We start from the raw sequence: 141,435 nt of genomic DNA, 5'->3' as shown, positions 1-141,435 counted from the left end.
CGATTCAGTAAACTTCCTCAGTCGCATGACTTTCCGGGACCCGAATGGGCAAGGTATTCATATTTTGTCGTTTCACTGTCTAAGCCTCCGACAGGATTAGCCGGAATTGACTCCAAATGACTCAGCGTCCGTAGTTCATCCTGGTCTACGGATGTGAGGAAAAATTACCTACTTGAATCTAATTATTCCTAATGACTAATCACCTCAGCCGGAATCGAAAGATTCGGGCCGCTGGACGATGCCGCTGCGCTCTCGAGAGAAGGCTCAGAGAACGGGGACCTACAGGCCGATGAAGAGGCCGAATGTTTTTCATCGCATGGAGCGGTCGCTGTGATGAGTTCAGAACTTCCGCTGCGGCGACGCGCCTCAATTTTATCGACGCCCTCGCGGGGGGAAATCAGGTCCCCGTCTGCTAGAGTACACGAGATTCGATCTCCATCAGACCTCATCGATCCCCCCACCGAGATTGTCCTCATCGCCCACCATCAGCATCGCTCTCACCATTCTAGCCCGGGACGTCAACTTATGATAAGTTGTTGAGACCGACTGGGCATCCAGTACTTCGAGGTTGGGACAAGCATTTGACCTGCTTACGGCATCTCTCGCTGAAATTCCGCGAGCAATCTATGCTTCGGGAATGTTCCCTCACTAAACGTCTTCGCGGAAGGAGGTGTGACGGTACTGGAGCTCGATATGGATTTATATCCATACGATAAATATTTGTCGCGCACGGATTCTTCGCTCGGCGTTACGTGCGGAGAACCGCGGGCGAGACAGCAACTAAGGACCCGAGTGCTGACGCCACAGATATACGACACCGCAACCAACGGCAACCCGATGGGTCGTGTGCATTCTGCTCGGTAAGTGGATGGAGCCGATCTCCGAAACGGAAACTGAAGCTCGGAGCAATCTATTTCTCTGGAGGCCTTAGGATAAATGGGAAGAAGCTCCGGCAGCATCGAGTTTGGAGAGAAGCTTGTGATCGAGCCGATGGAGCCCATCGAGTTTGTATCGTTGCGGGTGCAGCCAATGTAGGGTCGCATATTCACGAATTCGGGCGGCCGCAGAGATCCTGCGATGAGAGAGGCGATCTCGAAACTACTTCGACTGAAGTCGTACATGGAATCGCAGAAGAGCAGGGTGACAGTTGTTACCATGGAGTCAATTCTGGTTCGGGAGGAAAATTCAGATGGCATCACGGAATCTAGTCGATGGATTTGACGCATCTGGGCACGGAGACACGAAAACTTCGGAGGAATTGCTTGGGAGTCGTTCTCTGAGGATTGGAAATGGCTGATCACCTGATCAATTCGCTGACATCCTCCTTGTTCTTGAATCGGGGAGATTAACGCGGGATCCATGCCACTGGGAGCTGCATTTATTCAATCCTTATCTACACTTCGATTGATCGGATCGAAGCCAAAGCGTTCCAAAAATGCGAGAAGCACACTTCCAGGTTGCCGTTGATATTTGTCTCTTAATTGACAGATTGCATCCCGGACCTGGAACGAAGAAAAAGCCTTGGATTGCCTTCGGTTTCCGCGAGAGCACCAGACTCGAATTGTTGATTGAAGCTCGAATTGTCCTCATCAAACTTGTCGGCAGACTCGCGGGGAGAAATAGTCCGATGCTTACCCGCTCTGCGAACTCCTCGGGACTTTCATTGTCCCCGCAGTAAAGCGGCTCCCCGATGTAGAGTCGCAACTTCACGGGGATATTCATGATGGGAAGGTATATGGCCTCCCTCGTTTTCTCGTATACCTTCCTGAATAAGCCTGAAGAATGGAAGATGTTCGAGGAATCTCGGTAATCAGAGCTTCATCGAAGCATAAGGGTGTTTTCAAGACGGACCCCGATATGATAGTCACCCGCGGATGACAGACTAGCGGCGAAGCGCGACAGCGGCTTTTGAACTCATTCACCTTCCATGCCGTAGGTTGAGATTGGCATCGCTTCTCGGCTGTTTGCTGTGAAGATCGGGACTATCGGCACTCCGCTCTCTATTGCGACCTCAGCGAATCCGATTCGACCTTGCCAGAGGGGCCTGTAACGGAAATACCCGAGACTATCTTAGAATCGATCAAGTGGACACGACAATCGTGTGGCGCAGATGCCCGTCAGAGCTGTCTTCGAATCGTTCGTCTTGTGAGAGTCCAGAAATGTCTCCGGTTTGAGAATCTCGAACTTCTTCTGCATCGTCTCAGAGCAGCGTTGAATGGAGAGGGCAGATCGGGCAGCTCTCGGTACGATCGAACATCGATTGCCTTACTCGTAGTCTTTGCTGAAAACCGTCTCGAACGATCCTCCCGGCGAGACAGTACGAAAGTGTCCTTCTTTCAAATCTTTGATCAAACGATCTCGCTGAGAGTAGAGACAGCACACCTGAGTCAGAGGGAAGAAAGGGATTAGGGGAACGCAGGATCCCGATGGATTCCTTCGGTCCGAGCCCTGTGTCAAATAAATAATTGAATCCTCGGAGGTCCATCTGGAGAGCTCTCTCCGGAGTCTCTCCATCTCTCCGGATTGATGGACGAGCTCGTCTGTCGTGATCTCACCTTGCACACGCCCGACATGACTGTCATGAGATCCCGGTGGACGATCCCGCCAATGGTTTCTCCGGATTCGAGGTACCGCTTGGCAATTATATAGAACATTCCTTGCGGCATGAGGGAGTGATAGTACACTATGAGAGCTCCCGATGATTTCGGTAAGTTTTCTTCCCCGTGGAACTCGATGCCTGGAACGATTCCCTCATTCAAGCCGCAGCCAGGGGAGCACGAGGGATTCGAGATCTCTTCTGGGGTATACTCACCGTGTAGAGCCCTCCCGAGGAGGTACAAGAAAGAACCCGAGAACGTCCGCCAAAACTTGCCTAGAGCCGGCGGATAGATGCTGCTCTCGAATCGCAGCTCAATGCGTCCAACAATGTCGGTGGCTGCCACAAATACGCTGGATAGCGACGGGGTGAAAATACACATCTGCGGATGCGCCAGTTGGAGCGTAAATGGAGTCACCCTGAATACTCCTCGTGATCACCGCGAAAAAGTTCGATGCTCATGAGGGGAGTACTTATCTGGGCTTACCGCTACGAAGGCGATTAACGGGCCATTAAGCGCGAAGTAGAAGAATAGACACATCATCAGCGGAAACGTGATCCTTGAGAGGTACAAGACACCGAATGCTAAGATGGTGCCTAAGTCACGGCGCCGAGGCTTGCTTTTCGCTGCCATTTTCCTCGCAAGCGCTCTGGCGATGGAAACTGTCCGATGTCCTGCACGCGGCTCAAGATCACGGTCTCGGCGTTCCCTCGATTCAGTCGGGAAAATCTGGAATACAATCGGCATGAGCGGACGCCGCGAAATCGAGAGGAAGGAGATGGAGTGGAGCCATGTCGCAGGATGTGATTCGAATCTCTCGGTGACCTCCCGGGGGTTCCTAGGTATGTCCAAATGGACTGCCGAGGTCCGTCAAACCTCAGGTATACGGATTGAAGCGCACATATCCAGCCGAGAGCCACTCATGGTAGCGGAGCGAGAACCCCCTCTGAACTCGAACTCGTTTTGGAATTTCTCATCACTCCACACCCACGCCTCATCACGCCGTGATCCCACTCCCCGAGTTGCGACACACGGAATGCTTCCCCGGTCGAGATTCTGGGAGACGAAGAGTTTGAATCATCTGCGATCCGTGCCTCTTGCGCGAAAGGAGTGGTGCTCCTCGAAGGGTGCGAAGCCTCTCCAACGTCGCTCTACCCGCCGTCGTGTCTAGCGACCGACCCATTTGTTCACAGGATTCCTGTCTCCCACCTTGGAACCGTCGACATCCACTGTGTATCACCTACTGAAATGCACTACGAGGCCCGAGTCGTTTCCCATCATGTATCGGGAGGTTTTGATCGTTCGGCATCACGGGTAATCAAATTTCTCGCCGCATGCTTACTCTATACATCCCTAATGGATAGAATCACTTGGCAAAGCAACCCGGGTCCCTTCTGAATCGCAACAGTACTGACGCAGGAAAATTTCGCGAGGGCAATCAATTCCACGAACTGAGTAAAACCTCACGTCCTCATCTCGAATGAATTGGAGCACTTTCGGAGTGAAATGGGACGGGTCACCTCTTAGCGGACTGATATCGTAACGCTTAGAGATTAAGTACCGAGGAAAAAACTCCGATTTTCTCCCAGTGAACTCGTTCGAAACGGGGGAATATTTCGAATAGCGACTAAGTTTAGTTACCCTGCTAGGTCGATGTCGGAGGGTCGACGTATCCTCTCTTCCGTGATTTCCACAGGGGATCCCTCTCACTCTTCTTCTTTCTGGTATGTGGGATCGGCACCGCCTCCACCGTATTTGAGGCGGGAAGTTGACTTGGTAGTCTACCGTTCAGAGCCAAATATAGTAGGCCTGCTCCGAACAAGAAAAGATTAGATCCGCAAGTTGCATTCGTCGGGAAAATAGATCTGACGGATCCTCGTTGCGACAACTGGGACGGAAAGAGACACAACCACACCCATATTTTTTGTGATCGTGATCCCCGTCGATAATGATGCGGCAAATGGCCCGATTTGGCACTGATTGGATCGGGTGCGACTATGATTGGAGCGGAGCTCTGACCGAGAAATATAAACGGCCGAAAAAGTCACACATGATAAAATTTCCTCCGAGACTCTTGCTCGTTGGCTCCGATGTTCTCCTCATGATTCTCCAGATCGGAATTTGCGTGATATCCGCGCCAAGTTTGATGAGGAGACAAGGCATGTGGGACTCGAGGATGAATTGCGCAAGTTTTGGAGGAGAGCATCGGGAACCGGGGCGTGCGGAGCGCTGAGGTAGACCGTACGTACGACACGAAGGTACAGGTCGGGAATCATATTGAAGATGCGGGATGGGATCGTCATGGGACATGGATCCATTGATCAACATTCAACATCGGAGAATACCCGCCGGCATGATGACGTGCATCGCTTGCAACCGACAAGGCCATGATGGAACCGCTAAAAGAGACGGAATCTGCCTGCAGCGAGCACAGCCAGATACAAACTCGCATATCTTGTGGTCACTGAATCCTGCTCTTGAAGAGGCCTGAGGGAGGGGGCCTGCTTCTTCCACTCATCCAATACTTGGTCGACGCATGACTGCAGTAATAGCTAGATTACGACGAGCGAATCACGACAGAGATCGTCTGCTGAATGTACTTTTGAGAATTGATCAGTCATCGAAGACCGAATCCCGTTCGCCGCCCTCTCTCATCTTCCCAGGCAGCTGCGTGTTTCCCTGCTATCCCCGGGCTAGAAGCTGCAAACTAGCCGATGGTAGTCTCGATCGGAGTTCTCTTGCCTCTGCCACCAAAGGCGTCCAGACCTGACCTCACTGAGGAATGGCAAGGAACCCGCCGATTCAAGTAAACTCGTCCGGAAGTGTAAAAAGAAGCCAGCAGCTGGATGGATGGGAGCTAGAGAAATATTTCTGGCGTCCTTGACAGGAATTCGAGCGTCGAGATAGCACAATTGCGAGACAGCGCATGAGATCTCCCGATAGCCCAGTTAAAGATCTGAAGTGTCCCCCTGGTCGACTTCCGGAATCGAGTTCACGTATCGTGGTCATCTTTTTTCAGGATTCGATTTCGCGGTCGACACGATAATGGCCACGATGTAGATATGGTCGCTGTCGCAACAGCCGGATGTTTTCTTTTTAGGATGTTGGGTATCACAAGGTGCCTCCGCTAATGAGGATGGTCACCCATCAACTCATCCCGGAGAGAGCCTCGTTAGGCGCAGGCTAGCGGAGGAAATATATCTATGGCAACATAATTGGGCATCCTTCAGAAGGTGATCGTCGGATGAGGTGCCTAATTCTTTGGACATGAGAATCGAAAATTTATTCTGTCTCTCCTCCCTTACTCTCTGTCAAGATTTCTCTGAATAGCAGATTTCGGATCGAGACTCCAGTCCCTAGCCAGGATCGAGGGCATCGATTCATACAGTGCGATTGAGCCCCTACTCACGTCATTGACTGGTGGGCGACGTAAGTCGAGGGAAGACGTGGGACGGGGCAGGATTCTCCGGGCGGGTGTAAATTGTTTCTCTAGTCTCGGCAGCGAAGATATGGTATGTATGGTATATCGTTTGGCTGGCGAATGATCTCCTCCAGATGTCGTTTGACGCGTCTCTAATGAGCACGGTTTGGCTTCAGTTCTCCGCTTTTCGAAAGCAAAACTCATCTATCTTGCTTCGGGCGACCTGCTCCTCATCGTCCTTGAGATGGATGCAATGTGGAATGAGAGCGTCACCCACAATGTCTACGATCTTCGAGGAGCGATCGAGATCCATTTCTTGGGTGTTCCTTAAAGGACGCTCAATCAAGAAAAGGACGCCTTTCTCTACCAGGGGCTCATGCCTTACCAGGCTTAACACTCTTAAAATGTATCAACCCATATGTGGAACAAAACAGGATGGCGCCGGCCAGACCACGAGCTTGACGTGGGTCGAGGCAATGGATCTATCAGGTCCTACTGTGCTCAAGTGTCCGATAGTGGACCTTTTCGAGATTTGAAAACTCGCAGATGCTCTCCACGTATGGAGTCAGGGACCCGGCTTGTACGGATATCATCAAGAAGTCTCCGTTGTGAACACCGTGTCTCTCCATAATTCTCACCTCTAGCACTCATTGTGCTATGTTCTTGTGCTCAACTCCGAAAGTTGAAACGAAAAAGGTAGACTGTACATACAATAAATTAGATCTGATGAACGAGGCTAGACAATGATATAGATTAATAACCAAATTGAACACTATATTGAGACGATATCGTTCCTTCCCGAAATTGGGTTTCTGGGCGATTACCCGGCCCCGAATCCGGAAAATCTCGCGAGACAGCAAGTTCGAGTGTATCGGACAAAGATTGCCAGCAGTCCTCCTCTCCACTGACCGAGTTCAACGATTGGGACCGGGGTCCGTCATCGGCGAGATATTTGCGATCTGTTCCCGCACACAACGTTCTTCCGATCGTCAAGACTTCTTCTCAGATTTCGGAGGATTATAGAATGCCGGGTAACCCAATCTTTCCATGAGAGCCAACAAGACGTTCCCAGGACGACGCTGATGTTTGTCCCTCAGGGCATAGAGTGCGGCTTCGACCTGAAGAGAAACAAGACCTTCCTCCTCAGATCCTCCTCGAAACTGAGAGGCATCGGACGCGATCTGACTCATTCTCACCCTTTTGGCGAGTTCTTCTGGAGTCTCGTCGTCGCCGCAGAAAATCGGCTCCCCGAAATAAGTTCTCATTTTCACAGGGAAACAGATCAGGGGCACAAATATATGCTCCTTCGTTCGTTCGTACACTGCCAGAAAGAGATCTGTTTGGATGAATGAGACTGTTAAGGAAGGTTTGGAGCAAAGTCATCGTTATCGGACTGAAGACTCATAGATTTCTCTGCTCCGGACTCCCTATGTTTCATCATAGATTCAGGGTATTCCGAAGTTTTCTACCATTGGGACTGATTGAAATAATTCGTTGACGCGATGGACATCACTGAACGGAGCCAGGATAGATCACAAAACTAACCACGGAAGCCAAAGGTTGACACCGGCATCGCTTGCTGAGAATTCGTCGTGAACATTGGAACTATTGGTACTCCGCACTCCTTCGCAACCTCAGCGAATCCTTTCCGGCCATTCCACATCAACCTGCAACAAAATCACGGTCATCGGTATCGATTGATGATGGCTGCGGTCCTGCAGTCTTTTGATACCGGCGTTCCGAATTCCGATCGAATGGACCGCATCTGCGATTCAGGATCTGATTGCGGAGTGAGAAAACGATACGGCTATAGTTCCGTACAATCACTCTGAAGGCAGCATAAGTGCTCCACTCTTTTTCTTCGCTTATTGTCAGGAGTCTAATTTAATTTCGAGAGAATTCGATCTGGGGACGCTTGCTCCCCTCCTCGCCACGATCCAGGATCGAATATGTCGAAATATTCGGCAAGACAGAGCGCCGCCGGTACTGCGGTGTTCAGACTGATTCATGAGAACCCAGCTCGACTTACTCATAGTCTTTGCTAAATGCTGCTTCGATGGACCCGCCTGGAGCAACAGCGCAGTGATGTCCTTTCTTCAGAGATTCGACGAGACGATCCCGCTCAGTGTAGAAGGAGAAGAACTGGATTCCAAATCGGCGAGAGAAAATAATGTGTTTAGGCAAAATGTATCAGCGATGTCGACACAATCAACGAAATTATGTTCGCCGAACATCAGCTGCCATCAGCGTTCTGACGGCGCGACGGTCACTCCGATTTTGATTTCAAGTTGCATGTACCTCGCATACACCATTCATAGCAAGCCATAGCTTCCGACTGATGACTCCGCCGAAGGTTATTTCGCGCAGCAAGCTCTGCCGGGTGAGGAGATGGAGAGTGTCGGATGGGAACAACGCCGAATGAGCGTAAATCACCAGCGCCCCGGAAGTTTTGGGCAACTTCTCAATACCGTGGACCTCGTGACCTTGCGAGGGAGATATTCAGCGATTTAAGGTCACTTCTTCCGTATGCTGCCGCCCATGACTCGCATAAATCAAAATAAAAGGTCTCAGCTTCAGGCGATCATGAGCCCCCGAGGAGTGAACATCAGTGATGACAGCCCTCGTGTCCGAATTTACCGTGGAAGAGTTTCCCATGAAGGAACACGGACAGAGCGCTGAAGAATTTCACAATACTGCAGAAGATGTCCGTAAAAGCGCCCGGGTACTTCCTCCTGAGTGCGATGGCGAGTCGGCAGGATATCTCACAGCCGACCATCGTGACGACCAACGGTGTCGTGGTCGTGAACATTATCTAGAAAAAAAACACGAATCTCAAGGAGAATGAGTCCGAAATGGCACTCTCACGGCTCCAAGAACGAGAGAAGGCATATTGATTCAAGGATGGATCTTGCTCACAAGAGAAAATGCTACGAAGTTGTTTGGCGATAGAACCCATATGGAAAGAGGGACTAGAATGACAATGAGACCGAGCATCGAATGCGTGAACTTCAGCCACGAGTGGACCGTCCGGATGGTTTCGTCGCTGTAGAGAGGTTTGTCGTTTCTCGCCATTTCCAGGCGCTGTCCATCCACTGAAGTTGATCTTTCGTGCTCGACCACTGCCTGTGAGACTACACTGGACTTATCCATTGATCACCCTGGGTTGGAGCACACGAGTGGTACGCGGACACCGCTCCTTAGATTTCGGCAGCTGAGTGGGTCAGGTCAGGCAGCCTATGCCCGCGATCATCGCCGAAGACATACAATCGCTCGATGGCTGTTGGAGCCCTACGGATCGAAAAGCTGTGTAGGTTCTGGAAAGGAAGTACCCCGTGGAGCGGATATGCTCTATGACTTGGAGCAAGTGAGAGAAGTTTGACCATTTGCGCGCTCCGATGTTGTTGGTTCCGATGTCATAGAGTTCAAGAATTCATAATGAGCAACCCGGACCGATTGTGAGTTCCCCGTCGACACATGCTCGCCACCTGTGCGCTCTCCGAGCTCTCGGGTCAATTACAGTGCGCATTCAATCGACGAGTAGCCGCACTACAATTGAAGCGCCCGTCGTGAACTTCCAGATACGAGTACCCACTGTGAGACGAGGCTCCGTTTTCCGAGATAAGTTTCCGGAACCAGCTGGGCCCAACGACATGGCGCTGCCGCAGCCGCAGGAATTAGCCTTATCTCGACGAAGCCGACGGCGTAAAGGGGACGCCGTACAGAATACATAGGTACTTGGCCTTAAGTGAGAGAGTGGGAGTGTGAATGCTGTGATTGCTTGATGAGAGATGTTAGTCGCTATCCTTTGACAGGCTTGATTCCGCTTCTGAACGTTCCGCAAAAAGTGCCTGAAGACCCGTGTGTCCCCAGTGAACTGTGGAATTAATGAGCCCGGTCGAAGATTCAATGGTGACGACTCAAAATTGTCAGAAGAGAGTTGAGCTTCACTCTCTGAGCCGAGACGGCCGAAGTCGCGCGCTCTCAGAGCTCATCATTGCAGCTTATTATGACGAAACACTCGTTGAGCGCCTCGGCCGTCTCGTAACCCGTGACGACGACTACGTAAGATTTCGCCGGGACGAACAAAGTCGGGGGAAAGATTTTTGTGAACTACAACACCCATAAAGTGCTTAAAAATTCGCCGAGATTCGTGACGATTTCCTGTGATTCCGCAGCTGCCGAATGTGGAAAACCCGAAGAACCCGGCGAGTAGTACATGGTATAGAATCGCAATGTCCGACCCTACGCTCACTCAAGGCAGAACGAAGCTCCGACTTCCGTTTACTCTATACATCGAATTATCCCTGCGCATGGCTGGTATTGAACTCCGCAATCTGTTTGGGGGCCGAGCGACTTCGCTGCCGGAGGAGATTACTCTCTTCCTACTTGCATGTGCTCTGCCGACGATCCAGGAGCGAATCCAGACCTACTCAGCTCAACATCATGCCGCGCCGACTTGATCGGAATCTACCAATCGGATCTGCGCTCAAAAAGCGTGAGGCAGTTCCTCTCCACGCGGGATGGACAAAGAATCGTATGATAGCTATCACCTGCTACCTATTGAGGAATCGTGTTTTCTGACTTGTTGAGATGCAGGACTTTCATCAGTATAATAAATCCGGGGGATCCGTCTTGTGTGAGTCCTTCACGCATCTTGCGAATTTCCGGTCATCGCCGAGGCGGAGGATTGCGGATTGCCAACACGTGCTCCTCCGCGAGCTCTCCTCGCTGATCATGTACAAACTCCGAGAAATCCAATTTCGAGTATCAATGTCGAGTATCAATATACTCCTCTGATTGCTCCGAGCATGCTCAGTAGGCAGAGTCCTCGATTCGACCATCGGAAGGAATGGCTGTGTGACACGTGCAATCCTTCTAAGAACCGCCGCTTCGAACTCGTTGAACGCCAGTTCCGAGCGGAAGGTTGCGTCTCCGCGCCTTGTCAGGGAGAGATTTGGAGAACTTAGCCGAGCTATTCTATCTGCCCATCGCTCCTTCCCGCTAAGTGCTGCCTGTTCCTAACGCACAGAGGCCGGTCGGGCCCTGTCGTGTAGCCGCTTCCGCTTCCTGTATGATAGAGCTTCGAAAAATCGCACCATCTCCTCTCGACCTATTCGTTGCCGTCCCGGGACAGCTGCGAGTTCAGATATTTAGGTAGCTCGTTAAAGCCCAGCAGCTTCAATTCTATATTTTCCGTGCACGGATATGGAGACTTCTCTTACATAGGAAACCAGCCCTGGGGAACGCGGCCTTCGGCCGCGCTCCTTAATGTGGACTCAAACGGGAATCCCGAGCTCATTGCGCGGGTGAGAATTCGTAGGTTGAAGGCAGCGGCAAATCCACCATCAGGAATTGCGGTTGTTTGTCGCGATGCGCTCAATTCCATGAGAAAAATGATTTCGTTGTTGGGCTTTGGCACTAACCACCTTCTGACGGTTTCTAAAACTCGTCGGCTCGCAATCTTCGTCATGAAAATCCGCCATAGATAATCCTGATGATATCACTAAACAACCGGAAAAGTCTTGAACGCTATTCCGAACAGTCAATTGAACCCCCAAGATGAGCAAACAATCGATCGAGCAAATCTTGAACTCGAGCCTATCTTGCTGCGTAGATTCGCATTGGCGTCTCACAACGGAAACGGCCGCGCCGCCGCGGCGGCAAAGGAGACGGAGCGCAGAATTAAAATTGTTCGTCATTTCCATAGGGATTATCGGGTTCGAACTGATACTCCGGACGGAATGGGCCATGGGCCCTTATGAATATCTCCGTAAAAATTGGAATATTCCCAGAATGCTAGAAATGGAAAATTCACCCTTCGGAATATTCCCGGAATGGTAGAAATGGAAAATTGACTAAAGCGCAGAAAACGAACGCAGGCAGAACAGAACTCCGTCGCATTAGCGCGAGCGCAAGGGGCGACCGCGTCACGGTAGCGGCGGCAGATCGGGCGGAATTTCCAGATCATCAAGTAGATCCTCTTGAATAGATGCATAACTTCTGTGTCGAAATGAGGTTCGAGCTGGTGATGTGCTTTCAAGCAATGGGAGGGGATGTCCGTGCTTCAAAGACGTTTTGGTCGGAATCGGTGAGGATTTTTGTCTACAGACAGACAGAGTGACACACAGACTTAGCGTTTTATATATGGGGGGGATACGTATCGCGGAACATCCTCTATCGTTTGTTGGTCGTTTAGAAAGAGCTCTTGCTGAGAAAAACGTGTGGCATAACCATCGAAGGCGGTTCAGGCACCTGACTCCGATGGATGTTCATGAATCTCATATATTCCGTGGTCAGACCGTTGTCGCGCGTCTCGGTGAGACTCTCTAGTTTCGGAGCCGCGATCGGCGTTGTTCGGTCGGGGAATCGAAGCGGGGCATCACGCCAGGGAATTCGCTTTTATTCCAGCTCCTTACATCTTCGCAGTCTCGCTGTTCCCAACGATTGTGTATCAAAGCGAGTTCTTCTTCGCCTCACGTCTGAATGGTTCGTACCCGAATCGCTCCAGGAACGCGATGGGAATGCTCCCAGGTCGCCTCTGATGCTCGTCCCGCAAGCGATTGATCGCAGCCTTGACCTGAGGAAAAATTCGACTTTAGCCCTTGTCAAGTGAGGAGAGGCAGTCCATTCATCTGAGGTCTCGGCAGCAAGGGAGAGGAGATTGGTCCCTGAACGACTTCTGAAGTTGGATGAAAGATCGCTCATGGTATTCCCCGATGGGTATCTCAATCTCATCTCATGGGAATTCCTCCTCCCCCTCCAAGATCTCTCCTATCCTGATCCTCCAGGCACACCGATCATGTCTGAATGATATCCATCGGACATTGCACGAAGTGCCCAGCTACAGGAAAATGATGTTTCATGGGAGATCCATTCTCGGAATAAATTTCACGAATATTGCCTCAGCCTAAGGTCTTGGAAGTTCTTAGGAGGCATGATTTCGTTGATCATGTTCGAGAGGGAAGTAATCGAAGTTCTCTGCGACAATCCCGGCACCATAGGAAAAGCTACCGGGAAAAGCAACTTACTCGTTCCGCGAAAGACTCCGGAGTCTCGTCTTTCCCGCACAGGAGCGGTTCGCCGATGAAAATCCGGAGTTTGACCGGGAAGCATATCAGCGGTATGTGGATGAGTTTTTTTATCGGTTTAGATGCTCTCCACAACCTTTCTGTCGGGGCATGAAAAAAACGGAAACCCATGTCAGGCTCGTCGATTCGGGCTGTAGGAGATAAACCCAGGCCAGATTTTCGGAGGAATATTCTCGCGAAAATCGTGAATTGAAAGTCAGTGCTGAGATCACCCTGAGTACCTCGGAAGCCATAGGTTTTGACCGGCATCGCTTGCTCGGAATTGACCATGAACATGGGAATCACGGGGACTCCGCATTCTTTCGCGACTTTGGCAAATCCGACACGGCCGCTCCAGATCAATCTGCAGGGAACGAAAATACGGCGCGTAGGATAGATCATCGTGGAGCACCGTGCCCCGCGATAGAAATCGGAATTCCATAGGTAGCGGCAGAAGAAGCGTATCTCACTCGTAATTTTGGCTGTACGTGGCTTCGATTTGCCCTCCCGGAGACAGTGAACGGATGTGACCTTTCTTCAAATCGTCGACGAGACGATCTCGCTCCGTGAAGAACTCGAGGATCTGGAGTAGCAGCGAAACTCCTCAGACGAGGCAGTGATGATTCGAGTTGAGTGACTCAATCGTTGCTCTGCAATCTCGATTGGAAAATGGTTCCACGTCCAGGGCGGGGAGGGGGGGAAGCCTCAAAAGCGCTCATAGCAGAGCCGCTTTTTAATTGCATACCTCGCACAAACTCCGCATGAAGGCATAGTTTGCCCGACTGATGATTCCGCCCAATATTCGATTATTCTCGAAATACTGGTCAGCCGAGAGGTAGACTACATCTAGTGGTATCAATGCGTGATGGTAGACCAAGAGTCCGCCGGTGTTCTTTGGTAGGTTCTCCTTGCCGTGTATCTCGTACCCTGAGAGGGATATATCCGCTGATTCTCGTGAAGAGAGACCGGGCACACGATTGGAGCTGCGAGCAGCGCTAAGACTCACCGTGCACGATTTTTCCGTAGACTCTGATCATACTCAAAGTTATCCAAGTCGCGGCACGGCGGAAAGCGGTTGATTGAAATCGCTCGTCAAGTCTTCTCGCGGCTCTAGCGATAATACCGCAGAAGAATGTGCCCCAGTAAATATAGCTAAACGTCCCGCAGAGTGCCTGTTCCGTGACGAAGAAGATGACATGAGAATTTGCAAGCCGATCAATCTCGATTTCGTAGATCCGAATCCAGCGTCATGGTGATTCTAACCGCGAGGACAGAGAGTAGTGCACGCCCTGAAATCGTCCATAGGATCACCGGCAGCAGCAACATCAGGCCTACGTAGGACATGGCGATCACCTGCGCCTCTAGAGACATCTTCAGGTCTGAGCTCTCCATCCTGAGCGGCAAAAAGAATCTTGAGGCCCACGGGGCTGGCTGCTGAACTTCAGTGGCTCACTGCTACGGGTCGGCGGATAGCGGCGAACCACTCTCGGTGCTTCCTCAGCTGCCGGGGAAGGATACTCGTATCACAGCAAGAAACATTCCTCACGGGTCATTGACAAATATCACGGATCGCGAAATCCGATTCTTGGACTTATCTACATGAATAAAATGCCACGACCGACCTTTGGACTCTGCAGTAGCTGCGAATTCGGAAACCCCTGCAATACACCATGGACCGGCAAAGTTTCGCCTAGTTCGCTCTGAATCGAGAGCAGAAGCCCTGCAGTGTTCTCGAGCGGATCCCGTGGGTCAGATTCGGCATGGAAAACTTTCATCTGATTCGCTCCTGTCTGATCCACAGGTGCTGAGCGCCTATCACAGGAGAGTGACGTTTCAGAAAAATGTTGACCCTGACTGGTTTATGACGGAAGGAAATCCTGCTGCCGATCCATTGCACTCAGCAAGCGCTCAGAATTCACCATCAGCGCTTCCTCAAGTAGCGGGCGTGTCTGAGAGCGTCCTCCAGCCGGAGATTTGGGAATTCCAGACATTCTCACAATCAGGGGGACTCGCTTACCCATGAGTTCAGTGTAGTCTGTCTAAAGAATCCATTCGTTCCGGCGGTTATGGCTCACGAGGGGGATCGATTACAGGAAGGGGCGAGGGTCCGAACGGGCGAACTGATCCTGAACTCCAGAGACGGGAAATTTGATTCATTCCATTACCTGGCCACGCAACTCTCTGAAGTGGGCCAGAAAACGGAAACGACTGAGGTCTCCAGAGAGGCTACGCTCTACATGAACATGTTCGAAGATGGTATTGGTTGTTACATAATCCGAGAATCATCCCGATCTCCCCACGGCGGACTCAAGCCCTCGAGCGCGGGTTCTGGAAGACCAAGTGAAGCTTCCGTTCTCCAGTGAATCAACCCGGGAAGTCCCTCCAGACGCACAGATCCCACGACCCGGAGATCGCCATTCGGTGTGCATCCATTGCCCCTAAGAATCCCGAAATGCCCCGAAAACCCATTCGTCTCTTGAGCCTCGTCCGGTATCGCTTCCGTCAGGTTCTCCCACATTCGCCCCTTCATTAAAGGATACTGCGTTCCTGGAAGGCGAGCCGAATCTCAGTAGGGGATATTTGCTCTTGAAACAAATGTACCTGCATATTGCCGAGCGCAAAACTTCTCCCCGTTCCTTCAATTATCCATCGATAGGATGGAAATAATTTATCGAGAGTTTTTCATGAAGCACACGAGTGGTTGCATTCGTAATCTCACGCCAACTACCGTCTCAGATCATCTGAACCCGAGCACCCAGATTCGCATTAGAAGGTACATCCGACTGAATGGCTCCGGATATCTCGGAGCCATTCAGTCGGATTATCGACGACTTTGGAAAACAGACTGAACACAGACCTTGGTGAAAACAGTAGTAGAACCCAGCATCGTCTGTATCGGCGGCATGATGTCGACCGTCTTTACCGGATATTGATTTAGAAATAAAAAAAGATTGACGATGTGCTCAGTCCGAGCCGACGTGAGCCGCCAGGTAACCCGCTGTCCGGCGTGCGTCCGAAGAGACCCGTTTTCCGTCTCTCAGCCAGCGGATTGACCCGCCCAGATTGACGGATTTTTTCAAGTGCCTACCACAAGCATCAGGACCATAGTTTTTCACAACAGATGTCTCATCCGGAAGTCGTTCTAATCTCGGACATCGAGTAACATAGAAATGCGCAGTGGGATACCCCGTTCCGACAAGTCATCAAAGAGCGAAGCGTTCGAGAGATCTGAATTTTTCGAGCCCGGGAGCCTTAATGGATGCGGACAGCCCCATCCGGTCGCGAGAATGGAGGGGGCCTCCACGAACGACTTTATTGACATCGATTCAAGGCCTGCAACCTTCCTTCGACGGCGATGGAATGTAGCCGAATCTTTCCAGAAAAGCGAGCCACGTCGAGCCTGGTCTGCGCCGATATCTGTCTCGCAGATCGTCAATTGCTAGTTTCACCTGTAACGGAGTATGAACAGACTAATCAGCCTCCCGAAGGAATAACCTCAAGAGCCTATTGGTGGAAAGAATATTTCCCGCAGGTTTATATTCATAAGGGTCCAGCTGTTTGTGATTCAATTCAATATCGACGTTGACAACAGATCATTCTAAACTACTAACCCGTTCTGCGAAATCTTCGGGGCTTTCGTTCTCCCCGCACAATAGGGGTTCGCCGAGGATCGTCCGCAACTTCACCGGAAAGTGCAGCATTGGCAGGTAGGGAACTCGCCGAGTCGCTTCATGAACCTCCGCGAAGAACTCTGACTTCACATAGGAGCGTGGTTACCGTGGACTCTTTCGCTCTCCCGGCCGGCGGCGCGGCGTCGTAGGACCAATCACCCGGGAGCATTCTTCTGACGATGAACGACTCGTCTCCTATCTAAATTCTGGGTCGGAGGGTCCGACCGTGGCAGTCGTGGGAAACTCACCCCGGAAAGCGCAAAGCCTGAGCGGCGTTGCTTCGTTTCCATTGACTGTGTACATCGGTATAATGGGGACTCCGCATTCCTTGGCTGCGGCCGCAAATCCGGTCCGCCCCCTCCACAAGAGTCTGAGGGTCAGAAAATAAATGGACTTCGAAGGTGGACTCCACACATGCGGAGAGAAGACTGTGAAACTTACGTGGTATTATCTCCGAAAACGGCTTCGTAGCCTCCGCCTGGGGCCACCGAGCATATTTCCCCTCTCCTCAATTTCCGAATTAATGATTCCTTCCCGCTGAAGAAGGGCAGCATCTGAGGGGAGTGAGCAGAAATCAGACAATGCTGTATCCGACAGAGTGAGCCAATTACGGAACATGTCCCTGGCATAGATGAAACCTCTACATGTTAGAGAAAGCTGCGCCGCTTACTCTGCAGAGCCCTGGACAGATTTTCACCATTTTCGAATGGATTATCCCGCTCAGCTGTTTTCCGTGTTCGAAGTAGAAATCACTCATCAAGTAGACCAAGTCATATGGGAACAAGAGATGATGGTACACTATGAGACCTCCGGAAGTCTTCGGAATATTTTCTTTGCCCAGAATCTCATGACCTGAGGAGAAATAGTGAGATTTGTCTCGTTCCCCAGAAATGTCGAGCTCGCTGCCAGGTATACCCGCGGCGCATCCAGAGGGAGAAGGTTCGGTTGTGGATGAGGATTTTGATATCGTATGATCACAGTCCCATATTCACCGTGTATCACTTTCCCGTGTATCCTCAGAACCCAGTAGCCGAGATGACTTAAATAAGAACAAATATCCGTGGCGAAGAAGTGGTCAAAAATCATAGCCGGGACGCAAATCAGGGTGCTGAAGGCCGTGAACGCGTGAACGACCAAAGTTGTCGTACAGAACGCCTGTATGAAGATATTCCCATAAACAATCAATGTCAGAGATTTTCAGGATCGACATTGTGTGAAATGTTCAAGTTCACAAAGAATTTCCGAACGGAACGAAGTAGACCCACGATTGCCAATCCCATGAAAATGCTCGGTGTGGAAGTCAGGATGAGGTAGACGACGAAAAAGACAGAGGAGGTGTTTGTGTAGGTGATGAGGTCTGCTAGATGACCCCCGCATATGAGCCTCCAATCAGGGACCTTGGATTGAGCGTCGCTCTCAGTTATTATGCTCCGATCCACAGAGAGGTTCCGAGGGGTAATGCTCCCATCTTTCGATGCCGGGCGTATCATGCCTGCGAGAGAAAATCAATATCACAAATCTGACCCTCGACGCCCAAATCCATTAACTCTGGAGAACTCGACACGGGTCCAGAAACTCCGAATCTCGACATGGCTCGGTCGTCGAGAGCCGGATTGCGTCATTGGCAAGCTAAGAATATGAACTGCGCCTTTATCTATTATCATTTTGTCACGACCTTCTAGTCGACGATCGAGGGGGGAAACTCAAGGTCATCTCTGACAATCTACACTTCCCGGAGTTCGGAAATTCTGTCCCTAATCTATTCCCACCGAAAGCTTCGATTCGGCGAGGAACATTGAGACAAAGAGCTCACCGTTGGCCGGAGGGGGAGAGCGGAGAAACTCGATGACTGACTTTAATCCTAGGCAACAGCCGCGATTTTTTGCATCACAGGATGATCACGAAGATAATAATGAAACCATACGGACGCTCCGACAGAACATGCGAAGTCCGCGAGAGCCAGGACCCTTCAGCGTATGGAATTGCCGCCGATCGTCTGACTTCCGATTTCACCCTTGTATCGTGCAAGACTCAACTAATACCGCTCAAGCGTTTGTGTCAGAGTCACTTTGCGAGTACGCTCTCCACTCCGCGTCTAACAGCATCGGTATTGGAGCGCTGAACAGCGCGAATGAATCCTCGGACGCATCCGCCGGTCATCAACTCCTCACGCGTGAGGTTTCGAGGGTGGGTACAGGAAAATCAGCAAGTCTAACTAAGGAGGGGCACCGGCGGATGCAGCATTTCACCCGGATAGAGTCCGCATCGGACTGGTCTCTTGATTTTCGCTCGACCGAGAGGCTACCAGGGGATGGAAAGTCAAGAGAGCAACGCCTGATTCATGCTCTGTATCCGGGACCGATTTGAAGTTCCGGGTCTCGGTGAAAAGAGCGAGCCAACATAATCCACCATGCCGGGACGCTCGGGAGAGATACTGATGGCAATGATGCGAACTCGAAAGCTCATACTCTCAGCCGCTGATGTGGGTTATTCGCCAGATGTCACGTTCATATTTCAGAGCCTAGCGACGCAGTTCAGAAGAACCCACTAGCGAACGGAACCAAACTAGCTCCATTATTCAGGGTCATCAGTATATCAGGCATGTGCTCGAGCAGCTTCCATCTATTGCCTCGGAGATGGGCTACGGGCGCGTTGGGGATTATGGACGCTCGATGAGGCTCCTAGTCCAGACCTTTGTTTTCTAAAAAGAATAAGAGAAATATCCGCTCCTGGCGTCGTCGCGAAGCCTCTGTTCCGTGGCGGGGGAATCCGAGGAGCAGAGAGAGACTCGAAAAGATATTGTGGCCCATGCCTATGAAAAAAAGTTGTACGACTGAAACTTCAGTTCCACCATCGGTGAGTGCTGGGTGGTGACGCCTACGGCTCGTGACTCGACAATGGAGCCCAGAGCTCCCGATTGAAAATAGGGAGGGGGGCAGACCTCCTGCTACGGTCCCAGAGTTTCCGGAGAGGCCCCTAGCTCAGACTTCGGTCGAATAATTTTGTCGGCCACCGATATTTTCGCCCCATTCTGCTTGGAGCCGTCATTCTTCGCACTTCCCGTGTGAGGGTTCTGAGGGGACTCACTCCGTGTGGGACGATTCAAGAGAAACTCGAAGCCTGCGGACGTTTCCCCCTCTCAGGAATCCGTATTAAATCACCTCAAACGTACCCCTAAGTGCGGAATCCGCTCTCCCTTCTCCGCTATCCTAATTGTTTCGATTCCGCACTTACGCAAATCATTCTGACCTCAGTGCTTCTCCATTTATGGAATCAAATTCTTGAAATCAGAGGGAAACGGTTGTGGAGATCTCGACTTTTTCAATCCTCAAGATGAACTACAATATGAATTCCGAATATTCCATCTCTCTCATGTCCATCAGGTATGTCACTGTGAGAGGATCAACTCATGTCCCTCTTCTAGAAAGGTGCATGAATAGAAGCTGCTGCTCGTACTTGTTGGTTCTACCACTTGGCCCCAAAGTTTGATGAGTTAGAGAATCAGTAGATTCCGCGTGGAGTCCGGTCCCGCGGACTGGAATAATCCTCGTTCCGGTATCCTTCACCCGCTGCCGGTGAAACGGAAAGATAATGATGGTGCGAACTCTGGTCGGCCAGATTGCAGGATCCGCCAGTCAATTATTATCCAGTGTGCTACTCTTGTGACACTTTTAGCGGAAGGTCTCTCGGGGCCGTTTTCCCATGACGGAACCTACGGACAAATATCCAGGGTACCTTTGGTCAGCTCGCTCATTCGCACCTGGATGCCAGCGTCCCGATATGCTCCCGGAGGCATCGGTCAGCTGCGAATTTTCAGGGAAGAGGTCGAATTCCAAAGCCGAAGGCGAGCTCGCTCCCCCTGAAGATCCGCTAAAAAGTCCAGAGAATTTCGATTCATTGAGGGGTGAAAATCGAACAGGAGGAACCCGCCTAAGGAGGGTTTTCATCCTCATTGATGTCCTAAGAAGCGGAGGAGTTCCAATGAATAATCGCTCGACTGATGGTGAATTCACGGTGCGATTTAAAGAATACGGCTGAACGATCTGCGTGTGTGTGAAGATGGAGGAGGTCGCGAGCGCGAACCCAGGTGGCGCCAAAGCGAAGCTGGCCCAGGATTGTGCAGAAGGTGAGCGCTCAACATTCACAATTCAAGTGTTCCTAGGAATTATTTATATTTCGCTCAGGGCTTCATTCTCAGCTCGAGCCGACTTGATTTCAGTGGAGTTTTCCCAGTCCGAGGAACAGATGAAGAAGCTGACTTAGAATATGAATTGCATCCACGCCTCTCTCAGTTGGGAAGGGGATTGTTTGGAGCTATTTTCGGAGTTCCGAGAGTCAAAGGCATTCCCCAGGGGCCGTCTGACTCCAATGAGAATCGTATTTCTGTCGTGAACGCAATCGGTTGAGGAAGCCCAAGAGCGCGGCTTCCAGCTTGAAGGAAATAAATGGTAGCAGGATTCTAAAAACCGTCTCCCGCATCATTGTAATAATTCGTTCATTCTATTCCCGATCTTATTTCCCGGATTCCACGACTTGGAAATCGAAGAATCGATATCAACTTCCTTCCGTTGTAAGATCAATCGAGTCTCGCTGCCGTGATTGGGACTGCACTCGATTCCCTCTGTTCTCCGATCCCTCAAACCCTCCTCAGATAAAGTTCCGCGGAGCGAACTCGATCGGCACACCCGCAGATACCTATCACAAAGGAAGAAAAGCAGGACAACATCAGGGGATGGAATGCTTTGACTGAAAAAACTTCAGGAATGCTTGGAGGGATTCGGAGGAGCATCCCTCTTCTACGTGATGTTTGACGAAAGCCGAACCTGCTTTGGAATCAAGGAGACTTCTCTTCCCCCTCCGCTCCTCCATTCGCTCCCTCGTCCCGGCCCTCAACAAATGCGTCGGATGGGAGATCTGCATCTGAACGAAATCTTCCCCTGCTAGTTCGCCGCCTTCGTGTCTGTCAGCGTTGCCGAAATATCGGGCCAACGCGTCTTTCCCCTTCCGTTCACAGCGGATCGGAGCAACTCACTCCTGATGAGAATGAGATAGATGTAGGGAGATCCTTTGACGGTCGGGAGGACGCACAGCGCAGACTGAAGAGAAATTCTGCCGAAAGAGCTCTTGAATTCGTAGGTCGGCGAGGTCTCTGTCCGCTCCCGAACCACGTCATCCGATTCGCGGTTCGGCGTCAGAATAATGATCCTCGCTCATTCGGACAGACATTTTGATAAGATATCCTCTGGATATCTACCCGCAGTCGAAACTGATATCCAAGGGAATCCTCTGAGATTTTAGTTCCCGCATGGTAACTCCGCTCCGGAACTCCCTCATCGTCGGATCATCTGCACTGACCCTCGCTGGGCCACACTGGTATGACCCTGAAGCAGCGTTTGCACCGACAGGCTCCCGGACGCAGCCTCATCCGACTAAGAGCCGTAGAAATCAGAAATCGATGACTACCGAGAAGTTTCTCGCGTGGAATTTTCATTCGAAGACGGATCGTTCCCTGGAGCTACTTGTAAAGCCCTTTGCGAGGGGACGAGATAGGAGCCGCGTTCGGGAAACGCAGTCACGGAGAGCCGGGGACTACTGAGTATATCCGCTTTCTGATTCAGACTCTAGTTAGCCGTGCGTTGGGTCGGATTCCATGTTTGCAAACTCTGAATGGATCCTCCGACCCCTTCTCTCTGAATACGTTTGAATCCCTCGGAAATCCCGCGCCAGACTCTGAGACCGCGAGCTACAGCCAGAGGAACCCCCGCGAAGAGCTCTCAGGTCAGTGATTCGTTTCCTCCGCGCTTACAACGTTGTAGCTTCCGCTTGGTTCTCCGCACATGGTATTCGAATCCAGTCGCATCGAATCAGTGGGGATTCTGCTTCACTCCCTCCAACTAGCGTCGAATCCTCGCCCACTTGTCACGGGTCACCTTCATAAACCCAGTATCGTATACGTGCCCTCGATCAGTGTTCAGTAAGACCACACAACACCTCGAAAGCCTCTATTGGATGTTCATTGGAGCTGAACCCTCGGGAGCCGTTGTCACAGTTGGACTAGCTGAGGGAGCAACCGCAAGACGGGGGGCCTTGCAGTCGGAGAGCTCGCACTCGGCAACATCGCTCGCTGTGTCCATGGCCCCGACTGTCACGAATCGTTTGTACTTCATTGTCGCTAGTCGTACCACAGGTGAGCCCGAGCCTCTACGAGAGTCTCATTTCGCAGAGACTATTGTCAATGTTGTTTCTCATTGCTCCGGGTCTGGCGTATAATCAGGCGACGCCGATATGAGCGAAACCACGGTATACTCTCTAGATGAAGGAGCATCGTCACTGTCCTACCAGGAGCAAAGAAATATTCGAGGAATGCGAGTTCCCAGATCGACTTATACAATGTCACTCCGTAAGTTCTGCAGCACGCCGCTTTGCCGCTTGTTCGGTCCAGCGACCCCAGTCTCTCGTTCATGAATGATTCGTTGAAAAATTCTGCAGGATTCGGCCGTTTGCTCCGCTGTGGCATTTTTGTGCATTCACCCGGAGCGTAGCGCAATCGTCTCGCGCATCACGCTCCGGGGAGCAAAAAGACACGGCAGGGAGGAAAACAATAAGCAGAAGCCGAGACAGGCGAGGTATGAACAAGTTTATGTACGCACTCGGACGACGAGTATCCAACTTGCGGAACGCAGGAATGGATCGTTCCGGCGAGCGGGTAAACAGCGGAACAGCAATCTCGAAATGTCAACAGGCAGCAAATTAATTCGAAAAATTCATCCGATGGTGTCGATGCGGGGACGCGGGACGACGAGAAAGCGGTGCAGAAGCTTTGATGTTTTTCCTTGTAGCTTCAGACGACGGAGGTCATCGCCGGCTCAGACGGGGGAGGCGCGATGAGAATAGAGCGTTTTCTTTCTAGGATCCGGAATTGATTTTCAATGTCATGAAGGCGTCAACTCAGAATAAGATTTCGGGCCGAGCTTTCTCCCAGCGTAAAGGTCACGCTAGAAGAATCCGTAGAGGATGGCGACGTCGTTAGGCTCCGGAATTCCTTTAAGTTGTTCGACAGAATGTCAGAAGTTATTTCAGTCCGGCATGTCCGGTTTCATGGTCATCCTTCGAAGCATACATGCGTCGAAGTACCGCAGAGGAAAAAATATTCGGCCGTCGGAGCCGGAGAAGTGTTGAGAATGAGCATGATTAGGCCCTCGACGATTGCATCGCCATGTATTCTAACCAGTAGATATTTCGACAGGAATGCTATTCGGGAGTCTGTATTCGTTCCCCGGACGAGAATCACCGGAGTTTGCCTGACCGCGTGCATGGAGGATAATCTCCATTGGCATGTGGATCGGAGCCGATGGTCAGAGACGTTATCCTCCGATTAGTGCAGAGCAGGTAGAAGAGGCCTGAGAATCAACGGAGGTCCCTATAGTTGTTGCTCCTGAAATCTTCTGACCAGCTTGGACGTCATGCATCCGGCATATCGATGCTGTACAGCTTGCTCAGATCGTTTCGAGACGCCATGAGGTCACGTGCCCTCGTGATTGGATCTCCAATCCTCATCGCTGGAGATACGATTCCGAGAAGTTCCATTCGCGAGAGAACTTTCGAGTCATACCGAGAGCGAACTTCGAATGAAGTCACATTGGAATGTTGGATCCAAATTGCTTTGAGCCTAGAGCTTCGAATGCATGAGAGGTTATTGTGGCGAGCTCCACTTGGACAGCGCATTGACCCTGGTGATTCGTGATTGTCGATCAAATACGATACGAATCGTTCCTCTTGAAGACGATCTCGTGAGTAGGCGTTCCTCGATCGACAGTTGATAGAATTCTGTATTTCTCGAGGCGTTTCTTCAGCGCAGGAGTTGACCACGTGGCATGCACGTCAAGGTCGGGAGCAGCAGAGCTATTCCGTCACGAGCTGTAGCAGCTCCGGTGACGAAGTCATCAGGAAGGTCTTACGTAGTGCCATGAAACACGCATTTTATGTCACTCTGCAAAGCCTGTCTTCCATTCAGCCAGCCATCTCGTCGCACACGTATTTCGGTTATGTCGCAATGATTCCGACGAGATTCTACATCTCCAAGCCGTGGTGTCGGCTCGACCTTGTACTCCTCGAGCCGGACCTTGTACTCCCCGGGCCAGGGACATACCTCTAGAGTTTTCCATGTCTCGCGATCCATATAGAACCTCAATATGACCACGAAGTGCGGTCATGAGCCCACATCACATCAGGTGTGACTGCGAAAGATTTTTCGCGTTCTCTGCGATAGAATCCAGAGTTCCCGGAAAGAGTGCTGCGTCGGGAAGATCATGATGAGGTGGAGCTGTCGGATCGAGACAAGCAGAAAGTCCCGCAGTAATGGCAAGCAGTGATTAGGCGACTCCGAGTATCGGTCCCGAAAAGTATTATCCGAAGGTAACGCCCATACGGGGTGTCGTTCTATCTTATTTAGAGCCGTGCAAGCATCCATTACGACGTCGGCGGTCGACCCCAGCGCTCGCCGTTTCCTCAAGCAACAATCGACGACGCGCCATTCTTCTCTCCGACAACTTGTTGTTTCGCCCTTGGAATTTATGCTCCGAATAGTATTCCCGAGCTCATCTAGGTCACTCCGTTGTGAGAAACTCCGGTGATCATCGCTTCCTGCGATGATAAATGTTTTTTCAGGGAAGTTCTCGAGATTATATCACCGACGCCAGCCACAGTCTGGGAGAATTCCCCCCGGAACGCGAAGTCAGATAAGTTGGCGATTCTGGATCATTTCAGGCGGTGATCTTCTGAGAACTTTTCCTCTGGAAAGCTTACGACGCCTCCTCCCGTCGAAATCAAGACCATTAGAGATATCTGAATCGGCTCGAATCTCGCTTCCTAATCGAACTATTCTGGCAAGCGTATATCCTGTCTCGGGTTAGGTAGCATTACGATCTCGATCGACACATTCGAAGGCACCAGCGGCACGGAACGATCGTGTTCTCAAAAATAAACCCGTTCTTATTCGGGCGGGGCGTCGGCACTAGCTCACAGCTTCGATCACGGAGCCTGATCCCGCAAACCGATTTTGTGAGCTCACGCGATATGAGTGTTGGAAATGTCGAATTATTCATATTCGTCACACAAGCGGACGGAGTGGCCCGCTTTGTGGAGGGTCTCACCATTCTTTCCCAATGTGCGAATCGCGAGGCAAAATCAAAGAATAAGTGCCCGCCTTTTTCAATGCGGATTTCCTACAGACAACCCCTGAAACCTCAACAGCTCCGTCCGGTGTACACCTTGTGGGCGACACGACGATGTTCCGGAGCATCTCGTAGCCTGATACATTCACTTCATGCAGGGGCAAACTTCACTGTGGCGATCGAGCGACTCGGCTCCAAACACCAAGACCGAGGTCACAGCATAAGCGACCTCTCTTACCTGACAAGCCTCCCATATATTTGAATATCTCGGAGGTATGATCTCGCGTGCGGAGCTCCGAGGGTAGCTTTCGTACGAATTTGCTAACTTCGTCGAAAAGACCTCCTCTTTACCCAGTTCTTTTTTCAAAGTCCCCCCATGCGATCTCTTATTACTTACTAGCCGTGAGGGCGCTTTGCGCCCCCACAGCCTCAAGAGAATCGAGTGTTGCTTTTCGTTGTCCAAGGGGAAGGGTATGCAAGCAATAGATGATGAGTACTGATGACATCATAGAAGCGGCTTTGCATTTTGTGAAAAATAACGATTACTGGAGAAACACGTAAATTTCACGGGAAACATGCGGTTAAGCAGTTAGAAAAGTATAACTCGACCTCACTGGAGTGATGAAGCATCGATCGGGTAAATTTGGGGTCCGTTCGTAGGTGGAGAGCGCTAAAAAGTGGTCCGATGTCAGACAGACATAGCGCTTTTATTATATAGGGGGATTACCCAGTTCTTTTTTCAAAGTCCCCCCATGCGATCTCTTATTACTTACTAGCCGTGAGGGCGCTTCGCGCCCCCACAGCCTCAAGAGAATCGAGTGTTGCTTTTCGTTGTCCAAGGGGAAGGGTATGCAAGCAATAGATGATGAGTACTGATGACATCATAGAAGCGGCTTTGCATTTTGTGAAAAATAACGATTACTGGAGAAACACGTAAATTTCACGGGAAACATGCGGTTAAGCAGTTAGAAAAGTATAACTCGACCTCACTGGAGTGATTGTGCATCGATCGGGTAAATTTGGGGTCCGTTCGTAGGTGGAGAGCGCTAAAAAGTGGTCCGGTGTCAGACAGACATAGCGCTTTTATTATATAGGGGGATTTATTATATAGGGGTATAGTTCGGAAGAATTCGCTCACATGCCTCAGAACCTTGATGGCCCAGAGTATTCTGCAAGCTATATCAGAGTGCAGTCTCGAAGAGACAAGGAACGCAATGTCTTCGATGGGAGCAGCGAGAGAGGCGTCGATCATATACAGGCAATCAGGCTCTTCGGACGGATTCAAGTTCTCGTCCCCCCAGAGCCTCGACGTTCGCGGAGAGTTTACAGCGAGCTCATGTCACCAGACTACAACTATGTAGATGCTGATCTTCCTGCTTGCTGTTATACCCGAGAGTGGAGGCAAGGCTTGGTACGACTCCGACGGTTGGCAGCTGGAGAAACCAGTCAGATTGAGCAACGAGAAACTACACCGCTGCGTAGCTCGGCGCGTGCTTTTCCTCCACGACGAAAAACTCACATATACCTCAGTGAGTGATACGACAACCATAGCCTTTCTCCCCATCTTTAGAATCACCATTTATTAATCACCAAGTGAGCACACCCGGAGTGCCTTTCAGAATTGATTCTCTTCAATCTTCTGCCGAAACTCCTCCGGTCCAATCGTGGAGCTTCTCTCATTCGCTCCCTGCTGCCCTACTCCATAGGCGCTCAATCGTGCTCAGATCTTGTGATCTCTTCCTCGCCTAGGATTTTCCTTCGACGATCCTACGATTGGTCTCCGGAACCTTGAGTCTGTCTTCTCCCTCATCCCCGAAGCAACAAATTGACATTTCGGTTTTTGAAGCGCTCAGCAATCCTCGTCAATTCGGCCCGGGAGTTCCGAACTTGACATTTGATAATAATTTCGCCGAAGAAAAGCGACGGTATGAAGAGAGTCTCCAATGGTGAGAGCGAGCGGCAATCGAAGCTGAGAGACATCATTGAAGCTGGCGGAGGGAAGCAAGAACAGCTCTCGGATTTCCTCCTCATTGATCCTAAACCACACAGTCGGATCTTGCTCCAGGGTGAACCCGGGGGGCTCGAAGTTGAGACTCCTCGATCCAATGAGGTTTGTCCAATACGACCCCGCGTGAGTTCATACCGATTTTTTTCGTTGCGATCACCGCAGATTCATGACATTGAGAGGGCATCGACTCGACGCTATCTCTCCGGGCGCTCGGTCGGTCGGAGAGAAGCATTCAGGACGCCCGAGGTGAATTCGACAGCATAGGGAGCGAGCTGCGTCAGACAGTGAGGGCGGTCGGGAGCAACATCATCACGGGTACAAACGACGATGATAAACATTTATGATGTCTTGTTGCTAGATACTTATTTCGAGTGTGAAGCGGAAACGAGTGTTTCGTGGGGGGTGATTGAGGCGAACCGCGCAAATCTCTCATATTGCAGATCGCATATCCCCATGCAAATCGAGGGAAATCGGTGGAGACTCCCTGCGCGGTGAACTTCACGAATTTCATATCGCAAAGAGAAAATAATGGAAGAGCCCCCGCTGACACGGCCTCGCCGGGCAGGTCGAGCCAGGGTGTGGCTGTTCCAGTCTCGCAGACAATCTCGACCCTCGAGACTTCGCACAAGCATTATCGATAATTAGGATCCGCCGAATTCTACCCGCTCACATAAAACTTTGAACGCTATTAGCGCGGATTCCGTCAGATGCTGGATCGACTTGGGGCACGTCAAGGAAATCTTAGAATCGGAAGCTTATGGCTCCCAGTTCCGACCGAGGTCCTCACGAAACTTGGTCGAAAGAGTCTCCATGCGGCCCTGTAGCTCCCCTGATCGTTGATGAACCACGGAAGAATCTGCTGGGATTGGTTCTTGCGCAGCGATGTGTTGGGTGGTCGACGGATTAAGGGATGGTCGATCCGACTTCTCTCCGAAGATATCAACAGCGTACTCTCTGGGAACCTCCGGGCGCACCGCTCACAAGCCACGACCGTCCGCTCGAATCACAATAACGCCATACGACCGCGGCACTTCGTATCGATAAATACGGAGCAGATCATGAGCGGTGGGCCTACAGAGAGTTGAATGAAACTTTGGACGACATCTGGGGGCAGCCTACTCAGCAAGATCTGACATTATTCCGGACTCCACCACAAGATTCCGTCTACTTCATGCACCACACGCGTGCGTCGACTCCCGTCATGAGCGAGCCCTGGATTAACAAAGTCAAGTTCCTGTCCCACACGAAGATCACGAAGCATTGGGATCAAACATCGCCAGTGACGATTCACGTGAGTAGTTCCTCGACAACGGGCCGGTGTAACTTCTTCACCCGAGAGCTTATTCATGCGAGTCAATAATATCTTCGGGGGCCCAGATTCTCGACGGAATGTGTCATTCATAATAACGAATGACGAAGTATGTCTATTCTCCTTACGACAGTTACCGAGAATCGGGAGACTCAGCTTCGAATGTGGACCAGTTCCCGGCATCATTTACGCCTAATCTACTGGCGACGGTTCTGACGACGAACTCGACGAGTGTTATGTTAGCGAGAGTATCCTCGTACGGGTACCGTACAAAAAAAAATTCTCGAGCTGGTGCTCCATTTCTCTTGGATACTCTCTGGATTTCTTGGGATATTCACGTGCCGATCCTTTCAAAATTCGCGAGCTACATATCTGGGAAGCTGGGGCTCAGTCCACAGCTGTTCCTCCGGAGAATACTCGGATGGCGTCCTCATCTTGAGCCTGCGGCTCTGTCTATGTTATCCGATCTATTTCTCCAGACTTCTCTTTAATTTGAACTTCCTCGATTCCGCTGTCGGAATTGCTGCGATCACCCCAGCTCACTAGAAGCATTCTCTTCAAGTGGGAGGGGAGGAAGATCTTCAGAACATGAAAATATTTGGACATCTAGATGTGATCGAGATGTCGCCGCCTAATCGCTCACCGTCGAATATACGGTTCGCTCTCGTTGCTCAATATCGGCCTGGAAGGGAAAACGCCCCTGTATCGTTCCCGGATGCCTCATTGGGATCCATATCGACCGCTCACGTCAACGGCGAGAGATATTTATATATTCGCTACGAAGTACAAAGGTGTCTCGTCGCTGCAACCTCTTTCTGTAATTTGGTTTATTGCCGTGGTTCCACTGTGGACGTGCGGAGCTAGCGAGACGGTTTGGGAATAAAGGCGTGCAGTCAACCTCGATTATATTACTACAGGCTAGAGTGCTAGAGGATACTCGGCCGTGACGTGGCATACACTGAGCGCCTGAATGGCGCGCTGAGTGCTTCTGAAAGCTTCGAGTCTCCAATCTCAACATCCGGTCCGAAGTTTTCGGAGAGCTTAAATCGTCAACGTTTGCTCCAGGGTCGATATGTCGACGTTTTCCCGGATTCCTCGGATCAGCAAGTCCCAGCCACTCTGATCTTCAACAGCATTAATTTATGAAGCGACTCTGATTTGGAGGGCGAGACTCAGGTTTTCAGCAGCAATAATTTTGAGCAACAATAATGAACTCTGCGCATGGAGGATCTACCAGTTATTCACAGATATTGAGGGATTCGACCGAACTCGCCTCGCGAGCCTAAGTTGGCGGCCTGTTGATGAGAGACTCCAAGGAAGCAGATTGCCTGGTAGACGGAAGAGGAGCCTGATCGATCGCAGCGGAAGTTTTCGGCGTAGTAGACTTTTCCTTCGCGATGCGCTCCGTCCCAAAGTTGTGCTGATAACGCTCGCAACTAGGTACAGGAAAATGAGATCCGGGAAGAAACTCGAGAAGCATTCGAAGCCGGAGAGAGCGAACTCGGGGGGAAGGGGGAGAAAACGACAGTCATGTCATCCCCTCCCAAGATCATCCAGCGAAATCATTCTTAAGCGCTCTTGTGTCGCATAAATTCTTACTCCCAGTGGAAATAAATGGCCTCTTTTTCTGATATCTCTCCGCCTTCAGCTGATTCACGAGAGCAGAGGGGAGATGGCAGCACACGGTGACGTGACGTTTTTGCAATCTTCGAACACGGCGGCGGTGCAAGGGGTGGAATTGGCCGATTTGTTCGGTAGCGAAATCTCTTCGCTTTCGTCTCGCCTGCCAGTCTCTCTCGTGAAATTCTCGGGACTCGTGCAGCTTACAAAACTAGACGCAGATCGCGACAATCAGGCTGTGATCCCGACTCAGTTTTTGCATAAACGCGTCACTGAACTCTGGGCCGGGAAAGGATCTCTTGGTGAGTAAATCCACTGTTGCAGCTTATCGGGTCCCCGAACGCATTTTCGCCTGACCTGGCTGATCTGGATTCAATAAGTTTCGTTGTTGGCCGAGACGCAGCGTTATTGACTTTTGAAGCAAAGATCTCACTCTTTCTCTCTTCCCTTGCCTTTCCACCTGAATGGCGGAGTCTCCGAACCCCAGAGTGGTCCGGCGATCGTCGCATCAGAATATAATCCCAGAAACAAGCAATGTTTCGAAAGCCATGGACTGCAGTTCCAAAAGGACAAGTCAAAGCCTCAGTCCATGACTAGCGAGAGATTGCAGATCTGCGTCCCCAGGGAGGAATTTTCGATCGTGGGAAATCGCGCAGGCACGTTCTTCATCGTGGATTCTCCTTCAGTTTACGATGACTTGATCCTTCACCGTTCGATTGCGACAGTTACCAAGGATTTCTCTAGCCTGAATCTCGAGTCGCTCAAATCTGATACATTGTCTCAACACGCACCTCGCGTACAGACGATTTGGAGCTCAATAAATCCGTTGATACATCCTCCGCGGCTATTGTACCGGCAAGAAGCATCGACGACGTTGGTCTGAAGCATCCGTGCAGCTTGAATGCGGCTGCTGTCCATGAGCTCAGGAGAACTCCGGGGAGATTCTTGCGAACGTCGTATGCTGAAGCCGACTCCACGTTTCTCGGATTGGAAACGTCCACGTGGTTCACGTCTTTTACTTCAAGGTGGGTTCCGAATCCTCCAGAATTGCTTGATTCCAATCGAGGAATCGATTGCCTTCCCCAAGGTCGAGGTCTCCCGAATCAGACTTCAAAAGCCGGGGAGAAAAAGTCTTACGTGTTGTATGTTCGAGTGAGCTTTCTCTCGCGGAGGCTTCCGTTTTGCGTAATTAAGGCCGCCCTTAAGTGCTACCGCAGAATCGATTCATCAACTTGACTCCTCGCCCACGAAGCCCGTGGCTGCAGCTCGCGGACAGCTGCACTCTCTGGTAGAAGACTCAGAATACCGACCATCTCCATCTCTGGCGTGAATATTCCAGCACTGTTCCGTCACGGAAGCAATTTCGTTTCGAGCTTCGTGAGAAATCTTCCGCCTTCATCCACTCGGCTTTTACCCGTACGCCGAGTCGAACGCTTCCATTCAATCAACGGTGAGTTCCTTCCGCCGATCTCTTCCATTATGAATGGAATGGCGAGCGGGCATATTCACAGTTTTCCCAGGATCCTCACTTATCGGGAATGTACGCCAGCCGACGGCACGGCGAGGCTAATGATACTCGTTCGTCTTATCGAGAAAATAAGTCGACAGGTATTCTTGGATTGCGAGAAGCGGAGAATGAACGTGCTCTTGGGTCCAGGGAACGGCTCCTTGCAGTCTCGAACACGTCTGCTGCGTCGAGCAGAAGTCTAACCCTTCGCTGCACTGCAGCCGGGGCTATCGATGACCGGAGCGATATGAAATACCCAGACTAGGCAGACTCACAATAGAAAAATTCATAAGATGGGGCCATCGTCTCCATCGTGGGGCCCGATCTGCCTCCCATTCCCCCGAATCATTCCTCACGTGCACTGAAGGAAATCTCGATGATTCGGCTGACCTTGCCCACCAAGTTGACAAACGACAGAGTGAGGACACCCACGCCACTTCCTTCTTGAGATGGTGAGAGGGGGTAACGGTGGGTAGCCCAACAAGCTCACAAGCGGCTTAGCGCTTTCGACATGCTCACTTGCTCAGCCACTCCATGGCCTCGGGAAGACACTTCCGGCAAAGCGAAGAATGATGGGGAATTTCCGAATCGACTCAGAGGTTATCCGCTCTAAGCTAATTGTTCGAAAGTGGATTGTCGACAATTCTTGTTGATACAATGTTGCGGCCTGCTTTCCAACAAAGTTAGCGACCCTAGATGATATAATATATACCGCGATGAGAGCTCTACCTGTTCCTCATGATGGGATCATAGAGATCGATCCTCAACTAGAGAGTTTCCGTCGTCGACGGGCGAGTCTTCAGCTCTTAGAATAAACTGGATTCATTGTGGACCGAAACGTTGTCCTCTTACCGTGACTTGTTTTCGAAGCGGTTCATCTAGTGGAAGCCGACTTCAGAAGTTTTCAGACGCAGGAGCGCCAGACCAAAGGATTCAGCGAAATAGTGAATGGATACCGAGCGACCGAGAATTGACAAAGGCTCTGGAAGTTCATCGGGGAGTCGGAGCAAGCGGAAGAGCAATTGGTAGAGAGACACGAAGTTTTTCGAATCGGGTCACTAGGGCTTCGCCGGCGTCAACTTCCGAAGAATCAACTGGACTCGCAAACATCGGGAAATTTTGTCAGGGTCGATTCCGAGAGGGCAAATGAGGGCTGGTTCGCTCCCCACCTGGTGGGCGTTAGCTTCCCCCCATGATCAAGTTCGAATTCGAACTTCGAATTCATTTTTGCCAATCCAGGCCGTTCACCTGGCACTACTCGATTTCGCCCTTTTTCGAATTCAGCGATTATCACTTCATTCCCCGTCTCCGTATTCGAGATGTTCCTCTCCCGAGAGTCTTAAAGGGCGAGCGAACTAGCATGAAATCAAGTCTCGAATGAAGCTTGAGAGCTATGTTTGCGCGGTAAGAGGGATTGCCGCTCAATTAGAGAGAGGGCCAAAAATTTGAAAAATCGGTGAGCATTTGTCTGGAAGAGTAGCCCGGCGGAGGAGGTGTGGATCCACCGAAGGAAATACTGCACGACGGCTACGCGGAGAGGAGTGGAAAGTTAGGGATGTGCTCGACGGGTCGGCTGCTCGGTTGGCCGGTCGATCAGTCGGTCGGGTCGTCGGATGACGGTGTTGCAAAACTTTGACGTCATCATCTTCGTTTGCAGAAGTGTCTTAAGAGGATTTTCTCGGATGGATGGTGAAAGTATCGCCCAGACATTTCGACCTCAGGCAAAGCTCAAAGTATTCGCGCGTCTCAAGGCGCAATCCGGCATCGATATGATCGCACCGTGAAACACTTTGAGTTCAAACCCGCTGGTGGGAGTCGGCAAGTATTGGGCGATTTCGAGATCACGAAGTTGTCTCAGAGATACAGTTACGAAGAATGGGTTCGAAGATAATAGATCAGACCAAGGGGCTGTTGTTCCCCTAGTTTTTATGCCTCGAGTCGTTAGTCGTCCCGCGAAGCTGCCGATTCCCCAGTTTTTCCTCTCCTGCAATACGAACTTCGAGCTTCAATGGAGCTCCGAATGAGAGACCACACTGCGACTGACGATGAGTGTGCCCAAAAAAAAAACTCCTCCTCGGTCGCATTTTCCCCGGATGACTCTGGAGACTCTTCTGGCTTCCTCTGGCTTCTCATCCTCAGAATATTTTGAAATATTTCACATGTACATGCATCCGATACTCGCTCGTTCTGTCGATTCCCCTTCTCGGAATGAATAATTGCATGGCGGATGTCTCCGATGACAAGAATGACAAGAACGGCATAATTCACACGCGATGATTCTGATTTATTTACAAGTCGGGCTCGATCCTCGCTGACAAACGAAATCTTGCCTACGGATAAGTATTTCCGTAAACCTTCACAGACCAGTGACGTTCGGGCAACGAATGTTTTTTCGAGATACTCTGATTGACACCCTACTTGACACCGAACGCATCCGAGGTAGGCATGGGCTGCACTTGTTGGGCTCCGAGCCGTGGCGCTCGTTCATAATTCCCTTCGGATTCGCTTCGGGCCTAGGGAGAGGTCTGAGAGATGTTTCTCGATTTCGGGATCCGTCGAGGAGGCTCGTGGTCCCTGAACTACGAACGGCACGTGGAACAAGCGTCTGACTTGCGTCTTTCGAATCCTGATCCATCAAATTCGATCGGTGTGACAACCATCATCAAGAATGTAGACCGGTCGCCTGATCTTCACGACAAGAGTTGCCGCCTGCGTCCCGAGGACCTCGCTCTCATTGGCGCCCGAAGAAGAATCATAATCGGTGAGTGAATCCGCGAAACAAAGATTCCCGAGTGGATTCGCGCGAGCTATTATACGGATCTTTCGAGTGCCTCATTTTCGAACTGGATGTCAATCCCCGCGGTGGACTCGGTGATTTCGGGCAGTTCATTTTCTTCCTGACCAAATCCTCTTTGTTTGTTCACTCCAATGATCTACCGCGTTGGATGGAGTCCGTCGGCCTCTTCATTCTCATTCACAAGAGACATGATCCCTAGCAGGCCTCTAGCGCAGCGGTTCTCAACCTGGGTTCCGCGAGCCCCTGCTCGGCTGCTCAGACTTTTATTCATTTGATCGAATTGGGATGAACTTTCTAAGCTCTAATGCAGTGGTTCCCAACCTTTTTCTTCGACGGAACCCCTAGGGGTTCCGCAGGGGTTCCGCAGGTAGACTTTGGGGTTCCGCGCAATCCGCCACGGAACCCAAGGGTTCCGCGGAACCCAGGTTGGGAAACACTGCTCTAATGCATGCAAGATACTTCATGCGATCGTGGTCGAAGGTTTTGAGGTGATTAAGGGAAAAATTTGGAAAGATAGAGTCCGAAACCAATAATAAGGGTTCCGCAAAACCCCACCAGGGTTCCGCAGGGCAAAAAAGCTTGAGAACCCCTGCTCTAGCGTCCTCGGAGCTCGAGAGGTACCCGGAGAGAAAACTACCAACTCAGGTTTTTCATCGTAAAGCATCTGTTTCGCGACCCGACGGACAGCAAGGTGAAATGTGGGTTCACGGGACTCTCGCAGAAGAATCGCACCGAGGATCTCAGGAAGAGCATAGACATGGTCGACGCGCGCTGGGCTTTATCCGGGATTTTCATCTCACTCTTTTTCCATTCCTCAAGCTCGAAAAGATCCTCGAAGATTGACAGGTGGTGAATGCTCCGAACGTACTCTCGGCGCGGATATTCAGCAAGTACATAGAAGGTACAGTCACAAACGTGGAGCTGGCCGAACTCGGAAACTCCGCTCTGTGGAAGTCTGGTGACAATCGCAGAGTCCCGGACAAATTCAGCCTGCACGCGACAGGTGACGTGGTCAGCTCCGGCTCCTAGACCCTGAAGCGGAGTCCTGCTCGTACTGCATATCGTGTTGTTCCTCTCCGCTCAACATCCCGAGATGAAAGAGCCTTGTTCCCCCGTATTCAGGAAATCCGTGACCTACAACAGACGTCAAGCCTGGGCCGGTTTGTAACGTCGCGAGCCGGTGGTGCGTGGATAAGATGTCGTAGTAAAAAGTACATCCGAGATCTCCGTGAAAAGTCACCCGTCTCATCGCCGCAGGAGTGCGAGCCGGAGTTTTATTTTCACAGCCTTCATTTCTAGAGTATGCGCTGTGAACGAGCTGAACCCGCTCCTCGGTTCTCCAATTTCCCTTTTCCCGCACGAGTTGAAATGTTTGTAACAAGAGACGTCGCTCCGGTCTCATTCTTGTTTTCGGATAGCTGTCGTCCTACGTCACGGCGCTTGTGTCTTTTCTGGGTAGGGGTCAGCGGTGATATTAAACATTCTCATTCTAATATATGTTGTTGCCACTGCTCCTGTCTATAAAAACGCCTTCGCTCAACGGCGTTCTCAGCTGGCGCTTGAGAAACTACGTATCTATAAGAGCTCTCCTGGAAAGCTTCCACTGTTGACTCCGGGCCCTGAGTTGATATTGGACGGGAAAACGCATTTGCGCCGATTGGCTCGCGACCGCATCAGCGGCCGAAACATAACCACCCACATGGGAACGCCGCTGAACCCAAATAGACCTCAGATCATCTCGACCGAAATTCGAGTCGACGAGCTAGTGTTGAAGGGGCCTGTGACCTTGACAGGTGAGTGCCAATGACAACGTTAGTTCTCTACAGCCTTTCAGCGAGGGAGGGAATCTCGATGGGATGTTCACATTCCGGAACGAAGACGCTCGAAGATTCCAGTTTAGCTCCTTCTCTCTCGATTTCGATTTCTCTCATTCCAGGCAAATTCAATGGACTGTCGATTCCGGACGATGTGTTCTCGACGCGGGACGGCATCCTTGATCTCCCTGTTCTTCAGATGAAATAACCGCTTCGGAAGTCCTCCGCTTTTCCTCTATCTCTGGCGGTTCTGACTCATTCCGGATAGGAGCGTCGGACCTTCGATCCGAAGCGAAATTCAGGCTTCGGGGAATCGAATATCCCCAATACTCAGTAGGTGGGGCACAATCGAAGTCATCGATCGTCTGCGATGCGGAAGCTCATAGTGGCAGATGAAATTCGCACGAGTGTCTCAATGATCCTGACAGGGTCGCTACTCGACGTAAGGGGAACCGCTCTCGCGAGCTCCGCGTCTATTTCGGTCGTCCGCGTTGATCTCGATTGACCAATGCTCTGGGGAATATCGACGGGCAATCAGTGGATGTCCGGAACGTGCTCATGAAGAGTGTTCAGCAATCCATCAGGGATGATGTGAGAGTTTATGGAACGACAGTCGCCAACATGTTGACCAATAGGGGCAGGAAGCTCGATATCGACGGAGTCCGAGAGCTTCCAAGAGTGGATGAGGAATTGAGTTCTCCTGCTCGGATGGGATATGGGCAGCAAAATTGCACTGCGGTTTGGACACTTGCGGACGGCGAAAGATTGCCTCGCAGATAACTCCGACAAAGCACAAGCAATGTGATGCATGGACCCGTCACGCTGACCTCTGAAGGCCCCTGTGCACGCCAAACCTGCGCGGTCGCTGGTTTCAATCGATGCCTGCTGCTGGACATGGCGCGAATTCTCCGACGTCACGCTGAGGAGATCTTTACCGATTGCGGAACCTTTAGCGCGACCCGATTTCGGTACTGTTTTTCTTAACGGATTGAAATTCGAGACCTCTTCCAAAATCGCCTACATTGATCCGCTCTCCCTCCCTGTTGTCTCGCTTGGGCTCAAGAATACGTATTCTGGCCCTCTCATCTCTCTCGAGTTCTCAGCGTTGCGCTGCCAATTCTTTCTGTGCCCATTGCATTCATCTACAACCTCTCCTTCGGCTCTGCTACTTTCCCTCTTGCTTACAAAGAGGCCCACGTCGTTCCGTTGTACGAGGGTAAGGGTAGCGCCCTCGATCCTAACAATTATCGACCTATCGGCCTCACTCCCTTCCTTTCTAAGTTGTTCGAAAAATGTGTTTCGACTCAACTGCAAGCATACCTGTCCCGTGCATATGTCCTTTCTGAGCACCGACACGGCTTTAAGCCTCATCGTTCTACCGAGAGCCCCTTACTACAGATAAAGCAGTTCCTGGATGCTTGGAGTGAGCGATGTAACGTCGTAGCGGTTTTCCTGGATGTGGCGAACGCCTTCGATTCCTAGGATCACGCTCTCCTCCTCATGTCCCTGGGCTCCCACGGTGTTGATGATCACTCTCTCGCATGGTTTAGCCCATTCCTCAGGGTCTCGACCGCTGGCCTGACCTCAGCCACGTTTGATATTTCCCATGAAGTTTCACAGGGCTCTGTCCTGGGACCCCTTCTCTTCATCATTTGTTTGAACTCTCTACTCATTCGATCCAATCGCTTATCATCGCGACTTTCGCCTGATTCGTACGCCGATGACACTACGGATTTGTTCCGGGTTGATCGTAAGAATGTAAGTTCTGATCTCTACACCCTCAATACACTCCAAGTTGAAATCCTATCTATGTATTTTCAGCTCGCTCCGCATGGTGGTCAACTCAGGAAATCGGTTCTCCATCGATTCGTGATTCATTTCTCTGCAGATGTAAATGGCATATCCTGCGATTGACCTCCTTATACGCTCTTTCGGATACAGACAAAGGGAATTTAACGGACATATTTTCGTCGTAAGCTTGTCGCCGATTACGAAGCCAGACTGAATCCAACTCAGCCCGAATATATTCTGAGCCCGGGGAGGAGACCGTGTTGAAGTTGGACTAAGCGAACCGCACTGAGGCCGGAGATGCTTCTGAGGTAAATTTGCATCTAACTGCTGTCTCTGCCTCTCGAGGATCCCTCCTCATGCAACGACACCGCAGGGTTCTCGATCGCAGAGAAAGACGCGGTCACGTTCCTCACGGGGAGAAGCGGGGAGAAACCTCATCAACTCGAAGATTTCGCTTCTCCTCGTTTGTCCCGTTCCTGTTTTTCCCATCTCTCCGTGTCCCGCGTGACTCTATCGTAGCTATCCGAAGTACGATCACCGTACCACGTCTAGGTGGACTGATCTTAATTAGGAATAGGGAGGAAAAACATATTTTCGTTTGGCGCCTTGCTCACATGGGAGGACCCGCCTCATCCAGAATGTTCCGCAGATCTGAAATCGTACGGAAGTTTTTCCCTGTCCCGCGTCAATTCTATTCTCGGCGCAAGCGCCTTCTCTGACTCTCGGCGGCGACGGAGCAGCCCGGGAGTCGAGTGCTCGTTTCGAGTGGCGAGCGACGTTTTGTAACAGCTGCTGCGCTTCGTAACAGGCATTTGTATGCTTCAGCCCGGAGCCTCGATCGCGCATGGGGAAAAGGACAAACGAGTGCAGTTTGGAGATGCTCTGCGAGCGAGAAAAAATCTTAACACAGTCACTTGAGATGCGCATTCGTAATTGTACAGTATGCTTCGCAAAATATCGTCGAGAAGGAGGCACAGCGGTGTAATCAGCGCGTCGGCGTCGTGATGTCCTCGCGGAATTCGCACCTGGGCTCCAGAGTTGCGAAGAGTCCCAGGCTACAAGAACTGGTCCGCTTATGCAAATTTTGATAATTCCACAGATTGGCGGCAGATTCAGCTGCTACTGTTGCGCGCAGGCACCGGATGTGCGTCGTCCTGAGCGGATGTCCGGGACTTCGTTGGCCATGCGCGGATCCTTCGGGCCGACAATCTGAAGTCAATATTCCCGGTGCCGAAAAAAAATTGTGGTGAACTCATCTACGAGCAGACCTCTAGATATCGAACGCTCCGCCGGCATCACCTTCGGCACCGTCAGCGTCGTCAAGGTAATGCCTTCCGAGGAAGTATTTTTTCCCGAAGTTCCTCCCTTCTGGACCCTCATCCTCTCATTATGTCCTAAGGTTCATCGATAGGATCACGGGCTCAGCCTGTACAGGGTGGAGTGACAGGGGCCCGGAGCCGTGGCACAGTTTGGTGCGGTCCCCGATCGAAGCCTCGCAAGTGGCGACCGTCCAACTCGAGAACAAGTGTCCCGTGATCGCGACTCAGGAGCGACCCAGCCTCCTGCTCGTGATGCGGAGGTTCGTGCCGTCCGAATATGAAACGCATTATCCGAACAGAAGATGGCGTCTCAGAGTTGCAGGAGAGAACACGACACCCGACTTGCACGCGGTCTGTTCTTGACTGCTTATCCATCAGGGAGAAACTTTCCAAGGCGAGCTGCGTGTTCGACTCCGACCAGGCCGGACCTCATCACGTCAACCTTGACCACTCAGGCTCTTGCTTTCTGAGCCTGTCTCTGACTGCACGCAATTTTCCTCGTTCCTCCCTGTATCGTTTCCGAACACACACAGATTTGATGCTTGCATCCATTGGCACTCTCTTTGACCCCCAATAGGGACGGAGGAGTAGTTGCTTTTCAGCGACTCGAATCTCATCGGGATGCGTCTCGGAGGTGCAAGGCCCAGGACGGTTGTTCCTTCACTCGAGGAGTCACGGTCGGGATGAGCGTGTCGTGGAGCGACTTGGAAGGATGTCTGTCTGGGTATAGGTCGTTATGAGTAGATCCTGACGCCTCGGCACGCGAATGACAAAAACGTGAACCTCGAGATTGTTATTTCGCGCGATTTTTTCCCGCGCTCTACTAACACGCCGCGCCACGAGTGGAATATTCTGCGGCGGCTTCTTGCCGCTAACTCCCCTCTCTCGTCTGTTTTAATCATAGCCGCCGTACCGTAGACGAAAATGCAACGTACACCCTGCATTGTTGATAGCACGGTTGCCGATGCCGCTGTTGCCGCTTGACGGCTAAATATACATACCCTTATATTTACCAGGTCGGAAGAGGACGGCTCTGGAAAGTAGGAACCGAGGCCCAAGAAAGAAGCAAACTGGCTCTGCGGTGGCCATGTGCGACGTTGATGCCCCTCGTGGAGCTGGCTGATTAGTCTGCCAAGAATAACCGCGCGGATGATCAGGCGAGACCTGGCTAGGGCCGTTTGCCTGCAGGCCACGCGGAATTCAATCACGTGCTTGCCCCATCACGGATCCTCCTCAAACTCCACGTTTAGAGCGGGAAGTTTCCATCTACGGCCCGCTGTAGGTACATTGTCAGCGGTTCATACATGTTGTATATCGTCGCGCAGTCGCTCTCGCGCCGAGCGGCCCGGAGAGCGGTCTGTCTGTCGATCGTTTGCCGCAGCGATCGAAGTGATTTGAGAAAATCGGTGGGAGGGGCGAGGAAATCGGACACAGCTCCCAGATCCGAGAGATAGATGGAATTACAGAGATAGAGGAAGAGACGGTAGAATTGAGAGAGGCAATGGACCAACGACTCCATTGGCGATAAGTGGATCCTTGAGCAACGAAGCCTCAATCCTTGCTCAAGCCTGAGGTCGTTCGAGCTCTCGGTCGTCTCTCATTGTCTGTCCAGACATAATTGTGTCAACAATGGAGCGCACTGCACACAAGAGCGTCATTAGGAGGTGGTTCCGCCTCAGGACTGATGCTCTATCGACACGGATCCTGGAAACGGAGCAACTTGTCTGGCGGAGAAGGAATGCAGACATATCTGATGACTCTACATCACGAACAGAGGAGATCCAAAAGCACGGAAAAAATGATTTTCGCAAACTGCGAACATCCAATCTTGTCTTTAGCCGGTCGCTCCAGCGCGTTCGAGAAAATGAAGACATTGTAAATGCGAGGCGTCACGCGATACTTCTTCTGAACCGTTGTGATTGAGTACAGGCACAACTAGTGGCACCTCAAGGTCACCCGCGTAGGTTCCGCGATGGCTGGTGAAAATTGCTATCTCCGAAGAGGGGAGAAGATGAAGGAGGACTCCCTCCAACTCAACACATTCCGTCTGTTCAAATGACATTCAAGGGTCGATAAGACTGATGGAATATTCTACAGGTACATATGTAGATCGAATTCGGGCCGAGCAAATCATCATTCCGTGGGAATCGTTTGCCCTTCGCTGCGTCTGTCGAACCTCGGTGGCAAGCGCGGGGATTTCCGACGATGAAAAAGAGCTCGTTTCGCGGGTCAGGAATCGAATCGCACGGACGACGCACCCAGCCCGTTGAGAAGAGGCAACGAAAACATTCAAGGCTCCATTCTCAAGAGTTTCCTTTGTCATTGACTTTCCCCGTTCTTCGGCGACGTTGTTTCAATCGACTGACTTTTACCGACTCGCGGCCGGAATCAAGCAAATTACTCGCTTCACCAGACGAGAGACAGACCTCTATTGTGACCGACCGACGGACGGACCGAGTGGAAGACCGCTCGTTCGTCTGTCCCAGCTTGCGTGGCCTTCAGTGTGCTTGGCAGTTTTCTATTGTACTCCACTCTTCGTTTTTGCTCGTTCTGCGAGTCACGTTTTTTGTGCGTTCTTTCTTTCCCCTGTAAGTATGAGATTGTGACTCCCGACGTACGCGTTGGTCGACGGCGCGGCGGTGGCTTCTCCTTCTCGCACACCGGTCTCTTCTCGCCGGAGGCTCAAGTCGGCAGTGAATTAGTTGCAGGTTAACTCGCACCCCGCGCTCCTCCTCCGGCCTGATCTCCTTCGTCTATTGTTACCAACTGTTGAGATTCTGGCACCTGCTCCAACGAGATAAGATCCCTCATTCCGTAATGAGAAGGAATCGGTTCGGGCTGCCGCCCGTGTGAATCCCTTCTGCACCAAACGTGAATTCTTCTATCGGCTGATGCTTCGGACGCAAGAATATGCGTTCAGAGCCCTGAATCCTCCCCTATGCTTGTCCTTTAGGGTCGTAACGTGATTCGCTTGCCTGTCCGTGTCCTTGAGGGAGGCGACGACTTACGCGACGAAATCTGCGGAGCTTGTTCCGGTGGACGGCGCGCAGACAATTCACTCTGGTGGTCAAGAAATGCGTTAAGCCAGCAAGCTACTTTATTGGATTACGGTAATCTCATAAGTGTTGAGGGTGACGGCGGATGAGAAAGGAGCAATCGATAGAGTGGACGCCGTCCGAGAGAATGGAGGAGGGCACCGTATCAAATCTTTCCGATCGTTGCGGGTCATATCGATGGAAGGCGCAAGCCCTGTACCGAGGATGCGTAACTCGTCTCGATGCCGAATGTTCGTGCTGATCCAGAAAACTGGTTTCTCTCTCCTCTAATATCTCTGTCGCGTCGGCCCTCTCCCAGCGGAACTCTTAATATCACATTCAGGAATCTCGTTATGAGAGAGTCTCTATGTTCGCGCCCGAATAGCCTTGCGCGAATTCCTGGGAATCCGAAGCACGGCTCGACGTTAGGCTTGGTTGGATTCGGATGGGAAGGAGATCGAGACAGAGCGGGTAGTGAGCAAGAATCGACGTATGTAGACACACGAGCCTTGGAGCCGCTTTGGTATTCACAGAGAAGCGCTCCGGATGGGATGCGATTCATTAAGGCTCACAGCGATCTCCCCTCCAAGCGAGGAATTTTCCTTTTTCCACTGACGGCTGAAACCCGAAAGTCTTCGTCTTCTACTAGAATGCTGTACATTCCATGCTCCACGTTCATACAGGCTATATCCAAACGGAACTTCGTTTCTCGCGATTGTTTCGAGTCCTGCAATATTGCCAACACGAGCCTCCAATCGTGGGCTATGACGATCTGGGAGGAATCTGATTTGACGCACCGAGTTTAGACTTTTTCTCTTGTTAAACTTTAAGGAGCCCTACTCCAGGGCCCGATGAGAGTGACGAATTCTTGATCGACCACGTTCTCTCGAGGCTCCTTCCTGTCTGATTGGGGACCCCGATGTCTCAAGTCTTCGGGAAACTAGAATAAAAATCATCGGCATCGGTAACTCCTTTGACTCGGATCTTCTTTCGCCAGGGTAGATGAGCGGAAAGAGATTGAGCAACTTTGGAGACTCGACATCGAGGACTCCATCGAACGACCTGGTGTCGTTCGCTCCAGTGACCATCGAGCCCTTGTTATGCTTGCAGCGAGTCCCGTTGTGCACATCGTCGTGTCTGGGATCCTCCAGGAGCGGCTGGGTGTTGTTGGCGGAATTGGCCTCTGGAGATACCCCCTTTGAAATAACACAAGTTCGCTCGCCGATAGAATGGCCCCTTCAGCATCCCCTCAGCTACGCCAGCGCGATGGACTCGAGGTCACGTGGAGGGAAATTTTCAGACCTCGATGTGCCGGCCCCTCAACCTTCCGGTTGCCAGAGGCGTCTCAGCTCGGCAACTCCCCTCCTCTTAACAATGATACAGGAGTTGCGGCACGAGAGGCAAAGACTCGGAATGCCTATATCCGAGCTTCCAAATTAGGGTGGTGAAACTTTGCATATCACTGCTGCTGACGTTGAAAAGTTACAGCGAATCGTACACGCTCAGAAGTCAAGACTACGATCAGATTCAGTAACCGGTGGCGGTTCGCGTCTCGTCACTCTAACGCCAACTGATTCTGTCGGAGTTCTGGGAATCTTTCGAGTTTCTGATAAGCAATAGGAACACTCGCGATCGTCCTGAAGTTCGGGATGAGATCAACACTCCCACAGACGGTGGCGCTATATGGGGGCACGTCGGAGACTAAGCAGGCGCTTCAGACAATTCGACGCATAGCAGTGATCCTATCAGCTTTTCCTAGCTCTTTCTCCGGAGAGTTCGATAGTCTCCGTCTCTCTGTGGTCTCCGCCGAAGAGATTACTGCCGCTTCCCTCACAGCATTCAAAAAATAGGATTCGGCGCGCGACGAGGTACGGCAAACCCTATCTTCGAAGTGGTGGAGAACGTTGAGGGCAGATGAGTGAAAATGAGAGAGACCCGACCCCGGATAATATCGTGCGCTCTCCTTCACGCTTCTGTGAACTCTCGAGCGAAAAGGTCCCCATCCTTCGGTCTCGAAACGCTATGCAGAACGACGTTTGACCTCAATAGGCGAACCCTGATGCCAGCTTTCGAATGCTGCCAAGCGGAACGAAATCAGCAGCGAACGATCTGGATCGTGGCCGAATGACTGCGTCTCCTAGCCCAGGTTTGGTCTCTCTATCTCCGGCAAGTTTCAAATTCCGGATTCGTTTAGGAGCTCCGCGTGAGTTTTCAGCTCCAGCTCGGGACTCGGTAGGCGAATACTACCTTCCATGAGGGGGTTTGGTAGAACTCGACGTGGGAGTGTGAACCTTCCTAGCATTCGCAAGGGTCACTCTTCCTCGAGTCCTCGGGAGATTTACCCAATTCGAGAAGCTTCTTCCGGGAACCTTGGAATTGGCCCTTCGAGATCTCCACCTCAGCAAAGAGTCTTTTTCCGACGCTCTCGGTCACATCGGATCTTTCCGAGAGAAAGAGCATCCATGGGAAAACCGCAATGAGGCGAGGGATCGGAAATTCCATCCCTACTCTAGATTAATTAATCGACGTTGGACCATCGCCAGCCGACTCGGGCATGTGCAGTTGGCGGTGTTTTAAGAGTGACGCATTGTTTTCGAACAATCCCCTTGTGGTCCAGATTGGCTGAGTGGCCTGTCCTTCCCTTGCTCCCCACAGAGGGCCGAGATGATCATTACTTCTAGAGCTCCCCATACTGTGTCGGGCCGGCCCATTGGCTAACGAACGAACTTGTTGAACAGCGATCCCCATCTGGATTCGCCATGCTCTTACAAGAAGGAACGTTTACGAAGCCGAGCTGAGACTCTTCGAAACTTCATTCTGAATATTCCTCGGAGCTTCCTCGGAGAACCGGACTCATGATAACTCACCCATTGGGAGGCGGAGGTATATGTTTACCGATGGAAATTCGAGGGACGAGGCGTCGTTTCCCTAATTCTGTATTCAATTACGGTTTGGCGGGAGGGGGAAACCGAGCGAGGGAGTCTCGAGGCCTCTAGCTCCAGGAATACTCGGAGCGACTCTAAGCTTGCATATATAATTGTTTCGGCTGACGGAGATCCCCGGGCGTTCTAGGCGGCTCGCCGGGGCCACTGCGTAACGGCGGGCGGAACAATACTCTATTCTGGGTAGCAGGATGCATCCGCGAAGACGAAGGAGCAACGTGAAGAGTTGGGAAGAGGCAGTCACACAGCGTTCCCGTTTGCTTTTCTCCTCGACAAATCTGTGCTGCCTGACATGGCGCGGCTCTACTACAAGACGTATGGTCTGTTCCGGAAAGAAAGCTTCGGCGATTTTTCGCTCCGACTCAATGATTTTATGTGCAACGAGATCGGAATCCTTCTTCGGAAGGCTTCGGGAACCACTCGTACTATTTTATGCATCAGAGCAAGCGCACTCATACGGAGCGTCGCGCGCTCGGGGTCGCGCTGGTATTTCACAGTCGTCTCGAAAGCGTACGATCAGAACTGTCCGTAAACGGAAATTCTCATGGCGATATATGAGTCGACATGCGAACTTATAACGAGGTTCCAACTGATACACTACGATATGAATGTAGTTATAATATATGTTTTCACATCCGAGAGCTGACACGATTTCTCTCACAGTCATGATGATGATGATGGAAGAATCGATCGCGGGGGTATTAATATTTTGATGATTTATCTTCGATAGGTGACGTGAGTCAGAAAAATCGGGGAGGCGTTCCCTCTCGAGCAGATCCCCGATATACAAAAGTACCGTCTAGAATTTTTTCTCGCTCCTTTTCCTCAAGATTTTTCCCTCGAGGAGATATCAACTCTCGCTTATCCAAAATAGACAGTCGATTCTCGCCCGTTGGGCTCGGAAGAGAACAGCGGAGGCAGATGTCTGCATCGGACCGGAACTCAGATTCCAGTCGGGAGTCAATATTGACAACTCTCGATGGTGCCCGCTGATGGGAGTTCGAGTCACACATAGCCCTCAATGGTTCCTCGTTTCGCAAAACCGATCGATCGGCCCGCTCGAGTGGTCTTAGCAAGACCATGAGCAGAACGTTGAGTGAGATAATTTTTTTTCCGCTCATGGAGAAGAGAATTCATTGATGCCGCGACGTTGTTGGTTCATGCTCGACCGCTAACTCATCTTCGTCCTGAGAAAAGTACGGGTTTCACTCAGTCATTCGGAGCGCTGGACGCAGTCTCTGTTGATCGGCGAGTATTATTTTGGTCGTCTTCCTCCAAATAGTCGCTATCTGGACTCCTCCATGAGGTCTCCTCTCATTCCAACGTTTCAGTCTCTATCTCCAGTTCCCTAGAGACGGAGAAAGAGGAAGAGAGAAATGACCGACTGACTCTCAATCACTCACAATGCCTACCACACGAAAAAGATTGCGTCGTTCTCTTTCAATTATGTCGACGGACCAGCTCGACGACTCAGAAGTGTATCATTCCCTTTGGCATCTGCCTGGGCCCGGGACGAATCTCGCTTTATCTACCGAACTATCCCCATTTCTCCTCGACCGTCAACTGTTCCCTCGCCTTCTTTCATCACCTGGCTCATTGCCCATGGCTTTCGATGCTGCCACTTGTCGTCTTCCTCTCGGTCTTAGGTCCTGACAGATCCGGGAAGCCGAGCCGCATCAGGGGCAGTCCGTTCGACTGTCACTGAACTCAGAAGGTTCTACGTTCTACGTTACTCACTAATGGCGCTCATGACAGATGATGTCGTTCCGAAAAGTCACTCGATTCTCCAGCACAGTGGTTCTCAAAATGGGTTCCGAGGAACCTTTTGTACCGCGGGCTGTTTTTGGGGTGTCGAGATATTCTGGCCTAGTCCAGCCTATTTCCACAGCTTCTGGTTCGGAGCATGCCAGCCCTCTTTGTCTCCCGAATTATCATCGCGGGAACCGAGACAGTTTTTCCTTCTGCTTCATCCGGAAATTATGGGGTTCTCCTCCCGCTCCGGATACAATCAACACCCGCGATCACGCGTCACCGTGCGCGACGGATATTGACTTGCGAGCTCATGGCTGTAGTCGAGAATGTGGCGCAGTCGACATGATGCAGCTGCACGAGCACGTACACCTTCTGCGTTTTCCTCGTCCAGAGAACCGGCCAGAGTAAATCCGTGCCCAAATCTCTCAGTCATCCGTCTCATTGATCACATCCATTGTAAGGTAGAAACCTTCCATCGAGGGTTCAAATCAGGTCATCTTTGATAAAATATTCGAGCGTCGGAGCTGATTGAGATTGAAGGCATTGAATTTTTCACGCGGAAGTCTCTATTCCAGCGTATAGCTCCGTGGAGTGTTTCGCGGGTCATTCGGAGTGCTGTCGGAGTTCCACGGAAAAAAAATTGAGAACCAGTGCTCTAGCAGATGCTTCTGTCGTCTCATGAAGCGCTAAGGGTGAGGAGGGCCTAGGGGTCTCGGGCGCCTAGGGCATTCACGTACGTATCGCCCCAGATGCCCGACTAGTGGGAAGTTAGGTGGAAACTGTCAAAACATAGTCTGGCCAGCTAAACCCTATTAGCGTCCGGCGAAGTGGTGAAGGAGTTCCACGACTTCCATAGGACGGAGAGTAAAGCAACCAAGCCGATGACCGTATCGTTGGGGTTACCGTTTGGAATCGTGACGACTCCGACTCTATGGATTGAGGAAGAATCCGAATCGGAGCAGAGGAGACGCTTGCAGTCATGCTGTGTTGTACCCGGGCTCCGGGAAGGGCGTCCCCCTCGCCGGAGAGGACCCCCGGTCGGAATAAATGGACTCGTCTCACATCCGCTCTAGCATCTCCCGAGAAAGAGTAATCGACACTAATGATGAAGAATACAGTTTCAAGTGTACACACACAGAACATATTTATGAGGCTTGCTTTCTCATGGAATACAAATGGAACTCCGTTTGTCTACAGGTGCTCGGAGGATTCTAATACTGCTTCAATGATCATCTCTCGAGTGCTTCTCCAAGTAACATCATCCATCATTCAACAGATTGCCCTCTCATGAGATATAATCAGTCAATAAATCACTCGGTAGAACTTCATACATCCATTAACATGTCCGGGTCGGGAACGACGGAAGTCGCTCCTTCCAAATAGTAATAGAAGTATGTTTTGGTGATGTTTGTATTATGCATCTAACGGTAAGTCGGTAGGCATACTAATTACCCTTCCAATTATTGTCGGGAATTCTTCTTCAATATAACCTCTTCTCATCTCTACGACAATGTCTAAGCTCAGTCAATGTCGAAGCTATCAATGTTCTGGAGTTCGGCTGAATGGAGATCTCTTTCGCACAGAGACCGTACAATCCTTCTAATAATTCATCTTCGGCGGAGTTGAACCCACCACAACAATCTCCAGTGTTTGACTCAGTGTACGTAATTATGGGGAATGGATATCTAACTGTATATCTATCCATCGATCTATCTGTACAAGGTTCGGTGGGAAGATTACAGATCGAGGCCGCAATTCGCAGTGGCGGGACAGCGGGGAGCCAATAGTGCCGTCTCTGCGGGAGTCTGGAATCTTCATTGACGAGCGCTTATAACCGTGGAGTACGGCATGCCCCACAAGGGCAAGAATGCTCACTGTACGGCTCAATAAAAGAATTGATTCTCGATCTGGATTTTCTTGTGTAACGAGAATGTCCCATGTGTGAAGATGAGAGTTTTCGTTCGGGTGCATTGCATCATCATCATCAATGTCGTCGTCGTGAAACGTAGGATTGTGTAATCAAGAGCTAATATTTTCTCATGATATCCATCCCTCTGCGAGAACCCGAGGCCTTGTGGAACGCAGAGGCTATCGGTCATCCGTTGTCTTCGACAGTTTTCCGATGTGAAACATGAGTTTCGGAGGCACGACCTGCATTCTTCAGCATCATGGTATGGTTGTGGCTCGAACCACCATTGGCCTACTTCAACGATGGGTGTATTTGTGTCATTTTGTTGTTTTACGTAATTAAAAAATCACCGGTCGATGAATGATAAAGTTGAACTTGGATCGGTTCTTAACATGGAATGAACATTAGACAGTGCGGTGTCTTCCATCAACGTCCGCTAGGTCCATCGCCTCCGGGAGTTCGTTTCGATTTCTCTCTTCTCAAGATATCACCAAAAAATATTCAAATCATAGAAATTGTCTCGCCTACCCCGTAGCCTTTCTCCAACTGGTCTTATTCCAATCGCCCTCCCTGGAATCGACGTCATAGTTGTGATCCTCGGAACGAGTGTCTGGTGTCGAGATTATTCATCGTGGATTGACGGACCGGAGTGGGAGGCCACTGGCTTCGAATTTTAACAATGCGGCCAGGCTCGGATCCCATCTTACGGCCTCTGATTCACCGGTGGATTCATCGGACGTCGATCTCTCCCCTTTTGCTCGAGCTAACGGGACTCGATTCGAATCTCTTTCCCGGAGGTATCCGGGAAGGTAGCCAGAACCATCGTATTCGTTTCCCTAGCAGACGTTCCACGAGTCATGGGGACCTACCTAACAGACCCTAGGAGTTTGTTTCCACCCTTGTCTCCGATCCATACTGCATGTTATGTGCTAGAATTGCATTTCCGTCTACAGTCCACGACGAGTGAAATCAGAAGGATTTAGAGTTCGCTATCAACGCTGTTCCCGGACCCCTGAATCTCGGGCTCGCCTTGGGAACAAGTTGTTGCGTGGGATCAAATCGGAACTGCTCCTTTCTTGCCATGCTTGGGTTGTACTGTCTTGTTGAGGGTTTGTTTTATTGTTTCATACAAGTAATAGAACATTCTATTCTATCATGAACACCGCCGTATGTGGGCAAGATAATGATCTAGCTCTCCATCGTATTATGCCCACTACGATCATCATGATGTGATTCTGCAAAATCACTAGATGAGACGCTTAGCGAGCTTAGAGGCTGGATACCTCACAAATGTTCTTATTGTGGGAATGCTTGAATATTCATTGTCGTTTCCCCTATTTTCACTCAAAACCGAATATCCTAGCCTAGTGGAACCTACGTGATGCAACGGTCACCGCAGTGATGATGATGGTGATGACCACGACGACGGTGATAACAAGGCTCTTAGCGTCAGAAGAGCGGCCGCTGAATACGCGGGAGGCTTTCTCGGCGCGTGTCGGCCGTCAAGTTCGCCCAACCCGTCAGCTCCGAGCAAAGCCAGGAGTGTGAGCCAGCTGCCGCCGACGCCGTCAGCTGCAGGTTTGTAAATGTTGTATTTTTCTAGACTTTCACGTCATAGAAGCCGACTTCCTCTTCGGCCCAGGCTCTTATCGTCCGTTTCTCCGACCCCGGTCTCGACTGGATTTGTGCGTTTAAACTCAACCGCTCTCAGAATTTCTCCGGTTGAAATTAGGGGTTTGCATGGCCGAGACACTTTTCGACTCCGACGGAACGAACGTCAGCTGCACGAGCGCTCGTCATTTAAAATATTACGCTGGCAGAAGCAGCTGCGCCAGTAGCGGAGGCAGTACATCAGCGGAGTGGATTCTGTTTCAACGATGTTCGGAAACAAGATTCCGAGGGTGTTCCTCGTCTCTTCTCCCCAGAGCGGCCACAAAACCTGAGAGCGAAGCAGCGTCTGGGGAAAAGAGACTTTTGGGCGATTCGCGAGGAAACGGGATGGCTCTGAGGAAACGAATCCGAACGTTTTTCTTCCATTAGCAGAGCGGAGACCGTCCCGCAGACTTCTGGGAATCGTTAGCTGGTTGGAGAGCTGGCTGGCTCATTTCAGAACCTTGTGAGGAGCTCTTTGCCCTTTTTCCTCTCTCTGCATATACGGAGAGACATCACAGACCTGGCAAGACGGCGGCAGCGGGAGGGGGGGGGGAGAGGGGCTTTGGTTGAATGAGAGCAAGGAGGAGAATTGGCCAACAAAATCATGTCAAAGAGGACGGTAGGGAGAAAAACAAACAGTGCAGCAGGGAATACGATCAAGACAGCGGCTCTCCTCACCGAACTCGTCGCGAAAGAGGAGCGCAAACGCAAATCAAGTTGAGCACAGTAAGTTTCGAAACGTCCAGTCACGCAATAGAGAACGCTCGCGGCATGAGAGATTCGCAATTTACAGGATTTCGACGCCGCTCTTGATTTTCCTCAACTGATGGGAAGGGTGCGGGGAAGGGAATGATACAGGTCCGCACGAATGAAAATACCAGAGGAATAAACGGTTTGCGCTTCAGTTGGACTCAAATGAGTCCATTGGCTCAGACATCACCAGCATCATCCCTGCTGTACCGCGCTTTCGGTTCTTCGTCCGTATGGAATGCTGCTCTTTGTTTCCCTAACTATTCAACAACGTCGTATTCCTTCTCCTGGCGAACGATTCCCTAATCTTCAATGCTGTCAACAACATACTATACTGGAACGTTTCCTTATGACAGTCCCGTCCGTCGTCGTCGAACTTGTCACTCCCGAAGCGTCCCAGTCGCCCTTGGCTCAGCTCTTGCTAAGCTGCACTAGAGTCCAGTCTAGCAGACATTTGTGGTCGACTACTTTCGGAAGAGCAGCAAAGATGCAAGATGAACAATCCTCGGAAGCCTTTCTCAGTCGCGGCTCCATGACTCCCCAGCAGCGGGAGGGCCCTCCGATCCACCGTCGGGGTCGGTGATTACTGATGAACCCTGTGTGCAGGTGTTGTCTCATCAGCCGTAATGACGGACCATTTGCGTAGATGTACGTACGTAGAAAAAAAACGAGATGAAGAACGACGAGAACACACCGCGAACTTGTGTGTGCGAAGTGATTGTGCGAGGGTTTTGCAGTCCATCTGGACGGCTACAGGTGTGTCGGTTCTGGAACCGATGGCGGCGTAGCCGACGTTGTGTTTGTTGTCGACGGTGTTTTTCTCTTTGATGTTGTCGCTGCCGCCGCTACCACCGGCATTGTACGCTGCTGTTCGGGAAGGGTTTGATGACGCTCGTAGAGCGGTGAGATCCTCTTCAGAGATGGGTGCTCTGTTTCCTGTCCGACTGACTGTGCCGATGTAGAGAGGCCGAGATTTCCAGGAGCAGGGCGGGGTTTTTAGCCAACTTCGAGTCGATGGCTGCGCATTTGTCATTGTACTGTTTCTGATGTTGGATCGCGGCATCGGATTTCTCCTCTTCGAAGCGACGCCGGACATCCTCGTGCTGCTTCTCGAGCTCTTTCCGCTTCTTCTCCAAAACGCAACCCATCTGCAGGTGGAATCATCAATTTCAGTGAGGGAAAAACTGCTGCCGAGACCGCTCTCGCATTACCTACCGCCACAGCGCCTTACGCCCGCCCTCTCGCTTCACATACTGTGATGATCTTACACGGAACGGGGAACGCTCGTTCCAGGTCTAACATTTTTCTAGCGAGAACTTCCCATGCGCCAGAGCCGGCACTTTCTTCTCGAGGAAAGCAGTTTCCCTCAGCTCGACCCAGCTCACGACCGTCCGAGTTCGAAACCGAGAGCGAATCCTTCACAGGAATTCCAACAAAAATAAGAGCCAAAGCGTCGACATTGCCGGGGTCCATTACGCGAACCGAATGTGCAGAAGCGGAACTCGTTTCATAAACTCATGCGGGTACGATACCTTTTGGCGTTCAGCGACTGCTTCTCCGATCATTTTATTCTGAAGTTCACGTTTTATTCGGTCGAGTTCATTCTTGTCCTTGTGTTTCTTGATGAGCAGTTTCATCTCTTCCTTGCTTGAGGATTCGAGCCGTTTCATGAGATTTGCAGCTTCCCTGAAATGAAGAATTCCGACGTGGGAATTCCCGTGCGATGAATTTTGAATTTTATCGAAGGAGTATTGGGAGCCCACATCGCAATGCGAGAGAGCACGTGTCACCGGAACGCTGTATTCGACCGAACCGACGCTGGCTGTGTTCCTAGCTTGATTGAAATCAAGTCCGAACGGCAACAGCTTGCGGTCGGACGTAGGGCGTTACCGATGTCTCTTGCATGTCGGAACGCCGGAATTATACGGAGTCGCCCTAGGCGGAGTTTGCATCTGGTCGTTTTGTTTGGACGCTCGCCACGGCGCTCGGGCGGCTCAAAGGAGCAAACTTCGCCCGAGGGAGAATTCCTCTTGTTATAACACGCGCACAACTCATCATTGCTCCCTGATTACGATTGCTTTAAATAGGAAATCGGCATCCGATCGAGCGAGAGGCGGGCGGGCGGGCGAGCCAGCCGAACACGGTTTGGATGTTACCCCCTCGCCATCGCAAAACGGTTGCTCCGAGCTTCGGATCCCGAAACGGGATTGACCGCAGCTTGCCGCACAGTTTCAGCCGTGTCGACGTGGAGGGCTCCGCTAGATACTCTTGCCGACAAAGCGGTAATCAGAGGATGTTCATCCATGACCATGACGAAGGGACGCACTCCACACCGGAGGACGAATCTTAATTCCTTTGAACCTAAAGCTGGGAAGCGTCGAGCCAATGGCCATTTGTTGATCGAACTTTGACTTGGATATACGCAGGTTTTCGTTAATCGAGCGATTTCCACGAGCAAGTTCTTTCGCAGTTCGGTCGCTCCTCCGCGACAGCTAATATTTACGGGATCAACGCCCTCGGCACAAAATATCTATTCAGGGAGTATTCAAAAGATCCGCACATAGCTCGTCGCAGCTGGGATCCCACGCCTCCGAGATGAGCCGGCATCGTATTGCGTCTCGTGAAGCAAACTGTCACAAACTACTCAGGATATATTGACGGAGAGCCCTGCCTGGTGAATTTCGAAGCACTCACTTGTCGTGGAGCTCTTGGAGCTGCTGCAGCTGTTGAGCCTGCGACGCTAGCATCGCTTTCTCCATAGCGCCAAACACCTGTTGGAAAAGAAAATGGTTCTGTTTGAGAGCGGAAATCATCATTAGGAAGATTGCTCCAACCGTACGTGAGAATGTGTTCCATCTAAGAATCCTCCCGGCTCTCATTCGTTGAAACCGCCGACGGAACTTGCGTCCAAGGGACTGGCCCGGCCGCGAATGCCGCAGCGTAAGTGCATACGACGAAGTGAGTTCCGTCAACGAGAAGCTTGAAGAACGTCTTTTACGGTTCGCCGCTCAAAGCTGTCTCTCTGCTTATCCTGCTCCATCTCGTAGCGTTTCATTTGCATAAGATCATTAGCTGTTCTGATGGTCCGGCTCCCTCGAATTCGAAAGTTGCGTTCGAGAGCCGCAGATTCGCGGAGCTACCAGTGAATTAAAGGAATCGCTTCTCTTATGGTTTTCAACCAGAACTCAGGTCGGATTTAAACGCCTCGCTCCCTCAGGATTTGGGATTATCCAAAGGATCCGACATTCTGCCGTATCGCCGCCACAAGTGAGGTTGCCGTTGGCAATTCGAGCCCGCCGGGGACCCGCTACCAGGAACGTGATGGGGTGCAGGTGGATCGAGTTGAATTTCACTGCTCGTCCAAACATGGGAGGCACAAGAGATCGTGAAAGGGCTCCATTCTCTAGCGAAACTCACCGCTTCAGAATGCTTCTGTTGAATCTGCAATTCGGTCTTGTATTGTTCACGTAGAATGGCTGCCACGTTCTCGGCGTGGGTCTTTTGCAGTCGTTCCATTTTGGCTTTCTGCTCTTCCGAAGGACCACTGTCGGGTCTTTGATTGAAACTGTAAAATTCCGAGCGACTTGAATCGAGATATTTAAAAGCGCGCCGACAATCATCTTCCGTCGAGTCGGCGCTTTGATACTCACACATCGCCACAAGACATCTTCTTGCCCAGTCGGGCCGTCGTCTTGGCTACGATCTTCATGCGACCAGCGACAGACGCAACCGACCCGGCCACCGAGCTGGTGTTGTGGGGGATGAGCTTGTCGTCTCGAGGAAGCTCGGAATCCCTTTCGCGATCTTTCAGCTTCTTCTCATATTTCTTCCGCACAGATTGCAGATCCTTGTCGAGTTTCGCGAGAACTTTCACCACGGTTTTAGTTTCGCGAATCTTGTCTAAACCTTGCGCGGTGACCTGGAGAGGAAGGCAAGATTGAAGAGGGAGGTCGCCGCATTGGCCCTTCCCGTGAGAATTCCACAGCTCGACCAAAATGATGGGGGTCTCGGAGCTCTGTTAGTCAGAATCTCACCTGGCTGGTTTCCAGTAATAGGGATGGAGCTGGGGTGCCTCCTGAATCCTGACTGGAGGATGTCGCCATGTCGCTCAGGAGGCTCGCAGGCTGGCCGCTCATTGTGTCTTGTCGCAACAAAATCTTAATAGGGAGCCGGGGGAATCATTCGAGTTAGTTCCCTCCAGCCGGTCTGTTTGCTATTCTCCCGCATTCGAGAGCAGCGCTTGTTACAGAGCGGATATTTCACCGCCGGTCGTGTTCACTCACCTGGGGAGATGTCTGTCTTGTTGGAGATTGGCAAGTGCCATTCGCTTCATTAACTAAACTGGCTACTGCCGAAGGAAGCTCGCGCACGGATCCTGCGGGATTAGTTCCTACGTTTTGACCACTGGAATGCTGATCTACGCTCGTTGCAGAACAGAGTCCGCTCTGACTCCCGCTCACCTCCTGGAAAATCGCGAAATTGACGGAGCTTAGCTGGGAAGGAGAAGAAGAAACGACTCCGTTCGCCGACCGTTCTCCGAACCCCGGAAGATGAGAGAAGAGTTCTTGCCAAGAGAGAGACGACTTTTTGCCGAACAGGTCTCCGAATGGTGTCGAGCCTAAGTCAATAATTCACGTGGGAAGCTGACGGAAGAAGAATCAGGAGTTTCTGTCGCATCGAAGCATGTGATCAAAATAGGTACTGGCGTGAACCACGAAGTTGGAGCATCGACCGGGTCTTCAAGCTCTATTTCAGACTTTTTCCGCAAGTTGCTCGCGGTATGATTGAGGCCTCCGGAATCCAAGGGCTCTCTGTGATATTGAGCAGAAACGAAGCCTCACATGGGTCGTGCAGCGGGTGCTTGATTCACTATCGATCCTGAAGCTCGCTATTCAGGGGTACCCTTGGAAGCGGAGCGCGGGACGAGTGAAAGGGATTTGCCCAATGATTGATGACCGGGGGATCATCCTCATCCGCGAATCTCATCAAGAATTCGAGTGAAAACAGGAAACAGGCACACTCCGAGCACCATGGTACGAGTCGCGATCCGTTCTCAATCAACGGATCAGATCCTCGCGAATGCACTCTGGGATGTGAGCTGAGCGACTGGGGACTGCGGCGAATACTCACCACATTCGATTCGTGGCTTTTGGAGGAGGTAGCCTGCACGTCGATTTCGTCTTCCTCGTCGTCGCCCGTCAAAGCCAGCAGCTGTGTAGCATGCTTCTCAATGCGCGACTGGTAGCGAATGGGGTTAGCCAGGGCATCGGCGAGTTCCGAAAGACCGTCGGGAACGTAATCTGAAAAGGCAAGGCACCGTCGTCGTCAACGACAATTCCATGCGAGGCGGAGTTCTCCACGTGGCTTCGAGCCTCGTTTCCAGCTGCGTGTTGTTGGAGTCTTTCTCGCTGCCGCAGCCGACGTTTTTGTGTCTTAGACGCTCTGACAAGCGCAGTACATATACTTGTTGTTGGTGTTGTTGTTGATGTTGTTGTTATTGTTGCCGTTGTCGCGGCGCTTATTGTCACGCTCGCCATCGTGTGCGCATCAGACGGAGGCAAGCAAGCGCTTTCCAACAGAATCACACACTCTCCCACAGTCTGAAAGCACCCTGGAACTGACAGCCAGCCAGCTAGCCAACCATCCACCCACACGCACAGGGCCGGCGGCGCGGCAGCGGGCCCCTCCAACTCGCATATCAGACCCCACATACCACGAGCGACCACAGCGGAAGAACAGCTGCTCCAATTTCTGGCGGCAGGAGATCCTCACGGAAACTAAGCACATACATGGCTCATGTCTTGGATATACTGTGTAGCTTTCGGGAATCTCTCTCATGAGACTAATTTTTCCCCGGATACCAGGAAGCTGAGTCGACGCGAATTTTCCACGAGATTTCTGTTCCTCGGCGACAGCGAGAGCGGAATCGAAGCTGCTTACCTCCTACGGTGATGCGGACGAATAGAGCAGGCATCGTCAACGGCTGTCCCGCCTCGTTCCGCAGGGAGATGAACCGGTAGCCCGGGCGTAACCCAACGACGGGCAGTATCCTATGGCCGAGAAAGCGGCCGTTTTCCTCGCAAACCTGCACCCGAATAACGGCGAGATCGGGTAGCACAACCTGCGGATGACAGAAAGAGAACGTACAGTATCCGCCGTCATCGCCGTCGACAACGGCATCAAAGTAATCATTGCAGCGTTGTGACATCATCTTCAGCAACGACAGCAGCGTGACATCAATCTTGCCCACGTCACTCGACTGAGGCTTCGGAGAGTGGATACGCACGTATGTATCATCAAGCATGATGCTGTGTAACCGGAAAGAGAATGTCAGCCCAAGAACTTATTTCCCCTAGGCACGCCAGCGACAAAGCGTACTATGACGCGCGATCCGCAAGCCCGCGATACTTCGCTCGATCGCACCGTACTGCCTTGAGCTTTGGAACGGCATGGCGGACTTTCCTGTTTATATTGTTGTCGATGTCATTTATAAACTCTCCGGCGACCGCTTCTCGCGGGAGGACGTCCCCAACGACAACGAGTGGTTTTGGTGCCGGTGTCGCCATTGTCAGTTGGGTCAAGACCGACCAGGGGAACGCCCTCACTCTGACAGCGGAGGGAAGGATCCAGCGAACGAGTACATGGCTCTGGGCCACCGAACTGGCTCGCGATCCCATACGCAAACCTCGCATGAGAGCCCCGGACCAGCTTCCGGGAATAACTTGAATTCCCTGAGTGGTAAGTAATTTCCCGCACTAAGTACATCATCCACGATCTTTCCAGCAGTCGTCCCTCATATCCATTCTGCTAGGAACGGCCCGAAAATCCCATCCAACAACCTTCCGTAGAGTTCTGCCGCTGCGTCCGCTGGCCTATCGGAGTGTAGCTGACGCAGCTGCACCTGCTCGATCGAACCCTTGGGACGGAGCCACAGAAGACGCGGTCGAACCGATGCCAGAGTCGTATTGGGATAGCGAGCTACTCGACAGTATTGGTTTTAATAGGATCCCGGTGCGCGCTGAACAGTCGGAACAGATCAGCGACATGTCCCTATGATCCAGAGTCGTCGAAAGTAGATTGCGACTGATCGTGAACTCAGCCAAATCGATCGCCAGCGGTTTCCGAGCGCCCACTCACGCAGTCGACCACAACCGGCCATCGTTCGAAGCGACTATTGTCTGGGGATAGCGAAAACGTGCCGGGGGCGGCACGCTCGAACGCCCGATCCGTGACGAGACCGGAGGACCGAGCTACCTACCTGCATCCTTATTATCAGCACCCGATGATAGGCTAGCGCGCGAGTCTGAAGCCCAGCCTCCGTGGGACTTTTCCAGCGACTGCGGAATTCGGAATCGACTGAATTGGTCTTTTTTCGTTTTGTACGCAAGCGTTCTCAGGCTTCGCTGCTGCCTTGGGGAGACTCTCGGTGCCTGGGTTTCCACTTTCGAGAAGCTATCGGGCCGTGATGGAACAAAACCGCCTCCTCGACCAAGTCGGTCGTGACTTCGTATGCAATAGTACGCTCCAAGAAGCAGGGCATCGAGCAGAAGAGAAAGACTCAATCTATCATAAGGCACAGATTCATCAGCAGGGCTACTACATCCGTTCGCGACATTTTGCCTTTCAATTCCTCTGTTCGCCTTGTCCGGACTATTTCTTGCAGCCGAGCTGATTGAGCAGGACGAGCACGAGATAGATATGATGTGATGTGATATCTCCTTTTCAGATATGTAATACATGCTATCGGCGCGGCGTCGCGTCGCTTGTCTGTTGGAACACATACTAGAGCGTTCCTCTTCTCTGTGAATTGGACTTATCGCTCACGCCCTCTCATCCGAAGATTCGGTTCGCAGCTAGCTGGTCGTTGGGAAAGAAGATCTGGAGCTGCTCTCAATCTCCCTCTTTCAGAGAACGAAACTTGTTGAGATCAGCGACGTAATCTGCTCTCGTGGCTAGCCTCGCAAACGCCGGAAAAACTCGACGACTAGTCAAGCAAGGGCATCGAAGGCGATGGGAAAGGGTACGGCGAGGGTCTGAGCTTTGAACAGGGGAATCGAGAGCGGTCCGAACAAGACCTGGGCAAAAGGAAGGCGACCTACATAAAAAACCAATTAAATCTATAGCGTTCCACCGACCAGTGGCTGGGACTCAAGGTTGGCCTCCTTGAGGCAGGCAAAGTTGACCGATGGGTATTGAAGTGGAGCTCCCGCTTTCAGGCGAATTAGGAGAAATGCTAAGATTTCACAACTTCCCCGATTCACATTTTCAGAGCATGAATTTGCGCGTTTCTTGCCCCGACAGATAGCTTCAGCCATATGCGATCGTCGTGAATAGCGCGAATCCGTCCAGTTTCCGACTCTGGTCAAAGCCCTATGCTGAGCCCGATGTAGGATCTGTGACGTTTTCGTCTGGTGGGCTCGATTCGCCTCACCCGCACTGACCGACGGAGCTCACGCGGATCCGGCAATGAACTTATACTCGACTCGGATAAGAGGTCGACTTACCTTTTTGAAGACGAAGGCGTCCTCGTTGAAAATCGGATTTAGTCCGTTTGGTGTTACAGTTCGTGTACGAAATCGCCTCCGTACAGTGTCGGCTGGCAGTCCATACATGTCGACTTCGACATACGTTCCGGCTTTCCTCTCCGTCAGAAGGTGTCCTGTGGATCAGAGCCGAAAGATCAGATGGGATCACTCGAGGCAACTGGCCCCGAACCTTGCGAGGCTCAGTCAGTGCTGCCGATGAGTCCCGAGCTCGAGCCAAGACCAAAGCAAAAAACAAATTCAAAAATTAAAACCGAACCGCAAATAAATGTCGATAAATTATTAAACCTCGAGTAAATGTACGTGAAATCGGCAGCTTCCTAGAAAGGTTCTAGTCGAGCAATCGATCTGCATGTACGGCACGGAGATATACCCGGTCATATATAGCGTACTGTAATGAGAGAAATACAAGGACATGGCCGGAGGCAGTCATTCGGGATTCCGAGACGAAAATCATTCCCGTCAACTCGCTCCGAGCACGAGCAGAGTTTTCCCCAAGACGGAAAGTCGGCGCTTTCCGAAGTAAGCAGCAATGACTTCTCGCTCCCTCAAACGTGGAACGGTTTGAAGACTGTGCTGCTGTGCACGCCTCGACGAGAACACGCAGCGGCCGACGACTACTACACGAGGAACCATCGGACGGAGCGGAATGAAATCAAATAATAGGAACCTGGGAAGGCGTCAAGGAAACGAAGAAATAATTAGAATTCTTCTGGAGGGGCCCGCTCCGAGCGAGCGAACGGAGAGCGGAAAACTCTCACAATTCCCAACCGAAACGATCAAGGAAGAGGCCGAGCCAGCGTTTTCCCATCGGCTGTCTTCCCCCCAGCCTTCTCTTTCCTCCGGGCGGAAGATTTCTCGGTCCGCGGCATCCTCTTCTTCCGTGCTATTGGCGGAAGTTGCCAACGCGGCGACGTCTTATTTATCGTTTGCAGAGGTTGCACGGTAAGGAATTTTTTGGAGGCAGCTCCTATCGGATATCAAAATGTGGACACAAGCGCCCCGGAGGGACGAAGGCGACATCGTAGCTGAGATTTGAATAGATTCGGAAGAAATTCTCAACAGTCGCGCAACAATCGAGTTCCCGAAGTTCCTCAATGGAGCTCATTCATCCGTTCATCCCAGTGCTTCTAATTAACCGGTGCAGTTGGAGAACGCCCGCGCGTTCTCGACTCCGGCTCGGCGAAAACACTGACTCGCCTCCAATCACCCACACGCCGCTCTGAGGAGACCGTCGTCGTCGCTGCTGTCTAATAAGGAAAGTCAATAAGCCGCTCGGAATTGCGTGCATCAACAGCGGCGGCGGCGGCGGCGCCGACCGACAGCAGCACCAGTTCCACGAAGGCAATGACTGCGACGACCTCTACGGCGGCAGTAGGTTCTCTAAGTGAAAACGCTCTCGATGACAAGGTCATGCGAGTGCCAAGTCAGCAATAGAATCAAGGCCGTTGGAAGCGGTCACGTGACCACGGTACAAGTAGACAGCTGTCAAATCGTTGGCGAATCTCGACCAACTGCGACTTGACTCGGGTGATGAGCTTTCCGAGATGGATGATCCTCATTTTTCGACCGTGAATCCAGCCCGTGAGATGAGAACTTGTCTCGGCATGAGATTGCAGAAGTTCACGCGGAGAAGAAATTTATCTATGTACATGCACTTCACCCCACACCGTTTGAGGATGCCCCGTGTCACCAGGCCAGAACGCTCATCGACGATGTTCTCAGGAGCCCGATTCGCGATGTATTCCCATACCGCCTGCTCTTACGAACTTCGCTAAAAGCAAAGCGGACCACTAGCCGGGAGGAGTTCTTCAAGCAAGGGAGAGGAACAACCCCGCCCTCGCCCCGAGTTCCTCGTGGTGGTTATTTGTCACCGATCAAGATTCGGCGCCGACGTGGGCGAAGGCGTGCCGTCGGCGGCCACTTTTTTACGAACGAGCACGAGTGTGATTATATGAATGACTCACCGGATATGACCCTAATGGAAACGGTGCCTGCAATGATGCCATCAACGGTGGACTCTGCGAAGGGATCGAATCGGCGGTCGTGTCGTCGCATAAAATCTGGTTTCTGCAGGTATCCACATCTCGCATTCATTTCGAAAATGCCCAAGTTGAGCTGCATTCCAAGATCCATTGTCTGAAAGTTCAGGGCGACCAACTGGCACCCCGCATTCCAGAAAACCTGAAATCGAAATTTCACCGTTATCGATGGCGAATAGGAAATGCGGAAAAATCAAAGGAGGCGAATCTTCTCGAGAACTTGACCGAGTGCTCGATTCTTGGGCTCGATCCGGGAGAAGAACATAAACTGCGACGACTCCACGAGACTCTGGAGAACGTACTGAAGCGACTCCACGGTCATCCATTGTGACGGCGACGGTAGTCGTCCGCACGTTTGATTCCACTCCATGCGCTCCACAACGGCCTTTCAGGCTATTAAACCTATTCTCGTTGCCTTCGTTCTTTTGCACGCATGTACACTTCCTGAGTACTTGTGCATGTTCTGTGTGTATCGACTCGCGAGAGCTGTGGAGCGGCACTCATTCATTTGCTGCATGGAGGTGGGAGGGACCGCCATGAGAGCGGACCGTATCGAAAAGGCGATGCCTCATAAGCCGTCTGCGGAAACATCACCTCAACATTGACAACGTCATCATCGTTCGGTCGTCATCGACTTGTTCGCGGCTTTCGCTCTTGAAGCCGCCCAACCAGGACCGCTGTCTGCTTCTGAATTCGGTCGGAAACGATCCGGAAAACTTGCCCCAACGACAAATTTTGCGGCCGAGTCATTCAGCGATTTTCGTAGTCGCGTCGTGTCCGTCTGCTATTCCGGCGCTCGGCGCGGGTCGACCGGCATGAAATTGATCGCATGAATATGAGATCGACTCCCCCTCTTTTTCGGAAAGATGAAAGGGAATTCCCACAGTGGAAAAAAACTCCATCTCGAGGTCCGAGTCCATTCCGAAGGAGGGGTCTGTCCGGGTCTGGGAGTTACTTTCGGTGAGCGTGCAGTTGTTGAAAACCACATCGATCTTTTTTCTATTGCACTTCTTCTTCTTTCCGGGATCGTTGTCCTGGCTGCTCCCGTGGGCCGTTGTTTCTTTCCGCTCAGACAAACGTGTTATTCTTACGGTATCATCAATCGATGTCTCGCTCGACGGCACGACGCCAGACGAAGTGAAGATTGTGATGTTCGAGCATTCACTCCATACATGTCGGTCGCGTCTCGAAAGACGCCTCGACGCAGACGATGGATGACCTTAAGCGGGCCGAAGGTGCAACTCTTTTCAGCCTTCACCCGCCGACGGATCAATGCCTGGGACTTCCTCTCTGAGGCGAGTATGGGAGAGCTTAATACGTCGACTCTTATGCGGAAAAAAAAACTTTCCGCCTCGGCGACGCTTTTCGACTAGCAATCCTGACGGCGAGTTGCTGAGCGCGTCAGACATTCGAGGCGAGGGGGACGGTGATCTGATGAAAGGAAACAGAGCTTTCGGGAGGAGTCCGGGGCAGGATTCGGCCGCTTTCCTTTATTTTCTCCGCTCGAGAAACCATCGAGAGATTATGGATATCCACTCGGGGAAGAAACGCGCGAGAGAGCGGAGGAGGAATGAGGATCAGCGGCGACTCCGTACGGTCTAGAGCAATCTCTGGAAGGGCATCTCGTCTCGCAGGCAGATTTTCTCGCGTGTCGAGCGAAAATTCCTAATTGAGCGTCTGAGCGTTCTTTGAGACGTTGCAGGTAACGCGCATGATTCGCTCGAAAAATTCGGGGAAATGACCCTCAGGTCTGTATGGAATCGACCGATCAATCCAATAGGGTCAGATAGGGAAAGGCGAAAGAGTCGGAATGGGACAACACTGACGAGAGAACCGAGGCTCTCCTCGGCAAGAGAAAAGCAAATGGGATCCCCGCAAATCGTTCATTAACGATGGGCCGAGGCATCGCATCGAGCCGGGATCGACATCGATTACGATTGAGTCAATGTTCATGCTCCGAGCAGGACAGTTCATTTGGGAAAAGTCTCAGAAGTAAATCCATGAGTCTCCACGCCCTTCTCGGTCACGACACGCGACTACAAGTCTCGGGATGCTCGTCACATCGCTCTCACTCAATAAAGTCTGCAGCGCGGAGTTCGCCGGGGAGAGTTGCGGGCGTCGCGCTGGCTCAAAGCTTTTCGGAGCTAGGTAATTATACCGTGGAATGTGACCCATTTGACAGCGAATCATTATTTATCGATTCGCTAATTCGTTCACTCCCTCAGCTCGCTGTGCGAGCTCCAGATCCGGGCGCTTCCGACCAAGGACAACATGTTTTGAGCGTATTCGACACTTTCGACACGAAACCAATTATCCGCCCCGAGCTGTTCGATATCGATCTCGCTTTGCTCGGTGGCGAGTTTTCGCGGCGAGCTTCGGAAAGAGAAGCTTCCGCTCGGCTCTTCCCAACTTTCTATTGAAAACCTCTGGCCAACTCGGAATCAGCCATAAATTTCGCGCCAAAGCCCCGCCGGCTATGTGGAAAGCTCGGAGCCGGGTCGCTGCTGAACAGAGGCAGAAAAATTGCTGTCATGCCTCACGAAGAAAACGCTTCGAGGCATAAGGTTCGAGGTGACACCAGCTTGCTCGTGGCAATCTCTCTTTCGGCGAAGCCCCCTTGCACTGACTCGAGCGGCTAGCTTGAACGACCAGTCCACTGAGCTCCTGGAGGTCCGTCCATTCGCCCGGTGGACGCTGACCTTGTTCGAATAATGTTGAAGGAGCGCCAGGATTTGCCGGATGTTCTGCGCGGAGTGAGCGCTGGTTCTTGCACCGTCTGACGAGAAGCATGATCTGTATGACAACCGCGAAGTCGTCTCGATTGTTTCGCAGGCTTGAATCCACCCGCAGAAGATCAAACCGGCTCCGCAGTCAGCTGTTCTCGCTGCAAAACCGAAGAGCCGGAACTCTCGCGCCCCGGCAGTCCGCATTGCCGGTTCCAAATCTTTGATGGGACGCTCGGAGGGTCCACCCGGGACAAGTTGATGTCCTAGCTCGATTGGATAGCTGCAGCGCGAGATTCTGAATATCGGACTGACAGCAAGGAAAATCGGGGGGATACCATACATATTTCGGTTGCCGGGGGTAGTTTCCAATCTGTCTCTTGCTCATAGCAAGAACAAGGGGGAAATTAGACAATGTATCATTACCGTTTGAGAGCAAGGCGGAATTCTGCTCCGACGAGTCTTTCCATGAACGACACGATTCTGATATCGGTGTAATCGAAATCTGCCGATTGATGTGATCTTCATCGGAGACACTGAATCCCGATCATCTGCCCCTCGTCAATGATCTCGAGGTCGAGCCAAGACCGATCATGCTGACGTCGTCGGAAGAGTCGTCCGCATTTTGGGGGAATACCCCCCTCGTTCGGACGTCAGATATCTTCCGACGCTTCCGCCGTCAGAACATGCGTCATACCGAAGCTAGTCATCGCCATCGTAATTGCTCCTTCAAATTATCTGATCTTCAGCGTCGCAACGTCATGTTCAATAAAATCCGTCAAGACCGTGTCGTGCTCATCGTGTGTGATGGCTCACCTGAGGCATGTAATTGCTTGATGAGACCCGCGTGCCACTAGGGTATATCCTGCTTAGTTGTCTCTTGTTGTAGTTAACAAATTCCACCGGGTGTTCCTTGAGGAGATTCGTCGCTTGCGTTTCCACAAATGACGAAATCTCATAGGAACGGTCTCTCCGCTCAGCGTACTCGAACGAGTGAAATCTGAAAAAGGAAACCGATAGTTGACATGATCTTCGCTCTAACCGTTTTCTGCCGACATGTTCCAATCTGCATATGCTCGGTTCGAACGGAGCGGCGGAAACCGAGATCGACCCCGCGGAACTCGTGTTCTCTCGGATATCTTGACGACCGAGCTCTGTTCCCCGAGTGCTCGGTGGGACAAATTGGCCGATCGAGTCATCGGGAGAACATTTATGCACATCTGGTGGGGATACGTCGGACTTATGCGTTCGTACCCAGCAGACGTTCACCTAGAATTTCCGCCTCCTCTTCCCCGCCTCTCGCGTCCAAGCTTTTAATATGAAGTTTACATGAAGATACTTCTAATGTAAGTTGTATTCGGTAGCTCCCCGTATCCTCTCTGCCATGGTCGCACTACCTTTCCTCGCCTCGACAGCGCGATCTACCTCAATTATCCCAAGCTTCGCTATTGTGCCCTTATGACACGTCCGCTCCTCACGGATTTGAACTCTAGCGGAGGACATCAAGAGATCTCAACTTGCCTGACGGGCTGGCAGTAGTTGACTAAGGCCGACATCTCGGCCACGGCTTCGCTTTCGTTAGCGGCCGTACCCTCTGCATTCGAAGAATCTGCTGCAGCTCCGAACGCTGCACTTTCTTCTTCGTCTGTGTCGGACCCCTCGGACCCGTCGGATTCTGAAATGAATCGATTCCTCTTAAACTGTGAAATCACGTATCTCGGGAACATGAGAACTCCCTGCGAATAACACGACGGACGACGCTGAGGCGCATTCCTCTCAGCACATAGCCATAGTGTCTTAGTTGCGTCAAGGAGTCCTTATTCCTTTCTGTACGTAGCGATGGACCTCAGTCAGGGCGCTAGACTTGAGACTGGCCACCACTTCTACTCCGGAGGTAAGGGTCGGAGGCTCCAGTAAGTTTTAGATTAGAACTCCAGCTCGGAATGAATCTTCGGTGGAGCTCGCTCTCGAAGAGATAGGGTCTCCGGATGGAGTTCTAAGAAACGTGGCACCGCACTGCTCTTCTGGATTACGTTGGCAGAAAGGCTCGAGGTCGACCGGCCGGCCGCTGGAGCGACTGGCAGAGCTCACCATCGAGGTGACCATATTCGCTCAGCTCGCGTTCAACCCGGGCTCAAAACATCTATTACCGTCATCGTCGTTCCCGACCCCGCGGGATCGGAGTCGTTCCCGGGAGGAACTCGATTCTCCCAAGAGCCCATCAAAATCACAGCGTTCCCGGTTGATGCGTTCTCTGTACGATCATGGCTCAGAGTGCGCGATCGCTCCGCATTCTGTCATCGGAGTATTGCTGCGCCTTCATGAGACTTCGGATTAACAGCTCTTCCGATCACAGATTTTTCGCGATTCCCGTCCGTGCATTGACCCGCCTCGTGCCGCTTCCCGAATTCACATACCTGCATAAGAGGCGCTGTTGTCGTCATTCCCGGCACTGGACGCGTTGACGTCTACGTCGCCACCAGTCGGAGTGGGATTAGTGGGCGAACTGTGGCTCGGCGCGGCGTCTCCACCCGAATTGCCCGCAGGCCTATGACCCAAGGACGAGGCCGCCTGCGGCGAGCTCGTTGTCGGGATAGGCTTGTGTGCTGCCGAAGAAGTCTCTCTTAATTCATACCTTTGATGCACGTAAATCGAATGGGAGAAGCATGCATTGAGTCCTTCTCCGTGTTCGCCATTCTTCGTCAGATTTTTCTGGCGGGAGTGCGGCGCGAAAATAGCTCGATAGATCGGGGAAATATCAGTTCGAAGGCGATCGAATACCTCGGGAGCTCAGCAGAAGTCGAACTTACGTCTCGGGTGATGTTTCTTCTTGTTTTTGATGATGATTTTCCGTAACAATTGGTTTGGGGAGGGAAGAGGAACTCCACTTTTGAGAGGATGGCTAGACAGGGGTTCGTTCAGCAGCATATCTCCGAAAATCTTCGTGCAATACTGCGCCATTTTCGCCTGCTGCTTTGGTCTGTGGGAGGAGCTCATTGATTTCAGTTTTTTTCTGATTTGCGAAAAACCAGATCCGTTGAGAAACGACGCCCCTCCTGGAGCAGGACGCGTGTTGGGGGTGGGGGGGAGCGCGAAGCAGATCGAATACTCACGAGCAATGGTTTTCGAATGAAAGAATGACTGGGTACTGTGAGGTCTTGAAGGCGGAATCGGCAATAGCTTCAATCACTTCCTTTAAAAGTATCTCAGTCACTACGGTATAGCCGTGTGTTATAATTGGTTCCTCATCGCTGTTCCGGCCGTTCCAGCAGTCTAGTTCGATACAACGACATCCTGATAGTAAGCACTGCGGGGAAATAGAAACGCCGATTTAGCGGATTCCAATCCGATCTCTGTTTTCTTACCACCGGTTCTGCGATCTCTTCGGTGTAGTTGCCCAGATGATATTGGATTTCTCGTCTCCCTTGCTGGCGCCCCTCTCTCCGTGATAGCCAAATCGGTCTTCTTTAGAGAAATACCCTATCACTCCCCGATCCCTTCCATTCACGAATCCCATCGCCTACAACGGCATTCTCCGCTCAAGAGGTCTCTCTCCACTCGGAGGAATTAGTTTCTCATTGTGCTGAGGTGAGCCAGCCACCCTGCAAGCCAGCAAGCCAGCCGCCCGGCCGGACGGCCAGCAAGGTCGTCGCTCAAACACTCAATCAAGGCAGTCGGGAACAAAATTTCAAAAGGGATCTACTCTTTGAAGATTCTCTTGATTCGGATTTTCTCACCGAGCCGAGGAGAGATTTATGAACACCGTCCTGCCGACGTCTTCGAGAGTCTGCTCGACACGTGGCTAGAGAGGCCTCGAGTCATAAGATCTCAAGGTCAGACTGTCAGGATCGCTCGAGCATCACTCCGACTGATTCGTGTCGAGTTCAAGTCGGAGCTCCCCTCCGGAGTCGATGGCGAGGCTCGAGGTCTCAATTCTCATTGACCTAGTATACTTGTGGACATTTATGCGGTATCCCTCCAGACACCGATGATTGGAGCGAGAAGTATCCTCACCTGTCGGTACATTTCAACGGAAGATTTTCCCGTTAGCTGATGGCCTGTCAGGTAGGTGTTGTGCGACGAGTTGATGAAGTAGTGGTTCAGCGGCTGATCCATGTCCTGACTCAAATCGATTTTTTCAGGAGCGATTATAGCATTATCTTCGCTTAAAAGGTATTTGAGAAAGCCCTCGAAGGAGAGAACTCCTGGAAAGAATACGAAAAGCCACATTCTTTATTATGATCCGGGGATCTGATCAGGTACCGGCGGAGCGCGGAGCCCGTGGCTTTAAAAGTATCGAGGAAGCTTCGGAAGACGTCAACCCACGGTGCTCTCTCATTGTGGAGGGAATTTCGAACATGGTCCCGAACATTCTTCAGAGCCTGTAGGACCGTTGGACGCATGTATGGCCCTTGAGGGAATTCGCGACCCCTCGTGCTCCCCTGCTCCGCGGAGGATGCGGCAAGCGTAAACGACACTGACATATATTCTCGACGTAGCGAAGACCTTCTAACGGGGATGGGACCGAACACCGGCGAATAGGCTTCGAAATGAGCGAAGGAAATAGGCACAGAATGCGGATACAAGCGGGAGCTATACAGGAGGGACGCCAACGTCTGATGCGGGTCCGAGCTGTGTGCTCTTGGGGAGCTTGTATCTTTTCACAATGAAGTCTTTCCGGATGAGAAACTTCCGTCTCCGAGGAGGTGCGAACCATTCATTCGGATCACTGCCGTACGACCATAGCCTCTGAGAATTTCTGCTTCTGATCTCACGCTTGCATGGCGACCTATACCTATGTCCACTACTCATTCTTTCTATACCGATATGAACAGCAGCGGTGGCGGAATCAAGCTTGGTCAGTCGATTTCGGATAATATGTCAGGCAAGCCATTCTTTCCCCAGAGACCTGAGTTATGGCAGCAGGAAGTAAGCAAACTCCCAGAGGGAAGGACGGTAGCCCCTAATTGATTGCAGACATAGAGAATCCTTTTGACGAGCTCGAGCAGACGAGGTTCGAGAATAAAATCTTCGAAACGAGGGACTTGAACGGAAAACAGAAAGAAACACGACTACCACTTCAACGAAAGCGGTCAATCCAAGGCCGAACAGAGAGTTCCCCAAGAAAGACTTCAGCGTACGCAATGAGATATCTGAATCCGCCCAAAGAGAGTCCCTCAACCCGCTATTCGTGCCCCATTCCCGGATTTTTCTGAGCAACTCTTTCTCCCTCGACCTCGCGTCAATCACATTCCGAAGAGGGAGAACCCTCGACCATGGCCTTCTGTCGCTAGAGTTCGGCTCCGATATTTTCTTCTGGTGATCACTTTCTTCCCTCCTTGCTCCCTCACAACCATGCCATAGAGTATCATGTTCATTTGAGCTCATGCTTTCACAAGTAAGGGGATCCAGCTCGAAACCAAGTGAGCTGCGCGTTGCGACGGCGAGGCTCAGAATTCTCCCCGAGGGATGATGGGAAGAGGAAGCAGGTCTACTCGTCGTCGAACTTTTCGCAAAGATGGTTCGCGTGACGTACTGAGCAAACATTCCGTCTCCAAGCTGCGAAGACTTCCCTTTGTTAAGTTGAGTGAGCTCGAATGTTGTCACACTCACCTTTCTGGACATTGGATTTGTTGGGTTCATACTGCTTTATAAGGTCTCGTGCACGATCAGGATTGGCGTAAGGATAGAGGATTTCGTTGAGGCGGGGATCACGCTGTTCTCGGTTGAGAAAATTCACCAATTGTTCAGTATTCATTACTTTCTTCTTGCTCGCTCCGCAGAGCTCTTCGAATATCTGAAACGAATGCGGAAAATCGGATATGGAAGCGATAATGATCGATTCATACCGCTAGCACGAATAATTATGACTGTCGAAACCCGCTCCACTTTCGCTTCGACTGATCTTTCTGAGTGCGTTCGGTGGAGCAGATTGTGTAAACAAAGCGGTCCTCTTCGCCGTCGGAGCTACAGCGTCAATCTCGTTTGCGAGCTTGTATTCAGTCCAACTACACAGTTGCCCTGAAAGGGAGCGAATGTGGCAATCGCCCTTGCATTCGAGCGGAACGGCATTCCCAATCATACAGGATGAAGAAGCTCCTCGTTAGCTCAATTGTGTTCTCGTTCAGTTTCACACGGAGGTATCTTTCCCATTTCCCATCACCGGTTCCTGGAGCAGATTCATGAACGGAGGCCGGGGAAGATGCACGACGCATTTCTTTCTCGATCGGCAGCTCTTAAACGTCTTTCCTCCTTCTGTTTGTTCATTGATGATTAATAATATTCATCAAATTTCCTCGGTCAAAGAATATTTGCCTTTGAAGACGACGCTCCTCAAATTTTTAACGAAAGCTTCAGGCTTCATTCTCGGATCTGCGAAAGGCTTCCAAGACAAACACGGGTTCACGGATCAAAAGAGATAATCTGTCGCGATGAAAATCGCCACCACTCCAGCAATCTCGCGGTGAAACGGTGTCCCAGGGGGAACCGTATTCCCTCACCCTTGACGGAGGGTAGGGGCTACGAAATTTGCCGCAGTCTACCAATGAGCCCCTCGTAACCTGTGCGGGATCACCAGCGACCGTCAAGAGTATCATTCTCGAGGTTTGGCCAACAAAGAGGAATGAGCCTTCTCGGGGAGGCAAGATGGGGAAAACGAAGAGAATATCTTCATAAGGGGCGAGACGCTATCTCAGATTCTCGGACACGGAAGGGGTGACTGGTGAGAGAAACGCAATGCTATCATGATCGCCTAGCGATTCGTTAGTCCGTCGCATTTATTGGTTTCCCCGTTTTCGGAACGAGTCAACTTTCTCTCTTGATTTCACATCGGTCCGAATCGGGAATTCCAGTCACGAGCTGCTGGAATAGCCATTTTTGCATTCTGCGATTCTCGGACGAAATCGGTTCTCCTAATGATATTTGGATTGAGGCCACTTCAAGAGCTCTCGATGAGAAAATCCGACCGGATCTCTTCATCTAATTCATGAGACACGCTCGCTCGGATTATGCTCGAGTACTCCCCGACTCCCGGGAGGGTATCGGAGAGAAATACTCGCAGTAGCTAATCCGCCAGCGAATCTCCATAAATATTGACGAACAAATGAACGATCTTGGTTCTCATTCCCGATCTAGATTCGCGATCTACTTCCTAAGATTACCAATAATCGTACAATGTGGGGAACCCTTCGTCAGGTTCCAGCTTCGCACACTACCCAGGCTGGAGCTCGAACGCCGTGGCAATGCCGAAGACCGTCATATCCGCTCTGGGCGTTCGAGCCAAGAGCAGAATTCTGCTTCCAGTCGAGTTCAGCGGAGTATTCTCGAATGTAGTTCGGGAGGCAACGGGGACCTGGGAGCGATTCGCCTCCCTGCGTCTTCGGTCCGGCTTCAGTATAGGCTTCGGAAACAACGTCGATTCATGGAGAGAGTGCTCGCTTGGTATTCATCGCCAGCGTTACCGGAACATCCGCTTCGAGAACAACGGACTTCGATCGGAAATGTCGTCGCGGGCAAAAAAGACCGCTCAGTGAGGCTATCACATACAGAGGCCGAGAAGGCCAAGAGCGCCGCATTATCTGCCAAGTATAACCCATGCTGTTAGGGATGTCATGCCCTTGTCCTTGTTCCCGACGCGACTCTTAGTCGAGTCTCGTCGTCCCGAAGGGTCCGCGGCATGACCCAAAGCAACAACTACATACGAGGACTGTTTTCTTGTTGGGTCGTCTCCCATATCTTCCAACTCGATATGCTTGCTGAGTCTTGCATTACTCGACCGAACGTACGATATCCCGCTGGAGAGGGGTCGCGCCGAGGGAATGGGAGAGCGCGATCCGCGGTGACAAGCTCGGAATTGAGCTCTTCCCGTCGCGGGTCGAGGTAAGGAGTGGGATTGACGAGCGCGTATACCTCTTCGAAATGGACTGACAGGTGAAAGTAGGATTTCTACTTTCTCGAGCCGAAGGCGCTCAAGAAATTTCCACGGGAGACCTCGGTTCCTACCATCTCGGACGTATGTCGACGATGCGATTCACATTGAGACCTGTTGTTCGTGCCGCACAGAATTCGGGAAAATGGTACAGGAGTTTCTTGGGATGATTCCTTGAGTTCCGCAATCCATCTGATGGACCGGCTTCCCCCACACGGATTGCTCACTCGTGAGTTCAGAGCAGAGGTGCTCCGCTCGCGAGGGCCTTTGCCCGAAACGTACGACGAGCCGGAGGCTTCATCGACGTCCCAATTCGAGAGGGGGAAGCTCATCATGAAACTTTACGTTTGAGCGCAGAACCCATGGGGGGCTCAGTCAGAACTCCTCGCCTACCCCAGATGAGGTGCTGCGGATGCTTTCCGAGACGAGCGAATCGACCGACGCTATCGGATCGATGCCAATACTGGTCAAGGAAGTGCGTGGCATCACAAAGAAAAAGGATTCGGCGTTTCAGACGGCACTTGAGCAGAGTCTGACAAGTATCACGAGAATCCACAAGCAGCGCGCACAGCACATCGGCCAATTATCACCCGGCACGGTAAGTGGCGAGCAGAGTCAGAGCAACGATTCAAATGACCGGTGCGCGGAGCGGAGATTGATGTCCAGGTCAGAGACTGATGAACACACATGGGGGTCGAGTTATTTCGAAGATGTAGATAAGTTGTGATTAAGATTCGCTTCAAGCTCAAAAAGTTTTTCCTCCCGGAAGTTAGGGGAGCTGCCCAGATGAGATTGAAGAGGACTCGACCCATTTCGTCAGACATTGGAGCATTTCCCGTGAGTGACCTGAGTTCCGAGGAGGACGATCGACGGTATGAGACAAATCCAGAAATCAGAGGATATGACTTCGAAGAAGGAGTCGATTCCCGGGTGTCCAGCTCTGGCTAAGCCGAAGCAGTTAGAGAGATCCGAGGACTTTATCACGTTGTTCGCTTGGACAAACCTCTGGAAAGGTCTGTGATTCGGGGTCAAGAGCCTTAATCTCGCCGGGACCTCGGTTAGGGTTCGATTACACGAGCACACCAGAATGAGGTCCTTCGCTGCGAAGGGAGTCAACCTGGCCAGTTGGTAAGGTCTTTCCGCCCGTAATCCCCTCAGAGAGCATTCTAGCTCCTCTCTGATGATACATTCGGATTGCGATTCGGCTACCGCACGCTCTCTCCATGAGAATAAATTCGATGCCCGATCGCACCATCGAGCCCTTCCCAGTGAGTTCCAGTTGACAACCACTAATCCAGAATAATGAATCTTGTGACTCGGGAGTCGTTTTCGAGTGAATATAAAATGAGCTATGCATTTTGCTCTGATGTTCAAGATTATGTCAACAGGGTCCATCCATGACTGGTCAACGGATTTCGACAGGAGAACGATCTTTTGAGGCACCGCTACAGCTTCGACGAGAAAGAGTTCCGCCTCGCCCGACCCGCGTGGCATCTAGGAACTTCGAAAGTCTACCGAGCTATTCCTCCCCCCGGTAGCGACACTGCATGTACCCGGAAGGAGCGCATTGTCGAAACAAATACGCACGTGAGCACTTTTCACTGAGTGAAATTCTAGGTGGATGATCCTTCGGAAGACCTCACGGATGCCTGATGAGCTCTACTCTCGCCCTATTGGATGATTCAGAGAGTAATCGACGAGAAAGGCAACGCCCGCAAAGTGATCAGCTGACGCTTGTCGAGGTCAAGAGATAGTCCCCTATCGTCAAATCTTTCGATCCAGCAGCGGCAAGGAGGAAAGAAAAGGTCTGCGGGAAGAAAGCAAGTCTCGAAATGACAATGAGACACATTTTTCTCCGCGAAAGATCCGAGATATCAAAGCATATCGATTATACATATCCCGGGCGGGTGTGCAAGAGAAGATATCTCGAGTCGTTGTTCATTTCGAAAATTCACAGCTCGCGTCGAAGAACATCTCGCGATGACTCCCCCATCTGATGAGGGCTTCTTCTGAGCTCATGCCGCTCCGAATGGTACGAAAAATAGATCCACCAAGGGCCGCGGGACAGTTTCCACGTTTCTTGAGAGCTTGCCTACCGTCAAATGGAGCGCATTTCGGTATACTTATCGGATTGAGTTGGGGCCAGCACCATCCCCGTTGGTGTCCGGTCACCAGTCTGGGCGGCGATTCGCCACTCATTCTCAGTAAGGAGCTATCTCTCTAATAGATGGAACGATTCGAATTCAGTATCGGACCTCCTCGTCTGGGTACGAAAGGAAACTCGATGGAGGCCGGAGAGGTCGTTGCGGTGAGATTCTGAGGCCGTCAGAGTCGTCTTTCGGAAGATAAATCGCGATAGGTGTGTTCCATCTCGCCCTACGATTTCATATGTTGCGCCACGTGCGGCAGGAGTACTCTCGCCTTTCGCTCGCCATAGACGGGAGTAGGGTATCTCGGGCAATCATAGACTGCGTCGCGTATGCGGAGTTTCACAACGAATGCATTGGCGTCCGGACTCTGGCGGCTATGGCTCTCAATATCAGCATGGTGGGAGGCTCCGGGGACTTGGTGACGGGTGCGCTCAACGGTAGGCTTCTCATTTCGGATCATGAGAATTCTCCGCCAGGTAGTTATCTGCAGGATGGGCTCCCGACATCCCGCGGAATGCATCAGGGAAGCGCGGGAGAATGAAAGATGAGCGTCAGTCCGACCGGGTCGAGAGTCCCTCCGCGAGACGAAACGCATCCGCGACGCAAACTTCGCAACGCATCCGAGTCGGGCCTCACTCACTCAGGTCGTTGCTGTGTCGAAGCATTTTGAACGATAGCGCGGAATATTTCAGATGGAGCCTCGAAATTGGTTTCCGTCGCTTGGGAAGGCTCCGGACAATCATCGAGAAAAATCTTGCATCGCTCCCGGAAAGGGTAGATGTCATCTCCGTGGACGATGAGAGGTCTTCCTAACAATCGACACTCATACGTTGAGCTGGGACTCGTTGTTCGAGCCGCTGTCATGCTCTCTGTTTTCGTTTGTTCATCCATCAGCCTTTGTGGCTACGAGTACCACTCGGTTGTCGGCTCGACCGACGCGACGTCCTGCCATGCAGTGAGTCGATTGGAGTTCTCGCATGCCAGGGTGACTCTAGGCGCCCGGTACCCGATGGATCGCTCGGAGATCAAATCGCCGCGAGCTCTTGAATTCTTATAGTCGTATGTAGCCGGCAACGCGAGAATATCATGCGGATTCTTCCCCCCCCCTCCCCCGTCCACGTGCAGGCGGACGCCTCAGACCTAATGATGTCCATCGCTCATAAATTCATCGCATGAACACGACTCGTTCCGACACAGGTATCGATTGATTTTCAGGTTTCCAATCCGGGGGTAGTCAAGGAGGCGCGGCCCTTATCACGGGCTAGCCGCCATTATTCTTGCTACATTGGGCCGAAAGCTGGAGAACGTCCCAATGACCAATGCAAACATCAGGTCCATTCGCGATTTCCGTTCTCACACCACAGCTAAGTCTCACTCTCCGTATTCCGCCGTCGTGGTCTCGTTCGCTCAGTCGACTCCTATCAGCATATTGCCGGTCAACAATGCTGAGCAGATGCACAATGTTATTGTTCAGCGATCGAGAAGATTCTTCTCGGTTTTGCTCCGCACTTGTCAGTTCTCTGGGCCTCTACTGGAATAGCCACATCAATTATTATCAGATGATGCATCGCAGCGTACGATCGAGGCATAGTAGGGATACGATCTTGAGCTTTGATCTCGGGAGCAATTGAAGATCATAGAGAATGCGCCAGCTGATTCAGAGGCGTCGTGAAAGATCGCGAGATCTCATTTGATGGATAGAGACCGAGAACATGAATAGTTCTTCTCTACCTTGCGGCGACCAAGCGACCTCAAGGGATATGGGGGGCTGGCCGCTCTTCAGACGCTTGCACAAGAGTCATCATTCGTTCACCGAGATCGAACTCCCCCTCCCAGGGCCAACTCTTCGCTATTCCATTGCTGGAATCGATTGAATCCTATCGCATGAGTCTCCATCAACTGCTATAGATCCTTCGGTAAACCTCTCTGTGAGCAACTCTTCGAAACGCTACATGAGTAGTTCCTACATTTCTATACAGAGCATGTTCTATCCAGGGACTGGGGCTGGTGGTGCGACAGGCCTGGGAAATTCCTCCTTCCAGATGGACTCCTGCCTTGTCCAGGCATGGGTTTCTAGCATGCCCGTAGACTGTGACGTTAATACGGACTTCCGTGATTTAGTTGAGGAGGCTTGAAGATCTTCTCGTATTCCAGGAGCCGGTGTCGGTGGATCCGGATGGCTAATATCGGTATCGATTGCGAGTTGGGAGCTGAATCACACCGAATCAAACAATAGCCTTCGACAAACGGACTCTGACTGCTGGGAAGACAGAGTCTCCTTCTCGAGTGCCTCTGTCATCAAGTCCCCCTGTTTGTTCCAGATGGAGTCTGGCACTCGGAGGACCTGTCGGCTCCGGAGAGCTTCAAGTCATCCGTCCGTAAAAAACAGAAGTCGTTCATCATCGTCCCGTCGCATACCCGTCTATCTCCACTGCGTGGCCGTTGTCTCATTTCAGGCAAACACAAGCGGCACTCTAGTGACTGCGCTTGAGTTTTTACTGCGGCAACTCGGCCTTCGCGTGAATACACAACGCACAAAGGGAGATTTCCAGAGCTCCATGTAGGAAAAAAACAGAGAGAGCCAGGCGACCGACCACCGCAACCGTGAACAAGCCTCTTCTTTGTGCAGATACTCTTGGCATCGGTGCTCATTGAACGCTTCATTCGCTCGAGCCCATCCTTCTCCGCCGGCCTAGATACGCGGGGTACGGAGGAGCGATTTCTAAATCAGATGGATACCCGACCATGCTCAGGAGTAATTCTCTCGCGATGATTTCTGAGGAGAAACCGCGAAGAGAGAATTCTTCAAAAGAGGGATACATGAGGGTTCGCAGGAAAAGTGAGATAAGGATCGTTCCATCCTAATCATGTATCCCGCTGAAGAGATTCGGTGATTACTCTGATTGCGGAAAAGCTCGAACGAAGCGGAGCTACCCACGTGGGGACCTTCCGATGCTGCGGCGAGACTGAGTGAGACGGCTCGAGCGACGTCGCAGACGGGAAGTACAACGAGAAGAACAAGTGACCGAACTCCATTATCTCCCATCCGGACGAGCGGTCTTGAGGGCGATACCCGAACTGCATCATCGGGAGCATTGTCTCCCGCGAGACTCCGCTGTCCGATGCAGAGTTGGGGAACGGCATAATGCGCTTGACAGTCTAGGAATCCAAGGGATAATTGCCTTCCGAATCCCATTCTAAGTGACTTCACTAAATCAACCGGGCGGAAAAGAAGCCTGAATTAACTGACCTGTTCGACCTCGGATCTTTGCGTCAGATGCCGGTAGAAGTTGTAGAACGAATCGAATGTTAACTTCTCAGGAGTTATCGAATCGCCTTTCGAGTTGGCGATGGACGTCGTTTCCAGGCATTTCTCCACGCGTCGCCGGTCATCTTTGTGGTTGGCGAACATTTTCACAATACTGGAAAGCAGTCGTGTGATTGAAGGATTTTCCCTATCTCACTCAGAACACGGTTGAAATGAGGTTCCTCAGAGGAGGCGGTGCTCCCGCAATCCGGACGGTTCATTACAGCTCGCACATGACGGCGGATACGGTGAGAGGGATTTACCTTTTTACAGGAATCTTCCCCTCCTTATCAGTCGATAATAGTATCCTTGTGTGCATCTTCTCGAGGTAGGTCATGACCGGTGCGTTAAGAAATAGTAGATTGGTCGCCATGCCGAGCAGCTCGTCGGCCCATTGTTGAGCCACCTACAAGAGACAAAAGCGACGGCGATATGTAATTACGACAATGCGACCGAAGAAAGAACACTTCAACAGACGGCTCCGGAACGTGGTCGCAGCCGATACTATCGATGGGAGCAACAACGAGAGCTCCCCGCCGCGGGCGTGTGAAGGAGTTTAGGCTTAGGCGATCCACGACTCTATCAGAGTGGCTGATTTCCGCCTCGGCCTTTTTCCCACCGATTTCATTCATAACAGAATACTCCGCGGTAGAGTCTAAAGCTGTAGGGAGTTGTTGTCAACAGCACTCGCTGCCGATTCCCGTACTATTTGGAAGCTGGCTGTCTCAAGGGTATTGTATTCAGGAGAAATTCGATCCCATTTTTATTGAGGACGGCTTCTTTCGTGTCTGCGAGAACTCGATACTATCTCACTCGAATTCTTGTTCGAGATCTTCGCTAGGTCGGGTCGACGCCTGCTGTTTCCGTTCCCGGTGTGTCTCCTCGCTATCGCGAGCTGTCAAAAACGTACTCACCTCCCGAGAATTACAACAGAAACTTATAAATGAGACGTTCACATAGTCCGCTCCGTAGACCACCGTGACGGTTTTGTCCTCGAGGGTTGCATCCTGGAACGAGACAGAAGAACGTGATAAAACATATAGGAACACATCTGCATATCGCATGGGTCCCAACATCGCGTACTCATTCATATAGAATCGATGGATATGAGCGAGACGGATTCGCCGTCCGGCGAAGCCTCCTCAGGAATCTTCTGCAAATTGCGCGATGTTCAGCTGCGTCCCCAAGACCAAAAACTCGAGACAAGGTCATCGAATGATTCCGGGCCGATGCGTAAATATGCTGCGGAAATGGTCTTTCCTCCCCACGCTTTCGTCGCGAATCCGCGGCGATCAGATCCGGCCATCGATCGGATCGTCATTATCATAATTGAAATATCACCCCACTTCCCGTGATTGTAGGACACAAAATTGATGATCCAGGAGACGGCGACGAGAGAGATTCATTGCTCTAGAAAGTGCCTGCACCACGACGATCTTTCGTCTCTCCAGTCAAAAGTCGATCAAACGAACATAACTCATGAAAGATGGAAATTCGTCTTGGAGCGCTCGGTCCGATGAAACAATCAGTTCCAATGTTTTCTCCCAAAAATAGGGCCGCCCTGGATAGCGAGTTTTTCCCCTAGAGATACGCAGTATTGCTGTTTGTCATAAAAACACTATTAGATAAGACGGGTTGGCATGGCCTTCTCTCGCAGAAAACTCGATGGAAATCAAGATGCCTTAGCCTCGCGAAGGCACTATTGGGCTTGAAACTCCAGTGCGAGTATCTACGTGATATGGTTCAGTTTTCGGCCTGAATCGCCCTTCATCGATTGCGCTCGGACCTTGATGGAGGAGCCACATCAGCAACTTGAACTTCTAGGCCGAGAGAGATTACCTCATAGGAATCGATAGGACTCGTAGTGGACAAATTCCCTCCTTCGAATGGTTCAGGCTCTGAATGAGCATTGTCCACGGATAACCGACTTTCCCTGCTGAGCTCGTCGAGAGCCCACCTCGGCAAGGGACAACTTCCGAGTAAGTAGGCCGTGATGAATCGGCGATTATCGAGTCACCTTGAGAAATCATCAAGTGGAGCGGAAATTTGTGTCTCGGGACTGCAAGTCGGGTGAATGCAATGAGGCGATAATTTTCCTCGAATACATAATAAGACACTCGAGCAGTCGGCAGCATATCAGCGTGGCGACGACGCCGACGGCACGGCATCGGCATAACAAGCATGACCTGATTCTGACAGCTCAGTTGAAGGGACGGGAGACACAGTCTTCGAGAATCAGAGCATGTATGTAGGTAGATATCTCGAAACTCTCGAAGGAGTCCGAAGAGGCCGCTAGAAACAAGCAAATCGATTGAGGGAGGATCGACCGCAGGAGTTATCCGATGGACGGATTCTCCTTTCAATATCCCGCCGCCGACTACTTGAATGCGCCGAGAAGACAACTCGGAAGCCCCCACAGTTTTCGTTCCCTGGTCGGTTCAGCTGGTGCGGCAGACGAGGCCGTCGACGGTCGGGCTCTAATGACGAAGCAGCTTGCCGTCCGGCCAGTCGCTCGAGAGCCGGTCAGCCGGGCGGACAGACAGACAGACTGGCTGACTCAGAGAAGAGTCTGACGTGTCTGACGTGTAGTCTCCGGGGCCCTCGAGGAAGGGAGCGGCCCGTCCGCCTATCCGCCGGTCAGCCAGTCGTTCAGTCTGTAGGTCCGACAGGCGGGCAGGCGGCCAGCGTGCGAGTCTGGCGGAAAAGGACGAAGGCAAGCAAGGAAAGAGCCCGAGACGGTCCAAGACGAGGCTTGGCCCGGTTCCTTGTTTGCTCACCTGCTCCTACCTCCACTTGATGATCGACTCGATGACTGGTTGGCAGTTCCATCGCCGGCTTTCGGCTTTGCCAAGTCAGATTCACCATCAGAAAAGGATCGTCGGCGATTTTTCGTTATTGAGCCAGAAATCTCTTCCGGGAGTTTTTGATTTCCCCGTGAAGACACGGGAAATGTGTGGAAAAAAAAAAATACTTCCAGACACGAACTGAATTCGTGCTCGCGCCTCCTCTGGAGTACCCCAGAATCTCCAGACGTTCCATGATCCTTCCGAATTATTCAATTTGTAAAACCCGCGACCGACTCCAGATAAGCGATGGGAAAATGTTGTTCCCTTGCGGAACCTAGAAGCCTCCCAGACTCATCAAAGGTGTGGCAATGAATCGCCCACATTTTCGCGACTCCCTTTTCGCACCATCGCGATCTCATCAGAATTTCGATTATCGATCTGCACGCTTTGTGGACGTATCGCACGCTGGGATGAGCGCACCATCACGTCCTGAGACAGATCCACGTAAACAAGAAGAAAACGCCGCAACAAACACACTTTTGCAGATTGAGTTACTCCCTCTGAGTACGTTTACACGCCTAGATGAGCCGGAGTGAACACGTCGACGTCAGTTCGCTCGGTTGCAGATACGTGCACCCATTAAACGGACGATGCAATACCCAAGGGGAATCCGGACGAACTCACGTGAAAAGAATGACCGTTACTCCAATGAATGAACTCCGATGTTTCCGGCGAATCGAAGGAAGGAGAGAGAAGTTTGGGATCAAAAGAATTTTCTTCGCATTAATGAACTCTCCGAAGTTCATCGGTGCATCAGACAATTCTCAAGATCCGAAAGAGCATTCAGGGAGACGATTACTCCCCGCAGCGAAAAACTTTCCGGTGGTTATTCCGCCCAATTCTTTCTCGAATCCCTGGAGCTGGGAGAAAGATAGCCCGCGCTATTCGATAGTAATCTATGATATCCGGCGGTGAGACCCGGAAACTCTTTCGATTCATTCGCGGCGCCCATGGTTCATAATTTCTCAGAATTTATGATTTTCATGGTTCGGAGGTCGCCTCAATTATCTTTGGAGCGGCGCTTCCGAACGGATTCCGTCGCCGACTCGCCCTCGGTTTCCGGAAATATTCGAGAGGAGAGCTCGAATTCCAATGGTGCCGCTCCCCGGGACACATTTATCCGGCGGATGTCGCTCTCTCGCATTAAAAACTCGATCGGCTAAATCGAAAATATCACAAGCCGCAGACGAAATCAGGAGGAGGATATATCCCTTGATCTCCGGAGATCATTGAGGATTCCGCTCTCGGGTTCCAACTCAATGTTCGTCTTCCCCGTACCGGAAAGTGTATCGGAGTCTTCAGGCGGTCCTCTCCTCCGGTCTCTCTGTCGACTCCTCTTCAATCTCTCTCGAACAGCCTTCCGCAGTGCGCCGAAGAAACGTTGGCCGGGAGGGAAAAATCGACCTGAAGCATTCCACGCGTCTATATATAGTTTACAAACAGTGGATTGGAACACAGGAATAGCTTCCGTCTACACGAGCGCCTCCGATATCATGGGGTGGAGATTCTTTCGTGTGAGCAGCACGATATTGTCGATTCATTCTTTCAGGAAAAATGGCAATAGTTTCGCTCGCTCAATCCAGGTGGGAGGGATCGTCGTACGAGGTTCCTCGGGGAACAGCATTCCGAAGTTCGGATCCAACCGAAAGAACCGTCTGGAGGTTTCTCAGGATCTCGCGCTTTCGGAAAAAAAGTTTTCGATCCCGAGGACTCTCGAGATCTCTTCGCGCGATCCCGAGGTTGAGGATCAGATGTATCGAATCCACGACGGGGAGTTGAGATTTACGTCACCGGGAAAAGTGGATATCGAGGTGTGCCACTGAAACTGTGATACAAAGCGGATGATACGGTGATCGCTCGACGATAACTCCGCGGAATATAATTTCCTGCCAGCTGAGAGCTAATCATTTATTAAAATATGATCGTGTCGAGTTACATTTGAGCTGGAACAATCAATCCTGGAGGAGAGCGGGCAGTCCCATTTCGATATCTGAATCCATCAGCGAGCCGCACAATGGTCTCGTGTCAAAATGTTCAAATCTCATTCGTAGCTTAGAGCAGGGATCTCGAAGAACTCCGAGGCAGTGGCGGCCAATCTGCATGATTATTAGACCACCGCACCATCGAAAAAAACCATACTCTGATATAACCGCTACAAGGAGACCCAGACGACTCCTTTCCCTACTCGCGGTATTCCATTTAGCGGAGCGCCGAGGAATAAGCAAGCAGACAGATCGGAATTGATGATGTTGTCAAGCGAAGAATTACCCTTCCCCCTCCGATCGCGCCCGTACTCGACGCCCCTGAGTCGCTGCTTCGGCTCGATCGGGTTCAGATCTGTGATACCTCAGCAACAAGTCGACATCTTCCCGTTGGGCTTTTTCCGACAATTCTACCCGGGGTAATATTCAGTGGGATAAATTTCCAACCTCGGCCTAACAAAGCCGCGTTCGTATTGTGTGCAACAAAAGAAGAGAGGAACTCGGGAATCTCTTGCACGCGGAGAGGAGCGCTAACCGCAGAGGTTGAGAGCCGTAACTCGACTCGACCACAAATTGTCTGGAGAAGCGATAGAAGAGCGACAGAATGAGCAACAAAGGCCTCGCGTGAACAAATAAAAAAACACGTACACGAGTTCGCGTCCCTACGCGACGTCATCAAAACATCGTATCGGTCTTGAATCGCAACAGCGTACACAAGAAGAGCATTTCTGCCTGCAACCTGACGGGGATATAGAGGTACCATAAAGTCGTCTGGTTGAAAGCTTTTCCAGATCGCTCCAACAGGTCCAGGACCACCTGTCTCGGTCATTCGCTCAGACGTGCCTACACGCGCTGAACACGCCCTGCGAGCTAGAGTCGACACACCGCCGAGTACACGTCTTTTGTTCCGAATATTCATCGAACGTTGCTTGATTTATCAGGGTGCGAGCTCCGGAATGCCCGCAGCATCCCCGATCGGACCCGGATGCATGACGCCGAAAGGCGTACATCGTGCGTGGACTCACTTCGTCGTCAGACGTCCGACCTCAGCAAAATACTGGGCAGAGCTTTCTTTTCACAAATGCGAACATTTTGACCGACCACAACATTCGCTCTCGCGATAGGCGAATCGCTCATTCAGGTGGGACCGCTCCCCGTTGGCTCCGCTCATCCCAGCCGTTGACACCTACGTGCTTTCGAGAGGAGAAATCGCGACTCCGATCAGACCGAGTTTCCAGACTGTGCGCGACTGGCTCCGGAGCTGCGCTCCTGACCGAACGAGCTCCTTGTAGACGAGAAACGACGTAAATAACGTCACCGCTGTACGAGAAAGCACGATCAAGCCCGATACTCGTTCCGAGGGGGAGAGTAACGGCCCCAACGTGTTCGTGTGAGTGATAAAGACCCCCTGAAAGTGCACAGGACACGGCATCGAGGAGGGAGCCTGGAGCGCTCGGCGAGACAGCATGAACCTTGCGTCTAGAGCCTCACGATTATTATTGCGGCGGCTGCCGCCACTGATGGGCTTGGATGCCCCGCTCGGTTGGCTTCAGCTCGGCCTCCCCAGGAGCCATCGCCGCCGCCGCCGCTGGTGTGCTTTTCTTCGCTATGGCTTTCACACAAATAGCTTCCGGAGACGGTGTTTTCTCGTTTCGGGCTAGACGGGAATCGACGTTTCGACACCGCAACGCTTTCGGGCCCCGTCTGCGAAGACATCTTTTCAGGAGGGGCGCCTCAACCCGGCAACGAACGCCAGAAGAGCCCTGCCGTCGCACGACTGCTCCGTACAATTGACTTCACCTGCACGCCACCTGCCCAGCCGAATCCTCCCGCATCAACGCCCGCGCAAGATCAACTTCAGCTGTGTTGGCATTGCCGAACAATTTCCTTCAACTGCATCGGGAGTTCTGTGCGAGTGGCACCTCCCGAGCGGATATTGTCGCTCAACCGGTGCGGTGTGCAGCGGAATCCGGGTTCGATCGACTCTCGCATTGCTTTGCTCGTACAACTCACTCCATCTACTTCGAAATCGCCTCACAGCTGGCTCGACACAGGCGGTAATCACCTGCTTGCTCCGTCTTCGTACCGAAATCCGATTTGGAGAGGAATCACAGAATCAATTTATAGTCGCGCAGAGAACCCCGGAATCACAATCAACTCCAGTCAGTCCGCTCCCAAGGATGCGAATTCCATAATGCTCCAGATCCCAGCGAGGAGAAAAAACGTATGAGAATAAATCCGAGCGGTATCATCGGAACGGATCCCGACGACCTTGACTGATTGGTTCAGCTGCGGACCAGTCGGCTCAGTGATACTTCGTAATGAGCCGCTTCAGAACGTGCCCCGATGACGTGGAAGCTCCGAACGGCAACGAGCGCCTCGACCGAAAATGCGCATTAGCGCTCTCTGGCTAGCAGCCGCGGCAGCAGGAGCTTGGAGCCCGAACGCATAGAAACTTTGGGGGAAGTGGCCGTGAAACAGAAACAAATGAGCCGCGTACGGCTCGCAGTCATGGCGGCTCAGAGGGAGCGGGGAAGGGGAAATGATCAAAAAGAAGGGATGAGGAGATTAGGCGAACTCATTCGGAGTAATTAGATTCACTTTTAATTTCCCCGTTCGGTGCGCTCATTCCCCACGAGTTGCGCCGTATCTCGCCAATTCGGAGGTAGACGGTAGACTGAGTGCGTTGTTGTAACTCGGGGGAAATGCGAAACTCGGATTTGATCGATTTATCCGACTTACCTTGGCTCCGATATTGACGGAATCCCGAAGTTTCCCTTCTTTCGGCGTTTTAGCATGTTTCCCCGTGCGGGTATCGCGAATGCTCGAGATTTCCAAGTATTCAGTTTCCTGTAATGGAACAAGATCCAGTTTGAGTGAGTTGTAATCCCCTTTTGTGGCGAGCGAGTAATAACGAGTCCACCGAGACCGGAGTCCCCGACGGAAGCACACCCGATCTATCCGTTCACTGTTCCTTCACGTTTCATCTCCAGGGTGGAAAAGGGCGCTGAATTCATCCATGAGCAGCGTAGCCGGCTACTCTACAAACCTGCTCCATATCCCGAGTTCACGAGTTTCCAGGCACTTTCCGAAGTCTAAGAGACGAGGTAAGAGGTGGAGACACGATATGCAGTAAAATAAAAGATGAGACGGTCGTAAGGAGTGGCCTCTCGCCCATGTACGCGGATATTGTTACCCGGACCCATGAAGTCACCGAGTTCACCGGCAGAGCAGCCTTATTCCCGCCATCCTCTCTCCGGTCGGAGCCTCCGCATATCCTCTGTGTTCTGTTTCAACACACGCCGGCTCCAGCCTTGGGCGAGCGGGCGGGCAAACGGACGAAGAACAGGAAATCTTGTCGTTCCTTTTTCTCTCTCGATTCGCTTCAACGTCGACAACAACGGCGGAAGCGAGACATCTACGACGGCGTGGCGTCGTCATCGATGTCCATACCAATGTTCGGATCAGAAAGCCAAACAGAAGACGGCCCTGTCCTGAGACAATCAGAGCCCCTGAGACGCAATGAGGATTGCTCAGACCAGCTCGGTGGAATAGAGCCAAATCAACATCCGACTAGGACGGAACAAGAAGCAATATCTTCCACCGCTCCCAGTGTGTTCCGGACTTCGTCCCCGGAGCGGAACGAAGAGAAAATGTTTTCGCTGCTGAAACTCCATTCCTCGCGTCTACGACCATTTCGTTGAGGGACCTCGGGAGAGTTGGCGTTCGAGGAAGAGCCGGTGCGACTACCTCGCTAGAGATTCGAGCTCCAAGTGAATATATTCTAATGTAGGTACTACTGCGTTCAAAATGAACCAGTTTGAAGCGACGAGAAGCTCCCTCGTCGAGATACATTTTTCGCCGTTTTTTTCTCGGAGTACGTGAGATCCTCACCCCTTGCTGACGGCAAACATGCTCGTAGCCGGACACTTAATCATCGGAATGGCCATCGATTAGCTTCTAGGGATATCAGCCCACCGCCGTTCCTCCGTCATCGGACCAACAGAGACATATCCGACTGAGCAGTAATTTCCTGATGACGATGGACTCGATAATAATTGACGTGGAACTACCCGATCGAGCGAAAGTTTCGTGGAGGTTCGGTGCTGAGCCGAATTCCGGGCTCGAAACGCCGATTCAATGCCGGCAGTACTTGGACAAATATTTCTGTCGCGAGTCAGCTCTTCTCCCGTCATATCCGTCTTCCCGCCGGTCTTTTCCCCGTTCTCCCGCAACGTTCGCCTCGGGCTGCGATCCGACGTCTCGGGTTACTCCGAGTGCTCGCGTCCATCGGCACAATCTGAGATTGCTGTCATTTCCAAACTGAGCGGAGGAACCGGAGACAGGCTCCTGTCCACAAAGCCACTCGATAAGCTCTTCGAACTGCTACAGTACGATTTTCTTGGGGTGGCTGCTCGCACAAAAGCTGATACTTCTTCTTCACTTCTGAGAGATTGTTGTTCCGGTCAGCCTGGCAAAGCCCGAAATTCCAGCAATAGGAGAACAGAGTTTCCCTGCTTCGTCCTGGATGCCTAGCCTGAGCGACAGCTGTATAGACGATGTGCAGCTGAAGCGGGGCCCTAGAACCCTCGAGACCTGACGTCGACAAACACCGCACCTGGCGCTGATTTCGCGTTCATTCCACTGTCGGCGACTCCGCGGTGAAAGGTTTGTACGAGTTTGTCTGGATTATATTCTCCTTCGCCCGTCTCTCTCGGATTTGTGCTCCCGATCGGGTCGATAAAAACCGATTCCTTCCAAGGACAAATAACTTTTCTCCCTCCTGCTGCCGAGTTTTTTACTTCCGCAGAGGGTCCGTCCAAGAACTCAGAACTCCCGGAATCTGAGAGGCTATTTGCGACCTTGGGAACTGGTAGTTCGGGAACGATCAGCTGCGTGCCTTATTCGACCTTCCGACTCTCAGCATGCTCGAAACCGCAGGACGGCTCGGTTTAGTCGAGGATCGTGTCGCAACCACGTCGCGTATCGACGATTAGGCGAAAGGCTCGAAGAATTCGTGTCTCCCGCGGGCTCTGCCGTCGAGAGCGACCCTCCGACCGCTCGAAGCGAAAAATTCCCAAGATGCGTTAAGGGAGCGTGTCCAGGGAGCGTCGATTTCCCCATTGCGCGACCGCCGTTCCTGTGATGGTCACATCCGTTGTCAAAGCAAAAATGTGTCATGCCCCCGGGACGATTCAACGACGTCCCTGTCGGCCGCATCTGCGGGGCAGGGTCTCCCCCACCGGATGTCGGAACTTGACCGTGAAGCAGATCCTGGTTCGCAAAGCACTTCATTCACAAGCGTGCCGAGTCATACGGTCGACGCCTCCGGCCAGTGGTGGCGGTGGCCTTTGTGCTTTTTGTCCGACCAGGGAACATACAGACATATATCTATCTATCGACCGGCTCCGTGTCGCGAGGTCGGATTATAGCGAGGTTCTCTCGCTTTGCGAAGGCTCCTGCCTCACTTAATGAGACCGACCTTTTCCCGCTCCCTATGCGAGCTAGCCGGCGGGGGAGCTTGTGAGGGAACGAGCGAGAGGAGCCTCGCTCGTTCTCCTCCAGAGGCGAACGACTACACCTACTTCCAGAAAACACCCTGATGACCATGATGATGATGATCACCTGCTGACCCAAGCAAGAGCAGCTGGCTCGGGGAGAGGAGGAGGAATAAAAGAAAAGAGCTTCCCCAAGTCTTGTCTGTTCACCCTGGTACGCTGGCAACGCTCGACGCTCCTAATGATTTTCCAAAGCACTTCTCCAATAGTGTAGAGGATCGACGTAAGGGACTCGCTACGTCGCGTCGCACGCTCACGTGACGTGTCAAATATGTTGTCAGAAGATAAAAAACAAAAAGAGGAAAGTCGCTCGGGCAGACTTCGGATCGCGATCGCTCGCTAAATGGCGTGGTCCGTTCCGAGGAGGGATATTCTCGTGGCGCTGTTGGTCGAACGGACGGTTGGTCACTATCTTTATGGCTGTTATTGTGCTCCTGCCTGAATGAGAGCGACGTGCCGGACATGTACAGGAAACCAGGACAGCAACGCTGGACACGGACTACACAAAGACACACGCCAGCCGCCGTCATCATGCAATGAAATTTACGCTCAGACATCGCGTGTCGCGGACAACCTGATTCGGGATCGAGTTCGGGGAAAAATTCGCGTAAGTTCTCCCGGAGGATAAGGGTCTGGTATTCGGGCTGGTGGGCCAGTGACGATCGTTTGAACCCTGCCCCAGGGGAGTCCGGTCGGACTCGGGACATCAATCGGCCCGAAAGTATCCATGGATTGACGCACCAATTTCTCATTTCGACTCTTGACGCAGCCGATGAACACGGCTCATGCTCTGCACACATGAGCTAATGGATAGGGCTATATTATAGAAATTTTCCAGAATGATAGAAAAAGCTTGATACATCTTTATCGAGGCGTCGTCGGAAGATCAGCATCAAAAACTGGTCATCCAGATATTGTTCATCGATCGAATGCTCCGCGGAAAGCCGACTGTCCGGGTGGGGCAGAGTGGTTCCCGATGGGACGACCCACGAATACTCTGAGGCATGCCTCGACAGATGATCCCGACGCATACCACAGCGCTGGAGCACTCGAAACGGGCTCCCATCGGAGTTCCGAACCTCCGGATCGCAGTCCAGCAGAAACCCAGTCGCACGTCTCAGCTCAAAGACCGCCTCCTCTATCCCGTGCCGAGAATGAATATATATGGTACATAGATTCCTTGACGCGGAGGGAAAGCTCTCCCTCATTTGAGAGTCGAGAAATTCGCTCGAACGATATTGGTGCGGCCGAGACTTCGGGTGTTGCCCGAGGTTGACGTAAAAACGGCCTGTTCCGATGTCTCATCAAGAGCTCGCTGTCGGTTCCTCTTCGATTCTGCCGAGTAGGTATCTCTGTGCTGGGTCCCTGACTCCAACGATTGTGGGAAACATATCTGCAGTCCGATATCCGCTAGTCCACTTCCAAATTTGACCCATGTCACCAGAATCGGGAGAGGAGCGTTCTGCCGTCAGGGAGATGCATTTCTCCTCGACGACGCGACGTCGCCGACCGCTCTATGTACGGAAAGGCGGTATTTTCAATCGCGTAGCGATGGTGGGAGCGGTTCAAGCGGAATCAGATTTGAAACCCTCGATGTCGACGAAGTGTTCTATCCGAAGACGTCGGAGTCGTAATCCGGTTCCTGTTGTTGTTCCCTCTATGGGATATCTCTCGTTCGACGACATCGGATCAATTCCTCGCGGAAAATTCAGCAATGCATCCATGCAGCCATCGATCCCGAGACCACTGCGGCGTACGAATTCAGAACCCTTTCCGCTTTTGTTCATCGCCGATCGCGTTTTTCCCGTTTTCGCGTTTAAGCTCCCGCGGGAATGCGTATGCCGCGTGTATTTACTCCGGGAATTCCACCCGGAAGCGCTCGCAGATGAAACGAATGAGCATGGCTGTACAACTCGGGTAGATACCGCTGGGTTATATACGTTAACGTATTCCGCGCAGGCGTATGCACGCTGACATGATCCAGTGAAGTATGTACATTCACCAGGAAAGGGATAATGTACATCGGCGGCTTCTGTTTTCGCTCCAGTTGCTTCAATTAGGCCCCCCACGGAAGGAATTACGCCGGATTCTCCCGCCCAGCGCCGACGAGCCCCATTCGTCACCTACGTTAGTGAGTTCATCAATTATCAAGCCATTATTCTACGAGGATACTTTCTCGTCCAGCCATCAGCACGGGGATCTTCCCGCATGGAAATATGCTTCAACGTCTTGAAGAATCCGTTATGGAGAGGATTTTCCGGTCCAGCGAGACCGAGAACCCTTCCTCCTCTGCAAGTTAAGGTCGAGGTATTCGAGAGGGGAGCGAATGATCCGGATACCTCAAAGTCGAATCACGAAACCATTCTGTGCAAGCCTCGAGGCTTTTAGATGGTTCTCTTCTTGATCCCGCCGCTCTTCAGCCTTCCACGGAGGCACTGACCGCTCAGTTTCGGGGCGATTCACTCTTTCTGCGTAAAATTGAGGAAGTCGGCCCGGCATTCGGACAAACTGACGTCCGCAAAATTGCGTTGATGATGGCGTCCGCGAGAATATCTGATGATTCGAGTCGGCGGGAGCGAATAATTTATCTAGACGTAGTCCAGCAGCTTGACCCGGAGCAATGGTATGAATAGTTCGAAAAGTCTCAAGTCGCTCGTTCCAAAGCAGCAGACTCTCTCGTATAAGCTCGCGTCATCCCTTCGCCACCATGCGCGGTATGTTCTGTTTGCGGACTCTCGAATTCGCGGAATGAGATGGAGAAATAGATCAGAGCAAGGACGAACATCGACGCCGTCTTGGGCGACAACAGCATCGTGGAGGGAACACACTTACTAAGTGGAGTCAACAAACACGTCATTTCAAAACAAATGAGCGAGCATCGGTCGTGCAGGATCGACCCTTGTTCTCGAGGCAGGATGGGTACATTTGCTCTATGGATCCGTCCTCGGAAGCAATGTGAATAACAGTACCCGGGACCTTAAACCTTGGCTGTGTGGATCAGCCCGAAAAAGTTTTGTTCTCGAGGCAGAAGACGGGGGGGGCGGTAGGGCGGTCCGCCTCAGGCATCACAATGCTCGATGGAAGTCCCAGAAAGCAAATTTTCAGATTCGGGAAATTTTCGAAAAATCTTCCGGGGGGGAGGGGAATTATATCGAGGTCCCGGCACGGGATTTCCGGAATCCGCCCCGGGCATCATCCAGGCACGCTACGCCACTGGGGGGCTGGGGGAATTTCTGTCTCGTCTAGCAAATCAATCGTGGACAACGCGAAGTCTTCCGCTGGCCAAACACTCCGAGTAAGCAAAACGTGAAAACGTCCGCGTCCCTTCGACCGATCGACCGACCGAACGATCAAGCAAACGTACAGTCGCGGATAGGGATGGAGGGTCGGAGATTCGTCGGTCGGTCTGCTACACAGTGATACTCAAGTGCTCGTTGGAGCATTCGTGTTATACGACAAGAATGCTATGGCCGAACTCGCTGTCGGAGTAGAACCGATGCTCTGTCAGCAGCACCGCCAACTCGTGAGTTGACCCGTCCAATGCCCGACGGCGACATTAGGGGCGCAGGAAAAGTTGACAATGTCTCGGCTCTTCAGTGGCCGACTCGGAAAACTCGGTCAGCCTGCTGGTGATGCCGTATGCTTTTTCCCGGGCACTTGTGGAACACTTGAGAGCGCTGATGCTGTTTTCACCCTAATGTATAAACGAAATTCGGCGCACGTCGGAGGGAACGTTTTATTTATAGACAAAAGACGCAGAGTGAGAGGGAGTGAACGACCGAGCTTAACGGACTTTTTCGGAGTGCAGCTGGCGCTTCAAGGTCGCCATATTAAATTAGACTGGCCAGCGAAGTTGTAAACCAAAACTTCTTTCGTCCGGGCCAACAAGCTGTCCTCGTAATATCAGAGGCTTCTCTGTAGACGTGCGTCTGCGACAAAATCGCCGTATAGCCGCACGAAAAAGTACAATCGGACAGATTCGTAGGAATGTCCGTGAGGCTGAGAGGTCGGGCGGATTTCCGAGTATCCTTCTGTGGAGCTTTCTCGAAACCCTGAACTCCGTAGCGTGATCTAATCGAATTTCGCATCGTCTGAATCCAGACGCGAATCGAGCTCTCCCCCTGGGATTTCCCGATAAAACGTCGGCACTAGCTGCTTTCCGCTGACGCTCGACATCCTCTCCTTGTCCTCCGGAGGAGACATCTGGGATTGGTCCTCAGCGATTATCTTCTTGAAGGCCTGCGGCACTCCTCGTCACGTTTGGAGCGGTCCTCGAGACCCTGACAAGGAATCGACCGAGGAATCCGAAGAGCCTGTTGGTACTCCGCGCCCTCGCTGATGCGGACGAGTGTTCGTCACAGCCGGAGCGTTGCACTTTCTCTGCCACGGAGCTCGATTTCATCCGGTCTCGCGTCTTGATAGCGCGACAAATAAATTAGACAGCGAGCCGTTTCCGGGGAAAAAAGACCTTCATGACCGGACTCGGTGCACCTTGACAGGACGGCACGTCGCCTTCGACGGTACGTTGCGCCTTCCGGACAACGTCCGGCCTCGGCGATTGATCGCAGTTCGTTCGTCAAATGATCAATCATTATACCGCGGCGGTCCAGGCGGAGGGAAGCAGGTGGTCAGGAAACCAATACGTTTCTGTTCCTTGGCGTGATTGCTTCCCGATGCGTCCTGAGAGAGAACGTGGAGCATTTCGCGGGAGTGAGAGTCGTTGTGAGCTTTCGGCAACTCTGAAAACGCTCAAAAGCCACCGGGACCGCAACTTTGTCGCCATAGCATGTTCACGGAGGAGTTCGATGCTCTTCGGGGGCCGTAATTTGTTTGACGAGCCGCGATCAAAATTCATCACGTAATGAGTTAATGAAGTTCGAAACTCGACCACGTAGGGTCCGGTTACGGCGCCCGTCATCCGCGTGGATTTCCAGGAACTCAAGAGGCATCTGGTGGCCCCCATCATTCTTCGCTTCGCTCATCCATCTTCGCTTACCGACCGAGTGTTCTATTTCTGGGAGCGAGATATTGTAGAGAACGAATGTCCAGAGGAAGAGGTATACGTACAAAAGACGCTCGGTCGATCGGCACCGCCCCGAGGAGTCGCGCCGATAGCGAATCGCACGGTTGAGAGCTCACATTCCGCTTCAAAGCCACCAATCGGAAACTGAATCATTTTCTCGTGCTTGGGAATCCAAATGATTGATCGCGATCCGAGGAAGTTCAAGAGAAAAACTCACATTGTTTTGGTCCGTCCAAAAGAGATAGAATCCCTTATTATCAACTTTCAAGGTGACTGGTGTGCCAACTGGAGAGTCCTGCAAGAGAAATCATCGGATTAACAAAATGTGCTCGATAGGTGCCATGGATTCCGGGAATCGTATTTTCCCACGTTCCCAAACCCGTCATCGAGGAATCGGTGTACTCCGTTCTCTGGCTCCACTATGGGGGGTATCTCTCTTCAAACGGCCGCAACAAACTCCTCGGCTCCAGGGTTCCGTGAGGTATCGCTTCCTCGAGCGGGAAGGCTGGCCTGCCGTAGTACCGATACGGAAGAAGTGAGAGTTTAGCTCCGCAGTTTTGGACTCGAGACCCGGCCTGCAAACGTTCAGAGGGACGCGGAATGCAACGCTCCCGTATGGAACCTAAACCCACGCCGGGCACATTTCTGCCTTGTCCGCGAGTGCTCCAATCTTTCGCAGCCAGATCGCAGTGAGACTCATGCAGAGGGGAATGCGTCTGCAGGAAGCCGCGCCGAGAAGAAACACGAGGGAAATTGAATGACCGTAAATCAATCTCGAGAAAATGCTCGAGGCATTCCCGCTCTCACGAAGAGTTTCCCGCGCTCGTCTGGAACAATGAATATCCAGAGCCGGCAGCTATGGCAGCATATTCGAAATGGAGTGCACAAAAAACCGCCGCACATTTCTGACGGAGACAAAAGCAGCAAACGAGCGGAGCCGCTTGCAACAGCGACAAATAGAATACAATGCTCTGTTGACGCATTTTCGAATTTGCTGCTCGTCAGGAGGAGCAAAAAGGGAAACGTTCATCTGTTCGTTCCCTGACCCAGTCTGTCCGCCCAGCCAGCCAGCCCGCCACCCATCCCGCCAGCCATTCGCCCGCATTGTATGTCTGAGTCGCAGACATACATGCAGTCAGAGCGTCGGCCAGCCAGTAAGTCAGCACGGTCGGTTGGGGACGGATGCAGTCAGAACAAAAACAAGTGCCGTCCTCTTTCTCCCGTCCAGCATTATCCTTGTACGTCTCGTCTGACTCATTCTTCTCGACCGTTCTTTTCCGATGCTCGCCACCAGAAGAAGCCCACAGTTGACGAACGAAGGAGACAAGCGCGGTTCTCAGAGAGCAGAACGATCGGGTGGGAGAAAAGAGGGAGCATCAGGTGGGGAAGCAGCGCGTTTGGGGGAATCGAGAGGGGCAAGGCGAGAGGTAAAGACCAACGCCGCTGCAAACCGCACCTGTCGTTTCCTGAACCCATAGGATACCACCATGCCATCCATTGTTCACCGTCGAACGTGTTGGTGATTTCCCTTTCCACTTTCTGAGCCCCATATGCGATAATTGACTGCTCAACTCGGTAATCTACACTCGATCGCACATCTCCGCGCATCTTCATCCACATCGGATTGGCAAAGGTTCTTCTTTTCCGGGAGCATGAATCGATTCAAGTCGAGTGACTGATGTCTTATCGGGGGCGGACGGCTTCGCGCCATAGGGACGGAGAATGGGATCACTCTGAGCTGAACAGGTTTGCCGCCAGCCGAAAAGTCTGAATCCCCCTATGTGGATTAATATGGGAGTCGAGGAGGACAGGGCGTAATCTGTTGGGAGGAGAGACACTGATTCTGAGTGGGAGATGGAGCGGAAGACTCCGAGAAGGAGTTGGTAGCTCGTACCTATGTCCAGTTTGCGGGGACGTAATGCAGTTTCCATGCTCGCTCCGACCCGGAGGTATGCATGTATGCATCTCTTGCTTTGTATCTGGGGAATTTCCCCGAATCAAATCAACAAAGGAGCCCGAGCATGTGTGCGCAGAAACGGAATGAAAACATCTCGCGGAAGAGCAATCGAGGGGAGCGAGACTCAGTCGGCGCGCGAATCTTGGAAGCTGTCCAGATACCCTTCGACGGCTGGTCATTCGTCGACTCCATTCTCCACGCAGGGACGGGACCCTGAAACCGTTTCGATGAGTTTCCATGCGATGATTTCCATTGACACGACGCGACGCCTCGAAAGCGCTCGGAAGGAAGCGGTCCGATGAGCGTTCCCCTCCGCCGCGATGGCGGCCTGCTCGTAGTTTTGTTAAACCGCACATCGAACGAAGACTGACTGAGTGACTGAACGACAGAATCGATATCGATGGTCTAATCGAGTAAACATCGTTCGGAAACGATCATCATAGCATCATCTCTCCGGAGTCGTCGGCACGCACTCGAGGCAAGGAGCCCTGCGCCACGGAATCATAATTTCGACCGATCAATACGCGGGAGGCGTCAATATCCTCCAGTAGCCTTGTTCTTAAGAAATCAGTACGGAGAAATTCGTCAGTCCAGTCTTCAAGCTCAAAATCCGTCCGTGAAACGGATTCGGAGCGCTGGCGCAGCTCCGAGCGCCTCCGGGCCGAAGCGGAAGTTTTTTCGAATGGATAACTCCTAATCCGCTCGGCTTTCCAAGACGACCGGGGTCGGAAAAAAACTCATCAAAGCACGGGCCTTCCTAGCTGCATTTGTTGCCTGTTTGTCAGCGCACAGAGCAAACGAACGAACGAACGATGGAACCAGCTAAACCATTATTAAATTGGCTCTCGAACGCGTACGATCAATTAACGTTGGGAGCTCCGTTATTGGAACGCAACCGCTGCTTCAGCTTTTCCCTCATTGTTTCTCGCAGATTTTTTTTTCTCCCTCCGGAGAGATTCCGTTCAGCTGTCAAACGTCGACTATCCGCCTTCAATCTCGAGTACACTCCGATCGTTCCCGGATATCAAGCTGTCCCATTGTCTCCCGATTCTCATCTTTTCGTTCCTCACGGCCCGAGCCTCGGGAAGAGAGGTTCGGTCGGAACGATTACAACCTAATCAGGATCGTACATAGAACTCTTCGAGCCGCTCGCCGTCGGACGCTCCCTCTCCCTTCCGGGTGCATCGTCGATTCCGAGTTCGGTCCGCAATCTATCCCTCCGTTCTCCTCCACACGTACATACATCAGTGCTGTCAGAAGTCTATGATCCGCGAATTTTAGGGAGGAACGCCCTGGCCCTAGTCTGTATGTCAAGGAAAGTGTCAACGAGCTCAGACTTGAGCGTCGATTCGTGAGGAATCTCAACACCTGTCAGCTCGACAGTGCACTCCTTCCCTTTGCAAGGAGCCGGGAGCGATCGGGTCGACACCGTGGGAACTAACGGAAAAACTTTCTCAAGCCATTTATCGACGGCGCTCCCCTTCGAAGAGCTACCTCTCGTTACGCGGCCTTTTACGAGCGGAACTGCTTCTGAACTCATCGTTCAGGATCGAAACGCGAAGATGATGACCGGATACTTTCTTCATAACTCGCATTCTGCTCCCCGCGCATCCTCATCTCACCGAAAGCCGCATCACGAACGCGAGTCTTTCGGGTGAGGTTTAGCGGATATTCGCATTTCACCGAGGCTACGTCCCGCTAATGATACGGATATCTACACTTGATGCGGTACTTCAAAGTCGGGAGCACCAGTTCTCACAGCAATCATCTTCCGGATAGTCTCGACTCTTCCCTCGGCGCTTTTGGAGGAGCGGCGAGGCAGGCATCTCAATCTTCGATACAAAGCAGTATCTCCCGAATTTCGGTTCTCCCCGCAAAAACTCCCGGCACCGCGGGAGCTCGATCTTTTTCCGGCGTGTATCGACCCTCCGAGCCCAAGTTTGGCCTTCGAGGGCGAACGGTACAGCGAGACGCAGGGAGACCCCGTGAGATGCTGCTGCTGCAAGGGAGAAGCCGAGCAAGCTGACGAAAAAACGGATAGATGGACGAATGGAGCAGCTATCGAGAACGCGACCGAGCGGACGTGGCTTTTAGAAGCGATGAAGATGGAGCAGGCTGTGGAACAACGCTGGTGATACGATGCAGATGTCCGTTTGCAGGTGGGGCTCGACATCTGCACGGCGAGAATCGGACACCACAAGAAATATCCGCAGCTGACAAGGCCCGAGTTATTCGGAAAAAGGAATTCGATATGCTGAGCTCTGCCATTGCGCTCCATAGGAAAGGCGACCGGAAAAGAAATCATCATGTCGACCGTTGCCGCACGAGCAAACGTTCTTCCGCAATGTCACGATCGAACGTCGCAAGGCTACAGACGCGGAAGTAGGTACGCGGTTCAGATTACGGCTGTGTTGCGTAGAAGCTCCTCGATTGCGTGCGCATCCCCGTGGTGTACCTCATCGTGTCCGCAGCCCTCGTGGTCGTCGCGGATGCCTCCGATGATACGAAACGCAAAGACTATCGTGCGAAAGTGGCGAATACATGAGGACATTCTGTCCTCAATGACGAAGGTATAAAGTAGTCATTTCATCATCACAAGGTAAGCGTTCACCTCGTCCATTGTTCACTGCGCAGCTCGAATAACGTTCCGCAACAGGTACGCCCTCGAGTTCACCCTCTGAGAGGCACTCATCGCAACGCTGCTCGAGACCCGTGGAATTCGGTTCGGGGAATTCCGGAATGCGCCGAACAGTCGTCAGAGGATATTCCTCGTGCATCCCATGAATGCGTTTCCGTCGCAAGTTCACTCGATTTCGTTCTTGAGATCCCGTAGTGAACGCACGCACGTACATCTGAATCGAGTGTACGTCGGATGACGGCCTACGCGAAAACATCCATCGATGGTATGAGCGCCGAAGCTCTCAAGGTTTTATTGTTTTATTGTTCGGCAATTCGGAGGGTTCATGAAGGTCGAAGCGGCCCTGCTCGAATCGACTCCGCCATCAGCATCATTCGAGTCTCTCTGCGGAACGTTAGCCCGTAAAGCTTCATGAGCTCACGCCACACCCACCAGAACCTTCAAAAGTCCCCGAACACTGCACTGAAAATTTTTCTGAGTCCGAAGAAACTATGGAATCCACCCGGACTGTGAGCTCCGAGCTGAGCACTTGGAGCTCCGATGCGGGAAGTTGTCATGCAGCTCACGTGGATGGAGTTCATACAGAGGTCCCCAGCAATTATATGCGAGCACTCATGACATCCATACTTCGGCACTCTGACGGACCCAATCAGAAGTATTGACCTCTACTCGAAAACCGGCTGGTTCTCGACAGACCTCCCGGACCGAGTAGAAGAAGTGAATAGCGAGGAACTAGTTGACCCTCGAATCAATGGAAGTCATTGATCGACCAACTTCATACATACGTCACATTATTCGCACTGATAGCAACAGCTGCCAATAGCCGATGCTGCCATCCGAGGCTATCTCTCCAACGACGATACATGAGGGGGAAATCGTTCATTTTCGCTTCTTCAGGTGTCTACACAACAGAAGCCGTACGGCCATCATTGTGATCGGCAGAACGAGAGTTGATTGCGGGCTCCCTTCGCGGCGGAGCCTTAACGATATCCGAGGAGGTGACTGTCCGAAGATGGAGATGAGTCTCTCGTCGACTCAGTGACTTTCCCGCATTGGGACGTTCGAGGAATTTCGTGGTTCCCCCGTCAATTCGCGATTTCTCGACGACAATTCCGTCGGCTGTTCGGCGTTATGCAGCCGCCGTGTCCGCTCCGACCCGCGAGCGTTATAATGAAACTACCGGGGGCCCAACGATAGAGAGGAAGTATTATTACCTTGTCGGAACGGAAACGAGCCATTATACGCAAAAAGGTGTTCATTGTTGACTGGTCGCGACTGGTTATTTTGTGTGCTGGTTGCATTATAATCGAATTCGGTGCTGGCTCATGATTGAGGCTCGGCGCAATCTATCGCATTTCCGCAGCCCGAAGGCGCTCGTTCCGCGCATCGCGCTCCCAACGACTTTATTTCGCACTCCGTATCCGGCTAATGGTGCGTCTGTTTGCCGATAGGAGAGCGATGATCGCTATCTTGAGCTGGGCAACTTCTGAGCGCAGCGATGTCGGAGTTTTTGATCGCCGATCCGAGAAGAGAGATCGAGGGAACTCGCCGAGAGACAACGAAACAAAGGAAACAAGATGCTCTTGCCGCGAGCAGTCGGGAGCCCGCACAGAAGCAACACTCCTAATTCGAAGGCCCCCGGGGAGACCGGAGAATTGGGAGGGAGCGATCAACGCGCTGGGTATGTACATGCGAGCGAGCTAGCGCCAGTGATCTGCGACTTAAATTGTTGGGAACAGCGTTTTTTTTTCGCTCCGTGTTCCGAGGTAATGAGGTCGGCCGTTTACGGGGCTGCTTTATACCTCACCGTCGTCGATGGAATGACGTTAGTTTTGGACTGAATGCCCCACTTGGGAATGGGGTACTACGGTAGTTATTCGAGCGCGGAGTCCCTCCGAGAGAGTCCGGAATTCTCGACCATAGGCCAGGGGCCAGGGCTCTGTGTCGAGCGGAAACGGTCCCCGGATGGAGTCCCTAAGATTTCGGGAAGCTCGACGCCCCGTCGTCGGCGGTAACCCACTGGAGAGGTGAAGTGACCAGAATACAGTAGGAGTATGCTTCGTTACGTCACCGGTGCGATATCGGAATCGCCCCCGAGGCGAGGCTCGTCAGCTCCACCTCTGTTCCAGTGGGAACAAACGAAGGTCAGCAAACGCGGGAGCGACTCCGCCAAGAGCTCGTTTTCCGGGCGATTCGCTCCGCAATTCTATCTGCCGAGCGCATTCTCGGCCCAGAGGTCATTATGTTGTCATGCCGAGATGGATGAATCGGAGAATTGCATGTCCGTTCGGTGGATGTATGTGTTGCTTTGCAAGGGGAGGATTGTTAAGCGTTTTCAGGCTGAGAGCTATCTATTTCGGAGACACGGAATAAACGCTCACAAAAAATGAGAACAAACCGTCGTGCTTCCCTCTCCTCGGCCGGCCGGGTAAATGCACCCGTCTGGAGGAGAGACCGCCGCAGTCGTCGACACGTCGAGCGATCTGCTCGCGGATCAATTACGAGCTCCATCATGCCTCATCATGAAGCCGTTCGACACCACTCGGCGGGAAGGTCAGTTTCGGCGGATCGATGCAACCGGACAGAATAGCGAATCGGTTCGGAGCGAAACCGAAGGTCTGTCTGACGAGAGTCGGCAGCCCTGGCGGGGAGTGAGAATTCCCGCGAAAATTCCGCAGACGTTAGACGTCACACTCATCACGCGCCATTCAAACGGCTGAGCCCGAGCCCTGACGGGCGTGGAGCAAATGGACATTTCGACAGTGGCATCAGAGGTCGAGACTCGACATTCCATGGCAGCGGATCTCGACAGCGGGTTCCAACGCGAGGCTGCAGAACTAAGCCAGCCTACAAGTAGACTCGTTGCGTGGCTGTCCCCATACGATGGGCAGTCTAAGTCACGTCGTCAACGCGTTGCGCATTAGTCGTTCACTTTAATCGACAGTCTCCTCCTCGCGAAAAGCCTTGAAACGACCTTGAGGTCGCGGAGCCAACATCGATACAGTGGATACCGAGGACAACAGGGAGAAGCCGATTCGAGTCGAGGAGGACCTAAGGACACCTCCGCATCATCGTGTCTCGGTGGAGCTCTCTGCAATATTGTCAATGACGCCATCCGTGACTGTAACGGTGACGTAAGCATCTCGGAATTGGATGGAGGAATTACGGAACTCATTGAGGATAGAGCTGCGAACTCTACCAAGCGATCAGCTGACGGCAATAACAATATGCTCCAAGGCGAGAATGTGGAACGCTGACTGAGACGAGATTCCCGAGATAGAGGGGAGAGGAGCATGGACGAGGGACGAAGCAGAGGGAAAGGAGGAGTTTCCTTCGCAGCGAGACCTCACTCTCAAGGACACTGGAGGCCAGGTTGATCGGAGCTCACATTCGCCGTTCTCCCTCCGATAGAATGCGATGGCTCTCGGGAAAGATGCGACAGAGACTACGCGATAGTAGAGGCGAAAGAGAGAAGTGGGAAACAACCGGGAAATGAGTCGAATCCAGTCGAGTATACATATAGTGGGGAAGCATGGACAAAAACAAAAGAGAAAGAAGGACGATCCGGAGGAGGATTTGAGGCGGCAGCTGGTGCAATACTGGCACATCGGAAAGACGATGGGAGGGGGAATCGAGGGGAAATGAACTATCCCTGGGTGGAATGAGTGCGGACTTGGTTGAGCGGAATATACGTAGACGCAACGAGTAGGATTTCGATCGTCCAGCTCTTTGGGTCGACGAGAATCTCGACCGGTACCAAATTAAAAATGTTGAAATCCTCTCCGTGTCGCAAAGCCCCAGTGAGCCTAGGCTTGAACACGGGAGAAGCGAGCGATCGGACGGGAAAAAACGACGGGCCAAAAGTTCGTCGGTCCGTCTCGCTGATGAAGCCTCTGACTGCCCCTTGCTCGCTGGTCCGTTCTTCCGGTAGGTAGACCGATCTTTCGATATTGGCTCGGAGTCCGGTACTACAGACTGAAACCAAGCGTGAAGGAGAGCCCTCCAGCTCCGGCCCGAGGAGCGCGTAAAACGAGATTGAATTTCTCGCGTACGAAATTCCAAAAACAATCAGCATTAAATCCCGGACCGCCACCACGCTGGAGTCGCTTGAAGGTCGACGACATTTTGACTGCGAGAAATCAAGGCCAAGCGGGATATAGAGGCTCGAATCGCTCGGTGGCCGAGCTAAGGAGCGGCAAGAATCTGTGGCAGGGTCACATGCATTATTAATTTACCACATAACGTCGGGCGAAGGCAGCTCTCTCGGGGTCCGGGCTCTTCTGCAATACATGACACCGAATACCGAGCGCTCCGACTCGGAATTATTGGCCAGCGGACTGCTGTTACGAAGGTGCCGGACCCCAATACGTGAAGATTTTTTTGTTCTCTATTGGATGTAATTGCGACCGTTTCGGCGGGAAGTCCCTATGATCCGGTTCGGCACTTTTCCCTACCAATACGCGACATTCCAGAATCCACTGGGGCAGATGGTAAGCGATCGATCGACGGGAGGTACGGGAAACAGAGATAAACGGGTTCTACGAGAGCTCAGCTTATATACGAGAGATTCGCGCATTGGGGTGCGGTGACGATTCCTTGCACGGGTCCCGGTGCGGATCAATGAGTCGGCAGAATCCGTCTGGGTACGCCCGTCCGCACGCGAGGAAATCGCGCAGAATTGGTTCAGGCTGTCCGATTATAGATATATCGATATAAGCACTGTTCTCTGGCATCGGGATCGTCTCAGAACAAAAGAGAACCTGCTCCCGGGCTCCCTCCCAGCGCACGGAGCCAATACGGCTTCCTCATGTTTTATCTTCGATTCCATCCGGTTTCTCCCCCGCGCAGATATTCATATCGATCCATCAGCTACTCGAAAATGCAGCTCCCCGACTCCGAATCCCTCCGAATGGCGAAGAGTTGAGCGGGAAGACGAGCAAGCTCACAATCCTGGCAATGAGACGAGCGCTCGCCCGAGCGGTTAGAAAGTTGTCTCCGCCATCGCCCTGAAGAAGCTCTCGCTGCTGTTCTCCGGAAGGTCAACCGAAGTTTACGATCTGTCTCCCTCAGTTCTTCGAATTTGAAACAACACAGAGCATCGGTCGTTTCCCATGAGAAATTCATGCTCGAGGCGATACGAGCGAGTTTCGGCGCAAGAGAACGCTGACGAAGTTTCTCACGAGATCTCCTCCGGAATCTCCCCTCTAACGACGGCAACGCATTGTGAGGCCATCCCGATTCCCTCCCGAGTTGCTCGATGCTTGAAGCCCTCTCGACATATCAGAGTGAATATCATTCCTCTCGGGAAGAGCTCGGAATAGTCTGACTCGAAAAGACGCGATTTCCAGTCCAATGTCCGTGGTGACAAGGGAGCTTGGCAACAGGTGTGTTGTGAAGTCCGTCCTGGACTCGACTGCCACAAGCGGGCGGCTAAGCCGGCGGGCTAATTTTAGAATGACACGACTGAGGAGCAACTCCGTGCCGAGGCTCCGACCACGGAAAGTTTGTTTGCTTGCTTGCTCGCTCCCCTCCGAATCATAAAGGCGAGCAGCTCTGGCTGGCCGGCCGGCCGGCCCGATATAGTGCCGCTAAGGGAGCACCGCTCACCCAGAAACGAGCCCTAGAAGTAGGAGCTTCTGCGGCCGGAGCTCCGGTGGATTCCCAGCCCCTAACCGCGTCAAGTCTCGTTGTTTCCATCGTTATGCTCTGCATTTCGAGGCGTCATTTCGATCACACGTGACCGAGCAGAGTCAACAGAATAAACGGCAAACCAACTCCAATCCTAGAATGTTTGCTCGTGTGCTTTATTCCGTGGCCGCAGCACCCGATGCTCGTTGCTATTTCTCTTGCGAATCGCCCCACGCAAAAGTCTTCCCCCTACCTCCCCCTCAACCGACCCACCGATTCTCTTGCTCCGATCGTCCGTCGTCTTGGCTCGCCCAGCCCTGGGAAAAATTCCGCGGGATTTTTCTCTCCGCAATTTCGGCTGCAGTAATTAATCGCTAATCTGTGATTTCGCCTTGCACGGGACCGGCGAACGTGAGAGTCGATGCGCGGCCGCCGCCTCAGAGAGTCGAGGTCCGCGCCGAGCTGGACGATTCCGTGCTCCGCAGATTTGTTTTTACGCGTTCCGAATTCCTGCGCAGTCGGATACACGGGAACCTCCGCGTTAATCCCGCGGAATTTTTCCGGTACACGTGATTGGAGCTCTCTCCGGAGCACTTGAATTCATAGAGCTGATCATCAAGAAGCAATCAAACGTTGACAGCTGTGGCTTGAAGGGAATCACACGGAGACGTGTTCAGACCTCGACGTAGGATGAAGACGATAGAGCCGACGGCAGATTCCATGTCAAAAATCTACGCTCCTCGTTAAGGGACATATCTTCACAGAAAACTCTTCTACCCGATAGATTCCGATTGATTCAGAACGAAATCGAGGCGTCAAATCGACAGCCGTTCCCAAAGCGTCGAATGCATCGCCACCAAACACTCATTCCTCGCTACGTGAAGCTGCTCATGTGTTATTTAGAGCGGTGAGCTCGATTACAATTTCTTGAGAGAATTTCGGTCGATACGTTATTAAGATTCGAGCCTGACGCGGATTCCGGTCCCACGGAGCGAGAGGTCTCAGGCCTGCGCTCCTTCGAAGTATTGTTGCTTGACGGCTCCGTACGATGCAGCCGACAAACGCGTCGAGGGTTTTCATGAACTGAATGACGATATGCGCTTTTTGCGGCTGACGTGGAGTGGGCTCCCTCGGCGCCCTTATTCGAGGGGAACAAGAGTCGAGAGAGCCGCCCCCCCCCCCTACTCGATAGCGACAGCTCGAGTACTTCTTCTTGAAAGTCGATGCCTCTTTCAATCAAGAAATCTGAGCAACAAGAACAGAGCGCCGAACGTACAGATCAACGTCCGTGGATGATTGCCGCAGAGGGGAGGGGAAAGGTCGACTTTCAGGGAATATTCACGGAGAGAATCGGAACGACGCACCGTCGAAATAGTGCGAGCTCCGGGTGGAGGACTCATGCGCACTACGACGCAGATCAAGGATAGTCCATGCTCGTCCCATAATGACCGTACAAATGGAGATTCGATCATGATTAAAGAGACCGATGTCCTGAGTGAACGTGTGGCAGCGCAAAACGTTCGCTTGGCGGACAATAATTCGAGATTCGAATCGCATGATACATCACAATCACTTACGAGCGAAAGGTTTGCGTTCGAGTTGGTCGCGTGAGTTCGAGTTCCATTCGAGCGTACGCTCAGACGAACACATCGGCTCGCCCGAGCGACGTTGATTCTGGGAAATTGATGATCTTGGATTGTTCAACTCATGCCGAACGTAACAAATCGGAATGGATTTACGACGTGTACAGAAGCAACGTATCAAATTATTCCGTCGATAGCCACGTCGGGAGCGTTGTATCGCTCGACCCGACTCGTGGACCGATCGAAACGTCGATGTAAGTGATAGAATTAATCGAGCCGGAAACGAGCAGACAAAACACGTAAACTCGTTTAGGAAAGCTTCTGCGGATTGGTGGAGTTTTTACGATGACTTCGTGGGCGGAAAAGGACATCGAACGGTCTGGATTTGGTCGGACCGTCGCCACCTGAGTGGATTAGTCGAGATAAGGAACCTGAAATAATGAGGGAATCAGACTCACCTCGTCCCATTTGACAAACTTATTACCATCCTGAAGTGCTTTCGACACCAGGATCGGCTTGAGTTGAACGACATGAATTCCAGCTTTTGCCCCTGCCATTGTGACGTTGCCGACGTTGCAAAGTTTGTGCTTGATTTGCCGTAACTCCTTTACGCCACCGAGGGCGTCACGGATACATCATACGGAGATACCCAACCGTTATCCAGCCCTCGAGAATGGCGAGCTCACTGGCCGTCGACCGGTGGATATTTTACACACACGCAACTTTCGTTTTTCACCACTGCACAGTCCACATCGAGTCCCTCGCTGGCGCGGACATCTGATCGGTAGAATCGATGGAAACGCTTCTTCTCACTATGATCTCAGTTGGCGACAAGCACTTCCTCGACAGTCCACGGAATTCCGGGTGGGGAACGACATGACTCAAAACTGTGAAGCCTTCGTCCGTTCTCGAATTCTTTTCCAATTGTTGCCGCCGCCGCCGGTGCTGGTTCCCGTGAGAAAAATTATTTCTCAGACCGGACCCGTTTGCGGAGTTCTCTCCAGGGGTTCGGTGTTCGAAGTGATCGTGAGCGGGGCGCTTGTGGCTCCGGGCCTTTACAGTGATTTGTCACGATATCGTGGAAAGTCCCCCAATTCTTTTGATATGGTTTCTGCACGGAATTCTACGTGGAAATATTCGGTGCTCGATTACGTCCGAGTGACTCTCGGACAGGTCGGCTCCTCTCGCGGAGTTCCACCGATTGCGGAAGAGCTCCTCTCGGGAAGCTCTGGTGTGAGAGAACTTGTCGTATACCAGCCGATCGCGACCGCTGACGTTTCTGTTGTTGTCCTTAATCCTTCTGGAGCAGCGTTCGCGCTTGGTTTGCAGATAAAACTCGTCTGCTGATGTAGCTACACAGCGATAACACTTCGTGGTCACTTTTTGTACACTTGTCAGTCACATAGCCGGAACATAAGAAACACTTATCCGCTGGAGCTTTTCAAAATAGCTCCTGTTCTCGCTCGAAGGGCTGACTTCTTGGTCTGGTTGCACTTACGCGCACTTGTTATACATCACACAACTCACATAACTACCAAGCCTGTTTCCAGAATGACTACTTTGTGGGTAACTCCCGAGTTGAGCTCCAATTGTTGGAGAATGGCTTACGTCAAAGTTGCCGCGGCGAGTCGACTGCCTGTTGCTCGAGAACTTTTTGTTGTCGTTTTTGTCTTCGAACTCTGCCTCAAGGCGAACCTGTCGCTGCTGACAAGTTTCCTGTTTTTGTTGTTATTGCTGCTGTCATGAGCTTCAAATGTTACACTCGATGTCGAAATTCCCAGCAGTATTCCTCCACTTAAGCCGTCGACCAGTGGACGAGGAAGCCCAGGGCTATCCTCACCGACCGGGCACTTGTTGGAGGGCACTCTCCACGTCTTCTGGTTTCGCACAGCCGGAGTAAATTTCTGCCGCTTTGTGACCAGCAGGAGAAAATCTCGAGTCGGGGAACACTCGAGAGCAAGGTTCCTCCGAGCGGGACGAATGTGGATGAAATTTCCTTAACGAATCCGACGAACTCCGGCGATTCGTGCAGCGAGTTCGAACCTTGAGCTCCGGTGATTCTGATGAGGACAGTTTCGGAAACGATCGGACTCCTCGGTCGATCGGTCGAGATTCCGAGTAATCGTAAAACGTAAACGATAACTGTCCGAAGCTTGCGCCCGCCTCGCTCGCTCGCTCCGAGGTTCTCGGTCCCTTTATTGCTAATCACGTCAACGCCGTTGATCTAGTAGATCCACTTGACGCCGCTGTTGACGAGGGTGCCGCTGTTTTTCCGCCCACCGGCACTCCAATTTCAATAATGCAACTCTCAACCCAAGAGCGCCAGACGACAAGCCGGGCGCAACACTAGGTCGTGCGGCAGCACGTGTTCGACGTACACGGTTTTAATACGAACGCTCAATGGCCGCGTTTTCGACTGCCTCGATGGCATCGCAGGACATTTGGCCATTTCGGTCGGGTCCTGTCGACTTCGCAGCTGGCTGCTCGTCTCGCCTACTGAGCGGTTGGCTTCTCCGGTCCGATCAAGTCCACTCCCGGATAATTGCGGGCATGTAGAACCGCTCGACGTTGACCGATGGAGTCATGAGCGAAGTTTCTCGGGCACAGCGACAATTTTTCTCTCGGCTCGCAGGAGCCGCAACTTGCACCGGCTACGCACAGGCTGTTCGGCACTCCGAATCCCCAGCTGGTTTGTTTCTCGTTCGGTCGACCAGCGGTTCGGAGGATGTTGTTGGTCGACGGTCGGATTCTCGGTCGGTTGGTCGTACGAGCGGACGAGCGGGCGGTCGGCCGGCTGGCTGACGACTGGTGGCCGAGTCCTGCAAGATAACGTCGGCGGTAAGTGAAAGGAAAGGGAACGTGTGTGTCCTGAGCCGAGCGCTCGGAGAGACAGTGGCAACCCAGCCAGCGGGCCGGCAGACGGCCAGGCAAGCGGGCAGCCAGGCAGTCAGCCAGGCAGGCTCGCGGGCAGGCAAGCAAGCAGGCAAACGGGCGGGCGGTCGAGCCACCGAGCGGGCAGGCGGATAGGCAGTCAAGCCGGCAGGCACACAGACCGAGAGAGGACGGCGAGCGGGCGAGCGAGCTGGCAAGCCGGATGGGCAATAGCAAACGCCGGGAAAGGACGTACCGCACTGAATGAGGAGGGAAGGGTCTTGTCACAGGGAATTAGCGCCATCTGGCGGTTGTTGTTACGAAACGAACATACCCACGGTCCCCCGTACGCCAACGTACCATTGAACCTGGGTGGGTAGACGTTTTTGCGCACGCGGTCAGACAACCGAGGCGACTTGTCGGCCACCAATCAGCGCCGAACGAGTCAGCAGCTTGAGCATATCCGACTTAACCCTGACCCTTGTGCACAGGTCGCACCCTATTCCCGTGCAGCGGCTCCCATTCCTCGGAGAATTCCGACGGACCTCGTCTCACGCCCGCTTCACCTGATCGTCGGTGTTGTGACTCGGCTGCCTTCGCTCTCTCCCATTCCCTGTGTCCCGCATCCTTGATTTCGTTGTCACGCGGACCCCTTCCATCTCTCAACCTCGTCCCTCCTCCCAAGCCACCTGTTCTCTTCTCCTCTCGACCTTGTGAGCCGTTTTTACGGCGCCAACCAATGGCTTTTGGGTCAGGTTAATTCCACGGATCAATTGGCTGTCTTGATTAGATCGTGGATTCACAAAGTCAACGCGGATCGAGAGCATTCCTCCAGAGACTCTTCGTATATATCTCGCATTTTTCGCGTGACTCCTGAAGGTCAGCCCGTCCTTGCTGAAGAATATTCTCCGAGGAAGAGCGACGATGTCCCTCGAGAGGTGCCTGGGTAGCTGCCCTCAACACTATGCAACAAGCGCATACCCGTCGGACCCCAGACTCTCAGAATGATTCCCGAGACTCTGGTGATCCTGGACTGGAATCCCCGGTCGAGTTCCCTAGAAGCTCTGGAAACAGCTGATGACGAGGGGTGACAAAGCAAGCAACAGATTGATCGGCTCAGTATGCGACGTGAGTTTGCAAGAAGTGAGTGCCGACGATAATGACGGATGCAAGATCAACGCGATCCCGCAGAATCATAGTCGGGGTAGCAGCGAAGGAGAGCGGCTCAAGGGGTGGCATCGTGCGGAGGAGCCTGCGATGGATCAATCATCCGCATAATAGAGAAACACCCTTTCTGACGTGAACAGGACACGCAGAGACTTTGTCAGCCATCGAGCATGGAATCAACATCGGGCTCATCCGGTCTTCCGCTTCATTCGTGGGAAGTTTCGCGGACGGGCCCTCGCACAAAACCGCGCCTCGATCAACATTCCACGGATGAAGCCTGATTCCACGTCTGGTTCTCTCATCATCTCATCGCTTGCGCCGAATCCGACAAGCTTTGAAGCCCCGGAATGAAGTTCAACTTTTCCAAACTACCGCAGTTAGCTTAGTTCCATGATGGCGAAAGGATGCAGATCGTGGAAACCGGAGGGAGGCTGTCCTGACGAGGAAAACTTCGTTCTGCTCGTTCGATGCATCAGAGCCCCCTATGGAAACTCTCGAGCCTGCTAGGCCTATCTCAGGCGTCCGAGATCGGATAGACTAGCGCGTTTCTTCCCGAGGGCAGGATCAATGAGTTCGAGTTCGAACCATCGACTATAGGTGCGACTGCTTGTGGTTGAGCAGCATCCATCGATTACGGCCGAGACAAAGGCAACGTCGCGACGAGGGCTCGAACCGACGCGCCCTAGGACTGCGAATCGTACCTCTCCACTCCCCAGCTGGAAAAGTCAAATTCTCCAAAGAATCGTTCTTATTCCTCACAGATAGTACCATGGTGCGCCATCGGAACAGCTGTGCTCGATATCCACCATCGCCTTCAGACTTCAACTCGTGTTCCAGCCGCCGTAGAAATCCCTTACGACAGTCAAAACCCAGTCTGACGTCGATTCCAAGCGTGGCAGCTGAATTCCCTCCTTTTCCCCATCCATTCTCGGAAGCGGAAGCGATCCAGCGTTTGAATTGGTGCGCGGATCCTACGAGAATCCCGTCTGCGGAAAGGCAGACCTACGAGCTCGCAAGTCGCCCAGCGAGCAAGAGGGCTTTCGCGGAGGAGCACCTCGCAAGTTCTCGTCGACGATGCTAGCTGGAGCAGCAACGGGGAGAAACATCGAGGAAAAAGCATTCTGCGGCTGCAGCCGGCGGTCTCGAGGGGAAGAGCCGCATTTCTATTTCCTCCACCATTAACACCACAAGGCGGCTGCTCTGTACAAGTGTTGACTTCGAAAGATTGCGGAAGGCGTTTTGGTGGTCGACTGCGAACAGAGAGCCGACTCCTGGAACAATAGACAGCTCCGAGAGTGGAAGTGAATGCGCCCCAGTTCCGAGAGTGAATCCGTTCTGAAGCGTGTCGCCGACGCGGAAGGAACAACAGCTCCTCAGAGCCGAGGCTCGGAAATGCAGCTCCTCACACGAGGCCCCGCTGCCGAAGCCGCTCGATAAGCAGCTATCACGGAATCGTCATTACTGTTTGTAGTGACCGCTGCATACACACAAATGGAGTCTACTTCGGGCTCCTTCCAAGAATTCCGTTCCCCACGGAACGCGATCCATTCCGACCCGCCATTCTGTTCCGCGGGGTTGCGGACATGCAATCTCGGGATATTGTACCTACGAAACCTTCGCCTTCGTGACGCATATCCCGACCCTTCGCTACGAGTCGGAGTTACGAGCTTCAATTCAAAAGGACGGCTTTTAGAGAGGCTCTTAAGAGCTATGTGGAAACCTTTTCACTCATCTACTCAAGGACACCGCTCCGGGGTAGGAATAAACGCTGAGGAACTTCCTATCCACTCAAATTCATTTAGATACGTCTTCTCCTCTCATCCCGGTAATGAGATTTCCACGTTTGGCTCAAGAGGAGAGGGAAAAAATCCGGGGTCCCCCAGTCTGGAGTCAAGATGAATACTAGTCGCTCAAAACCCCGAACTAGACAAAGGGGGGATTCCTGTCCTCAGGACACAAATCCGCTCAAAGGTTTCTCTGTCTCTCTGGATGAGGGAGCGACTCGGCCTAAATTCCGTGGCCGTGATTCCTGACTGTGGGCGAGGGAAGTCGAGATGTTACGCGGAATCCGCGAGTGCATAGCTTTTGAAATTGAGAAAAGACTGCTCCGCGAGAAACTCCCGCTCCCGCGCGGTACTTGAATCATTTCGAGAGATACCTAAGAAATCCCCCGGGCTCTGAGCGGAGAGCCTTTGAGCTCGTATTCTGGGACGATTATTATTTTCAGCGACGAAGAGCGAATATTATTTTGAAAACAGTGAGCGTCAAAAGTCTTGACTTTCTTGTCAACCAGGGGATTCCTTGATCGCAGTCGGGTCGTCGCTTCTCACAAAAGCCCGCGGAAAATCGACTCAGATTCTGCGAAAGTCGCTTCTGTGGCCTGTCGTTCACCAACCATCGGGGGCCGGTCGGAAGAAACAGGAGACCGGATCCTTATGCTTGTGAGCGATGGGTTTTCGGAGTGGCAACGTATTCATTCTTGCCAAGCCACTATACGGAGGACCATCGACCCCGGAATGGTTAAGGAGAGACTCACAGCCGAAGCATGAATTCGGAGAACAGAGACGCCCGTCGAAAACTCGATCGAGGTCGATCCTTCTGCGGGAATGGATATCTCCATACAGCTGACTCGTCTCCATATTGTCTCATCGTGCCATCCGTGGAGGGGTTTCCGGGAAAAGATTTCGGGTTTCGACGCGAATCATTCATATCCTTCTCCGCGGTGAACGTATCGAGCAATCAAGATTTCGGACGACAAGGGATGCGCCGTGCAAAATTACGCGCTTGAGAGCAAACAGCTGAAAATTCACTCGGTTTCCCACGAAGCTTCCGGCCCGAAACTGAGGAAACCGATTTTTCGTCTTGCCGTCGAGGGAAAAAAATACTGATTTGGATCAAGTGAGCCAGAAGCGGACGGATGTCAAGGAGCTGAGCGAAAGTCGGGCTTTCTACAAGGCCAGCCGAACATGAGCAAGCTCCGCTCGAAGCGGAAGCCATCTCGCTTCCCTGCCCTTCTTCCATCGATAAGAACGTGGAACTCTCACCCCTCCTCCTGGATTCCCAGGTCCCAGCATCGAGACGATGTAGACGACGATGATGGAACACGAAGGAATAATCGTTCCTTGGGTGCTTAGTCGCTTAAACGATCGGAGAATCGATCCTGAGCTTTTTCAAATCCCTCGAGTAGAAGGATGCGGGTCGGGGCCGAATATCTCTGAGGGATCGCTCATTTCTGCGGGGAGCTCTCGAACGTCGAGCCTTTCGCAGTCGACCGACACAAGAGACGCAACTTACATGTCTAGACGCCCAATGGAAAGAGAACCGTTGTCGAAGCGTTTGCGCTATTTCCTGATTTCTCGAGTGGGACGCCCGTAGAGTCACGTGCTTCTCTGACGTCGCCGTTGCCTACACCCGCTTGTTAGGTATAGCCTCGATCGTTCCGTCGTCGAAAGTGCCTACTTCACAATGCGTGGCCCATTAGCGACGAGCAGGCAAGACCTTTCATAAACCTCTTCCATAGAATAGTCCGCGCACGGAGAAGAGAATAGAAAATTCGAGGCTATATCTCGAACGGCTGTCTCGGAGTTCGAAACTTTGTTCCACCATCGAAGAATTGACACGGCACGGTCGACTCCACCGGAATTACGTGCTCTCATCAGACAGGGCACTCGAAGCCAGCCGCTGATTATGAATTATTAACGTATTTCTCCGTCGAGCGAGTCGTGCGCGCCCGTACCCGTGGACGGGGCCATCCCTCTACGGTCGAGCCCGACGCTACTCCAGGGATTCTAATTTCGATGTCAGATAAAATTCTGTGGGAGAACGCGACGGGTCCCCTCAAATGAGCCGCCGCATTAGGGGGCACGGAAGTGAAAATGTAGAAACGGCCGAGAAAAACCTCCCCTTCTCACCGGGTCGATTGCATAGGGTCTAGCTGTTTCGGGAGCAGGGGATGGATATTGCGAGGATTCTTCTTTGTTTTTTTTCGAGCGAGTATTCGATGACGAAGCATGACATAGATCGTGACATCAGATCGGCGGCCGGACGCGTGCCGGCTGAGCTCGACAATCGAGTTTCGAAGCTACTGAATTAAGCAGCGGCTGCTTAACCCAGCGGATAACCTATCGAATGAGCACCCTATTGTGTTAGCAGGAGAGGAGCCGTCGAGATATCACGCCGACGACAACAGAACAACCGGCGAGCCTGTCATCCTCCGAGCGCGCAGCTAACATTTAGATTGCTCCATCCTCGTACCGAATCAGAAACGCATCGAGAGAACGTCCGAGAGCGGAGACCTTTCCTCATGATCAAGTGCTCTGTCGCGGCTCTCTTGTTCTTGCTCAGTCCGAATGCGTGGATGGCTCGAATCGGCCAATGGCCAGATCAATGGAAGACGTTTTTTCCCGTCTCAGCGCGTTAAATCCGATTAGGATCCCCGGAATCGATAAGCCTTCAACAAAGCGTGGAGCACATCCTCAATCTTCGGATACATAAGTGCAGATATGCTCCTCTGACATTTTGAGGACGATAGCGTCCCACGGTGGAATCGGCTCGCACCTATTACGGGAGAAACTGGAACATTCTCCAATATCGATCTGGCGTTACAGAGATTCCACGACACCTCCTTGCTCATTGCTTCGTCGGTTTATAGCTAACTACCGATACCAATCCAATAGGGGCTACAAAGTTTCTCTCGGACAGTCAGTCGCACCGATTCTCGAGACTCGCATCCGGCGCATTGCTCCGCTTACAGCAGTGATTGAAAAGAGCCCGGAAAAAAGGGTAAAGTTCGCGACTGCCGAGCGAATTCCTCCGGCTCGTAATGGATTCTCTGAACGATCAGCTGGTTCAAATCCATCACTTTTCTGTCTCGGGCATCAACCTATCCTCCGAGGCCTCGGGGGGCTTTGTCTCCTGAAACTTCTGAAAGTTTAGACTGGATGCCCCCGATTCTTCCTCCGGCTATTATTGTCCCCGTGCTTTTGACAGCGGTTCTCATTTTCCCTCGCTCTCCGAATTTCCGGGGACCGTCTGGAGGGATTCCAAAAAAAAAAGATCGAATCGCTCTGTCTCTTTAACATTGGGTGCATCCTGGTGCTCCGATCTTTCAATTGTCGCGATCTTCGCAGCGAATCGGACGCGGTATATAGAGCAGCTGCAAGCACAGAATATGCGCTCTCCGTCGGGAAATCTATATTTGCACGAACCCTTCGAAGCTTCTCTAATTGAACTTGTTTTTGTGGACCGAGTCCCCGTCCTCCTGTTTCACACTCTCGTCACCCCCCGCGTTCGAGTGTCTCTTTCCCGGGAATCAAATTAGCTGCTCGAGTCGCGACAACAACGCGGGCCATACAAAAGCCTTGGAGCCTTTCTCCTCGCTTTGCATTCAGTCCCGATCCCTCCAAAAATCTTAGTGCGCCTCCATCGCACGTTGAGCCTTGGAGCCATGGCGCTAGCAATTAAACTTGGGTTTATCTCTCAGAGGCGGAAAATCAGTGACACTCGTCGCCGCGGATCGATCGGATGAGATAATTTCTCAGCACGTCGTCCGTCGATCGGCCCCGTCGACTCGGCGGCGTTTAAACCCTTGGTCTTATCACGAAATTCTCCCCCGTGTCCCTTCACTCTATCAGCTCCGCCGGCTTCGAGAAGTCTGTTCTTTTGTCCCCATCGGCTCGGAGCGCTTGGCAAGAGAGAATAGGAAGACGTAAGATCACTTGTTCGTAAAATTGAGGACTTGACTAACCATAGTCATTCCGTTGCCCACCGAAGTGTGCATAAGACCTGCTCGGGTAGACCGCGAAAAAAGTGATTTACGCACCGTCTCGAGCACAAGGACTCGAGGAATCGTTTGACGTCAAAGAAACGTCAACTGCTTCCCACGTTTTTATATTAAGTTGTTGGAAATTAATAAATCTGGCAAATGGTCAAAGACGGCCTCGCATCCTTCTCGAGTGTCGTGGTCGCTGGATTTTTTCCACGCAAGGATGAACGAGCTGAACCGTGGCTCTGTCGAGCCGGCAGAGTTTCTCCGAGTGTACTTATCGCTTCCGGATTCAATTTTTTCCAAGTTCTCGCATCGTCTCAGTTTTCCGAAACAGAATCAAAGTAATTGCCTCTTCACCGGAAGACACTCGAGCGTAATCCAGCGGAAGTTTCAGCCGAGCATCTATTTCGAGAAATTTCCAAGTTCAGATCTTCTGTGACATTTTCCACTTCTGTCCAGTAATCCCCACATATTATGTATTGTTTTTTGGTAGAGTCGAACGAATTCCTGAGGCAGGCGTTCTACTCCTTACGTGCCGGCACCGTCAAGGATCAGAGATAAAGTGGTATCGAGTTTCATCGCGAATCGCGCGGTCTCCATTGACGGTACGAGCTGGCTGGTCACGTCTTTTCTGTGATCAGAATCTACTTAGGCACAATCAATGCTTACTATCCCACCAGTAAACATCATCATTCTTTCAACAGCGCCCTTCTCGACGAGCGATTCCGAGCACTCCCCCGATTGTTTCAGTTTTCCTTTGTCTCAATAATGATGTGTTCCGTGCACTCGAGAGAACAGGGTCGGTATTTACCTTCGGCTCGAAGTGTTGCGGTCGTTGATTGGCTCGGCTCACTCTCCAGAGCGCGTTTAGCTGTCACACCGTGTGGGCCACTCGAAATAATCGCCAAGACTACTTATTGGTTATCCGCGCCGTAATCGGCAGAGCAACGAGTTGTGAGAGACCGACCACTTGAGCGAACACCTGCTCCTCGCTGACCACAACAGAACGTCCGTCCGGCAGACGACAATATTGTTTGGCTCAAAGGCAAGCACGACGACACCGACGACGGCCGTTGCCAACGGCTGAGCCAACTGACTGGCTGACTGACTGATTCCGCAGTCCGACTGACGACCGGAGCGAATACTGCCGCCGCTGCTCCAGCACCCAGTGATGGCAACGGGCTCCGCTGTCGTTGCTGCTGCCACGGCCGCCGCTGCCGATGTCGATGATGATGTTGATGATGATAAAAGCGATAGTGGTCGCGCTGCAGCAGCAGCAGCGGCGGCGGCTGGTGGTGACGGTGTCGATGGTAAGGAGGAAGAGAAACAAGAGATTCATGGAAGAGAGAAGGAAACTCACTTTCGCACCAAGAAGACACGGCGGCCAACCGCCACAAGTGATCTGTTCCCGCATACGCTCTCGCCCGCGAGCCCATCTGTCAGACGATCCGTCAGTCTCTCGGTTGGTTGGCAGCTCGGTAGGTTGTGTGAGCAATACGTCATCGAAGTTCCTAATTAAGATGTAGGGCATATTTTTGGCCTGGTCACGCGCTAGACCAACTCGCGCGGGTACTCGGTGAACCTCGGTAATTGCAACGAACACGATCGCGCAGCAACAGGTGGCGCCATCTGACAGCAGCAGCAGCTTCGTTTTCGCCTTGCGGCAAAATCTCGAAAACTTCCTCAGAAGAAAGTGTACTCCACGCTCCCACCTCGCAGTGCGTCGAGAATTCGAAGCTCGTTTCTGCCTCGGGTTCTGAATGCTGTTCGCGAAGAGCTTGCTGCGTTTCCGGCCCTCCGGCTGATCCGAACTGGGGCTTTAGACGTCATTCTGAGATCCCTGGTAGTATTTCGTCCCCGTTGTCCGCGTAATTCTTTATCTCCAGTGAATCTGAGCTTCAATCCCATCGAGAAGAACCCGCAGACTGTCTGTTGTCAGAGGGCTGCCATTGATGTGTGACTCAATAAAAAGTCTTGCGCACGCGAACATGGTGGTCTATATATAGATTTTATAGATTTGTTTTGTGTCGCGACATCGGGTGACTCATTCCGTGGTCGCGGCTTTGATTCTTAATGATGTTTGTTCCAGTGCTGAATCCTGTTTTAATAAGTGCCTTCATGCACAAAGGATCACTTCTTCGAAGATGATTATGCTGTGTCGAGGAAATGAGGAAAACAAGTTACGCACGACAGCGGACGGCCGACGTCAACTTCACGAAACAGTTAACTCGCTGACTGTCTCCGGGTCTGCGAGAAGGATTCTGCATCCATCCCTCCAATGTTGATATTCTGTGATACTGACAACAAGGAGCCGAATTGTTGTTCTCACAGCGTGTATGGGTTGGGGCGAGGAGATCACCATTGGGTTCACTTGAGGCTAGACTTTCGGCGAGCCAAGAGTGAGATAGCTTGATACCGAGTTCTCTGACCAGAATATTGGGCGGGAAAGCGGAAGCCTCAGCAGGAAAAGTTTGGGGATGTTGCACAATCCTCGCGGGCTCATCCGAATTCGAGGGCCAATGGAAGAGACACGGAATATGTTCCCTCGTCTCCCTCTCATTGAAGTTTCTGCTCATGGGGAAACAGTTTACACTTGAGGCATGTGCTCTAATTTCTAATTATAACGGACATCCCGGTCCAGGAGAGGGACTTCGCTGAAAGTTTGTGTTTCTGACGCGGCTAGAACGGGCAAGTTTGCGGCGATCACAGAGACTCGCGGTTTGAGTTTGGATGAAGTCACTTGCGGGAAAAGACCACCCGAGAGAGCAAAACTTTTCGAGCTTGGTCAACTTCCCGTGTGGTGAGCAGGAAGTAATATAAAGCGACTGTACAAGACTATCCATGGGAGGCAGCGTGCAGGCGCGATGCCATCACGATTCCCTAGCTGCTTCTGCTTTCGCGGTTGATTTCTGCGAGCGGTACTGTCTGGATTTCTCATCGAGGTTCCAGCTCTCTCTGGGGAAAGCATACTCACGCGCCTTGTATGGATCCGCGAGCCGAAAACCGACTGAGGATAAGGGGGATCGTTGCGCCAATCTCACTCAGCAGACAAAATATGGAAGCATGCTCCAACCGCGGGGCTGCCCCTCGGGCGATCGCGAAATGGAGTAGGTTGCCCCACCAGGAGGTACAGATAGTGATTGTCTCTTCGATCTCTACCGGGGTTTTCCTGAACTTTCCTGTCCCTCGCAGATCACGTCTCAAGGAGTCGAGACGGCTTTCATAAGGGGGAATTTCTTTCCACTGCCAAGGTGAAGCGTGGAAATTAAGTGATTTCTGAGTATATGTGATTTCGGGGCAGTTTCATCTCGTCTTATTTCGAGCTCAAACTCTCGGATCGACTCCGATTGCTTCCAGTGGAGTCTCCGTTCTTTGAGATTAAAGGGGATGTTAACTGCGGCGAGTTGTCGACTCGTGAGCCACATGAGCAAGATCGTGTTTGCGAGCGGATCGAGCCCGGGATTGGTACGCAGAATGACTGAATGAATTAATGATCACGCGTTCATAATGCAGTTATCTCCGTCCGTTACAACGGCTGAGATCCAGGAAATGTCTAATGACGCTAATGGCTTGGCGGACTCGGAAAAACTGAACGCATCTCTGCGAGAGAGCTGCATTTCAATCCAATCACTCGTCTGGCTTCTTGATCAGACTTGCTAGGCCCATTGAATATCATATCACTTGTTAATGACGTCATTGCTGAGCTCACGACACAATGAAGCTCCGAGCGCTAGCGCGGAAAGTGGCAAGAAATAAGCGCGACTTTCTTTGCATTATGCGGGACATTGCGGAATCGAGCCAGAAAAAAAATGATGGGTAAGAATCATTGTATGCTTAGAGCCATCAGAGCTCTCGTATTCATTTCGGAGGAACGGTTGAGAAGGAACCCAACACGAAGGCGACCGAGCTCTGGTGCTCCAACACCTTGCCGCACTAGCCCACACCCAGACGCGAGTGTGCGGCTGATACCTATGAAGCTCACGACTGACAATCGGGCAGATACCTTGTACAGCTCTGATCGCGCATGTTCTGCGATCCCTCATCAGGTTCATTGAAAGAATGGGTAGCAGATTCTAATTTGTCATCAGATCACCCTTGATGGTCAATATACCCATTGATATTTCTTGTGTTGCCAAAGAAGGCCCGTGCGAACGCTCCATTCGTCTATAATACGTCAGCCTTCGCCTACCGTGCGAGAGGAGCTCGCTTAGAGGCATCTACAATGCGTTCCCATTCGATCACATCGCGGAAATCCCGAGTGTTGGATCTAATGGAGCCTTGGGACTCAGAATGGTCATTTCCGAAATTTATTCCGATTTGTGTCGGCACGAAATGGCAGCCGGTGCTTTCGGAGTGTCCTTGCCGCTTCAACGTCGTAGTCATGGAAAAGAGATGATTCAACAAGCGGAAGCTCCGTCGAATTGTCAGCCTTTCTCTCCGATGCTTAATGGCTCAAATATTTTTCGATTTCCCTCTTCTGCCGCACCATTCGACGCCGAGCTGCACTCGCCCAAATTATTTGCACTCTCCTCATTCTTCCCCGGAAGCTGCTGCGCTTGATATCTCTGGGAGCTGGGAGCGTTTCCGTACAGGTCTGGCCTAAGCTCGACCTTCGCAGCGCTCAGTGCTCACAGTACTCAAAACTCATTTCCGCGAGGGGGAATGATGCCACTCCTCCACCCGACGCCGAGGCTTCCCCAAGAATTCAGTGGTTTTCTCATCGGAGGGATCCATGACCGAAAATGTGAATTGCTGTACACGGGAGTTCAAAGAAGGCATGCGCCACGGGCAAACGAGAAATTGGGCGGGAAATTCATCCCGAACATGCCTCCAAAATCGGAACAATATGCCTAATAAAACCTTGCCACTGGGGATTCAGCGAGACGAGCCGAGCAGCCCCCGGTCGGAGTTCTCCACTCGATGCTCCATCGTAGGAAAACGTATACCATCGAGACGTGGATATGGCGTAGGCACTTGGGAAAATTTTCGATTCCCCATCCGCATCCCTATTTTGGGAGGTCTGGTAGCTTCCTTCCTTCCTTCACACAGAAGGCGCGCGGAGCCGGACATATCAATTATTCCTATCCGACTGCACGTACCACACGTATCATATCTTTAATAAGAACAGCACATTACTACGAGCTCCCTGCATTTCCGAATGCTGCAAGAAGTTGATGTTGCGCAGCCGAAATCTATCGAGTCTCTCCGAGACACTTTTCTAATTGACGCTCAAGTGCTTCGGGGACCCTGCTTTGGTCGCACTCTCGGTCTGTCGATGCTTGGCTAAGTGAGCCGAAACAATCGAGTCCCCGAATGATGCTCGAGTCAACTTCGTATCACCGGGTCAGTCCATGTTCGCGCTGATAACGAGTTGGCATTGAGAGACAAAGCATCACGATTCTGATCCTCATCTTGCGAAGATTAAGCGAGATTCGATCTGCCGATGTTCACAGGTTCTCAAAGGATTTCCTCTGGTTGCGAATCTCAAGTTGCAACTCGCATCAAACTCAATCATAGGCCATTAATGGGCACTGTCGGCAGTACCCAGAGTTGGCCAGACGGCCCTACGCGACAAAACTGCAGACTCCGCTCCATGCGGCACTCGGTCTGATCAGCCTTCATGCAAATGAACGCCGGAGATGAGCTCCGGCGCGAATTCGCCGCTCAGTCAGTCTGTGAGTCGATTCTCTTCGGGAGCGGCGGGATGAGAGCCTGTAGGATCATACAGAACAAAAAGCGCGTCAACAAATGTCTCGATGCCGACATCACCGAGGGGGTATTCGCTGGCATTGAGGTTCCGACCGCTCTTTATCCACCGGGAGAGATATTAGTCTCCATCCGCCTTCTCTCGTGCTTTCCGGGCAATTCGTCGGATCGATCTGTTTTTCACCAAGCGTGATTTTTTCCAAAGGATCTCACCCCTCGTCTCCTGGAATTTCTTATTGTCAGACTGGTTCTGGAAGCCGGCCTCTATCGACAATGATTCCTTGTCAAACGAGCCGATCGAAACCACCGGCGGTCTTTGATGGGTTCGTTGCCAAACGAAGAAGAATCCCACCGAGGATCTCATAAGGTCTGGAGTCAATCTGCTGAGATTCGTTGTGCTATAGGGTGCACTTCAGCATGCTCCGCTTGGTTGCCCCAAACTTCTTTGGCCATCCGACTCCTTTTAGCACTCCTCCTCTCATGCTTGTGGAAGAACCTCTACACTGGCTTATCGTTTAGATAAGAGTGGACTTGGCTCGCTTGCGGAAGTTGGTCCACCGACGGCTTTGTATGACACTCACCTCGCCTTCGACTCGTATAAAGGGAACTGAGGCGATGCTCCCGATACTGACCGATCTCAAACTCACGGAAACCATCGTTTGAGCGTAGGTCAGCCGACATATACTCGTCGATGTTGCTCCAGCAAAATATCAATATTTTTCCCAGGGGGATCAACCGATTCTTGGGCTTGCATCAAAGCTCTACTCCATTGTGCCGACAGGATAAACCGACGATCCGCATGCTTTCCAGCGTTTGCTAATTCCGGTCCAAGAAAAAAGATTGGTGAGACCGAGAAGCTCATCTCGAGCCAACGATGAGTCATTCCGGAGAGTTTCTTCAGACGGAAGCTTTTGGCCTCGTTCTAGGACCTGTTCATGGAGCAAGGGGCGAAGTATGACAATCCAATGACCGATCCCAGGGATTGGTCCATCGGGTGATCGCTTCGCCACACAACTGTTTCTTCTACCAATGCCTCCTATGCTGAGAAAGCTTGCGGATACCGATCCGCTCCCCTCATTTCGAGACAAATCTTTGATCTTCTCTTCTGAGGACTTCGAAAGTGTGGAAGAATTCTGGGCGGGATCGACTGGGTCGTGATAGATCGATCCGAACTCGAAGGTTCGCTCTGTAGGATGAGATCTCGAGCGAACGCGAGAGTTCCCACTCTCTTCAGAGAGTACTCGACGGCATAAAGGATATAGAGTCTCTCTCCCAAACGGCCAGGAGCTCAGAGGACCCGACTGAAGCTTTGAAAAAATGCTTCATCTTGATAAATGTCTTCTTCATCGAGCCGAAGAGCTTAGAGCAGATTATTCGCTTCCGACAGGGCCAGGAGAAGAAACTCGAAGGGTTTATGATTATGGAAGAGGAACACTGAGAAGCCGTGGAACGTGGAGGGGGGAGCCCGCTCAGGACGTTCATGAACCTACAGACGGAGCGGAAAGCATGAGATCTTGGAGGGAATGTCAAGGAAAAAGCTCCCCGCAAAGAAAAGTGGGAAAACTCGAGAATGATTCGAGAACGAATTCCGGTGCAGGCCTTAACGGAGCGTCAGGCGCGATCCCGTCGCCGTTCCACAGGCGGGAGAGTCTTCAAAACGGAGTAATTCACAACGTCACAATCCTCGACGGGGAAAAGCTGCTCTCGGGACGCTCATCAGACCTGCTCCTATCGCACCTCTCACTCAGGAGGACTTACGGGTCCGCTCGGTTTCGATAAGCGCCGCGGCGCCGTCATCTCCCTCGAGATCACAAATAATTTCCACAGAAGTCAGAGACGGCTCAGAAATCTCGAAAAATGAAACATTGGGAACAATTCCGACTTGATACGCTCGAGCGAGAAAATTCGGTATACGGAAAAGAACTCTTCATCACCCTCTGCTCCGCCAGACGCGAACCGAGAGCTGCCGGGCATTATCGGGATTCTGATCCTACCCTGCTACGAGAGAGTAAGAACCTTATGGCGTTGAGCACATGAACGACTGTAGTAGCGGCCGTATGCCTGTATCTTCGGCATTACACGCTTTGTTGTCTCGTTGAAGGACAGTGAAGCGTCTTGCCATAAAAACGAGAATATCCATTTGGGAGACTGAGACTAAGGTCTAAGAGTCGCTAGAACATAAAAGTCGGCTCCTCCTGCGATTCGACGGAAGACTAGGTGCGTCTCGACTTTCCCTTCGGAGTTCTCAAAGCAGCGCTCCTCGCCCGTTCCTTCGGCAAAGGCGAGGTCGAAAAATCCATCCCTCGCTTCGAATTTTCTATGCAGCGCGATCCGATTCACCTCGATGTTCCAGGGAAGGGGGATGGCTCCCCATGATCCGAACCCTCCCTTGAGGGAACCCGCGGGTAAACGAAGATGCGAGTTTTAACGCATCGATATCAGCACGGCGTTGTCATCCTCAATAGTCTGAGGGAATCTCCGGCAGAAGCTAAGAACGCTGTGGAAGAACCATCATCACCGTAGACACCGCCGCCACCGTCATGCCTCGAACCGTTGCTCGCTCAACGGCGATAGCACCGAGCGAAGTGCTGATGTGAGCTTGGACGTGACAAAGCGCTGATGGTTTCGAGGAACTGCAGCTCCGGACCGTCTCGAACGTGAGGGCAGCTCGACTTTATATCCAACAACCCCATCGTTGGAGTTCACAACTGCTAACCGCAGACCCGGGACTCGGACGGGCAACTGTTGAACAACTATACTGGAAGATTCAGTACAGTGCAACAAATAGGAGATCGCCGTCAACGACAAAGCGTTGGCTCTGTTGCTCCTAGTCCACTGGGTTCACGAGAGGAGCTCTCCTCCAGCAGGCGGCTCGAAATTCCACGAATTATGGATCAGCTCGCAGAAGATTCCCTGCCGCTCCCGGAATTCGCAAACAACGGGCAAAGTTCAAGGAGTGGAAGAAGAGCCCGCGAAAGCGCCGACAAGCGGTCGACCACTTTCGAGTCGCGAGATAAGAGCCCGAAAACCTGCAAGATCTGCCGGAAAGACTCGATATGGATTTCCGAAACGATTTCCGGCCGGTGAAAACGGATCAGTACGGTGGGTATCGCCAGCCGACGATTGCGCCAGTGCTCCGGGAGCAGCGGACCTCGGCTCATCCCAAGGAGACCCGAGGAGGCGACGAGAACAGCGAAAAGGGCTCTAATGGAGCTGAAATGAACCTGGGATCGAGAGAGCCAATAAGGACTGAGCGTCAACTGAGGCAGCGGAGGGATTAGAAACCGCTCGACAAAGTGAGGAGATCTCGTCGTCGGCTCTCACAGGGGTTGCCGCGAGTTCTCCGAGCATATCCCGTAGCGCCAGGAAAATGCGCAGATTCCATCGCGATCGTGACAAAATCATAGCGGGAGCCCCTCTTTCCGCCGCGACCCACCAGGGCAAGAGCCTGAAGGGAGGAAAGAGCCGGATTCTTCCACGGCCTTGCTTGTCTCACTCCGAGCTCGAGCCGTCTTAGTCGCCGTCTCGTAGAACAATTGCATGAGATCATTAATTAAGCGAAGAGCTGAAATAATCCAGGACGAGGAAGCGTCCAACCGATCTCCGCGCTCAGACCCGGCCGCCGTAAGAGGCTACGAGGGTCCGGCGGATGCCGAAGGAGGCTCGAGAATAAGGACAGGGTGCGCTTTCTGCACCGCGATTCGGTGTTCTAGAGTTGGGAGCACTTGCTTGACGTCTAGAGAGATGAGAATTACTTCTTTCGGCCGAAGCGAACTGCGTACTGGTAACTGACTTTCCGTGGAGTCCCAGGCAACTTGTTTGCATAAACAAGGTAAATAGGATCCAATGGGCAAAACCGCTGAGCACACGACGCAAGCTGCACATAGTCTTGAATGGATACGATATGATTACTCAGAGTTGCGCGACTGTTTGCATCATCGAGCGTCCTGGGAGAAGGCTAGAGCCTCAGAGAATTTCCCTCGACCTACATCACGTTTCGACTCCCCGACTAAGAGCTCCGAGTGTGATTGAGAGCAGTCGTCACGGATGGATGTTTAAATCAAGCAGAGTTCCGATTTTCAGTGAAGGCTCGGAATCGCTCATCAGCTCAGAGTGAGTATCGTAGACTAAATTCATCCACTGGAATTCGTCAAAAACCACTCTCCGAGAGTGCCGTCCCTATTGAAAATCCACCGGACTGCGAAGACAGAGGCACAGGATGTCTCCGCTGAAATCGATCGGAGCCTGTAACTTATGAGCTCGAATTCACAAGACTTTCTCAATATTTTCGATCGGGAGCAGGCAACGCCCGAGTGGCTTTTCGAAGTTTCGGAGCAAAGTTCTTTGTTGGGGAGCGCTGTTCCGTTCTATCTTCCACCTTTGGAGTTGCTCTTTCGCAAAATCTCTCCTGAGCTCGGCGGAGCGAGCTCGCGTTGCATCATTTTAATTCGGTGCTTCGCGCGAAGGAAGTATGGAAGCCTCTCGGTTCCCAGGATGTGTTGCACGGAAACACATACTCAGACTGCAACGATTCCGCTCACCATGCCCTTGAGGACCGCAAATGGAACGCGTGAGCGTCCGAACCTGAGCCCGAGTTATTCCATGCTGTGAATACCACCGTTCATCACAGTGGTCGCTCAGCCGGCGGCAAAGAAGCTACCTATCTCCCAGCGGCGAAGAAAGAGAAGGAAAACGAGACCTCGAGCCTTGTCCTGGGGGTGTTTGACCGGCTCGGAGATCATTCTCCGAAGAATTTCGAGCCTGTGAGACTCATTTCTGCAGTCTGAGGGTGCAGAAGAGCGAAGTGAGCGAAGCTCATCCTCGACTTGAGGTGCTTCAAGGTGATAGACCTCGAATTTTCTCGAAAAAGGTAGCTACACCTCCTAGTCAAACTCCCGGTCAGATCCCAGCGACGGCAGACGCCTTTCCGGCTGCTGGTATTTGTCCTTGGCTCAGCTGCGTTTTGATTGAGCCGTCGTGGGCTTTGTCTGCCGCCGCCTGTTTGGGGCTCAGAGTGCGGGAGGACAAAGTTTACCGGAGCGCTTCCTCATCCGACGAGCCGAGCAATTCTCTCGAGGACTTCTCCAGGTTGAATGTTTTTTGCCTCATATCCTCTCGGCACTGAATTGAAGCTTCTCAGGGCATCCGACGAGAGGAACGCACGGTGGAACTTCTCGGAGAAACCACGCAGAACCTTGCGCGCTGGTCTACCTCGTCCTTCGGGGAAACTTCCGAGGCGCAGGAAAAATCTTATCGCGAGCAACACCGCCAGTGGAACCACACTCCATAAATCAAATCGGGGGCCATTTATTCTGCGGAATATACGCCTTTCGCCTCGTGGTGCGGACTGCTGGAGCGCCATTCGAAATATGTAAGCGTACCGAGTCCGGGAAGTCGTATCGGCGTATTTTAGCTCACCCAGGATTCGATTCCTCTCCAAACATCTGTCGAGATTGCCTCGATATTCCCGCGAAAGAGAGCTCACGTACTCGAGTTTGTTTCCTCAGGATTCGCACGGCCTGGAAACTCAGATATTGCCGCAGAAGCCGTGGCAGGCGAAAGAGGCGGATCTGCCTGCGGGAATTTTTTATCATTACCCTTGAGCCCACGGTGATAAGTCTCTATCAATCTGATGCGAGATTGGTTTGCGGGCAAGCCACGGAAGACGCGAAGTTTTCGAAAAAGGGAGGAGCGACTCCATCAAGCACTACGCAAGGTGCCGGCGAACGGAGGACTGCGTCATTACGCTAAGGATTGGCGCAGGACCCGATTCCCCCCCCCGTGAAGTCCGTCGCGTTTGTTATTCAATTATCGTTCTTGATTTGAGAGGTTCCTCCTATTCATGCGCCAGGTATACGGCCTGAAATAGGCTCTTATATCGGGCCCTCGTGCCTGATACAGCCCTTACACCCCCGTCCTGGTTCGGCCCGCATCCCATCATATATACAGGTGGTAGAGCCTACCTGGCTCTTGAGACAGAGGCAACCACCGTCTCTCTGTGACGAGTCGGGTAAACTCCGTCTCGATTCCCGCCGCGAAGTCGGAAAGCCCATCAGAAGGAAACTGAATCGACGGGGAACGAAGTTTACATAAATATCGCCACGTTCCATTCGGAGCCCCGGAGATGTCTGCAGGAGAGCATCGAGCCACAGGGGTGAAAAGCGTAATTCTAAACGAGACCAAATTGAGTTCGAAGGGCCCGAAATCGGGCGTTCTCGGCCGGCCGGAAGCTATAGAACCAATCGATGAATCAGCGACGTGATTTGAGGAAACCTCAATGAAACGAAACGAGTGCCGGAAAACAGCGTCTTGGATTCGAAGGTGAGCGTCGCCTGGACTCAAACATGCATGGAAAACTCTTACAATAATTAGTCGGACCCTGTACCTGCCAGCCGAGGATTCGAAGCTCCAGGCACCATCGTTCGCAAGTCGTAGTATGTTTTAGATGGTCATCCTCAAACTCTTTCAAACGAGAGAAGGGCTCGGAAAACCCAAGTTTCCATTTGACACGCTATTTTAGGATTCCGGAGGGAATCAAACCATCCGGGAATAGAAGAGCTTACGCGCGATGACTTTGGGAGATGCGCGGAAGCGAGAAAAACCGCAGAGTCGAGGTGTTAGACATCCTCGATGGTAGGTATGAAAATATAACGAGACGCAGTCGCAGCACCGTTCTATGGCACCTCGGGGATCATTATTCTTGGTTAAAAGAGCAAACCGTTCGCCCCGCTCTGAAAAACGTCCCGGTCGGCTTCCGAGTCGTCGAGGTTCTCTCCGATTCATTGATCATGCCTCCGTTCGAGCCGGATCGTGTGCTTCCCGGAAACTGAATCTAGTGGGTTTCCCTCTTGAATTCCGGTGACGGAAAGCTCTCGGGACGGATGGGAATTTCTCCGATCTTCATCTAGCCTTCCTCCATTAGCGTATCAGAGATGAGACAGGACTCGGAGTTCCTGAATGGGATACGTCATTATTTTCTTGCGACAGAATAGGCTGTAGAGAACGTAGGAAAGCCACTCAGTGTAGCCGACGTTGTCAGGTCGAGTTGGGATGAAGGGAATCCTTGTTCCACAATAACTTCGTTGGTGAGAACGATCCACCGCCAACAAAGGATGCCGGCTAGCGCAATCGCAGAATAATGAGATGCATGCCGAGCGAGAGCTGAAGCGGCTTTCAAGCCACTTGGAAAAGTTAATCAAATTCGTAAAGCAGTCAACCGTCGTCTGACCAACGCAAGGCCGATGAAACCAGGCACAGGGAGAAGAGTTGCCGAACTCAAATCGTATAAGCCTCCCGAGCTTTGTCTACCACTCCAAAAGCGCTCAATCACCGCTGTGCGTTCGTTCCTTTTGGAACGCAGGCCATTCGTTTACATGTGCTCATGAAATGAGACATGTTCCGCTGTCGAAGCTTCGCTCCGCCGCGTCGAATCCCAGAGACGGAGGGACTTATCGCGAGCAACGATTCGAGCCAGCGGCTTTTCGACTCCGCAATACGACCCCGGCCACAATCGTCGTAGAATGCAATAAACAAGCCGAAGGGGAGAGCGACTGTCGGAGGGAATTCACGGAAAGATGCGGACTGCTCTGCCCGTCCGCTGGAAAATAGGAATTCCAGAGCTCTGGACCTATTCCCGTGGATCCCGTGTACACGGCAGTTATCCCATCATGACTCGGATTCGGTGCTTCAAGTCCGTCGTTAACTAACGACGCGAAGGGTTCAAGGCAGGTCGAAGGCCGTGACCTGCGCGCCCATCCCCTCTCCATCGCTCTGTCTCCGCTTGTCAAAATAGGTCTGAGTGTATTTGGACAGGTCATCGCTCGAGCTGAGGAGAGGTTGAACATTGCCATATTTGCTCCACGACATCGCTCCGGGAGGTAATATAGCGAGTGACGAACGTTGCTCGTTTCGAACTGTCTTCGTTTTAGCCGTCTGGACTATATTCAGCAGGCAAATCACCACTGCAACATCTCGGCAACATATTGAGCTTTCCATTTGCATCGGCTGTCCTCCCTTCTCGACGAGATGGGAAGACAGCTCCGCCCATGTATACATTGTTCTGTATGTAGACTGTGTGCTTTTTCCGTTCTGCGTTCAATATGCTCATCGTTGTGGCATTATTACTCCAATATCCAGCCCGTGGCCCAGCTGAGCGTTTTTTTCTCTTCTCCGAAGTGATTCTCTCCTGGAACTATTTCCTGCGAATAGACCCTCTCACGCCAGGGCTTCTCCCTCTTGCAAACTCTGCACCGATCCTTGCGGTTGGGCGCTTACGAGAAATCGTCCTGCGGTCAGTTGATGACGAGTGGCGACCGTCGACCGGCTGCCGAGCTCACAGGAATCTGTCGGACGTCAATAGATGAAAACCGTCATAAAAACTCAAGCGTGACGCTCCGTGACATGCGGGTCGGAGGGAGCCCACATTTGGGCCGTAGGGCGGAACCATAATGCAGAATGAAACTCCGATGTCCCACGCTTGTACGGAGACGTGCTTCTTCCTTCGGATGGATCATCCGACTGCATCGCCGGAGAGCATTGGGCAATGGCCGTACAGGAGTCCTGAGACCATTTCAGGGTTCTTCAGGCGAGGCGGCCGAAATACGAAAATATGAGAGCTTCCCGGAAGCTTTTGGCGAGTGCGGAGAATGTCCAGAATCACCAGTGTCCCAAAGAAGAGAGCTCCCGCACGCGTGCCGCACGTGCCGATGTCTGCATCAGCGCCATCCTCAACCTTGCGGTGGGACCGCGTGTGGACCCTCAGAGCGGAGGAACCGTTCATCCTCCTCTCTCTCCCTCTGACCGCGCTCTCTCCTCATTCGGTTCCCGTCCTTCTCCATCTTTGACTGTGCTTCATGATTTTCACCTTTACGGCCTTTACGCACGACATACGCGTGACTGTCCGAAGAGTGCTGGAGTCATCATAGGCAACGTCGACTGCAAATCGCGTAATCGTGCTGCTGCTGTTGCTGCTGCCGCGAACGCCGTTGTCGTTGATCATGGTCATGGTGGGATGGGACCTGGCATGAAGTCTGGCGGAATGCGTCTATTCCGGTTAATTATACGCAGACTACATCACAAAATAACAGCTCCCACTAGGCTCCATGGGATGCTTCCGAGCTAGCTATCTAGCAACCAGTCGGCCGGCTGCTTGGTCGACCATCCTAGCCGAACATGCCTCCGAGCCAACGTCGGACAGCCTTCGCGTCGCATATTCCGCAAACGTATGGACACTCCTCCAGTATGTACATACGCGTCCTAGACTGTGCCCAGGGCACGGCTTGGAGCAACATGTCGCTCTTCCGCTGTGAACTGGATCAAATCTCCACAAGCCGACGGAGAATACCACAATCGGTGACCTCGCGAGCTAAGATTTGCAGACTACCCAAGACCTGAGACTTGTCGGGTGAGAAGCGGGGCCATGCGGTGTTCCCAAGGATCTACGGACGTTCGGGTTCTGAATCTTGAAGGTCGACTGTGTTTTCGGTCGAGCTACGTACCCCTCGAATTTGCAAGTTCCGACAAAAAGTCGAACAAGGGTCTTGAGTCCTCGAATCGAAGCCCATTGTAGTCCCACATGTCGCGCTGTCTGGACATCAAAGAACTCCAGCGACGCAGAGGTTGACCGCAACGCTCTCTCCGTCGCTGGGCTATGGTACATCCTCTGACCAAGTTTTAGCCCCGGGCCTGTCTTGGTCGATTCCTTGGGATCCCGTCTGATCCGAAAGTGAATTTTAATCAATCCGACGCAAGACAGAATCTTCTGGCTACAATAGCGTCACGGGAGATTAATGAGTCGCGACAGCGGAGCGTTGATGTTGTCGACTCAAGCAGCTAGACAAGCGAATCCGGCAACGCTTGCGTACCCGATTCCGAGCCATGCGTTCGACATGAGCGGAGAGGGTTCGTGGAATCGTGGAAGTTCAGCTCCGGCTGAATCAAACGTGCCGACCGGCAGTCCCGAGTCCACACCGTCAGCCGAGCGCTCAAGTAATTTTCTCCCCACCGACGCGTCGGGTTTTTCTCAATATCTGATGATGGCGTGAGCGGGACGACGGAAAACCTCGGCCTCGGAACTTGAACCCGATCCTCGAGGCCGGCCGATAGGCCAAAGCGATTCCTGCGGAGTTTTTGTGTGCAACTCTGCACTTTCAGAGATTCACCGCAGCTTTCTGCGTCGCTCCTTATCAAGTCTACTTATTGGGTCGAACATTGGAGTGCACGATCAGGACCCCGATACCGAAAATCGGAAGGTCTCGGCTCGGAGTCTCACTTTTAATGACTCAATGGTCTATAAGTGGATTGGACGGGACTCGCGGAAAGTCGGACCGGAGTTTATGTGGTCGACACGGCTCGTATCCCAGTTCGGATTAGTCCGAGGTTCGTGCAAAGTATCGGGAGCGAGCGGGCTATCACCCGCATCCCGCGAGCATGATCCAAAAGAGCGTTTCTTTCTGGAGTAATCACAATGATTGAAGCGATGGCGATACTAATTCGACATGAGACGCGTTAGATATCGCGTCGGAATGAGCCCCCCTCCTCGACCCTCACGAAGCGGGGAACTGCTACCTCAGAAATCGCGCGAGCGACGTCCGGCGGAGTCGCTACTCCAGGAGCCTCGCTTCCCGCGGCGTATTCTGGCGCAGAGAGGTCACGTGGTTAGGTCCATGGTCAGATGTGACGATGAACAGTTCACGAGGGCAAGAAGCGCAAGATGAGCAAGACGCACTAATCATCCGACTACTCGTCTGAGGATGTTTCGGCCGGCGTAAACTCGTATCTGGGCACCGGCAGACATCAGTTTCGAGAAATATCGCAGTTTCCGACGACGGCTTCCGATCTCCTACGCAAGAAGTCGAAGCGCTCGTCCAACTTTCGAAACTAGTACGTCTGGAAGAGCTTGCATGTGACGGGTTTGCATTTTCCGCTTGCTCGTCTCTCGACGACAAGTTGCGTGGCGCGCGATATCCTACTTTCGCAAACCTGCGCGACATCGCTCTCTTAATTTAGTACAAGGAAGGACGATTTCTGGGCCGCCTTCGCCCGCGAGCACCCGTGTGCTGCCAAGGAAAATAATGTCGACGCACAGGGCTTGTTGCACAGCGACGCTGACATGCACAGAGTATCCATAGCGTGCGTTGTCGCTGTTCCCTCGAGAAAGTTTGCACCGTCGGCGTCGTCGCGAACGACAGAAAGAGCAGTTGCGACCGGGCTCTGGCCCTCTTTGCCCGCTAACCTAGTTAGGTTCGGCTCTGCTTTCAGCCAGCGCTGGCATTACTATTAGTTCCAACGAATAGAAGCGGCCGGTGGGTTTGCTTACTTGCTTGTTCATTCCTCGTCCGCTTTACCTTTACTTTAGAAAGCAGAGAAAGGACATCCGGCGACCTCACCGTCCGCTTCGTGCACGGTACCGGAAACGACGCTCGCGGAATTTTTCACTCACTAGGGCTCATTCTGCCGGCACAGGACACACCGCGATGATACTATGGAAAGGAATGAGATCTGTTCCCAGGTTGACTCCCAAATAAGAAGGGACCCAATATTCGGCTACGTCTCCATGACTCTCTCTCCCGATATATTCTTGCTAGCGATACTCACGGAATCGTTGTTCCCCACGTTCATGACCCGAACCGGATATGATTCGGTCGAGGACTTTCAGGTGTTGAGGAAAACTTCTCCGATATGGTGGAGTTCCGACTATGCCACGAGCGGACACCCAGCCACAATGTCCAATTATCCGGACGGTGAGTGAATCGGGTTCGACGAGCCACCTCCGAATCGCGAGACAGGTCTGGTCGCGGTCGTTAAGTTTAGGCCGTGTCGTGGGATAAATTCATGAATACGAGACCTAGGTGCAACCCGTTTTCTCCGAGTATGAGAGTCGGGGTGCGATGGTTCGCGGCTTCAGGTCTCGAGGTTTGAGGCAAGTCGGGGCTCACTGGGATTCTGGCGATACGAGGTGGGTAGATGATCCATTCACCGTAAATCGTCCAATCATCCCGATCGGAATGCGGACAAGATGGCACTCTTCATCGTTCCAGTGAATCGGCGGAGGCGATAGCAAGTTTCGAGGCTTCGCACGAGTCCATCTTACAGCAATGCAATTTCACTCACATTGGATTTCTCGACAGTTGGGGAGGAGAAGAGAAAAGATCTTGAGCTTGAGCTCTTGTGGGGATGCTGCTGGAGGACTGCTGCCGTCCCTATTGAGAGATGTTCTTTTTCGGGTTGACCCCTTGGCTCCGTCGCGCTCCCCGTCCTGTTCTCGCACGTTATTTACGGAGCTCGAACGATAACACATATTCTCCGATTACTCTTTTCCTGCTCGATGGAAGTCGGCGAACGCGAAGCTGGGAATGGAATGCCAGACGATTCCGCCATGGCAGAAGTTCGAATGCAGTCGAGCCATATGCAAACTCTTTGTCCGCATTACCATTCTCGGCGTTTTCCCGACTGCTGTGCCATTTGGCGGTCTTCTAGTAGTACTTCACACATGCTGTAGGTACGCGAATGACCGCTCTGAAGCGGGCACTCTTTGCTCCGCCCCAATATGCTCGCGAAAAGTAAACGAACAGCGGAACGGCGAACATTCTGTGACGTCGTATTCGAAGCCAGCCATTTTATGATCATCATCATCAGACTTTCCCAAGTCGAATACATTCCCAGTTCCCAGGATCCGTTTCCGTTGATGTTCATCTCGGAGCGAGCTCTCGGTCGGTGCAGAATTTTGTTTTTCACTGAATGGCTATTTGCCTAGAAACCTGAGTTTGAACCGGGGGTTGGGTCACAACCTTCAATCCAGACCGGAGTCGAACTCTCTAACGATGGGGAGCGGCTCCATGAAACGCCTTGATTTAGTACACTCTGCGTCCTGGCGGAGCGCCGGAACACGGCGGAGTAAATTTATTTCGCAGCGCCACGTCGGCCCTCCACCGAAAGACCTGTTCGCGATCTATTGCTTCGAACGGATCGGCTTCTCCGAGCTCTATTCTTTGTATAGCTCGAATACACTGCGATGATCTCCGACTTGATGCCTCCCGAGTTCAGTCACAGAGCCCTAGAGAACAACGGAGGTGTGATCAAGTTGAGTCTCGTGTATTCATAATGACCGCTTCTCAGCAGAGATGGCGTTCATTGGCTGAGGCGTGAACAGATCCTCCGAACACAGATTCTTACGCCCGTCGAGCCCTCTGGCTTGCAGGAGACGGCGCCCCCATAGGGATGGCCGAAGTATCCGCTTCGGGACTTCACCGAGGGCGTGACGTCACTCATCGGGTGAGTTGCAGCCAGCCTGCAAGAAGCCCTTGTAGACAGTGCGGGGGGAACGATGGTACCTTCACGACCTCCCCCTTCACGACAATCTGTACAATACCTGATATCAGACTTATTCAGTCGATAGGAGCATCGCGAGTTCTCCTCACGAGAATCGGAGCGAGGAATTCGGAAAGCAGAAAGTCAGAATCGATCCCCCCTGCGCGTGGTTGGCTGTCTCGAAAATCCGCGAGATATCGCGAGCAATAACGAATGCCGAACAAATACACATAAATATTGCTCCTTTGTCCCGCGCCGACGTTCGGAATACGTTCAACAAGTGCTTTCCGGAAGTAGCGACGACGTCAGACATCCCACCGTCGGTCGTCCGAGCTGCCAATGCTCTCCGTACAGAAAGGTTCGTGTCCATATTTCACTGACAAGGGGGCAGTAACGATGATGATTTCGATCATCATTACCTTGCTGCTGCCGCAGCGCTTGCCATTGTTGAGGTGACTTATTACCACTCACCTTCTCCCCAACAGCAGCCTCATCAATTCTCAGGTAATTGGGTCGGGATGCTCCCTCTCGAAACCTTGCTTCCTTGGCGGTTTGTGGATAGCTCACGGAGTGTTCGGGCGCCTATCTCGCCGAGTCTCTTTTGCTCCATCTAGGGCTTGCGGGAACTCCGCGAGGATACATTGTATGGTTTCCTCTCCGTGGATATTGCTTCCGACGATTTCTGAGTGTTCCTGCGCTCGACGTTCGAGGGTGCTGGTAGTCGTCAGGGTTGGAACGACCACGTCGGGCTTCAGCCGCGAATTCCTCCGTTTGTCACCGTTCTTTCGAACCGCGAGTCCTGACAACTTCGCACCCGGGATTAAGATTAGAGATGGGGAAGGAGGGCCACGGTAAATGACAGGATATTTCGCCGCCTCCTCCGTTTCTCCGGCAACTCGTTTCCACTCCGGGGCTGTATTATGACTTATGACTGTGAGAACGTAAAGGAACACAGAAGCCGTCCGCAGTTAAAGATGGCAACCTAGAGATGCTCGTTCAGAGTCAATAGCGTAACGAGAGGAATAGAATATTATTGTCGCTGCGGATATTGGAAAGTCATCCAGGCGTGAATCAGGGATTTGCTCATGAGTGAGGACGAACGATATCTGCACAGATCCGTTAATAGGTTAGTGATGTCGAACTGAAAATTATTCCATCTGCTCAACAGGGATCTACATAAACGCTCTGACCGCATGAGTGACAGCAGCCGTGCTCCGTCCGAGCCCCGACAAGGAATTGATGAATTCAAAAATCCTTCGACCTCATGATGTATGTGCGATCTCGACGAGGCCTCTCCTCATTTGGAATCACAGAGAATGGAACAGTGTTCTATCTGCAGAGGCAGCCATGATCGGAGACCTCGTTCTCCTCGACGGCTCGGAAACCGATCGGTGGTGGCAAGCTCGGGGTTGATATCGAAACTTCAGATACCGCACCTCAAATCGTGGAGGATTGGCACAGCACGAGGGAGGGGACGCCTATTATTATTGATGTTCGGGACACATGAGGACAAGGGCCTTCAGTGCATCCGCATGCAGCGCACCAATGTGCATACCATTTCATTTTCCCGGTGCTATCGGAGTATGCTCCGGATAGAAAATTAGTCCGTACGCGCCTGATTCATTCGGAACTCCTCCTAGTTTTCCGCTCAGTCACGAGATGATTATCGGAATCCATATCCTCAAGAAGTCTCTAGATCTCATGAAAGACGAATTTTATGGGCTGTATGGGAGCACGGAGGAGTGAACCCATCCGACGATGACGGTGGCGCCATCGGTGTCCCCCAAAGCAAGATCGGGTCCCCTTGGCGACCTCTTCATCCTCAGACTCCTAGGAGCAACAAGGGCTCAGCTTTCATCTAGGACCTTTTCGAGCATGAATTGAAGCTTGTACTGCGCTGCTGCTACTGCTCATCTACCCCTGATAGCAGATATGCGTTCCCCAATCTGACTGGCTGCCGTATTGGTCGTAGCTCTCGTCGCTGCCGATTCCGTCGTCCCGTCGTTCCTTCCTGTGCTCGTTCGTGCGTCGGAGCCTCATTGCAACCAATGCGTTAGTGGAATCGTGACAAAGCCGCAAGTTAGCGAAAACATCTCAACAAGCGTCGAATCGATTTGGACTTGACGCTCTGGAGAGCAGCCACTAGTTCCGACCCTTGAGCTTGCTGAAAGCAGTCAGCATCGCCCGCCCGCTCCGCCTGTCCTGAACGGTGACTCTGCACGACGTTATAGGTTTGAAATCCGTTCGCAAAGGACTGCATACTGCTCCTGCCGCTGCATCGGCTACAGACACTGGATACGCTTCGCGAGCAAGCAAAGCCAGCTGTGCGACCGCGTCATCGTCTCTTTCTCCGTATCGAAGCTCGAGGAGAAGGAAATTCAAGTAGGTCTATTTTTCGATGCCAGCTGAGAGAATGCGTCGGAGAGTCGAGACTTCGATACGAAACGATCATCTTGGGCGAACTCAATGTTCCCTGTCCAAATGAGGGAAATGACATGAGAATACGGCCTGTGTAGGGCGTTGGGCGTTGACTCTCTCCGTTCGATTCCAGTACACGAGACTGGAGGATCTCACAGAACCGCTTCAACATTACGCGCTCAAGGCGGACGATACAAATGTATACTCAGCATCAGAAACCCACATTGAATCACACAGATCAACCGGATCGCCGTCCGAGAATGGCGCCGACTGCCCGAAAAGTTACGACTTCGCTATTTCCGACACTCAATGCTTCGAGACGCAAGCAGATCGACTTCTTTCTAGTCGTGCTCAGTTTAGTCTTGCTGAATGAGGGGACTCCTTCCGCGTAAGTATCCCGAACTCTTCTTGTTTGTCCTGAGGGGTTCGAGTATGTCCCTAAGATCCACGCCTTGTTGTCGTCGCATAAACTGAGAGTTCACGGGAGTCTACAGAGACCGGAGGAATGGCTCGACGATCGTGATACTCCTACGTACAGCGATCTTTTCCGGGAAGGAGGCTCTTGCAAGAGCTAATCAGCTCACTCGCCTGTCGCTCTCGAGAGGACGTGTTTCCGAGAGACGGCAGGTCGAGCCGACGCTCAAAACTCGGAAATTCCAACACTTGCGAAAGAAGTGCCCGCCACGATGTCGGGCACGTCACAGGGGGTTGGGTAATTCGATTAAACCGTTGCGAATGCAAAAGCTAGTAAGCAGCGTCGCTGCGAAACCCCTGGGGACCTGAGAGGCAACAGCGGGAGTGGCTGGAGCTCTCAGTTCGTCTGACTCGAAAGCGATCCGTGATCAAAATAAGTCATTGTTCTATCTGCAGAACCGCCCAGGAGCTTTCCTCTGGTCCCCCACAGGACCAGGTTTTCAATATTGGTGCAGTTCTGAGTCCACCTGAGGGCATCCAATACTTCGAAGAAGCCATCGCGGACGCGATGGCGACATACGATATCAGCCTCAAGTCGAAAACTGTTCACATGAATTTGAACCCGATTCGGATGGCAGAAAACGTCTGCGAAGAACTAATTTCGCAGAAAGGTGAGTCTGATTCAGAAAATCCAGCTTTCCTACTCTCGGAGAGGCTGTCGACTCCCGTTGGTATTATCCCTAATACTAGTTGTCGCAATGCACCTATAATTATAATTAGTCCGCTGTCTATTGAGCGGAGGAGACTGAGCTCGACCATCCGTTGCAGTTTATGCGGTGGTGATTTCGAGTCCGATGAAGGGCGAGCTCTCACCTGCCGCAGTTTCGTACACCTGTGGCTTCTACAGCATTCCCGTCATAGGAATCAGCTCTAGACATAGCTCGCTATCCGACAAGGTGGGTCAGACAGCTCCCGGGTCTTCGGTGAGGACTTAGAATCACTTCCACGAGGTTTTAGTCTAGGGATGGCCTGCAGATGTGCATGGCATCGATTCCTCAATCGCCGACCGGCTGTATAGTGTACCTTAGGAGGGAGAGAGGAGGTGGCGAAGAAATGGTGAAGTGATGAAATCACTTCACAATGTGAGTGCGTCCTACGCGGAGACTAGAATTACGCTCGGAAACGGATTAGCAATCTTTGAATTGAACGCGAATCACGGGTGTTCCATCGTAGGCCCGTACCCCTTTCCTCCTATCCGGGGTCAGCGCAGCTGATGTGACACATGTCAAGCGCTCCAGGGTGTGGCTATTGATTCTTTCCTGATGTTGCCCTTCACGGTCTGCCAGCCTGACCCTCGCTGAGTCCATTCAAGTAGGAGAGATCCAAAGACGAAGCTTTTTCCCGGATGATTCCGGAAACTCGTCAGCGTGGCAAGCTGAGCTCAGCGCACATAGCGGTCATGCCTCGTTCCGAAACTCCTTATCGGGGGTATCGTTCCGGGGCTGAAGACATCGGGAAGCGGCAGCGCCGACCCAGAGGCGACCCACAGCAGACCCATAGGGACTGGAAAGAGAAGCGGACCTCATTTTTTGTAGACAATGAGCAAGAGCCTTCCACAGTGGAATCAAACGAAAGGAATGCGGAATCGTCTGAGGGGAAACTCATTGCAAGTTTAGGCGTAGAGGCTCGGGAGAGAATGCAGAAGGAATGGAGGCACGCAGCTTCGAGCTACGGAAAACGTGCCTCGGAAATTCTTATCCGTCTCAGTGTCTCTTGATGCGACTTTATTGCACGAGCCCGATGCGAGTGAGCTCCACGAGGGTTCCGAGAACACCCAACCAACTCGATTCGCGAGACGCGGCTACTGTCGGGGGAAGGAGTGACTGAACTTATCGAATCCGAGGTATTCCCGGAGAACGACTGAGACAGCAGAATTTCCAATCGTATTTTTTCCTGAATTCAGGCAAAATCCAATCCGATCTATGCATACCTATACAACCACGAGAACCTCTTGAGAGGGAGCAGGGGACCGGAATAATTGCAGAACGTGTCGAGACGAACGCTAAGAGGCGAACTTAGGTTTAGACAAGCAGCTAATGGTATTCTTCTCTTATCCGCATGCAGAACCTCCACAAGACATTTCTACGCACCGTTCCGCCCTATTCTCATCAAGCAGATGTGTGGATAAAGCTGCTGCGACATCTAGGCTACAGCAGCATTGTGTTCATTCATTCGTCCGACAACGACGGAAGAGCCACTCTGGGGAGATTCCATAATGTGGCAGCGCGAGAGAAGAACGTCGTACACGTATGTATATCAATTCTGCGAGAACAATAATCCCCCTTCCCTCGTTCTCCTTCACCTGGTGCGGGCTCTGACAAGTCCCACGATCGTTGAAGATGCATTCATGAATCATGCATCACGCCTCTGACCGGAGGTTCGGATTTCAGATTGAGCATGTCATAGAATTCGAGTCGGACACCACAGATTTGGCAGCCGAACTGAGAAACGCGTCCCGGAGACACTGCCGGGTGTACGTCTTGTATGCCGAGTGAGTATATCCAGACATCGATAAGGAGCGTTCCGATGCGATCCACGTCTGCGACGAAATTTTAGATTGCACCAGCAGATGATCCGAGATCTAGATATCCTTTTCGGGAGCGGGACTCTGCACAATCATCCATCAGAGCTTGACCGAGACCAGAGAACACTCTCTACAACATTCTGAAAGTCTTGAGAGATTCAGAGTTCTGAACCGATTATTATTATTGCCTCCCCGCTTCGCTTCCGAAAGCGCTCCTCCGACGGTCACCGATCGCGTGATCGGGAATGCATATATCACACTTTCATTTCTTTCAGCACAAACGAAGCTACCAAAATATTCGACGTCGTGAAGAAGCTCGAAATGACTACTGCTGGATATGTGTGGTTAGTTTCTGAACAAGCCCTCAAAGCACCAAACTGTCCCGATGGTAAGTGCACGAAGATCGACGACGTGATTCGCTTCTACAGCCTGTCGGTCCCATTTGCATGCGGAACGCGCTGGGCCGTAGCCAGGGCTTCCCCATCGAGAGGTTTTGAGGTTTGATCGCTGTCGAAGGCGAGCCTCTCTTCGAGGTCGATACTTCTGCATTGCGACCGGAAACTCACGGGGTCTGTGCGCTCGGAGAAGACAGGGAAGACGTTTCCTCCAGGTAGAAGAGCTGTCGATAACGAACATCCTGATACTTCCAGGCGTTCTAGGCCTAGACTTGGTGAACGCAGTGGACGAACGCGCCCACATCCGCGATTCCGTGAACCTAATCGCGATCGCCCTCAAAAAGCTCCAGCGCGATGCGAGCGTCTCCGCTCCCAGGCTGAATTGTAGCAGTCTCGAACACAATTGGGATGCCGGCCTCAAGCTTGTCAGGTAAGCGTCGTAGGCTCTGATATTCTTCCGTCCCGATGAGAGAGAAAGTTTTTTTTCTAAGGAGTTTTCGACCTCGCGCAGCATTCTGAAGGAGCAAATTCTGATGAGCGGTGAAACTGGGCATGTCAAGTTCGACGACAAAGGAGACAGATTGAACAGCGATTATGTGATCTTCAACATTCAACGGGTAGGCGAACCCGACGACTCATGCATCGAGAGCCGCAACCCTGGTCCTCAGAGAAATATTTGCGCGGGCGCGAAAAACGTAGAAACTCCCTGAAACGGATCTTGTTCTCCTCTCTCCCCAGGAAAGGGAGAGTCATCTGGTCAAAG

General features: G+C 52.1%; 6 protein-coding genes across 6 annotated transcripts in view; 1 reads left to right on the top strand and 5 right to left on the bottom strand.

The window, feature by feature from the left end:
• Window positions 1-1,996: 1,996 nt before the first annotated feature.
• On the bottom strand, window positions 1,997-3,137 carry LOC100901437 (uncharacterized). The gene is made up of 4 exons (XM_003740933.1): window positions 3,084-3,137; window positions 2,813-2,978; window positions 2,556-2,737; window positions 1,997-2,044 (listed from the first exon to the last, which is right to left on the bottom strand). The coding sequence occupies exons 1-4, from the start codon at window positions 3,135-3,137 to the stop codon at window positions 2,012-2,014; spliced, it is 435 nt and encodes a 144-aa protein (XP_003740981.1). The 3' UTR covers window positions 1,997-2,011.
• A 3,634-nt stretch (window positions 3,138-6,771) lies between these two features.
• LOC100901295 (transmembrane protein 68) lies at window positions 6,772-9,287 on the bottom strand. Its single transcript, XM_003740932.2, has 7 exons — window positions 8,935-9,287; window positions 8,656-8,830; window positions 8,317-8,501; window positions 8,048-8,160; window positions 7,564-7,685; window positions 7,215-7,354; window positions 6,772-7,136 (listed from the first exon to the last, which is right to left on the bottom strand). The coding sequence occupies exons 1-7, from the start codon at window positions 9,166-9,168 to the stop codon at window positions 7,008-7,010; spliced, it is 1,098 nt and encodes a 365-aa protein (XP_003740980.1). The 5' UTR covers window positions 9,169-9,287; the 3' UTR covers window positions 6,772-7,007.
• Window positions 9,288-12,458: 3,171 nt separating this feature from the next.
• On the bottom strand, window positions 12,459-14,557 carry LOC100901155 (transmembrane protein 68). The gene is made up of 7 exons (XM_003740931.1): window positions 14,349-14,557; window positions 14,092-14,257; window positions 13,831-14,012; window positions 13,556-13,668; window positions 13,328-13,449; window positions 13,047-13,186; window positions 12,459-12,595 (listed from the first exon to the last, which is right to left on the bottom strand). The coding sequence occupies exons 1-7, from the start codon at window positions 14,475-14,477 to the stop codon at window positions 12,470-12,472; spliced, it is 978 nt and encodes a 325-aa protein (XP_003740979.1). The 5' UTR covers window positions 14,478-14,557; the 3' UTR covers window positions 12,459-12,469.
• A 1,854-nt stretch (window positions 14,558-16,411) lies between these two features.
• LOC114828078 (transmembrane protein 68-like) lies at window positions 16,412-18,246 on the bottom strand. The gene is made up of 7 exons (XM_029110781.1): window positions 18,022-18,246; window positions 17,749-17,911; window positions 17,427-17,608; window positions 17,198-17,310; window positions 17,005-17,126; window positions 16,697-16,836; window positions 16,412-16,534 (listed from the first exon to the last, which is right to left on the bottom strand). The coding sequence occupies exons 1-7, from the start codon at window positions 18,244-18,246 to the stop codon at window positions 16,412-16,414; spliced, it is 1,068 nt and encodes a 355-aa protein (XP_028966614.1).
• A 34,803-nt stretch (window positions 18,247-53,049) lies between these two features.
• Plc21C (Phospholipase C at 21C) lies at window positions 53,050-106,599 on the bottom strand. Its single transcript, XM_029110780.1, has 24 exons — window positions 106,501-106,599; window positions 94,454-94,531; window positions 86,398-86,505; window positions 79,742-79,834; window positions 79,091-79,233; window positions 78,771-78,942; window positions 71,057-71,240; window positions 69,458-69,648; window positions 68,557-68,750; window positions 68,254-68,423; window positions 67,861-68,049; window positions 66,965-67,118; window positions 66,260-66,443; window positions 62,646-62,862; window positions 60,640-60,794; window positions 58,076-58,256; window positions 57,266-57,435; window positions 56,419-56,598; window positions 56,170-56,292; window positions 55,786-56,054; window positions 55,553-55,700; window positions 54,830-54,906; window positions 53,668-53,821; window positions 53,050-53,283 (listed from the first exon to the last, which is right to left on the bottom strand). The coding sequence occupies exons 1-24, from the start codon at window positions 106,597-106,599 to the stop codon at window positions 53,050-53,052; spliced, it is 3,867 nt and encodes a 1,288-aa protein (XP_028966613.1).
• A 31,593-nt stretch (window positions 106,600-138,192) lies between these two features.
• The window catches only part of LOC100900869 (glutamate ionotropic receptor NMDA type subunit 1), a 5,838-nt gene continuing 2,595 nt past the window's right edge, over window positions 138,193-141,435 (top strand). The window contains exons 1-8 of the mRNA XM_029110779.1: window positions 138,193-138,364; window positions 138,522-138,649; window positions 139,818-140,000; window positions 140,144-140,244; window positions 140,553-140,665; window positions 140,928-141,102; window positions 141,184-141,289; window positions 141,411-141,435. The exon at window positions 141,411-141,435 is cut by the window's right edge and continues 125 nt beyond it. Coding sequence (XP_028966612.1) covers window positions 138,262-138,364; window positions 138,522-138,649; window positions 139,818-140,000; window positions 140,144-140,244; window positions 140,553-140,665; window positions 140,928-141,102; window positions 141,184-141,289; window positions 141,411-141,435 — 934 coding nt within the window. The 5' untranslated portion in view covers window positions 138,193-138,261. The remainder of the gene's footprint in view (window positions 138,365-138,521; window positions 138,650-139,817; window positions 140,001-140,143; window positions 140,245-140,552; window positions 140,666-140,927; window positions 141,103-141,183; window positions 141,290-141,410) is intronic.

The sequence above is a fragment of the Galendromus occidentalis genome, unplaced genomic scaffold, assembly GCF_000255335.2.
Source record: "Galendromus occidentalis unplaced genomic scaffold, Mocc_1.1 scf7180000077089, whole genome shotgun sequence".
Taxonomy (NCBI): domain Eukaryota; kingdom Metazoa; phylum Arthropoda; class Arachnida; order Mesostigmata; family Phytoseiidae; genus Galendromus; species Galendromus occidentalis.
The sequence above is the reverse complement of the archived record's forward strand: the minus strand, read 5'-3'. Positions and strand labels throughout refer to the sequence as shown.

Bases quoted from the DNA above. Each gene is read 5' to 3' on its own strand.
- LOC100901437 (XM_003740933.1), bottom strand. From the start codon at position 3,137: ATGTGTCTATTCTTCTACTTCGCGCTTAATGGCCCGTTAATCGCCTTC. The intron at 2,979-3,083 runs GTAAGCCCAGAT...GCGCATCCGCAG, and splicing joins CGTTAATCGCCTTCGTAGCG to ATGTGTATTTTCACCCCGTC. The intron at 2,045-2,555 runs GTGAGATCACGA...TTTCCGTTACAG, and splicing joins TCATGTCGGGCGTGTGCAAG to GCCCCTCTGGCAAGGTCGAA.
- LOC100901295 (XM_003740932.2), bottom strand. From the start codon at position 9,168: ATGGATAAGTCCAGTGTAGTCTCACAGGCAGTGGTCGAGCACGAAAGA. The intron at 8,831-8,934 runs GTGAGCAAGATC...TTTTTTTTCTAG, and splicing joins ACTTCGTAGCATTTTCTCTT to ATAATGTTCACGACCACGAC. The intron at 8,502-8,655 runs GTAAATTCGGAC...CTCCCTCGCAAG, and splicing joins TCATGGGAAACTCTTCCACG to GTCACGAGGTCCACGGTATT.
- LOC100901155 (XM_003740931.1), bottom strand. From the start codon at position 14,477: ATGGAGAGCTCAGACCTGAAGATGTCTCTAGAGGCGCAGGTGATCGCC. The intron at 14,013-14,091 runs GTGAGTCTTAGC...TATCCCTCTCAG, and splicing joins CTACGGAAAAATCGTGCACG to GGTACGAGATACACGGCAAG. The intron at 13,187-13,327 runs GTACTCAGGGTG...ATGCCCCGACAG, and splicing joins CAAAACCTATGGCTTCCGAG to AAAGGTTGTGGAGAGCATCT.
- LOC114828078 (XM_029110781.1), bottom strand. From the start codon at position 18,246: ATGATACGCCCGGCATCGAAAGATGGGAGCATTACCCCTCGGAACCTC. The intron at 17,912-18,021 runs GTGGGTCTACTT...ATCTTCATACAG, and splicing joins TTTTCATGGGATTGGCAATC to GCGTTCTGTACGACAACTTT. The intron at 17,609-17,748 runs GTGAATATGGGA...ATTTCTCCTCAG, and splicing joins ACACGGGAAAGTGATACACG to GTCATGAGATTCTGGGCAAA.
- Plc21C (XM_029110780.1), bottom strand. From the start codon at position 106,599: ATGGCAGGGGCAAAAGCTGGAATTCATGTCGTTCAACTCAAGCCGATC. The intron at 60,795-62,645 runs GTGAGTCATTCA...TCTGATCCACAG, and splicing joins TTCCATTAGGGTCATATCCG to GACACCTTCTGACGGAGAGG. The intron at 56,055-56,169 runs GTGAGATTCTGA...CTTCCTCTCCAG, and splicing joins TATTACTGGAAACCAGCCAG to GTCACCGCGCAAGGTTTAGA.